Genomic DNA, 144,179 nt, shown 5'->3' on the forward strand with positions numbered 1-144,179 from the left:
CGCCCAGTCAGTCTGAGGAGAATTGCCCTGACATCATTAGAAATGTAGGTGACTCATGCAGCCCTAAGGGTTTGATTTTGAAGCTAAAGTTAATTAATCTAAAAATCTATTGGATATCTCAACTAACCTCTTCTGCCATAGAGTTGAGCAATTCAGGGCGGAGCCTTGGTTGGAATTCTGGGAAATTGTCAGTAGGATTTTTCCAGAAGATCTTTGGGGTTGGAGCTAAAAGTACCCACGTTGGTAGGTGTAAGCCTTGAGTTCAGCAGGCGGAGAAAGAGAGTCTGCCAAAAGCTGAAAAGCAGTCATAGCAAAAGGGTTATCAGAAATTAGGAGGTACTAAGAGATAACACAGCGAAGCCTAATTTCGAGTTGAGCATTCCACAGTCATGTGGTTTTGAAGAGAATTTGGGGGATTGCTTAGTCGAAAGCTAATCGAATGATACCCATGAAATTTCATACCTCAGAAAATAGCTGGGACACTGAGGTGAATTCAAAGTGAATTTAGGAGGGCTGTGGCACAACTTTGGGTTGGTCCCAGGAAAATTAAATGAACCTTCAAGAGCCTGATAAGTAACCAAATACTCTCTGGGGATAAGAAATATGAAAAAAAGGGATGGCCAGTTTAGAATTTTAGTCTAAAATATATGTGTTTTATTATGCTTTTCCAGGTAAAGTGTAAATATTCACATAAGGGAGTGTTCATTTAATAGCGTCTGCTTCATTTATTTCCTGTATAGTAAAACTCATTTGTTTTAAACCGGGGAATCTTGTGAGATAATGTTTTTCAGTTGATCACCGGGTGTTCAAATTTCTCTTTAAATGCTAACAGCCTTTGCCAGGATTGTAACAACATCGTTCCCATCACCGTTGGGTTTACCTCCCACCCGGGCAAAAGAGCAGATTTAAATTGCAAGCCAAGGGAAGATAGCAGGATCAGTTGGAGTAAGTGGCTGCAGCCATTTAAACTGTGAGCGGGGTTAAATTTGTCCCTTAAGAGTCTAGAGGTCAAATGGATTGATTAAATCAAGAAGATTGGAAATGCAGAGTAATGCAGTGTTCCTAATTGAAGACATGCAAAACAAAAATCAGGCCGGGGGTAAAACTGATAGTAAAATCTCATTGAAACTTACAGAATACTGAAAGACCTGGATAGAGTGGATGTGGGGAAGATGTTTCCATTAGTAGGAGTGGCTAGGATCCGGGGGCACAGCCTTAGAGTAAAGGGACGACCCTTGAGAACCAAGATGAGGAGGGATTTCTCCAGCCAGAGGGTGGTGAATCTATGAAATTCATTGCCACAGAAGGCTATGGAAGCCAGCTCACTGAGTGCTTTTGAGACAGAAATAGATAGGTTCATGATTGGTAAGGGGATCAAAGGTTATGGGGAAAAGGCGGGAGAATGAGGTTGAGAGACGTATCAGCCATGATTGAATGGTGGAGCAGACTTGTTGGGCCGAATGGCCTAATTCTGCTCCGATATCTTATGATCTAATATCTTATGATTCAATAATCAACCATTTTGTGTACACGCCCAAGGTTCATTTCAGCCCAGTGTGTTAAATAAAGTCAATGAATCAAAATAGTTATGAAGCAAGTTTAACAGGCAGGAATTAACAATAGACTGTGGTGTCAATTGCTGCTGGAGGAAACAATGTTTTGCAATCTCTAGTTACACAAACCACACAGAAAGCACCTGGTGCAGACAGATCATCAGATTATCACCTGAAGTGTTCAATGGCTGAACTTTATTTCCTTCAGATGTTAAAATAGTGTAGTAAAATAGTGAGCAAGATTATTCTTGATGTTTAGCCAGAGTTTCTGCTTTAATCAAAAACAACCTGAACGATAGCTCTAATTACCTGCTATTTTCCTGTTAAATATGGGTTATTAAATGATTAACATTGGGCTGAATAAAATGTGATTGATCCTGGCTTTGCCAAAGAGAGATTAATTTCCAATAAATATGTGTGGGCCACGTACAACAATTTGTAACGACCTTTCCTGTCAGTTTTTCTTTCCACAAACAGCAATGTGATAATGACCATATAATCTTTTATTTGTGATATTGATTGAGGGATAAATATTGGCCAGGCCACCAGTGATAGCTTTCCTACTGTTCTACAACATAACGGCAGGGGATCTTCTGCAATGCCAACCCCCACTCTTCAAAAGGGCCCCAGTTTAACATCTTCTCTGGAAGATGGCTCTCAGTGCCTATGTTTCTAAACCTAACTAACGCAGTCCTTCACTCATGCCTCTTGGTGACCTTCAACCTCTTAATCTTACAAGGCCTACCGCTACACCTAGGTGCTCCCCCATCGGAGGTGGAGGCAGTCAGCTGTGTTCCGCGCCCCTTGGCCTGTGATGCCCTTGGCAGGTGACCCCTGGAGGGCCAGGACCTGGAGGGCCCTGGCCGACTTTCTGGGATCATGGACATATCTGTGACCCCTGTTCGTCCCACTGTCCATGAAATGCACCAGTGTCAGGAACAGGGAATTCAGAAGGCCTCCTTATGACCAGAGTCTCCTAGGTGGAGGGCGGTGGCACGAGCTACAGCCCTTTCTCCTCCCTCGGGGTGCCAATCAACCCTGAGTCACTCTATGGGACGGTGGAGCAGCTAGACTGAGTTCTAGAAGCCCCAGCATCCCCTGGCCTTGCCAGTCCTGGAGGCCCAACTGCGTTCGCCCTATAGTGTGTGAGCCCTCGGTGATGACCTCTGAGACTGGGCCAAGCTCTACAGCCCCTCAGCGGAGGCTCACTGTGACTAGGCTGTGCTCTCAAAAGCCACAACCATGACCCGCTGTATCCCGAGAATACTCCTGAGCCCCTCACCCATGGCCCGATGTGACACGGTCATGCATTGGACCCTGCCATCCATGGTGACCATTTCCTGACCCAGACTTTCCACTGCGGACGCCACACTTGCAGTGTTAGTCTGGGTACCACGCAATGCCGGGAATAATTCCTGCACCTGCAGTCTGTGGGACTCCTCCCAACAGCCTTGCTGCTCTTGCAGCGTTGTTGACAATCACTGGCATTCCCCTGCTCTGCTGCTGTATCTCCAGCAGCTTAGGGTAAACTAATCGCAGCGGCCTGGCACCTGGCACCTGATTCCTTGCCCTTGGCAGACTTCTGCATGCCCGAGGCCTTGGACGTTGCAGCTCCCACCCGATGTACATCAACGGCTGTGTCGTGCACACCAGAGAGTGACCCAGAAGCCTCACCACTAACTTGTCCCACCGAGGTGATAGGATCTGTGCTGGTGGATTGCGCTGTGGAAGCCTGTGTTGAGTGACTGGTGCTGGGCTTGGAGGTTTCCTCATGCCCTTTCTCCCAGGTTCCCTCTGAGCTGTGGTGGAGCGACTCAGCGGGATCAGCAGATGGATTGGATGCATCGGCATCATCTCCTGCATTAAAGGGCACAAGTTTCAGTGCAAGGGAGGGACGAGTGTCTGGGCAGTATGCCACTTTCTTGAGATATCTCATATGAATGAAGGTTTTGCAGATGCTCACTTCCTGGTCGCACTCCGACCTGGCTGTCACTCACGGTCCTGTCCTCCTCTTCCCCCATCAGATCAAGGGTTCTTTCCTCAAAGGGAGTGAGGATTTGCAGCTCGGGGACCCCACCTCCTGTTTTCTCTTGCTCCCCCTCCTGTTATGACTCTTCTTCTGTGGGGACAGAAGGGGGATTGAAAGCCTGATGGCTGGAAGGCCGCAGGGTGTCAGGGAGTGGATCGACATGGACATGGCAGGCACGACAGGTGCGACTGATGCCAGGACGGGATGGATAGTCTTGCTGCCTGAACGAGGTCATTCAGTTTCTTGTGGGAGTGGCGGCCGATCATCCATACCAGCGCATGGGCACTGATTGCCGCCGCCACCACCTCCCAGGTTTCGTTGCTGGCCCAACCCCTGGCTCATTGCCCATCCCAGGGGGAAGAAAATGTCCCACCTCTCCTCGCCAGATGGCCTAGCTCTCCTTCTGTGAATCTTGCGGCTGTTTGTCTAGGTGCCATCTTCCTGGCGTGACTGCCAGTGTATCCATCGTTAGCGCTTATATGCAGATCTCTGTTGTTAACGGTGTACAACTGCAGCCATTTCAGGCAGGCCAAACACCCTGAGGGTCCATGGTGGTGAGAATCGCATCGAGGGTCTTTTATTGCATTAAGTGCTGTAAGATTGCGACTCACAGCTCACCGAAAAACCAGCGCTATTCACTGCCATTTTCTCGCTCATTCAGCACTTAGAAACCTTTTGTAAATCGCGCCCAATGTTTCCTCTTGTGGGGAAATCTGAAACTAGGGGCCACTGTTTAAAAAAAAGGACCTTCCATTTAAGCTGGAGATGAGTAAGAGTTTATTTTCTCAATGGTCTGTTAGACTTTGGGATTCTCTTCCACGGAGAGCAGTGGAGGCTGCGTCATTGAATGTACTCAAGGCAGAGTTAGATCATTTTTGATCGACAAGGGAGTCAAGGGTTATGGGAGTTAGGCATACAAAATGTAGTTAAGGCCACAATCAGAGCAGCCATGATCTTATTGAATGATGGCGCAGGTTTGATGGGCCGAATGGCCTACTCCTGCTCCTACTTCTTATGATCTTAAGTCCACCATATTCAAAATTTCCAGCCCTATGATTACTGAAGTACATGATAAATCACAGATACGGCTTTAAACTGGGGAAGAATAGTTAGCAAACTGCAATTATGGTTACATAGACAGCTGATTACTCTGCTTGGTGCAGTGGGCCCTTCACCTTCTCTCCATTGCAATGAGCAGCATCAACATACAACACGCCATCATTCACTAATATGACACACTGCCATTTACAGACACAATACAAAGCTTCCTGGGGGAAGGCAGCTCTGAGAGTGCAGTTGATGGTGCAAATCAAATCTGTTTATCGTTATACTTTGTAAATTCATTAAACTAAACTGGAAGCGTATTCATCACCAACATCGGTTTAGTCTTAGACCATGGTGACAAATGCTCCACCCAATTTTTTTGACACAAATTCAAGAAAAAAATAAAATAAAATAAACCTGTGGGGCCTAATGATGATTGATGTGACCAGAAAACTGCAGCACCGGAATGGTTTTTAAAATCAATCGACAATAACTGGAAGACTAATCGCTTAATTTTGCAACAGATAGAAAAATGGAAATAGGAATATATTTGGCACAATTCCATTTGCATTGGTCTATCATACTGAATGAAATTGAACTGAAATGTCTACAGTATCTTATTTTAGTTATATTGTCACCTACCCAGAATGCCATGCCGAATATAGATAGCATTATATTATTACCACAGATGGTTTGTATGAGAAGCACAGCCTGTCGATGAAAGGTTTATTGTATTTCAATTATTTCCAATGCCTCAACCACCTGCTTCCAAATTAGCTATATAATCATGCAGAAATTCAGCCCAGCTGAATAACCTTTCTACTTTGGCAATGTGAAGCTTTTCACAAAATGTACGTACGCCATGAATAACAAGTTTGTACATTACAGGACCAACAATTAAGTTCTTAAAATGAGATTGTACACCTCGCGAACAAAACACAAATGGTTCGTAATTATCCGAATTCGAGATTGTTTCAGTCTACCTCTTGATATAATTGATAGTGCTCTTCAAAACTGTCTGCAATTCCGTGCACGTTGCTGTCTGTCTGATCTCACTCGTAATGGGTCAAAATGACTGGTTGTCATGTGACGAGAGATGCGACAGCAGTAAGGAAACCTGACAAGAAGAATTTCAGAGGGAACTTTTAACCCTATCTTCCCTTTGGAAACAGAGTGGGTACGCTGTTAAAATCACCCAGATTACTTACCCATCCTGGAGGCACCAAGGAGATTTGCCCAACTCCAGTAGATTCCTATTCAACAGATGCAGCAAATTCTGAAAGTATCATGACCCTGCACCGTAAATGGAAACTTGCTTTTTCCATTTGTTCATGGGATGTGTGAGTCAATGGTGAGGCCAGCATTTAAGTTTGAAGTTTATTTATTGGTGTCACAAGTTGGCTTACATTAACACTACAATGAAGTTACTGTGAAAATCCCCTAGTCGCCACAATCCAGCGCCTGTTTGGGTACACTGAGGGAGAATTTAGCATGGCCAATGCACCTCACCGGCACGTCTTTCAGACTGTGGGAGGAAACCCAGACACGAGGAGAACGTGCAAACTCTGCACAGACAGTGACCCAAATCGGAAATCGAACCCGGGTCCCTGGCACTGTGAGGCAGCAGTGCTAACCACTGTGCTACTGTGCCACCCCCATTTACTGCCCATCCTTAATTGACCTTGAGAAGGTGATGGTGAGCCACCTTCCTGAATTGCTGCAGTCCACTGAGTGTAGGTAAATCCACATTGCTGTTAGAAATGGGGCTGTTCCAGGTATTTGATTCAGTGACAGCGAAGGAACAGCAATATAGTTCCAAGTCAGAATAGAGTGTGGTTTGAAAGGAAACTTGCAGATGGTGCTATTCTCATGCATCGGCTACCCTTGTCCTTCTAGGTGGTAGAGGTCACAGGTTTGTAAGGTGCTGTCACAAGAGCCTTAGTTAGTTGAGGCAGTGTATCTTGTAGATTGTACGTGTTGCTGCCGTTGTTCTGGTGGCTGAAGGAGTGAATGTTTAAAGTGATGGATGGGTGCCAATTGTTATGCATTCATCGGATTGGTGTTTATTTTATTTATCCAGAAGAACTGGCTTGCCCAAAGGAGGCAGAGAGTGGGTATCGATGGGTCTTTTTCTAATTGGAGGTCGGTCACCAGTGGTGTGCCCCAGGGATCTGTTCTGGGACCCTTGCTGTTTGTCATTTTCATAAATGACCTGGATGAGGAAGTGGAGGGATGGGTTGGTAAGTTTGCCGATGACACGAAGGTTGGTGGGGTTGTGGATAGTCTGGAGGGATGTCAGAAGTTACAGAGGGACATAGATAGGATGCAAGACTGGGCGGAGAAGTGGCAGATGGACTTCAACCCAGATAAATGCGTAGTGGTCCATTTTGACAGGTCAAATGGGATGAAGAAGTACAATATAAAGGGAAAGACTCTTAGTACTGTAGAGGATCAGAAGGACCTTGGGGTCCGGGTCCATAGGACTCGAAAATTGGCCCCGCAGGTGGAGGAGGTGCTTACGAAGGCGTATGGTGTGCTGGCCTTTATTAATCGAGGGATTGAGTTTAGGAGTCCGGGGATAATGATGCAGCTATATAAGACCCTCGTCAGACCCCACTTGGAGTACTGTGCTCAGTTCTGGTCACCTCATTACAGGAAGGATGTGGAAAAGATTGAAAGGGTGCAGAGGAGATTTACAAGGATGTAGCCTGGATTGGGTGGCATGCCTTATGAGGATAGGCTGAGGGAGCTCGGTCTTTTCTCCTTGGAGAGACGTAGGATGAGAGGAGACCTAATAGAGGTATATAAGATGTTGAGAGGCATAGATCGGGTGGACTCTCAGAGGCTTTTTCCCAGGGTGGAAATGGCTGCTACGAGAGGACACAGGTTTAAGGTGCTGGGGGGTAGGTACAGGGGAAATGTTAGGGGGAAGTTTTTCACACAGAGGGTGGTGGGCGAGTGGAATCGGCTACCGTCAGTGGTGGTGGAGGCAAACTCAATAGGGTCTTTTAAGAGACTCCTGGATGAGTACATGGGACTTAATAGGATGGAGGGTTATAGGTAGGCCTAAAAGGTAGGGCTATGTTCGGCACAACTTGTGGGGCCGAAGGGCCTGTTTTGTGCTGTAGTTTTCTATGTTTCTATGTTTCTATCTCAGAACATTTCAGATCTAGATATAAATCCAAACAATTTATTTACAGAACATTAAACTACCTCAGAAATTACAGGATTTTCAACGCAAATATTGGGCGGGATTCTCCGGCCACACTCGCCCCAAAACCAGAAAATCCCACCCGAAGTCAACGGACCTTTGCGTGGTCCGATCCCCCGCCCGCCATTATTCCCGTGGTGGGTGGGACGAGAAAGTTCCGGTCATGGTCTTTGCTCAGAGCCCAGATACTTATTGAAATATTTATTGTTTGGTGTTAGTACTTAACTCACTTGCCGGAATTTTATCGCCCCAGAATCGGGTGGGCTTGGCTCGCAGAATAGAATTCTCCGTTGGCCTCGGGTGGGATTTTACGAGCAACACCTGAGCGAGGTCATAAAATACCGACCACTCACTCTACTCACAGGCTTAAACAATCAAGCACATGTGAAGGATCAGTACCAGACTAGAATAATTGAACACAGATGAAATATACCATTGAACACTAAACCAGCTGACTGCTCTGCCCTGGATGGTGCAGAGCTTGTTGAGTGTTATCTGCAGCAGCAAAGTAAATTTGGGCCAGAGATGCCTCACAAAGGGCTCACAAAGAAAGATTAGGCTTCCACTGGCAGTGTTTCACCTCTCACTCCATCCTGATCATGAAACCCCATAGGGCAGCCATGGAACCTGATTCTGCCACTTAGGACAACAACAACTTGTATTCAAATAGCAGCTGTAACATAATAAAATATCTCAAAGAGCTTCACAGGAGAGTTGTGAAGTAAAATATGATACCGAGCAGATGACCAAAATCTTGGTCAAAGTGGAGGCCTTCAAGACGTGCCTTAAAGAAGGAAAGCAAGGTAGAGAGGAGGAGAGATTTAGGGAGGAATTCACAGAGCCTAGGGCCTGACTGCAGAAGGCACGCCCATCATTAAAATTGCAGATGTCAAGGGATCAGGATTGGAGGAGTTTAGATATCTTGGAAGAGTGTAGGGCTACAAGAGATTACAGAGATAGGGAGGGTGAGGCTGTGGAGAGATTTGAAAACGACAATGAAAGTTTTAAAATTGAGGAGTTGCTTGACCAGAAAGCAATGTGGGTCAGTAAGCACAGGAGTAATGAATGAACAGGACTTGATACTAGTTAGCCTGGGACCAGCAAAGTTTTGGACAACTTCAACTTTATACGTAGATTATGGAGGCCAGGCTGGAGTGGGTTCGAATAGTCAAATCTAGAGGTAATAAAAATGTGAATGATGGGTTTGAGCAGCAGGTCAGCTGATAGCAGGGGTAGAGTCGGGCAATGTTATAGAGGTGGAAATAGGCAGCCTTAGTGATGACACGGATGTGAGGAGTTCACTGCAAAGTCAGATGTGATATCAAAGCTATGAACAGTCTGGTTTAGTCTCAGGCAGTTGCCAGGCTGAGAGATAAGAGTTGATGGCTAGGGAATGGAATTTGTGATAGGAACCAAAGATATTGGATTTAGCTTTCCCGTTACTTAATAGGAAGAAATTTCTGCTGATCGAGGACTGGATGTTGGACATGCACAATGACATTTCAGAGACAGCAGAGGGGTCAAAAGTGGTCAACCGTGCAGCTCGGCATTCCGCCGCTTGTCACCCAGAATATGTGGAAAGTCTGACAATGTAATTTAGATATGACCCGGCAGTTAAGATTTCCAAGGCCACATTTCTGAAGCAGTGTGAGTTTCCATTCTGTTGCTAACCTGCTACAAACTGGCCTCAAGGTAAAATCCAGCATCAGAGCATAGATTTTTATGGTTTTAGGTAACTATGTTTAAAATTGAGGGTTTTTTTAAAAATAGAAAAGAATAGATCAGTAACACTTAGTCAGCATGAACCAGGTTTGTAAGAATTAGCCGATAAAGAATATTTCCTTCAATGACTTTAGGCCCTTACGTTTAAAATGTGAATGAGTGAAGTATATCTCAGGGACAAATACATTTTCTAGTTACTGTAATGTGTCAAAAATGAAGCTACAGTGATAGTGCAGCCAGCAGTTACAAACTATTATTCCACCTTCTACCAAGACATGAACATAAGCTGTTCGCATACTTGCTTGGCTACATCAGAAAAGATGACTTTTCATCAAAGAAGTTCCACAGGATAAACATTCTACATTTAGCAAAAACACTGCCGGTTCAGTGACATGTATCTTTTTATCATAAAAGATTGTGCACTGCATTCCAAGGAAGATGACTAATTTATCCAAAGAAACTTTTATATTCCAACGAACCAATACAAGGCTTTCAAAAAAAGGTATATTAATTTATGGTTCCCGTTTATTTCTTATCAAATAATAGCCTTTTAGAGATATTTTATCTGTGAGTGTTGCTTCGTTGTATCATTTTAGTTTTAAATGAGATCTGGAACAGGAGTTTGGCCTGTTTAAAGGCGTCGATATCTGTGATATTTCACACTCATCCAGAAAATATGTAACATGGTGAACATCCTCTGTGTTCTCCAGTAAATGATGTTAATTACTAGGACATGGAAAATAAACAAAGATGAAGGTTTTGTACATTTAAAAATGTTCACATTTGAAAACTGTTATCGAGGAAAAGAAAGTCTTCAAGCACAACACATTTTGTGACTGAACATTCCAAGAAATGTAAGAAACAGGAATAAAGAACTTGTACCTAGATAGTACATTTCATAACCTCATAACATTCCTAAAGTGCTTGATAGCCAGTAAATCTATGAAGTATAATCACTGTTGTAAAGTAAAGTTAATGTTTATTTATTAGTCACAAGTCAGCTTATATTAACACTGCAATGAAGTTATTGTGAAAATCCCCTAGTCACCACACTCTGGTGCCTGTTCGTGTACAGTAAGGGGCAATTTAGCATGGCCAATGCAACTAATCAGCACATCCTTGGACTGTGGGAGGAAACTGGAGCACCGGGAGGAAACCCACGCAGACACGAGGAGAATGTGCAAACTCCACAGAGACAGTGACCCAAGACGGGAATTGTACCCAGGTCTCTGGCACTGTGAGGCAGCAATGCTAGCCACTGTGCCACCCCTGGGAACACTTAGTCGAATGCTGCTTTACTGCTGGCAAGTTACACGACGACTGTATGGTACATGTGAATGCTTTACTTTATAATTCATAGACATTGCAACTCCTGACACTGTGTTGGAACAGGAACTCGGCACACACTCCTTCCACTGGCAGAGGCACGATCACACCCACTGCTGATCTCATTGTTGTGTTTCCATTGTCCATTGAACCCTCGCCACTGACTTACTGCCAATTTGCAGACGACACAAAAATAGGTGGAAAGGCAAGTTGCGAGTGGGATACAATTTACAAAGAGATATTTGATAGGTTAAGTACATGGGCAAAAAGTTGGCAAATGGCGTATAATGTGGGAAAATGTGAAGTTGTTCATTTTGGAAGGGAGAACAAAAGAACAGAATATTATTTGAATTGAGAAAAACTGCAGAGAGCTGCGAGCAAAGGGACTTTGTGTGCACAATTCACAAAAAGCTAGCACACAGGTGCAGCAGGTAATCAGGAAGTTTAATGAAATGTTGGCCCTTATTGGGGTATCAGAGTAGGGGAATCTTGCTGCAACTGTACAATATACTGGTGAGACCACATTTGGAGTACTGTGAGCAGTTTTGGCTCCCTTATTTAAGGAAAGATATTATTTCATTGGAGGGAGTTTAGAGAAGGTTCACTAGGATGATCCCCAGTATGGAGGGATTGTCTTATCAGGAAAGGTTAAACAGGCTGGGAGTCTACTCATTGGAATGTAGAAGAATGAAAGATGATCTCATTGAAACATATAGGATTCTTAAGGAGCTTGGCAGGATGTTTCCCCTCATGGCAATGTTTAGGACCAGACAGCATAGACTCAGAATAAAGGGGCATCAACTTAAGACTGAGATGAAAAAGAATCTCTTCTCTCAGAAGGGTGAGAGTCTTTGGAACTCCTTGCCACAGAGTGCTGTGGGGACAGACTCATTGTGTATATTTAAGGCTGAGATAGATAGATTTTTGATCAGTAAGGAAATCAAGGATTAAGGGAAAGGGCAGGAAAGTGGATGTGAATGTTGGCTCAGCCATGGCCCTATTGAATGGCGGAGCAGGTTTGAGAGGGCCGAATAGCCTATACCAATCCTATTTCTTATGGTCTTATGACAGGCATCAAGGCCTAGGATCATTCCTGGATCCCAGGCCAGAGATGAGACATGGCGGAGGGGAGGGGGTTCATGGGAGAGGCATCAGCAGTTCCCAGCGACCCCCATTCCCAATGAATGAGGGACTCCCAAGAGCCCTCAAGTAATCATACCAAGGTTTTGTTGCTGTGCCCTTCTGGTGGTGAGTGCCCTGCCCTCTGCTAGATTAATACAAGAAGTAGCAGGGTGAGGATCTTAAGTGGACATTAATTGCCTACTTAAGGGCCTTAATTGGCAGCAGGATGGAAAGGCTATCCATGGGCCTTCACACCATGGGCTTAATTGGGATAGAAGCGGGAAGGTGCCGGGGTCCCTATCCCCCAATCTTCCTGTCCAATTAACTGCCCCACTACTGAACTCACTACAGGGGACAGCACAAGATTCCACACATTGAGAGGTCTGAGGTTTCAAAAAGTACTGTAGCAGAAGTTAATGTGACAGCAAATGATTACCTTATAAAAAGTAAGCTAATCTTCCTCCAAGTTAAAACATTTTATTAATTCATTCAGGGGATGTGGGCGTCGCTGGCTGGGTCAACATTTATTGCCCATTACTAATTGCCCTTGAACCAAATGGCTTGCTAGGCCATTTCAGAAAGCATTTAAGAGTCAACTGCATTGCTGTGGATCTGGAGTCACATGTAGGCCAGACCAGGTAAGGACAGCAGGAAGGACATTGGCACACCAGATGGATTTCTATGACAATTGATAATGGTTTCATGGTCATCATTAGACTTTTAATTCCAGATTTTTATTGAATTTATTGAGCATCCTATCCTTACATTTATGCAAAATAAAAAACTGTTGAGGTCTAGTCTGGCTTCCTAATGTAATTTGTGATTCTGGTCCAGGGCCCTAACACAAAACACAACCCCTTCCCTTACTTCTCCCATCCTCTTCTGATCTTCAGTTCCTTAGCTCCTTTCCTCCTCTTCCCTCCTCTCCTTTACTCCTTCCTTCATACTTCCCTTGTTCCTCCTTATGCTTCCACATCTCCATCCCCTCCCTTTGCAACCCCCTTCACCTCCTTCCTGACTACTCCATCTTCACCCCCGCCTGCTTCTTCTTCGTTCACACCCCCTCCCGCCTAATTCTCCCTCTGACTTCATTGTATGCAGTCACTCACTGATACCCATGTTGCCCTGCAGATGGACAATGTCAAGTCAGATTTTCTGACTTCCCTGCCGATTACCCTAATCTACAACAAATTCACCCATAACATTCCCTCTATTTTTTACGATCGTTACAAATAATTGGTTTGTCATAGTAATCTTGAAAAATTAAAACAAAACACTGTTTTTCCAGTTTCATTCAGGTCAAAGATGACTCATGAACTGTGCAGCCTGCTGCATTTATCAATTAAAAATGATTTTATGGTAATCGGATCTAAAATAAGATGCTAAGGGGAATACTTGCTTAACACACATAAGTCTCAGCCCCAAATGAGATGCTTCATGTTTTAAATGCAAAAGTTCTATAGAACTGTTTAACCTTTTTGAAGCGCTAGATAAGCATTTCAGCATCAGAGTACAAGAATAAGTACTCTGAATTAGGAAATGCTCCATAGTTCAGTACAGATTCTCATTTATATCAGCTGTGCAGAAACATTTTATAGGTGGCACAAGAAAAGTGATTTAGAAAGATAAAAATGTATTTTAAAAGTTTTAGAACACAGCATTGATGTCAGAATTGGGACACAGCTTGAGGCATAGTGATATTAATATTGTATACAATATTGTATACTATAACGTGGTTACAGTTTTAGTTCCAAGATATTTGAAATACACAATTTATAGAATATTGTTTTATAGAATATTCTTTATGCTGTACTGAAATCAAACCTTAAAAACAGGTTGCTGTGAACACAAAACTATTAAAGCATGACATTTTTCCTTTAAGGTAAATTCTCCGAATATGCCATTATAAAGCTAACTTGACACTCCAAATGTCTGGGCTGAAATTGATAGTGTCAGTATTTGAAAACAGGTTTACAATTGCCACCTCAGTGTGCTTCCATCAATTTGAGGGTACAAAAAGTATTTCGACTTTCTTTTCATCTTCCGTGATTGCGAAAGCAAAACAACAAATTAAATTCTCGAATAACAGAGACCGTTGCAAAAAAACTAAACATCTCTGAAAAATGTAGACCATTTTGGCAATAATGTTTGTACTGTAGAACGTAATAAAACACCGCATCTGCTGTGGCAATATCTGACAATGTTTTCCCACTTTATTTTTTTATTCTACACCACAGGTCGGTAGAAGATTCATCGTATACAGATAACACTGTTTCAAAAAACACATGTATCAGCTTTTGAATTCAAAATGTTTGCTCTTAGGGACAAGTAAACCAGTTCCAGTTCAGCTCTCAGGTATGGATTGAACCAAACCAGCCCGAGCCCAATCAAATTTTACATCCAGATTGAAATGGCCAAGTTTGCTGTTGTTGAACAGAACACCACAAATCAAAAGCTTGGCTCAACTCCTTTGGAAATAATAGCCTGAATTACACTCTATTTGTACAAATCCAAACTTTTGAGCTCAGTAAAATGCTAAAATTGGGCTCAACTACAACAGATGCTGCTGGTTCCATCCAACTCACAAAACTCAGATTAAGGACAAGGTTTTATAATGCTGCAATATCCTTTTTTTTCCCCCCTGGGTACTTTTTTTGTAGGTCTTTGTAGAACTACAACCGCAAGCATGTTTCCTGCATTTGGACTTTTGTCCTAAAAAATCTCTACGCGAAACAGACTAACTGTATGTAGTTAATATATCTAGTTATCATATCTGAACTTCCAGGAAAATCCAGTGACGGCTGCTTTAATTTTGATGTATTGTCTTGGTTCTCAGTTATATACTGTTCAATAGGTGCAGCAATATATTTCACTTGTCACTTTAAAGGCTGCATAATAGTCCAGACTAAATAGAAATACTATTGCCACTATTATTTTGCTGTATTCTTTGGCTCACATATACACTAAAATACCATAAACATCATTTAGAACTCCTTTGATATTATATAAATAAAGATACAGTACATACAAATCGAAGAAAATACTAGACAACTCTGTAAGACAGTAAATTTCTGGATATAAATAAGCAAATATTTTGATATATACCTACATTTTTAAACAGTTCTGTTACTGTAAAACTATTACATTTATTTCTTTTCACAAAAATCAGTTGACATTAATATACACAATCTACACAAAATTAATACTTTTCTAGAAAGACATTTAGTTATATCTGTTACAGTAATTATGCAACTCTTACCCCAGAATCACAACTAAGGGGGCAATGTACCTAGAATAAAATGTGGTGCTCACACTCCATAATTTTACAATGTGACAAAAAGCACCAATACACAGTGTAGCTACGAGAAAGGTTTCTGCACAGTCTAAGTAAGTCTACAATGATAGAGTTACATTTACCTCTATGGGTTAAAATCACTGCACATTGTCCACAGTACTCACAGTTCAGAGATTGCTGAGCTCTTTCAAAGGAACATACATGCTGAGGCTGACTTGTAAGTACAATATGTATTTAGATTTTGTATCTCTTAAATAATTAGTTCTAATAAATACTCACTGGCTAAAGAATGGGTTTACAGATTGCCTGACAGTACTGCAATGTGCTGCACAGATCTTTAAACAAAACACATTTGTTGTACACTGTAACCAGTTTGGGGAGAAAACATTGGGAAACCAAACTAATTTAACCTATTACAAATCCTGCCCCAGTCGTTCGATCTCGTCAATGAGGAAGTCGATGTCAGATTTTGTAGCGGCTGGGTTTGAGATGACCATACGGAAGAAGTTCGCTTTATCTCCTTGAGGCTGATAACCAACCATTGTAGTGCCACATTCCATCATTTGTGCTTTGATTTTTGGGGCAATCTGATGCAAAAAAAGAGAACACATTGATTCTTAGAGTTCTCATGGTCAACAACATCATTCAAGAGTGGCATGAACAAAAGACTATTAACCAATATTTGCTAAATCAGTCCAAAGAGGAATGAAAAGATACAAAGATAAAAGTGAGGAAGGAAACATTTGTTTCATTGTATTCGCAAATAATGTCACCAATTTTGTTTGGATTTTAATTTCACCTTTCAAATAATTCCATGAATGAAATGCAAACTATATTTTCTGTCTCTGGTGAAACATATTTATTCAATCTTATTCTGCCCCACAAAATCAAACCATTCACGCTATCATTGAGCTGGTAATCATATGGAACACAATGGCTCTATCTCATGGCCCCATCACACAGTAGGTGGGGCTGGAAAATGCAGCAAGCTATTCAAAGTCCACTGACTTTGGTGGGAGCGTAAAATCCCGCTGGCGGAAAATTCCACCCAAGGGCCGGAATTTTCTGGCTGTTCATGCTGGTGGAATATTCCGATCCCGCCAATGGCACACCCACGCCGCAGATTTCCCGGTGGTGCGGAGCGCCTTCAATGGGAAACTCCATTGGCAATGGCGAGACCAGAAGATCACGCCACCGGTAAATGGAGGGCTGCCTCTGCTGCCCTGAAACACGCAGCGGGTGACACGAAAAATCCCGCCCAATGTTACACAAATGTATTATTTCTGGCCCCTCCACTGTATATTTTCCAGGATAGGAGGCAGGGCATCATGGGCTGTTGGCAAGATCTTCCAGTCCCTTCGATGACTAAGCATGAGAGGCAGAAAGGTTTTTATTTGAGCTAATAGTTTGGCGAGAATCACTGTTACAGGGTTTTAATTCAAAACTTGCTCTCAAAGATGATTTAAATAAGTTGAATGGAACATTTGCCTGACTGTTGTTTTATATGAAGGTTTCGTTCAGTGTGATTACTATTAATTCAACTGGTGAAACAGTTATGTTTGCAAATAAAGAGGATAGTGCATATGCAGTGGGAGGAAAGGAAAGGGCTGACATTAAGTGGCAGGGAAAGCTGGAAATGGGAAAAATCCTTTTTATTCTGATTGAGAGACCAGCAAGCTGTGAACAGGAGGGTTAGTAACAGAAAGCTGCAGCTGAGGACAGGGGAGGAAGGAGAGATGGGGAGAGAAATCATGAGAATATTGGCAACCAACAATGGGAATATTGGATTCTGAGGGTTGAGGGATTGTGAGGATTGGATCACGGGGAGGGTCAAATCACAGGGGGCGATTGGATCACAGAGGGTCACGTCGCTGGGAGTCTTATTGCAGGGGGTCAGATCAGAGCAGGAATCTTATTGCAGGGGGTCAGATCAGAGCGGGAGTCTTATTGCAAAGGGTCAGATCAGAGCGGGAGTCTTAATGCAGGGGATCAGATCAGAGCAGGAGTCTTATTGCAGGGGGTCAGATCAGAGCGGGAGTCTTATTGCAGGGGGTCACATCATGGGAGAAAGATTGCAGAAGAGTCAACTCATGAGAGAGTTAGATCTTGGTGATGGGGATGGTGGGGGGGAGGGGCATCAGATTGTATGTGTCAGTTCTGAGGGCGGGTTGGGGTCAGGGAGGGGGACACAAGATCACAGGACAATCAGATTATGGGAGAGCTGGATCGCGGGAGAAGACTCAGATCACAGACCAGGGTCTGACTGTGGGGGAGTCAGATCACAGAGGGGTCAGATTACAAGGGGACTCAGGCTCACCTGCTCCTCAAGAGCATATCCTCCCCTCCACCGTCCCCCCCCCCCCCCCCCCCCCCCCGCACCTCTCAAAAACAAACCAGAAGTGGGCAAGCTCATGGGGTTGGGATTCCCATTCTAATGGGTTTATTCTATCCTCTGCCCACCCTGGAGATTTTTAAAATTCATTTGTGGGACATGGGTGTCACTGGCTGGCCAGCATTTTTTGCCCATTCTTAGTTGCCTTTGAGAAGGTGGTGGTGAGCTGCCGTCTTGAGTCACTGCGGTCCATGTTCTGTGGGTTGACCCATAATGCTGTTAGGGAGGAAATTCCAGGATTTTGACCCAGCGGCTGCGAAGGAACGGTGATATATTTCCAAGTCAGGATGGTGAGTGGCTTGGACGGGAATTTGCAGGTGGTGGTGTTTCCATGTATCTGCTGCCCTTGTCCTTCTAGATGGAAGTTGTCATGGGTTTGGAAGGTGCTGAATAAGGATCTTTGGTGAGTTGCTGCAGTGCATCTTGTAGATGGTACACACTGCTGCTACTGAGCGTCAGTGGTGGTGGGATTGAATGTTTGTAGATGTGGTGCCGATTAAGCGGGTTCCTTTGTCCTGGATGGTGTCAAGCTTCTTGAGTGTTGTTGAGCTGCACCCATCCAGGCAAGTGGGGAATATTCCATCACATTCCTGACTTGTGCCTTATAGATGGTGGACAGGCTTTGAAGGGTCAAGAGGTAAGTTACTCGCCACAGTATTCCTAGCCTCTGACCTGCTCTTGTAGCCAGTGTTTATGTGGTGAGTCCAGTTGAGTTTCTGGTCAATGGGAATCCTAAGGATGTTGACAGTGGGGGATTCAGCAATGATAACGCCATTGAATGTCAAGGGGCGGTGTTTAGAGTGTCTCTTATTGGTGATGGTCATTGCCTGGCATTTGTGTGGTGTGAATGTTACTTGCCACTTGTCAGCCCAAGCCTGGATATTGTCCAGATTTTGTTGCATTTGAACATGTACTGCTTCAGAATCTGAGGAGTCATGAATGACGTTGAACATTGTGCAATTGTTAATTAATTAATTGTTAAAATTCTTCCTGAAGAATGTGGTAGCAAGGATGATCAGCTTTATTTAATTTAAACAAATTATACTGAGGTTTTTGGATCTATGATTTTGCCACTGAGGACTGCTGCATTCTGAGTTGTGGGTTTTTGATTTGCCTGTGCGGGAACTGCAGTGCCTTGTTATGTCCGGTAACAGCTGTTTTTCTGTTTGCTTCTACACATGGTTAAAGACCCTTTGTTACCATGGAGAAACTGGCAAAAGATCCCATGCCAGCTATATTAAAGCAGACAACATCCATGGGGAAATATGAGGATTAATGTTAATAGCTAATAAGCGTGTAATAGCTGCCCTGAGACTAGAGGCAATTAATCAAACACAACTGAGAGCAGAAAATCCATCATTCTGTGACTGTTCCTGCAGCTACTTTTTGAGAACTTTACTGATTTTAAGCCGTTTAAGTGTTTAATTCTGTTTGTTTTATTTCATGTAGAGAAAAAAACAACCCTTCTGATAGATTCAAAAGAGCAATAAACATAACTGTTGCCAATAATTTCCTGTGACATTCGCTATCAGTTATTTTAATGGCTAATGATAATCCATTTATTTTGACATCAAAATCCATACTAACTTCTTTCATTTTCAAATTTGAAAGATTTCTAACCCTTCCATGATACATTCCTTTTGGATTGAAAGGGCCAATTACAGTTACCTAAAAATGTTAGAAAGTGCCGACCATTATCGTAACATTTCTGAGCACTTCCCCCCCCCCCGATCCCAGTAGAAAATAAACCTCACTCTTTCAGCACTCCTGCCACCAGCATTGGATCATTGAAAGATACAGCACAAATGGAGCCCATCTTTGGCACTTTGGTAGAGCTAATTAATTAATCCCACTTACATAGAATCCCTACAGTGCCGAGGAAGCCATTCAGCCCATCGAGTCTGCATCGACTCTCCAAAAGAACATCGTCCCCAGGCCCACCACCCCCGTGGCTAAATCCCCATAACCTACACATCTTTGAACTATGGGAGGAAACCGGAGCACCTGGAGGAAACCCATGCAGATGTGGGGGTGAACGCGCAAAATCCACACAGACAGTCCCCAAGGCCAGAATCAAACCCAGGTCCCTGGCAATGTGAGGCAGCAGTGGTAACTCCTGTGCCACCGTGCCACTCTCCTATTCAATATAAACAAACCAACCATAGAACATGGACCGGTAAAGTGTTAATGTGGGCTCTTTATTTGAAGATAAGGCTATATATGCTTTTAATGTTAACTTAAAATCAATGTACATATATCTGACCTCAATCACTGCTGCTGTAAACTGAGTACAGAGTAATGAGATTAATGCATCAGATCCTTGGCGCAATTCTCCCATTTGCATTCTAAGTGTTCCCACTTACCGGAGTGTTTCCCACTGGCGCGAGCGGCGACTGTCAGGTGGAATTCACCCAGCTTTAGTATTTAAAACACGCTGGTGACCGGGCTTCACAGAGATCAGGGCACCCTTTTTAAACAGCCCCCCAATCTCAGCATTCAGTGATAGCAACCCCCCCCCTCCCCACTACAGACATGGTGACCCTATGCTGACAAAGGGAGCACCCCCAACCCCTCAGCAAACCCCCACCACATCATGCAGGCATGAGAGTGACCGACCTCTGCCCCAAGAGAGACACTCAGAGATGGGGTCCCCTCAGGCCCTACCTCTTGGCAATGCCAACCTGGCACTGCGCTCTGGCACCCTGGCACTGGCACCGGGGGAGGGGGTAAGGAGGTAAACACTTTGCCCATGTGCCCTTCTGCCACTGCCAAGCAGCAGAGGGAGGGTCCCCAAAGGGACCTGGGTTGGCTTGGGCTGTGGGGAAGGGGTTGATCTCAGGACTCTCCCTGGGGTGGGGGGTCTTGTGGCTGGATTGCCCCTTCTAGCCTTGAGAAAAATGGAGATCACTCTTAGCATGGGTGATCACAGGCAGCCTTGAGTTCAAAATCTTCATTCTTGCCAGCATACTTTGAAACCTTTGAAGTGTCCTAGTTACTTTAATATCTATGTCCCCTGGACGCCTGAAAGCCTTCAAAATCACGGCAGCACTCCATTCTGCAGAAGGGATTGCCCTTTCCCTCTCTCAGAAGCCCCAGGTGTAAGAAGACCCCTTTGAAGTCCTCTGACTGACAGGAGATGTCAGTTTCATGAGGGAGATTCCCTTTTGCAGCCGGAATGAGCAGCAGGTGCAGCCTGACCACTTTGAACTGTTCTGATTGACAGCTCCAGAGCAGATCAGACAGTTCATTGTTGATACAATCCAGTAAGCCTCAAGAACCTCCTCATTCCACCAGACCTGTTCACTCAGCTCCATTCTTTTAACACTGCCTTTTGGTTAGGTCCCTGAGCCTTCCTGGAAAGCTCAAGTGCATTGAAAGGCTTTGTGGTCATTCCAATTAACCCTCCAGTATCTTTAACTAGCCTTTGGTTAACAGGTTGGATCAAATACACAAGAGACAGGAGGTTTCACTTCCTCTTTTCTAATGGCACAGTTAGAAGTCTCACAACACCAGGTTAAAGTCCAACAGGTTTATTTGGAATCACAAACTTTTGGTACGCTGCTCCTTCATCAGGTGAGCACTCACCTGATGAAGGAGCAGTGTTCTGAAAGCTTGTGATTCCAAATAAACCCATTGGACTTTAACCTGGTGTTGTGAGACTTCTTACTGTGCCCACCCCAGTCCAATGCCAGCACCTCCACATCATTTTCTAATGGCAACATTTATTAACATTGTGGTTAGGAACAAAATCAAGTACTTAGGATGCATTGAGCCCTGAAGGGAAAAAAAAACAAACAAAGCTCCTGCCTGGTAACAAATAGACGTATTATTTGTGATCATTAGAAGTGTCTATTTTAAAAATCTATTGCGAAAACAATTGCTTTTTACCCATCAAGCCTTACAATTTTACAAAACTTTCAGAATTTTACCTTGCCAAGTTTTTCCTTTCTCTCTTCACAATCAGGCATATTTCGGAAACTCGGTGGAATGTACCAGAAGCAAACATTGGTGTGCTCCGGCTGCAAGAGAAATGGAGAATGATAAACTGAAAAACATCCTTACATGAATATTTATTTCCAAGGCCATGAAGGTGTCAGTATAAACACATAGGGCATAAAATTGTGACAGCACTATTAAACTGGAGTTAAGTTCTTTCTCAACCAATAAATATGCAGTACCACGTCACATTCCTCTGAAGAGGTTCTGTGGGTTGACCACTGAAACACAGGCATTGGGGAGGCTACGAGATGTGAAAGTCCAGTCAAAGGGAAGAGCCTCTTTTGAAAATGGAAAGATTCAGGGAGAGAGTTACAGAAGGCAAGGGCCAAGTGGCTGAAAGAGAAGCCACAGAGAGTGTGGGGGACAAAAGCTTATCGTTGCATTAATGAATGTGGGGAGGAGAAAGCAGCTAATGACAGCCTACAAATAAAAAAGGAGGAATGGGAGGAGAGCAAATTAAAATCACAACACTTACTTCTGCCTCAAATACCATTTGATATCCATCCCTCTTTTTAATTTTGTTGTAGAGGTACATTGCCAGGTCCAAGCACTTGTTAATTTGGTTTTCAAATCCCACCGTACCCTGCAATGAAATGTGTAGCAAAACAATTCAATATTAACTCATTAGACATGGAGAACTTAAAACCGTGTTTGATAATCCAGTCTGCATGAAGCAAGAACAGTGGTGTTAAATTACACAAACATTCCATTACCAGCGATATTACTTCAAGGGAGTCAAATGTTATGCTTATTATAAGCAAAGTGGATGTTGGGTGGCACGGTGGCACAGTGGTTAGCACTGCTGCCTCACAGTGCCAGGGACCTTGGTTCGATTCCTGGCTTGGGTCACTGTCTGTGTGGAGTTTGATCATTCTCCCCATGTCTGTATGGGTTTCCTCCGGGTGCTCCGGTTTCCCCCCACAGTCTGAAAGACGTGCTGATTAGGTGCACTGACCTGAACAGGCACTGGAGTGTGGCGACTAGGGGAATTTCGCAGTAACTTCATTGCAGTGTTAATGTAAGCCTTACTTGTGACTAATAAATAAACTTTACTTTGGATAGTATAATACTCATCCCCGATGAAGAACTTGGAAGCAAATTGTTAATTAGAATTGATATGCTTATTAAGTTCGGATAGATTCACATATGAACCAAGAATTTACTTATCTATAGCAACTCTCGCATATAGAAATGTGTTCCAGAAAGTATTTTTGTCCAGAAGGGAAATAGGTGAGTACAGAGCAGGAGGGAGAAAAGGGTTGGGGTTGAGGTTGGGGGTGAGGGGGAGGGTGGGGGGGGGGGGGGGGGTGAAAGAGGTTGGTGGTTAATGGGTTAATTAAGCTTAGTAAGAGACTGTGAGATGACAGATGAGAAACAATGAAGTATATAAAGGTGGGAGAGCAGCATAATCAGGAATAAGACAGGAGGGTTGGCAAGTGGCAGAAATTATTGGATGAAGTGGAAGCAAGTGAAGCAGGTGAACAGATAGCTTTAATTTTGGACATAAAAACATCCAATGATGAAACTAATAATGAACACTGTAATGCGGATGGGTGAAGGATGACTGGTGTGAAGAAGAGTTTAGAGTTTCAAGCAGTGTGCTGGTGGAGTTTGAGTTCCAGTTGCTCACCAGGTGCACTAAAAGGTACAATTGACAGATTTGGGAGGGCGCAGGAATGAGAATTGTCGTGGGAGCTGCACAGTGGGTTAGGAGAATAACTGGGATTTAGGGAGAAAGCCGAAAAGAGGAGCTCCGAATTCAAGTCGCCCTACTACAGTCACAAACTGCAACAGATCAGTTTCATTAAACGTCTGACTTTGTTGCAGCATTTCTAGTGTTCTAATACAAAGCATCTATACCACAATCAAGAGATAAATTGGGATCTAAATACTTGGAATATTAAAACTGGCAACAGTTTGTGATGATGTGGAGATGCCGGCGTTGGACTGGGGTAAACACTGGGCTAAACAGTTTGTGAGTCAGCACTCCAGTGAGAGTAGTCTAAACACAGACGTTTTACTTCTTGTCTTAAGGTGAGATGATTTTTTTCACGGGTCATGAAAATCTAAGCAGAAATGAGTTAGCACTGTCTTCCTGGTGACAGAACATAATTATTATTTAAATTCAAATCCATATTGAAATTAAATCCAAAACTTTGGGCACAACTTTAAACCTGCCCACCCAGTCTGGGGTTTCCCATTCTACATAGAACAGTACAGCACAGAACAGGCCCTTCGGCCCACGATGTTGTGCCGACCTTCATCTGAAACCAAGATCAAGCTATCCCACTCCCTACCATCCTGGTGTGCTCCATGTGCCTATCCAATAACCGCTTAAATGTTCCTAAAGTGTCTGACTCCACTATCACTGCAGGCAGTCCATTCCACACCCCAACCACTCTCTGCGTGAAGAACCTACCTCTGATATCCTTCCTATATCTCCCACCATGAACCCTATAGTTATGCCCCCTCGTAATAGCTCCATCCACCCGAGGAAATAGTCTTTGAACGTTCACTCGATCTATCCCCTTCATCATTTTATAAACCTCTATTAAGTCTCCCCTCAATCTCCTCCGCTCCAGAGAGAACAGCCCCAGCTCCCTCAACCTTTCCTCATAAGACCGACACTCCAAACCAGGCAGCATCCTGGTAAATCTCCTCTGCACTCTTTCCAGCGCTTCCACATCCTTCTTATAGTGAGGTGACCAGAACTGCACGCAATATTCCAAATGCGGTCTCACCAAGGTCCTGTACAGTTGCAGCATAACCCCACGGCTCTTAAACTCCAACCCCCTGTTAATAAAAGCTAACACACTATATGCCTTCTTCACAGCTCTATCCACTTGAGTGGCAACCTTTAGAGATCTGTGGATATGGACCCCAAGATCTCTCTGTTCCTCCACAGTCATCAGAACCCTACCTTTGACCCTGTAATCCACATTTAAATTAGTCCTACCAAAATGAATCACCTCACATTTATCAGGGTTAAACTCCATTTGCCATTTTTCAGCCCAGCTTTGCATCCTATCTATGTCTCTTTGCAGCCTACAACACCCCTCCACCTCATCCACTACTCCACCAATCTTGGTGTCATCAGCAAATTTACTGATCCATCCTTCAGCCCCCTCCTCTAAGTCATTAATAAAAATCACAAAGAGCAGAGGACCAAGCACCAATCCCTGCGGCACTCCGCTAGCAACCTGCCTCCAGTCCGAAAATTTTCCATCCACCACCACCCTCTGTCTTCGATCAGACAGCCAGTTACCTATCCAATCGGCCAACTTTCCCTCTATCCCACACCTCCTTACTTTCATCATAAGCCGACCATGGGGGACCTTATCAAACGCCTTACTAAAATCCATGTATATGACATCAACCGCCCTACCTTCATCAACACACCTAGTTACCTCCTCAAAAAATTCTATCAAATTTGTGAGGCACGATTTGCCCTTCACAAATCCGTGCTGACTATCCCGGATTAATCCGCATCTTTCTAAATGGTCGTAAATCCCATCCCTAAGGACCTTTTCCATCAATTTACCAACCACCGAAGTCAGACTAACCGGTCTATAATTACCAGGGTCATTTCTATTCCCTTTCTTAAACAGAGGAACAACATTTGCCACTCTCCAGTCCTCTGGCACCATCCCCGTGGACAGCGAGGACCCAAAGATCAAAGCCAAAGGCTCTGCAATCTCATCCCTCGCCTCCCAAAGAATCCTAGGATACATTTCATCAGGCCCAGGGGACTTATCGACCTTCAGTTTATTCAAAACTGCCAATACATCCTCCCTCCGAACATCTATTTCCTCCAGCCTATTAGCCTGTAACACCTTCTCTTCCTCAAAAACATGGCCCCTCTCCTTGGTGAACACTGAAGAAAAGTATTCATTCATCACCTCGCCTATCTCTACTGATTCCATACACAAGTTCCCACCACTGTCCTTGACCGGCCCTAACCTCACCCTGGTCATTCTTTTATTCCTCACATAAGAGTAAAAAGCCTTGGGGTTTTCCTTGATCCGACCCGCCAAGGACTTCTCATGTCCCCTCCTAGCTCTCCTCAGCCCCTTTTTCAGCTCGTTCCTTGCTAACTTGTAACCCTCAGTCGAGCCATCTGAACCTTGTTTCCTCATCCCTACATAAGCTTCCCTCTTCCTTTTCACAAGACATTCCACCTCTTTTGTGAACCACGGTTCCCTCACTCGGCCATTTCCTCCCTGCCTGACAGGGACATACCTATCAAGGACACCCAGTATTTGTTCCTTGAAAAAGTTCCACTTTTCATCAGTGCCTTTCCCTGACAGTTTCTGTTCCCATCTTATGCCCCCTAATTCTTGCCTAATCGCATCATAATTACCTCTCCCCCAATTCTGTTCCCATTATATTTTTGCTCATTTGTACTTTAGCTGCTATTTTTGGACACAAAGTTCCCACTGCTCACCACACGCAGAGGCTCATTAATTGTTACAAGGAAACAGCGGGCCTTCATGGCCCAAACATTCCAAGCATGATCACCTCTAGAACAAAGAAGAAAAATTAATCTTCCAACAAAACAAATGAAAAATGAAGCTGGTTTCAAGCTAAAAGTTGTAACATTTGCTAACTCGTAAAGTAACTGTGCTTCAGCAAGGGAATTCAGTGTTAATGAGAATCTGGTGTGAGAATGGAAGAAGGAATCTGGCCACTGGCCTGATCTTGAGAGGCATGTATTGGAATGGATCCTGGAAAATTGTCAGCAAGGTTACATCATCACCAGAAATGTAATGTGTATTAATGCACCTAAGGGGGCCAAATCAAACCCTGAGTGCAAAGATTCCAAAGCAACAGTTAGTTGGTGGATCTGGTTTTTGAACTAAAAGTATTGCGGCAAAAGACCAAGATCGCTCAGAGACTACAAAATACTTCAATGTCAAAATGACCAGTTTCCAGTGATTCATCATCAGACAGCGGAAAAAGCACAAGTTCCCATTAGACCCCATCGGCAACATGCTTGAAACACCATGAATTTCGATTTGCCCAGCAACCCAACTGTGGAGTGGAAAGACTCATAAAAAAGTGCTAGTGAAAAGCACAGGACATAAGAAGACAAGATTCACAATAGCATGAGTGTGCATGGCTGACGGAACAAAAATAAAGGCAATGGTCTTTTTCAAATGTAAAACCGTGCTGGAAATCAAGCTTCCCTGCAGGAGTTGTTGTGCATGTTCATGACAGAGGTTGAATGGATGAGGATGGAGTGAAATTATGGATTGATAATGTGTGGAATAGGAATCCTGGCGGCCTGTGCAGATAATGCAGCTTTTGAGTGTGGATCCCATACCACTGATGAGATCAAGAAGCACCTGTGAAGAAATAACACCCAAATTGCAGTTATACCAGCAGGTCTAATATCTACAGTTCAACCTTTTTATGTGTGCCTCAACCATTCAAGGATCAGAAGGGGAATCTTATTTTAAAAAATCGAAGTGCAGGATGGGTGGGAAAATGGGAGAGTTTCTCACCCATTTTTTGGGTAAATTCAAATCCAGAATTTTATGCACCCAATGCAGGAAAAAATGGGCTAAACCAATCCTCACCTGTAGGGGAAGGGGATGGGACTTAAATTGCCAGAAAGCCTACAGTGGCAGCAGAGGGTGCCATTGCGTATGTGCAGACCTCTGTGGCTGCACATGTACAATGGTAACTAGCAGAGCCTGACAGGTCTGAGAAAGACACCTGTCAGGCCTCTGCTGCTGCAGCCAGCCTCGACCCAGCCTGACCTCCTTGGGGGCCTCAATGGCTTCTGGTTCTACCAATGAGGCCATCATGACTGGTCCTCTTCATGGGGACCAAATGTTTTCCTCACGGAGAGGACTTCTCCCGGTGAGGCCACATAGGCAAGTGAGCCTAGGCGATTAAGCGCCGGGCTCACTAATTTCATTTAAATTATACTGAAATTTGATTTAAATAATTTATTCAGCCTTGCACCGGAAATAGGCACGAGGCTGACCTTGCCAGATAACCAGTGCCGGTAAGGTCGTGAGAGGCGAGAAATCGAGCGTAAACCTGATTTCTCGGCTCTCGCGTGATCTTACCACTTGCCCTGCCAATCAGCTGGTGGGGCGTGACGGTAAGATCGCCCCCCCCACCCCCACCGCCACCGCCCATGTTTGTGCCAAATGGAATAGGTGGATGGTTAATGGAGAAAAACTTTTCTAAAGAATGAAAATGCTTCATATTTTGTTGGTTATATCATCAAATTGTGGAATGCTATTCGTTAACAAAGTGTCATCAGATTATTCAAAAAATGCAAAATATCCAATTCAACAGATAGAGAGGAAGATGATTTGTTGTGAAGCTGAAGACACCACATCTGATCCAGAGTGAGATCCTTACAATCCCTGTCAGAAACCCATACTGTCACTCAATCTCCACATACAGAGACAGGCAACTCCCATCCCCGGCTGACCGGGGAGCACCACAGAACCCTCACCAAAGAAGGGCATCATCCCCCTCTACCCACAAATAATGGGTCATCCCCCAACACCGTGCAGGTATGAGGGTGACCCCACCCAACCCCCAGCCAGTCAAGCTGCCCCTCAGTCACCCACTCAGCCTCCCCCCCCGAGACACCCACAGCCCTCTCCCAACAAAGACCCCCATATCCCCCTCCCCCCAATGCCCCCATGGCCTTCCTCCACTCAGACCCCCTCTTAGTCCCCCTTCCCCCTCAGACATCCCATCTGCCACCCTCCCTCCTCAGACCACCTCACTCACCTCCCCTCCAAACTTAGCCCCCCACAGATCCCTTCCCCCTCAGACCCCCCATTCAACCCCCTTCTCTCTCAGAACCCACACAGCCCCCCTAATTGTCTTACAATTAGTGGGTTTGCGTAATTATCGGGTTGCCGTCCACTCCGGGTGGCAGCCCGATCGGATCCACTGGTGGGTCTGATAAATCCTGATTGCCATGCCGCCCGTTGAGAATCCTGATTTTTGGTCGATACCCCATTCAGCGAGGCAATTGGGATTCCGGCGCATCATCTGCCAAGGCTGAAGAATCCTGCCCAGGAACTTCACACCTGCCAATGTCTGTTTCCATCCCCACACACACCTTCTCATAAAGGCCCTCACTTTCCAAGGCTTCTGTAAAGATTTGTTTGTTCACAAAGATCTACATTTCCCCTTCCATCATCTCACCCTTTAAAGTTGGAAGAGACCACAGAAATGTACTCGTAACTCCACGGGGTAGATCTTTACTCTGTAACAGTCTCAAATGGCGAGTTAACAGTCATATTTCTCCTGATTTGAAGCAATGGACAGTGGGAGAGATGAAGAGTCGGGACTGTTGACTCAGTGTCATCTGTTTCACACTATATACAAGATCCACCCTTGCGTGACTGAGCCACTTGTACTTCCAACAAAATTCACCAGCGGCACCACATTCTCTTTATCTACAACTACTGCTTACCACATTGTTTCACTGGCAATATGATAAAGTTTACTTATCAATCACAAGTAGTCTTACATTAACACTGCAATGAAGTTACTGTGAAAATCCCCTGGTCACCACACTCTGACGCCTGTTTGGGTACACTGAGGGAGAATTTAGCATGGCCAATGCACCTAACAAGCGCGTCTTTTGGACTGTGGGAGGAAACCGGAGCATCCGGAGGAAACCCACGCAGACGCGGGGACAACGTGCAGACTCCACACAGACAGTGACCTAAGCCGGTAATCGAATCCGGGTCCCTGGCGCTGTGAGGCAGCAGTGCTAACCACTGCCACCGTGATCCAAATGCACTGAAACATTTAACTGGGCACTTTGTTAATTTGGTGCAAAAAATACTTTCATAATCATGAACAAGTTGCACAATGATCTCAAAGGGAAGCAGTAATGGTTTTGGTTGCAATCCATAATACTTATATCAGAACATTGTTTCAATTTAAGCACATAAAAATCTTTGCAAATTCTCTCACATTTTGTGAAAACAAAATTCTGGTAGATAGAACCCCTGACCCAGGGCATGACGGTGATGCTGAACTTAAGAGATAGAGGGCAGGATTTTCCTACATGTTTCAAGACCAGACTGTCAGGCTCATATGGAGGTCAGAAGGCGGTACTGCATGGGAAACAATCACTCATATTGATTTTCTTTGAACTGGCAAATTAATGACCAAAGGGCAAGCATACCATTAAAATAAGAGTTCACAACTTGGAAGCAGCAGCAGAATGCCAAGTTAGGTAAGTGAGGGAGAGGGTGCTTCAAAATGGAGGTATGTAGCATGTAAAATGAAAAATGGCCGCTGCTGTCAGGCCAACATTGTGGAGAGGGAGCTCCCCCCAGCAAGGCCACAGCTAAAATCAGCTGGCAAGGAGGGCCTCATAGTCTATCTGGAGTGCTGCGTCACCTCAGTCTACCATCGGGAGACTGGCTCCAGGTAGCTACACTATTCCCCACCACCTACAGGGACCAAGAAGCTGAATAAAAATCCCAGTTAACTTTGGACAATAAATCTTAGTTTATTGTAGTTTTTAGGTAATGCAATTGGGTACCTGCTGTCGGTTGTTAGCCCCGCTGAATACCCCCTCTATCCCGCCTCCAGGAACATGGCCCACGGGTGGGATTCAGCCAGGGAATTTGCACTTGGCTAAGGGCTTGAAATTCTGAACCTGCCTGCATTGTTATTGCTTGGATGATAATTAAAAATCCCTCTGATTGAGACTGAGGACCTCTTCCCTTTTATACAAATTAGATGTAACACTAATCATTGCAGTTTCTGCTTATAGCTATAGCCTGAAGGCACAATACTAATGGCAGCATCACCAGGAATGCAATAGGAACCTGGCTGATGGACTCATGGAAATTCTTCAAAGTGTAATTTGGACCAATTTAGCATTACATCAGGTAAAAATTAGATCTTCTTTCACAACCATAAATGGGTGCAACAGGAGTCAATTTCAGGGCCCAACATCCTGCATACCTGTGCTTGAAATATGTTTGGCTCAGTATGGGGTCTGGCCATTCTTCAGGCACGACCCCACACACAGGTAAATGAGAGGCCTCATTCATGTTTTAGGAGCCCTCTCTTCAATTGGATTGCAATGAGGGCAGTGGGCTCTGAACCTGCTCCCCTCAGGATTCTTCAGCGGTCACTTTTTAAAAATTCATTCATGGGCTAGGCCAGCATTTATTGCCCATCCCTAGTTGCCCTTGAGAAGGTGGTGGTGAGCTGCCTTCTTGAACCACTGCAGTCCCTGAGTATAGGTACACCCACAGTGCTGCTAGGGAGGAAATTCCAGTATTTTCACCAGTGACAAATGAAAGAATGGATATCTTTCCTTGTCTGGAAGGTGTGTGACTTGGAATGGAGCATCCAGGTGGTGGTGTCCCCATGTATCTGCTGCCCTTGTCCATCTAGGTGGAAGCAGTTGTGGGTTTGGAAGGTGTTGCTTAAGGTGCCTGAGTGAGTTCCTGCAGTGCATCTTGTAGATGGTACACACGGCTGCTTCTGTGCATCAGTGGTGGAGGGAATGAATGTTTGTGGAAGGGATGCCAATCAAGTGGGATGCTTTGTCCTGGATGGTTTTGAGCTCCTTGAGTGTTGTTGGAGCTGCTTTCATCCAGGCAGGTGAATGGGGGTTTTAAAACTACCCTGTGGAGTGAGGAGGAGCTACAACATCCCTCCCAAATCTTACTGAGATCTGCTGAAATTGGCCCCTCGCCTGTTCTGGTTCACTGGGTCTCCCAATAGGTTTTCTGTTGGCAGTTTTTTTTAATTCATTTGTGGTACATGGGCATCGCTGGCTGGCCAGCATTTATTGCCCATCTCTAGTAGCCCTTGAAGCAGTTGAGAGTCAACCACATTACTGTGGCTCTGGAGCCACATATAGGCCAGACCAGGTAAGGACAGTAGATTTCCTTCCCTTAAAGGACATTAGTGAACCAGGAGGGTTTTTCCAACAATCGACAATGGTTTCATGGTCATCAGTAGATTCTTAATTCCAGATATTTTTTATTGAATTCAAATTCCACCATCTGCCGCGGCAGGATTCGAACCCGGATCCCCAGATCAGGAGCTGAGTTTCTGGATTAATAGTCTAGCGATAATACTGCCTCCCTGCAGTTGATATAACATGATGTGGAGATGCCGGCGTTGGACTGGGGTGAACACAGTAAGAGTTTTAACAACACCAGGTTAAAGTCCAACAGGTTTATTTGGTAGCAAATACCATTAGCTTTCGTAGCGCTGCTCCTTCGTCAGATGGAGTGAAAATGTGCTCTCAAACAGGGCACAGAGACACACAATCAAGTTACAGAATCAGTATTCTGTAAATAAACCTGTTGGACTTTAACCTGGTGTTGTTAAAACTCTTACTGTGTTGATATAACAGTCAGATAAGCTGATTCTGCAGATGTGACAGGTGCCATTCACTCATTCAAATTAAAGAAATGAGGCCCAAAGTCCAATTTCAGATGGGCCTCAGGTTAAAAGCTGAAGGATTCTGTACAGCCTCTGGTTATATGCCCAAGAAAGGGTGAAAAGCAATTTCATGCCTCACAATTCCAAGGTCATCGTGTAGCAGATCTGAGCATGTACAAGGAAGCAATAGGTTGGTAAGATTGTTGTCTTGACTTTTGTTTCAGCTACAACTGAGAGAGTTATTTTCAGTGGTTCTTCTCATAATCTCATTATTATTTATTTTTTCTTTAATTCTTGGGAAGAATTCTTAGAGTAGAGATCAGATGGCGTCGGGTTAATTCAAAATTAAATGAATGCATTTCAATATGCATATGGACCAGAGAAGAGTAATCAGCTGCATTATATACTGAGGGTGAATTCTCAGCATCCCAGTATATGTGCCAGAGGATCTGGTTGGCGGGTTTGCTCCACCTTAAATTTTCAGCCTTTAAACATTACAAGGTGTGACTTCCCCCTCTTCAGGAAGGGGTTCTGACTCTCAAAAAGCTGCTGACCAACTGGGGGCCCGCAGCTCTGCAGCACCCCCAGGAAAAGAGGCCACTGTCAGTATTGCAGTCTGGTCAAGAGGGCGACATGCGACAATGAATCCAAACCTCAAGGTATGCCCAGGATCTTGCCGGTGCCAACCAGGCACAAAATCCTTAGAAAAATATTGGCTGCTGATCAGGCCACTTCTGATTTACTGCCATGCTCTCTGTGACATGTTCAAATTACAAGCCAAGCAAAGTTTGGAGCAAGTTTATAACAGCAAGATCAGCACGCAAGACGGTGAAATTCACTGTGGACTCTGCTGATCTCACTGTTGCAAGAAATTCTGGTCCAATTTTACTTCTGCTGACAGCATCTCTTCTAACACATCAGAAAATCTGGGGTCTTTCCAACAGCAGAAACTCTGAGAAAGCTGCTTCTTCTGCTGTGCCATTGAGAGGTGATGCGCTGATTTAACTAACTGCAGCCTTTTAATTGCTGCAACGGAAATGCACTCTTCTCCCTCCCATCCGCAATAAGCCAAAGAAGGATAGTTTGTTGCCCCCCCCCCCCCCCCCCCCACAGTGTCCAGTACAGTGGATGATTCTAGAGGAGAAGGCTACTATAATGGGTTAGAGCAAAGCATCAAGGGGGGTGATCCTGAGCCCACACTTGCCGTCCACAGGAATGGCGGTGAGGGCTCAAGATTCGGTGAAACCTCAGAAGTCATGGATCTCACTGGCAAGATCGCAATTTCTGGGGTTTTGCTGCCCCTCGCCGGTGACATAAGGAGGTTCGCACTAATAACAACCCCTGAGATCTTTATGTTGGGCTGAGGGGCAGGTTTATTCATGTTCTGATTGCCCTTTAAACATGGCGCCCCAATCTCAGGACAGCCAGGCTTTGTCGGTGTGTTTAGGCCCTGTCCCCAACCCCCCATGCCCCCACCCTCCCCTCCTACTTGACAGCATAAAACATGCCTAGCTGTTTTTTAGTGGCAGAATGTGGTAAGAGAAACACGTTGTTTTTCTCGCCGGAACCAACATTCTTGCATTTTTTGGTAAGATTTCACCCATAGATTTTATAGCACAGAAAGAGGCCCTTCAGCCTACTAGCCACCAAGCACCTATCTACTCTAATGCTATTTTCCAGCACTTGGTCCATAGCCTTGTATGCTATGGCATTTCAAGTGCTCATCCAAATGCTTCTTAAATGCTGTGAGGGTTCCTGCCTCTACCACTCTTTCAGGCAGTGAGTTCCAGACTCCCACCACCTCTGGGTGAAAATGTTTCTCCTCAGGTTCCCCTCGGCCTTGTCTTCTCTAAGGAAAACAACCCCAGCCTAACCAGCCTCTCTGCATAGCTGAAACGCACCAACTCAGGCAACATTCTGGTGAAGCTCCTCTGCACCCTCTCGAGTGCAATCACATCTTCGTGGTGCTTTCAAACTGATAAGTGTTAGGATCGCCTTGTTCACAAATTCACTCATGGGAGAGAGCCCGCAGGCCTCTTCTATAGGATAGTGGTTCGGGAATCCTGTAAAAAAGAACAACCTGGAATGGATCCGCCTAGTGAAATCTGCTCGGAGGGTGGCATATAGAATATAACTGTTAATAGTAGTTTCCAAAGGCTTAGATTTTATTTAAAGGGATCGTTGCATTGTTGTTTAGCAAGGAAGGAATCATGATTGGAAAAAAGCACACCACTTTTATATTTAATGAGACTATTGGGGCTGTAGTTGAACACATTGCAGCAAAGAGCTGCAGGACTTCCACAGAATCCTTTATGTTTATTAGTGTCCACAGCCAGCTATATACTCCCATCTTACACATGCAGCCTTACAATTCCTCTGCTAAAACCTTAGTTACGCTGCCAGAACAGTGACCTTTTATACTGTCTGCCTATTGAAGATGATGTTCCACAGTTTGGGCAGCACAGTGGCACGGTGCAAACTCCACACAGATAGTGACCCAAGCCGGAAATCGAACCCGGGTCCCTGACACTGTGAGGCAGCAGTGCTAATCACTGTGCCATCGTGCCACCCTTTTATACAGCCAACTGAGGGAACTTAATATGTGTAAGACCTTTAACTCCAAAGCAGGCCACCCTTAGTGTAGCAGCTTCCAACAGGACAGCAGGGAACATCCTCAATTCATATCCCATTGGGCAGGAAAAATCTCCTGTCTTTCAATTCATATTGCTGACATGTTTCAACAAGATTACCTTTTCTGGAATTGGACACAATTAACCATCAGTTGGAGAGAACCATGGGTCTTATTGGTACTGTTCAGTCTGTTGTCCATTGATTACTGTTCTTGGATAGCCAGTGCCCAGTACCAGCAGCCTGACAGATAGATGCACACCCGATCCTCCTCTCTCACACAATAACAGCTCAAGCGCATTCTCTGGCCAATCCCCTTATTTGGTAAGAGAGACTGCCGACCAAAAACACTGGAGATGCAACATGTCAACATCTTGATATCCCAACATGCCGCTAATCCTTCCCAGAACACATACACTAGGAGAGGAAGGACTCCACATTCACATACACGTGTTGAACTTAGGAGGAGCAGCAGACAAGACAAAAGAAGAAGAGCAGGAAATTGCACTGCGATAGCAAGAGAACCAGTGGCCAGTTTATGATAATTGAGGCAAAGAAAGAATTACTTTCAGTTGCTGAAGTTCATGATTTTGTCTCCACTGTTTGTAAGTTTATAGCTGTGATGATATGCAATGAATGGGATCTTTGTTTGAACTGTAGTGCAGAGGATTGTGAATGCTGTGGATTCTCGGCTGGAATAAACTGTTCATGAAGTTGGGAAAGCTGGTTCTGAGGAAAGGTGTCCCAAAGACAATGGCTCTGGACAACCCTGTGTACTAACAGAAGGCTCTCCTCAGCAGCACCAGCTGCTGGCGCGAGGGACCTCCTCCCTCATTGCTTTCTGTCACTTTACTTTTATATCTGGGTCCGAATTCTCCAGCCTCCGTCAGCGGGTTTTTGGGCAGGAAGAGGCAACACGCCAATCACTAGTGGCAGGATCTTCTATCTCGCTGCTGTCTATGGGATTTCCCATTATGGTCACCCCACGGAAACCCGTGATGGGGGGGGGTATGCTGCCAGGGGGGAACAGCCCCTTTATAAACAGCTGGGGAATTCTGGCTATGGTCTATAAAAGTCCTCTTTCCAAAGGGAAGTTTTGGAACATGCAGCTCTACATTACAATGCTGAATGATTGTTCAGGTCCTTATTACAATGCCCCATCAGAGCTATTGGGCAGAATTCCCCATTTCTGAGACTAAGTGTGGTGACAGCCAACTCTGGTGACACCTGTACACTGACCAGAATGGTGTGATACCACACCACATTCAGCACTTGGAACTTTGTTAATTATATACAGGCGAGTTCCCCTCTGACTCTCCTCAGCTGATGTGTTCAAAGGTCCCGGTGCCATATTTAAATACCAGTCCAGCGCACTCATATCACTTTCTCCAGCCTACCTGTCTTCACCAGACTGTGCAGGACCTCAGAAACCCAGAGGGAAAAGGCTAGTAATCTCAAGAAAAAATCTGTTCCTTGATTTCCCCCAGAGTCCATCACCTGCGAGGCACCCATTCCCCACTTGGACCTCTACCCACTGCCTCTGGAGTCTTCATGCATCTCCTTCCAGTAAATGATGTGTACCCCTTTCACCCCCTTGTTTGTGAGCTTTACATGCAGAATTGTCGGGGTCCAGCTTTCTTTCCCTCGGTCTTCTCTCTGCCTGCTATTGTTTGTCTTCTTTATCCACCTTCTGCCTGCCATTGTGAACCCTCACCCCCCCTCCCCCCCCTCCCCACCCCCTTGAGCAGTCCTCCTTCCACATTGCTCCCCTTGTCTTCATCAAGCCACTCCCACCCTGCGAACTTCACCCCACGCTCCACCCCCAGTTGAACTCAGACCTTTGTGGTGGTTGCATGAGTCTCGCAGCACGGTGCTGTCCAGATAGACACCGGTGTTTGGCACTAGGGGGAAGGAGACCCCTGTACTCCCCAACTCCAGGCACAATACTGATCGGTCACACAGGAGGGTCAGTGGGTCCAGCAACACGGGGCTATCCATGAAGACTGTTGGACAACCTTTCCAATACTACCAAACCACCTCCCCATGTCATCTAGACTTTAAGAAGCAAATACATATTTTTGAACAGCAGCCGGAAGTCCCAGAGCTGGTGGCAGTTACTGCTGCAGTAAGCCTTTCCGTTTCCTCCCCTACTTCTGGGCAGAAGTTCCTTCTGCCTTTGTTCTTGAACAGAGAAGCTAAGAAGAAGAAGGCTTCATTTTCTCTATCCAGGCATTATTATAAAATGCTAGAGGAAATCTCCTCATCGTTTTAACTCAGACTGGGGATTACTGTAAAGGTTTCTAAGGCATTTGAGATTGCTAAAGGAAAACATATAAATTTATATTAAATATGACTTACATTTACATTTAAAAAGATTTGTACTACTAGCTGGACCGTGGTTAAATATTTAGATCTCCACAGCCATACACATTAAGGGTGACATACCTCACCTTTAATTTGACAGGTGCAGGAAGTAACTCCTGGTACTTATGTATTTAACCATCAGATAGTCAATTTCACTACAGCAAATATTTCCAATGTTCTGCAGAGCTGTAACTAGATCACATTTGTTACCAAGGCAACCTCTTTTGAAGCTACACTGCAAACCTGTAAGAGATGATTTTCCAGAATGTTCTGTTTCGTATAGGCATTCTTTACAGAAGCACCATTCAATAGTGATATTGGCATTTTAATAAGGAAAAAAAGTATCTGCAATCAACATCTGACCCAATTTAATGCATAGCTCAATCCTGCACGTTTGCCTGTAATCGAAACTAAATTACATTTCAATTTGAGATAACATTGCAATACGTCTTCTACATAATTTAAACCTTCACTGTTTTAAAGAGAAATCTGCCACAAATTGTAGCCAGAATTTCAGGGGATATGAAATCCTAATCTATGCCCACCACTCCAGCTCAACTGAAGTGAATAGGTAGACAATGATGAGCTCAAAAGCACAGGGGCAGAACTCCTACTCTTCATAAGACCATGAGGCATTGGAGCAGAATTAGGCCACTCGGCCCATCGAGTCTGCTCCGCCATTCACCATGGCTGATATTTTTCTCATCCCCAATCTCCTGCCTTTTCCCCATAATCCCTGATCCCCTTATTAATCAAGAATCTATCTATCTCTGGCTGAAGAAATTCCTCCTCATCTCTGTTTTAAAGGATCGTCCCTTTCGTCTGAGGTTGTGCCCTTTGGTTCTAGTTTTTCCTACTAGTGGAAACATTCTCTCCACATCCACTCTATCCAAGCCTCGCAGTATCCTGTAAGTTTCAATAAGATCCCCCTTCATCCTTCTAAACGCCAACGATTCCTCAACCGTTCCTCATACGACAAGCTCTTCATTCCAGAGATCATGTTTTCTGCAGGCGTGACTCACTAAACTACTTTTGTTTCACTTTGCTGACTTTTCATTTGTTACATTTTTGGGTTCTGGTGTCCCCTTTTCCAAGGACAAATTTAAAACATTTACACAACCGCAAACTGAGACAATCAGGTGTTTGCAACATGTCGAGCTGGCAATTCAGGACTTTGTCCAAGATTACTGTACCTTAGCTTTCCACATCAGCCAAAACTTGAAAATGTCCACATGGCGGCCGCACTGTATTGCTTTATCTCCTGTATCATAGGAAACATCATACTGCTTATCTTGCTGGAACAAGTATCCTGCACACATCTGATTGCAGCCCTGGAGAATACCCTAGAAACAAAGTATAACTGATTTTACTCCACATTGCCATAACAAAAAAAATCTTTCTGAAGGTTGTTTTTTACGAATACTTGTTTCAAGATACACATTTCTCTAAGCTATGTAGAGGAAAAGAAGAAAGTTAAAAACCACTGGAAGAAAAACCATTAAAACAGGCAAAACATTGAATGTCCTCAGATTTTTCCCTCTTCCATATTCTCCTGTTTAAATTCTTGTTCTTCAAAATGCTGGTCTGATAGAATGACTGCAGCTGGTCACATGCTGATAGCTCAAACCACCATCACTCTCAAGACTGGCCTTCAGAAAGTCTCTTCTAGGACAAAGAATGGAATCCTACCAGACGAAGCCACTGATATTGGACTTGGACTCACTGGACACTCCATGAATTTACAGCAATAACTTCTTTGATTTTGTGAGAGGACGTAAGGAAGTTAACTTTTATCTTTGAAACGGAATGAGACTCTGAAATATACAGAATGGCAGCGTACGCATCTTGTTGTTTGGAGTATTTGCTCCTGCACTGGACTGGCCTGTGTTGCAGTGATGACATCAGCTGATTTTTCCATCTCATTGCTCATCAGCCAGTTCTATGTCTGCTCACCTCAAGACTCACGTATCACGATATTGACCATCTTTGCCGTCATTCTGACAAGAGGTAAGCTTGGATTTAAACTCAGCATTTATTCATATAGACATGTTTTACAAGTTAAAAAGCACTAAATCGGCTAAGGAGTGATTAATTTGCGCATTTTTGCGGCTTGCGTCTTTGCTTTCTGTGGGACGAGGGTAGGTGGGGTTGGGAGGAGGGGTGATGCCATTGGGGGAGGGGCATGGCATCATTGGTGGGGTGAGGGCCCTGAAATTAAGATGAGTGCAGGGTCCCACAAAGTGTAAGTTTGCCACTGTAGCTGTCCGATATTTCTATATGCCTGGGGCTTCCGAGTGGGAGTGGAGGAGAGTTGGGATGGTTGCAATCAGTTATGACTAGAAGTTGGTTAAGTTGTTTTCAAGGGAATTAGCTTCTGATAGTGTTGACAGTACTGTAAGCAATCCCATTCATGCTTGGAGCATAACCTTTTCTTATTGTGGAGGCAGCAGGGTGTTGGGGTGGAGGTGCCGTGCAGTGCTTAGGTCAGCATGGGACAGTAGGGCTGAAATGCAGCTTGGTGCGGCAGTACAGACAAATAGGGTTCAGCTGAAGAGGTTTGGTAGAGGGGAGTGGGCAAAATGGAATGACAGTATAAGTAGCAAGAAATATGAGGCTGGATTTAAGGCAGCACAACTTGAGAGGAGAGGATGCACCATGTCTTGCAAAAGGACTTACAGGGAGATAAATATAGAGCCTATAGTTTAAAGGCAACCGGTCAACATCACGGGCACGCATGATAGAAAGAGTGCAATAGAATTAAAGTGCTTCTTTAGAGGGATGCAGTAAGACTTTGCCTTGTACAATCTCCTGTAGCAGACTTCTTGTGGCATTGTTTCTGGTTTATTGGATGAAACACTGTTTTGTAACAGTAAAGATGTTATCAACAAAGTGTAATAGGGAAAGTGTTTCAGGAAGAAATGTGTGGTACTTACAGGAAATGCTTGCTTATCTGCAAATGTTTTAACATGCAGTAGTGTAGTGGTTATGTTACCAGATTAACCCATGAAAGCGAGTGCAGATCTCCCAGCAGTTTGAGCATTTGAATTCTGTTCTTTTAAAAATCTAGAAATAAAAAGCTGGCATCAGGAAGAGTGAACACGAAGCAGTCCAATTGGCTAAAGACTGGCCACAGCCTCCAACTGGAGTCCATCTTTAGACTTACAGTCCAAAGATGGCAGGTTAGGTGGATTGGCCATGCTAAATTGCTCCTTAGTGTCAAGGGGACTAGCTAGGGTAAATGCATGGGGTTATGGGGATAGGGCCTGGGTGGGATTGTGGTCGGTGCAGACTCGATGGGCTGAATGGCCTCCTTCTGCACTGTAGGATTCTATGATACTAACAGCCAGTTCTATGAACTGACTCATTAATGGTCTTTAAGAAAAGGGAATTGGTCTCACCTACATGTGAATCCAGTCGCACACCAACATGATTGATTTTTAACTGTCTGTAGCAACCCACAAAGTTGTATCAAACTGCAACACTCAATGGCTCGAGAAAAACATGCACCACCATCTCAGGAAAAATATGGGTAGCTAATAATTGGCAGCCATTGATACCCATATCCTGAAAATGAATAATATATATTTTTAAAAAGCTATCACATCTCTGGTGGCAATTAATCAGAAAATGCACTGAAGCATGACTTTAAAATGTGACATTTGAAGTGTGATGGTTGGAGTAAAATAACTATGACACTTACAGGAGATATGCACTAAATATAAGAGCTTGGATTTTCTACTCAGTGGCTACGTTGCCCGAAGTATGGTGGAGTTCTGACTCCATCTGTTATTCCGCAGTTGAAGCAATGTGACATATTCCTGTCAATCGCACATAATTAGAAAACACCCACCTCTCTGGTGTGATTCCAGCTGAGAATCTAAGCTAAGACTTTTGATGTATTACAGATAAAACATTGGCAAATGGTATGTGGTTTTAATTTCCATGTTTAATTACAATACATTTTACATTATGGTGTATATTGTGTTACCCTTAACTTTTCATTTATATTTTTCAGATAGCAGGAAACAGGCACTATATTTAGTTACGAATAAATTATTGAAAAATTTATAAAGTTTCAAGACTGCTTTAATTTTTAGCAGAAAAACTGCAACAGTTTTCACCACATTTTGGGAAAAAAAACAGACTTATCTTCAACCCATTTCCTGCCTCACAGTTTCCTGGACTGAAACATAGTCATGAAAATCCATCACCATCTTGAATGCTTTAAGACATGTGCTAATGGGTTTCCGTGGAAACAGTGGCATGTAGCTTTGATGGGTCAAATCTTCTCACACCATCCCTGACCCTGGCCAATTTTTCAGGGCCAGAACTATTTGACTCAATTTGACAGACTCTAAAATGGCTGAAATGTTTGATACAGGGTGGGGGAGAATATTGGGTGTGGCTGGCAGAGTAGGCTAAAGTGTAAAAATGCTTGCCTTTTGTTCCAAAATTTCCACCTTACCTCGCACAGTCACTCATTCTGCATTAGACAATTTGGCCAATTAAACTTTAAATCTTCTTGCGGCCCTGAATTCTGAACATTCTGAATTGCGTACATTGTTACAGTGCAAATGACAAGCAATGAGCCATTCTCATCATTTGCATCTAATTATAAAATGGCCTCAAATACTTGCATGGATGTGTTATAGGGTCACAGTTCCAGTGGGAAATTATAGAGTGGTGTCCAATGGTAAAATGCCTGATTTTCCTCTCTTCTCAAGTTATGCTGAAGAGACTATTCAGCCCTGTGAGTTGTTCATTTCTTTGCATGAAGGCTTATAATTTAAAAAATCTAGAAATAGGGGTAGGGCCTGGGTGGGATTGTGGTCAGTGCAGACTCGATGGGCCGAATGGCCACCTTCTGCACTGTAGGGTTTCTATGATTCTATGATTTAATCAGCCAGCCATTTCAGCATTGTCAAAAATATATTTCCTACTCTTTCCAGCTAACACTAGCTCGAATAGTCAGTTCTTATTCCCAGTGGTAATACTGCTTGCCATGGCTTGATACTTTCAATTTAGACCCTAATTAGGTTTTAACAGCCTTAATAACTCCACACATTAAGTTTAGGCTACCAATTTTAACAGAATTCTCTAGATTTATTATCATTTGGGGCAGTATTTTCACCTTCCCCAGGTAGGTGGGCGTACAAATTCACACCACCAGCCTGTTTGTCATTTTCGCGGAGGTGGGATTGAGAGCAGAAGGACTACCCTCCACCTCATTGGGAACAGGGCAGTGCTCCAGACAGTCTCTGAGACCCTTCCTGCTTGTCAGGTTACAGCTGTTCCCACAGGCGGCCCTGGGAAAGGGATCCTCCTCTACAATGGTGGCCTAGATGCTGTGGCCATTTCCTAATCCAGAATGTTTTAAAGTTGTTGAGAGGGTGCCTCAAGCTGCAGGTGCCCTCTCTCTCTCCCTTACCTGTAAAGACTGTCCTACTGAAGAGCCTGCCTACCATCCTTAATTATATGACAAATCCACCATCTGTAAGGAGAGAAAAGAGCTGACATTTTGAGTCCAGATGACTCTTCGTCAAAGCTCTGAGCTTTGACAAAGGGTCATCTGGACCTGAAACGTCAGTTCTTTTCTCTTCTTACAGATGCTGCCAGACCTGCTGAGATTTTCCAGCATTTTCTCTTTTGGTTCCACACCCACACTGTTTTTTACCCTTTGGGGAATAGTGGGGGACGAAATGAGAGGATTTCTGAGCTGATTATCAGCCTGTTGAACTGCGTTGAATGCTCCTTCCGTGGCAAATAAGTCCTGACGTTGGACTTGAACCCGCAGCTTCTGGTCCAGTTGTAGGGGCACTACCACTGCGCCACAAGGCCCCCCTCTGGACATTGATTCCTTGAAACTCAGCCAGCATTATAATACCTGATTCCAAATTCATTAAGCTGGTTGTCTGAACCATTTATCCAAGATTATCCAAGATGGCGCCAGAGCGAGGCGATTTCTTGCGAGCTGTGCCCAGCATACCTTCGAATTCTATATTTTATTCTTGTTCTATGCTTCTAAAACTTCATTCTACATTCTGCACTCTCTCGTTTCCTTCTCTATGAACGGTATGTTTTGTCTGTATAGCGCGCAAGAAACAATACTTTTCACTGTATGTTAATACATGTGACATTAATAAATCAAATCATTCATTTGAGACTTAGAACATAGAACAGTACAGCACAGAACAGGCCCTTCGGCCCACGATGTTGTGCCGAGCTTTATCTGAAACCAAGATCAAGCTATCCCACTCCCTATCATCCTGGTGTGCTCCATGTGCCGATCCAATAACCGCTTAAATGTTCCTAAAGTGTCTGACTCCACTATCACTGCAGGCAGTCCATTCCACACCCCAACCACTCTCTGAGTAAAGAACCTACCTCAGACATCCTTCCTATATCTCCCATCATGAACCCTATAGTTATGCCCCCTTGTAATAGCTCCATCCACCCGAGGAAATAGTCTTTGAACGTTCACTCTATCTATCCCCTTCATCATTTTATAAACCTCTATTAAGTCTCCCCTCAGCCTCCTCCGCTCCAGAGAGAACAGCCCTAGCTCCCTCGACCTTTCCACATAAGACCTACCCTCCAAACCAGGCAGCATCCTGGTAAATCTCCTTTGCACTCTTTCCAGCGCTTCCACATCCTTCTTATAGTGAGGTGACCAGAACTGCACACAATATTCCAAATGTGGTCTCACCAAGGTCCTGTATAGTTGCAGCATAACCCCACGGCTCTTAAACTCCAACCCCCTGTTAATAAAAGCTAACACACTATCAGCCTTCTTCACAGATCTATCCACTTGAGTGGCAACCTTCAGAGATCTGTGGATATGGACCCCAAGATCTCTCTGTTCCTCCACAGTCTTCAGAACCCCACCTTTGACCCTGTAATCCACATTTAAATTTGTCCTACCAAAATGAATCACCTCACATTTATCAGGGTTAAACTCCATTTGCCATTTTTCAGCCCAGCTTTGCATCCTATCTATGTCTCTTTGCAGTCTACAACAGCCCTCCACCTCATCCACTACTCCACCAATCTTGGTGTCATCAGCAAATTTACTGATCCACCCTTCAGCCCCCTCCTCTAAGTCATTAATAAAAATCACAAGTAGCAGAGGACCAAGCATTGATCTCTGTGGCACTCCGCTAGTAACCTGCCTCCAATCCGAAAATTCTCCATCCACCACCCCCTCTGTCTTCAATCAGATAGCCAGTTACCTATCCAATCGGCCAACTTTCCCTCTATCCCACACCTCCTTACTTTCATCATAAGCCGACCATGGGGGACTTTATCAAATGCCTTACTAAAATCCATGTATATGACTTATCCATAACTTCTTCACATTGAAACAAAATTTTGATTTCTGCAATAATGTAACTTTATATTTTGATCCAGACACTAAGCCAGATTTTGCAATTGCTGGCTTGTTGACACTTCATGGGCTTCGGGTGGCAACTGACTGTCATTGGACATTTTACCCAATGTGACGCCCTCTACAGAGTATCTGTGGCATGTGCAAGAAAGCACAGTGAGATTCTTCAAAAAGACTTGGAAGAATACTCACTGAAAGATGCAGGGGAACTTTAACTTTTTTAAATTGGCAGGTCTTCTGCAGATGGGGGGGTTAAAGGGGGGATAAAGATCTAAATCAAAACCACAACTTACCTCCAACCTGCCCACTTCCACTTCTAATGGATTCAGGATGGGAAATGGGGCGGGGGCAGGGGCGGGGGGGGGGGGGGGGGGGGGGGGGGGAGCGGTGGTGGCGGAACAGGCAGTCAACCTTACACCAGGAGGGAGATTGTCAACTTACATATTATAATAAAGTTGCATACCTAATTTATAGGCACCCATTTAAATTTAACTTTTGATGGCCAATTTTCCGGAAGCTTGGGAAATCCAGCAGCTGCAGGAGATGGGAACCCCCGGTCCTTCCAATCTACAATCTCCCACTGACTGTCCCATCATCCCCTCCTCCCCAAAGGCCTCTGTTCCATCCTCTGAAGGATTCAATCACTCCTGTGTAACCTCCATTACATCCTTCTGCATGACCTATCTCCAATTTCCCATTCAAGGCCTCTGACCCCCATTGAAACCTGAATATCCCTTCCTTTATGCCTCTGACCTTCCAGGGTTATCCCCTAGGATTTGACCTCCTCCCCAACCGCCTTTCACAGCCCTGGATTAGATCCTCCTCTTCTCTCTCTCTCTCTGACCCCATTAAGGGTGTGGGCTCACCTGCTTCTGCAGCCTATTCTCCATCTTTCCCTGCCCAGTTGTAAGCCAAAAGCCTGTCAATCAGGTTAACTTCAAGCAGGGAACATAATGCCACAAATACGCTGTGGAGTTAAAACAGCATGTGAGAAAACCTTGATTTCCAAATTTCATGCATGCTGTAGCAGCCCCCCATCCTCCTTCCACTATTCCCAATTTGCCTAAAGTTAAAATCCCACCCCTACAGAATCTAAACCATAAATATAAGTTGGATTTAAATCATGTATAAAATTTGGAATACAAAGAGAAATAAAGATGGGATAAAGAGAGATATAAAAAAGAAAGAAAAAGTTTGTAAAAACTACTTTAAATTTTATTTTAGATCCTCAACAATAAATAAATTCTGAAAGAATGTAATTCCGTGCTTATATGGTTAAATTTTCAGTGTCAGAGAGGCTGTGTGGTAGTAATTCTGACTGATCACACTGTTAAAAATTGATTTATACATGAATGGAAAAGCCCTAAATATTTCTGACACTTAGTGGATAATTGATGGGTAATACAGGAACTTTATGTTCTCACAATGCGGGTCCAACAGCAAAGTGCTTTCATAGCACAGAGGAACAGGGTAATTCAGACAGCAGCTACAGGATTGCTGTGTGTATCGACATCCTTGGGGATCCTGGAAGCTGCTGTGCAACTTGCTCTATAATGACAGTGAATGCTGTTAGCCTCACCGTGATTCTTAATGCAAATTCTGGGCCACTGATGAACCGGCTCAGCAGGTTTAGCAACACAATACTGGAATCATTTGCTCCTGCAGCAGAATATAACACTGATAGAAATTGTGTGTTTGCTTTAATGGATCGCGGGGGAGTATCACCTTTATCTTTAAAGAGCTACTAACTGTAGGATGCACACGCATCAGCAGTCAAAGGTGCTCACCTAGGATGAAAACATTTCAAGGTTAAAATTAAGCTCAGTAAACCAAATTAATTTTTCTATGGGAAACACAGGCATCAACCCATTCATTAAATTGGTTCCTCCTGTTGGCCAGGGGCTGAAAGAAGAACATAAGAACTAGGAGCAGGAGTGGGCCATCTGGCCCCTCGAGCCTGCTCTGCCATTCAATAAGATCATGGCTGATCTTGTAATGGACTCAGCTCCACTTACCTGCCTGCTCACCATAACCCTTAGTTCCTTTACTGTTCAAATATCTATCTATCTTTGCCTTAAAAACATTCAATGAGGTAGCCTCAACTGCTTCACTCGGCAGGGAATTCCACGGATTCACAACCCTCTGGGTGAAGAAATGCCTCCTCAACTCAGTCCCAAATCTGCTCCCCCTAATTTTGAGGCTACGCTCCCTAGTTCTACTTTCATCCACCAGTGGAATCAATCTCTTTGCTTCTATCCTTTCTATTTCCTTCATAATTTTATATGTTTCTATAAGAACCGCCCCCCCCCCTCCTTCTTCTAAATTCCAATGAGTATAGTCCAAGTCTACTCAGTCTCTCCTCATAAGCCAACCCTCTCAACTCTGGAATCAACCGAGTGAATCTCCTTTGCACCCCATCCAGTGCCAGTACATCCTTTCTCAAGTAAAGAGACCAAAACTGTACACAGTACTCCAGGTGGGGCCTCAGCAGCACCTTATACAGCTGCAGCATTACTCACTCTTTTTAAACTCCAGCCCTCTAACAATGAAGGCCAAAATTCCATTTGCCTTCTTAAGTCTCAGCTGTACCTGCAAACCAACATTTTGCGATTCATGCACAAGGACACCCAGGTCCCTCTGCACAGCAGCATGCTGCAATTTTTTAACATTTAAATAATAGTCCATTTTGCTGTTATTCCTGCCAAAATGGATGAGCTTGCATTTGCCAACATTGTACTCCATCTGCCCACTCACTTAAACTATCTATATCCCTTTGCAGATTTTCAGTGTCCTCTGCACACTTTGCTCTACCACTCATCTTAGTGTCGTCTGCAAACTTTGATACACTACACTTGGTCCCCAATTTCAAATCATCGATGTAAATTGTGAACAATTGCGATCCCAAAACTGATCCCTGAGGCACACCAGAAAAACATCCATTTATCCCCACTCTTTGCTTTCTGTTAGTTAACCAATCCTCTGTCCATGCTAATACATTACCCATAACACCGTGCACCTTTATCTAATGCAGCAGCCTTTTGTGTGGCACCTTGTTGAATGCCTTCTGGAAATCCAGATACACCACATCCACAGGTTCCCCGTTGTCCACCGAGCTCGTAATGTCCTCAAAGAATTCCAGTAAATTAGTTAAACATGACCTGCCTTTCATGAACCCATGCTGCATGTGCCCAATGGGACAATTTCTATCCCGATGTCTCGCTATTTCTTCCTTGATGATAGATTCAAGCATTTTCCCCACGACAGAAGTTAAGCTAACCAGCCTATAGTTACCCACCTTTAATCTACCTCCTTTTTTAAACAGTGGCATCACATTTGCTGTTTTCCAATCTGCGGGAACCGCCCCAGAGTCCAGCGAATTTTGAAAAATGACCACTAGTGCATTTGCTATTTCCCCCGCCATCTCTTTTAGTACCCTGGGATGCATTTCATCAGGACCAAGAGACTTGTCTACCTTTATCCCCATTAGCTTGCCCAACACTACCTCTTTAGTGTTAATGATCATTTCTCGGTCCTCACCTGCCATAGCCTCCTTGTCATCAATTTTTGGCATATTATTTGTCTTCCACTGTGAAGACTGACACAAAATACCTGTTCAATGCCTTGGCCATTTCCTCATTTCCCATTATTAAATCCCCCTTCTCATCCTGTTTACCTTAGCCACTCTTTTGCGTTTTATGTATTTGTAGAAACTTTTGCTATCTGTTTTTATATTCTGAGCTTGTTCATTCTCATAATCCATCTTACTTTTCTTTATAGCTTTTTTCGTGGCTTTGTGTTGACGTTTAAAGATTTCTCAATCCTCTAGTTTCCCACTCTTCTTTGCCACTTTGTAAGCATTTTCTTTCAATTTGATATCCTCCTTTATTTCCTCAGATATCCATGGCTGATTATCCCTTTCTTTTCACTGGTATATACTTTTGCTGAGTACTGTGAAAAATCGCTTTGAAAGTCCTCCACTGTTCCTCAATTATCCCACCATAAAGTCTTTGCTCACAGTCTACCTTAGCCAACTCCTCCCTCATCCCACTGTAGTCTCCTTTGAGCACAAGACACTGGTATTGGATTTTATCTTCCCACCCTCCATCTATATTTTAAATTCAACCATTCTGTGATCGCTCCTTCCGAGAGGATCCCTAACTGTGACATCATTCATTATTCCTGTCTCATTACACAGGAGCAGATCTAGGAGCAGCTAAAGTCTGCGAAGGCTGCTTGAACTGCAGTAACCTAAAACTTGAAACTGGTTTGAATTGGTTAAGCGTACTTAGTTCTATGAAAAGGACAAAGGAAATGTGAGGCATAAGCCTTTATTTAGCCCGAGAGCAATGAAGTAATCCTACCTCGGAATTTGGGCTGAGGCACAAAATAAGCAAGCAAGTTTAGACCAACAGGGAAGAGGCAGCACTTCTCGAAAAAAGATAAACAACAGGATAAGAATGAAGATTCCCGAACAAGGAGCAGCAAAATTCCAGAGATTAACAATGCAGCAGAAGAAGACACATGGAGACAACATCGAGAGGGAGGACGAACCCCTAGCGAGCCTCGGCTCTCCTGATCAGTTATTATCTCTTATATTATGTGATTACTCAGGGATTTCCATGGAAACCTAACGGGTGTGCATTTAGACTGCATAGTTTTGATACAAACTGCATGCTTATGTTCTAACCAGATGTATGATCTATATGTACACTGCCTAACAGCGATAATAGAGTGGATTGCTAACTGAGACAGACCTGCCTCCTCTTCTCTTTGTACCAAGCTGATAATCAATGCCGGTAAGATATGGTCAACATTCCATTCTTTGTCAGTCATCCTCTAGAGTTAGTTCTAATTTTTTTAAAACTAATTTTAAGATCCTCAATGCCTTTCTACCCAGGAGAGGAAGCAATTTGCCCTTAAGCCTCTAGATATGCTTAGGTGTCTATGAGAATTACCCAGGTTGCCTCATTCTCTCCTTTCTCGCCCTCTTTATGAAGAAGCAGTTTTGATTGGTTGGTATATCCTCCACATGACATTTGTTGGAAGGGCCATTTTATTGTAAATTATGGTAACAAACTAACAATCCACAACCATGTAGTGCAGTTTGAGTTTACTATGCTGCTAACTGTATTCAAATAACTTGAACGTCTGTGTTCCACTAAAAATAATTTAACAAACCAAACCCTTACACAGTGAGAGGTATGGCTAATTTAATTGTTATTGTCAAGTTGTGTGCAGTACACTGTACACTATCGTACATCTTCATATGAAGAAGTGATTCTCTTATATTGGAATATCTTCATAACATCCAAAAAGAATGAACTTTGTTATGCCCAGAACTAATACTGACTGAGAGCGAATGAAAACTGATCCTGAGTTCAGTGGGAGACCCAAACACTCTCTCCCTACAGGATGCAGCAATAATGAAATAAAATACTACTCCAGCCAAGCACTTTTCTTTCCCTTGGGAGGGGAAAGGCAAGAGAATAGTGTTCTGTTTATGAAAGCTTACCCATAATGTGAAGCTGCAGCATTCTTACTGCTTCATTAATCATTAAAGGAATCAAGGGTTATAGAGAAAAGGCGGGAAAGTGGAGTTGAGGATTACCACATCAGATCAGACATGATCTCACTGAAAGGCATAGCAGACTCGATGGGCCAAATGGCCCACCTCTGCTCCTATGCCTTATGATCTTATGCTTCAAAGATAATTTATGTTGTGGGAAGGGGCAAAGAAGAAATAAATAAACAGTGTGGGTAGTTATGAAGATCTACAGCAAATATTTCCATTTATATGGCCCTCTAAAGTAGGAAAACATCCCAAGGTGCTTCATGAGTTTTGACATCAAGCCACATAAGGACGTATTGGATCTCAAACAATGACGAGATGGAGTACAGGAAAGAGATAGAAAATCTACTGAACTGATGTGACGACAATAATCTCTCCCTCAATGTCAACAAAACAAATGAGATATTCATCGACTTCAGGAAGCATAGTGGAGAACATGCCCCTGCCTACATCAATGGGGACAAAATAGAAATGGTTGAGAGCTTCAAGTTTTTAGATGTCCAGATCACTAACAACTTGTCCTGGTTCCCCAATGCCGACACTATAGTTAAGAAAGCCCAACAAGATTAAGGAAAGATTAAGAAGATTAAGGAAACTTGATATGTCCACTACAACTCTCACCAACCTTTACAGATGCACCATAGGAAGCATTCTTTCTGGTTGTATAACAGTTTGGTATGGCTCCTGTTCTGTCCAAGACCGCAAAGAACTACAAAGGGTCGTTAACAAAGCCCAGTCCATCACTCAAACCAGCCTCACCAATTGACACTGTCTACACATCCCGCTGCCTCAGAAAAGCAGCCAGCATAATTAAGGACCCCACACACCCTAGATGCACTCTTATCCACCTCCTTCCGTTGGGAAAAATATACAAAAGTCTGAGGACACGTACCAACCTGCTCAAGAACAGCTTCTTCCCTGTTGCCATCAGACTTTTGAATGGACCTACCTCACATTAAGCTGATCTTTCTCTACACCCTAACTATGACTGCATTACTTTCTGCACCCTCTCCTTTCATTCTCTATGAACGGTATGCTTTGTCTGTATAGTGCTCAAGAAACAATACTTTTCACTGTATCCCAATACATATGACAATAATAAATCAAATCAAATCAAATAGTGGGAAAGGTGACCAAAAGCTTGGCTAAAAAATTAGGTTGCAAGGAGCGGCTTAAAGGAGGAGAGAGAGGTCGAAAAGGGGGGAGATTAGGGAGTAAATTTCAGAGAAAAGGGCGAAGGCAGTCATGAATGATTGAGCAATTAAGATCTTGGGGCATTGGCGGGCTACGCCAAGTTAGAGAGATAGGGAGTAATGAGGCTATGGAGAGATTTGAAAATAAGGAATGGAATTTGAAAATTGGTACATTGCCAGATCAGGAGCCAATGTAGGTCAATAATTGTAGATTTCGTGAGTGAATGGGACTTGGTGTGAGTTAGCACATGAATAGCAGAAGAATTTTGGATGGCCTCAAGTTTATGGAGCGTGCAAGGTGGGAGATCAGCCAGGCAGTATTGAAATAAAAATTTATAAGATTTTATATATGGCCTTGCACAACCCCAGGAAGTCCCAAAACACTTCATAGTCAATTTCTGAAGTGTAGTCACTGTTGTAATGTAAAAGATTTGGCAGGCAATTTATACACAGCAAGTTCCCACAAACAGAAAAGTGAAATTGTTCTTTTATGTTGGACGTTCATTGAAAAATAAACATTGGCCAAGATTTTGAGTGCTTAAGTCATGGAGTGCAACTTGAACCATAACCTTCTGATTCAGATGGACAAACCTTATCAACTGATCCAATGCTGACACAAATCAAAATAGTTAACACTCGAGATAGGAAAGCCACGAACAACTGTTTCAGTAGCAGATAAGCTGAGGCAGGGATAGGGCTGGTGATAGCCCAAAGTAGAAGTAGGCAGTCTTGATAATGGAGAGCAAATGGGAGGCTTGGCACATTGCCCGGTAGGATGCCAAGTTTGCAATCAGTCTGGTTCAGTCTGATAGAATGATGGTATTGGGAACAAAAATTGAGGTGGGGAGCAAAGACAATGGTCTTCCAAATATTTAAATGGAGGAAATTTCTGCTCATCCCACTCTGGATGTCAGGGAAGCAGCTTGACAAATCAAAGACAGTAGAGGAGTCGATATAGATGGTTGTAAGGTAGAGCTCAGTATGTTGTCAGTGCACATATGGAACGATAAATCAAATGAGGCCCTTGTGTAAGTTGTGCTGAACTTGGAGTTGGTCAGGTCATAGTCATGTGGTCAGGTTTGCTCCACAGTAAACAAATGCTGAACCAGCTTCACCTTTTGGAAAATCTGACGCTGGGGTCAGCAGTGCTCAGCATTATTCATATGGAAATTGAATTTGAACTTCTGGGCAGTTAAACACAAACATCAGTTGTTATCTGGGTTGCCCATTCTCCAGAAACTGCACTGTACCGGTATCTCGGCACTAAAACACATGGAACAGCATGCGGTCATTATGTCATGCATGCCCATTAAACGTGCCAGAAAAAGTTACAGCTATTCAGTCCTGTGAATGTAAATTTTTAATGTGTGGTAAGTTTTAGTCAAACAACCTCTTTGGAACTAATAGTAATTATTTTTTTATTTGTGGGCTCTCATTCCTTCAGAGTTTATTTGTTATTGGAGATGTAAAAATTTTAAAAACTGGAGTACTAGAGATTTACTTTTTCTTTCTGTATCTTCTATCTCTTTCCCTTAATCCAATTTTCCTTTGCTTCTCTTCATTTCAAATTCAATACCTGATTTGACAGTGAGTTAAGTATTCTAACTGACACTTCCTGGTTCAAACTCTATGCTACTCATTAACGATTCTTCAGTCTGATTGTTAAGGAGGTACACAGTTGCTTGTCCTGGCACACAGCTCCGTGACTTACTGCAGAGGGTGTTCTGCCATTTTGGTTCTCGAATTCACAGTTAGTATCAGTGAAAAACCCCATAGAAAATCTGTGAACAAATGTCAGTGTAATGAACAGCCGGTGCCATTTGTTCATCAGCGAGAGCAAAATCTGGCCTGTTGTTTCATATTTTAAAGTCAAGGCAAATAATTGTAAGATTTGAAAGCAACCTAGTGGATTTTTTTTCCCCCCAAGCAGTTCCCCCACCATTTTAAATGATTGTCTCCAATGCAGAATGTACTTGCAAAAGAGCAGAAGAAAATACAAGCCTGACACCTTTGGCCAGAAGAAAATCATGTGTAAGGTCTGGCAAAGACAGAAATACACAACAACACAAATTAAACTGCTAATGGGTTTTCACAGCACCTCACACATTTCATTGAAGATAACCTTTCTCTCAATATGTGTAAATCCAAATCTTTCTGAACAGATACTTAAACTACAAAAGGAAAAATCTAAAACAAAAATGTGGTGAGATTTTGATCAATTAGTCACTTTCAATTAATTATAAAACAAATTTCTTTCTTATATTTGAAACAAAAAGCAAGAAGACAACAAATTGAGAATTTATTAGACTAGACATCTCAGTCTGGTGCTCCCTGAATCTATAGTACAAATGCAATTATTCAGTAAGTTCTTATTGATGGCCCCTGACTAAAACTATGGAGCATGCAGTAGTCATCTGGTGCATTCTTCTGTGGATACCTATTGAGTACAGAGACATTCTGGATCATTAAAACTGGTGACTTGGTTTTCTGTGTAGAATGGAAATTGGTAACTTCAAGCATTCTGCACAGATTTTTAGTATATTCTGCCATAATCATTAGGCAGAAGCACTGTCTAAAGAGAATTACTCTCCTGGATCTCCCATCCTAGCAATTAAACCAAGTGAACCAAGTGAACCAAGTGTCTACATTGAATCCTAGCTACCATACTCTGTGTAATTGCTTTTTGACAAATGTTTAAGGAAGGCACTGAAAGGTAGCAGCGGGAGAGCTGTGTGTTCTAAGTCTGTGCCAGTTCAGCAAGCAAAGTAGGTCAGATTGAAACTTTGCTACATGCAGTGAACTACTGTTTTTATGGATTACATTTGGAAAAAAAGGGAAATTATTCTTTATTATTTTATGTAACAAGGAGAAAAGCAAAGTGTGTAATTTTCCCTCTTAGTCTGTTAGCGGTTCATTTATTTCTTTTACTTAAATAAAGCCGTCTTGCTGGTTTAAGTGTCAGGTTCTTGGTCCAATTGGTATATTTTCAGTCACCTTTCATAGGGGAGACAATCATATTCTGATGCATGATACATTTCAGTATCCTTGCTGCACCAGGGAAAGGTTCATTGTTATGATATATGGATTTTGCTTTCCTAAGCATTAAGGAGAAAAGGTTACACAACCAATAAGAGGAGATGGAAGGTAGACTAACTGTCAATGACTATGTATCCAAGAAATTATTCAGTGCAGAAATCCCAAAAGATGCCGAGCACATTGTGGCACTATAGGCTTTGATGCTGGATTACTAAATCTCTGCACAGCAGATCGACTGAATTGCAATCTCCCATCTCAAGGTATGTCATGAGGTAACTGTCAAATCCTGGTAGGAACTCTTGATAAGAAAACAATCAGAGCTGATAGCTCAACTCAACTAGTGCTGTGAGCAATATAATTCATCATGAACTGCAGGCCATAGGTTGGGTGATGGGAGGGAGGATGGGGGTTGTGGGGGGCTGGAGAGGGTCAAAGGGGAGGGTTAAAGGGAGGTGAGCTTAAGGTCCCACAAAGACCGCAAAGAAGGTCCCTTGCCTTTTCTGACACCAACTAAAGCTACTGGGATCCTGTGTGGCCTGGGCCTCTCCCTACTGAGGACAAAATACTGGCAGTGACAGAGTGATGCCCTCAAGTGCTCATTAATTGACCAATTAAGGGCCTCAATAGGACCAAGAGCTGAAGGGCTGCACAATGCCTCCTCTGCCCCTTGTAAATTTTCAGACAGGTCAGAGAGAGTGGTAGGGGGCAGCAAGAATACCCACTTTACTTTAGGGGGGGGGGGGAACGTAAATACCTGCCCAACCTTTCCATCATTGTCTTGGCTATACACCATTTTCCATCAAATTGTGCTTCCCTTGGTCTGGGGTGCATTTCCCTGCATCCTATCATGAAGCCACCCAAATATACATCCACATTTCTGAGCTCCATATAATGCCATTCATCAGTCATCATCTCAAACTTCACAGTTCCTTCATGAGTTACCCATCTTTAGAATGGTGAAATGACTCTAGTAGAACAACTTCCAGGGGCCAGATTTTGTTATTCTGTATGTTCCTATCTAATACTACATACCAAGCTCACTCATCACCAACTGCTAATTCCAAGTTACTGTGTAAAAGGCATAAACAATAAGATTTGCTTACCATGGAGCCATCTCTCTCCTGGTTGCTTTTCAACAGTTATCAACATCAGCTGCATCTCTATGTATCTTCAACTGATTTACTTTAATTATACAAATCCACCTCACAATTTGATCCTGAATCTAAGCATGTGGGCAAAAGGAAATCCTTTATGTTTTGGAGTTTGAACCATGATGAAAGCACATTGTATAAGCCACAAACTGAATCTGAATTGAAACTTGGCTGCCACTGAAGACAGAATCAAAAACACACAATGCATTTGACTGATTAAGAGAGGTCAGAAACAAACGAAGATGAGAGGCATAGAATAGTCAGGAGTAAAAAGAAATTGAAGTAACAGCCTTGCTTAGTATTTTTCCTAATTGGCTGGGGTTGAATTGTTTTCTGTGCAGAGATAGTCATCACAAGCGCTATGGCACTGAATACTGAGAATTCTATGAATAGACAAATATTTTAAAAAAATGGCAACCAGACAAGAACATACTAACATCATTGTTAGATTTTATCCAGTGATCAACAGGTGAATTATGCCCTTGCCTGGAAACAGAATATTCACCATCCAATGAGTGCAACAAACATCAACTGGTATGTGTCTGTTGAAAGGTAAAACTTGCTGTATCCCAACATCAAAATCACATCCTCAGGATATTTGAAATTATAATTGTGTTCTTGGTGTTTTGTGCTGTGAATCTGTTCTCAAACTCACTTCCCTGAGGATAGCATTAGCCCACAAAGAAACCTCCATCAGTCTGGTCTGAATACAGATTCGAATTCCAAAGCAAAACTATGCTGACCAACTGCATGATCCAGTCTACTAATTATTAATTCAGGTAAATATGTAAAGCTTGCTGAATACTTGGCTGAAGATTGTGAGCTCAGAGATAAAACTCAACTTAAAACCCTGAAAATTGGTGGGTAAATCTGAGGACAAAGACTTGCTGGAGTGAAATTTGTGATTCTTGCACTCAGATAGGTTACCAGCTAACACCCATGCCCATTAGTGAAAGGTTAATCAGTAAACCCCATGGAGAATTTTCTCTGTAGTGCAAAGCTCCATGCAAACTAAGGCAGTGCTCCCCCTTCAGGCCAAACGATCTGAACTCTAAAATGTTGTGCAAAAAGTTTTCCTTTCAGGGCTCTCGCCAGCAGTTTTGAACAGGCAGAGAAACAAAATGAATTCTATGATATATGATTCATTGTACACATCCCCCTTTACAACGTGCAAAATCGTGTTACATTTGGAATGAACAAAGGGTCTCTTAAAGAAAGTTTTAGCAAAATGAAAATGGCAGAACTATTGCAATTCATAACCATTTGCCAGAATAGTTAATTCTGTTTGTTTTAGAACTGAATACATGTATAGAATTGTGCTGTAATAAAACTAAATTATCCTTACTGTGTTGTGGCAACTGTAACCGGAGAAGCTAGTTTATGTATTTTAATTCAAATAAATACCTTTTCTCGGACAAGAATAGCTGAACACTGCAACAAAACTCCCATCATCTTGTGCGGATTCCAAGTGACTGAGTTGGCTCTGGAAAAAAATCAGTCTGTAATAACATCACATACATTTAAGGTATGTTAAAAATGTTTGAGTATTATTTGTTATTTGTTTGATTGTATTAATGGTCACATGCTTAGTTGAGATCAATCATACAGTACAACCCAATCCGAAAACAGCCACGTTGGAAATATGTGAAATGTGTGATCAAAACATATTTTAAATTTTGAAATGAAGCATAACCAAAATAATTATCAGCATCCTATGAACTTATCAGAAGAACCAATTAGTTGATTTTTATCCAATAGGTTGTAGCTCCTAGAATTATAGAAAATTTAGACACACCATGAGGCAATTCAACCACTATTTCCAGGCCAGTAATTCATTGATTTATTTAAAGTGGATACAGAAATGATAAGCACAGAGAAAAACACAGAGAAGGGAAAAAAAAAGGAGATTGAAAGATTTAGAGCATGAGAGAATCATAAGATACCTACAGTGCAGAAGGAGGCCATTCAGCCCATCTAGTCTGTACTGATTCTCTGACAAAACACCTTACCTGGGCCCACCCACTGCCCGATCCCCATAACCTCACATATTTACCCCACTAATCTGCCTAACCTACACATCTTGGGACACTAAGGGGCAATTTAGCATGGCCAATCCACCTAACCTGCACATCATTGAACTGTGAGAGGAAACCGGAGCACCCAGAGGAAATGCACGCAAACATGGGCTGAACATGCAAACTCACACAGACAGTGACCCAAGGCCAGAATCGAACCCAGGTCCCTGGCGCTGTGAGGCAGCAGTGCTAACCACCATGCCATCATGTCATCTTTTATTTTTCATATTGTCCAGCTGCACTGCCACTAGCCTTACCAATTCTCCATGCTTATCCTGGAGTCTCTAGGAATTAAAGATTACTCTCTTGGACATCACTGCAAACAAGCCAGGAAAACATTGATAGGGAATTAAGGAAAATTTTAAACTTTTCATCTTCTGCGAACATTTATTTAATTGTTATACAACTATGGGAGATAGGTTAAAAGGCTATTTTATTAGGTTGGGCAGATGGAGATGGGAGATTTTGATGGAAACTCAATGAACACGTCCATTCGGAGTTAGCAGCCATTGATGCCACCATCGATTAACCAGTATACATTCTCAGAAATTACCTTTCAATGCCATTCAGTTTATGGCGATGCTTTCTGGACATCAGAAGTCCACCTCCCCATGCAGCCTACAAATAAGTGAAAATAGGATAACTGGAACCGTTTTGCAGATGTACAAATATGGTCATTTTAAAGTTAAAAATTTTAAATAAGACTTACGTCAACATGGAGCCAGAGATTATACTTTGCACAGATATCTGCAATTTCTTCAATGGGATCAAATGCACCATACACAGTATTTCCTGCAGTTGCATTAACGTAAATTGGAATATATCCCTGTAAAAATAAACAAGTTTATTTTATTTTTCTAACGTCCCAATTGAACAAAATGTTGAAATGCATGTCTTAGCTCCTGTAATGAAAAGTTGGAAAATAGAAGCGGGAGTTAACAACAACAAAACACATTCTCTTATAAAAGTGAGGAAAGGGGAATAGATAATTGGAATTAAACATCGGCACATACCTTTTGTTTAGCTTCAATAATTTTTGCTTCTAAATCAGATGGCATTATTTTCCCTCTGTAAACATTTTAAGAAACAAAATATGTTAAAAACCACAATTCCCCTGGCTGGAAAGTCAGCAGAAAATAACATTATAATTTTCCAATCAAGTAGCGTTCTCAACATATGTATGTTTCACGCCAGCTCAATGGCAATGTACTGTTTTTACCTTTCATCACATTTTAATAAAATCACATTGTCTGTTCCAAATCCAAGTGCAGCCCCGGCTTTCTTTATTGAATAATGGCTCTGCAATGAACAAATATATTCCAAATCACTTATTTTCAAAAACATGCACAAGCATAATGAAAGAAACAATACAAGAATAAATTTGAAGGAGCACACAACTTACGTTCTCTGAGGTGAAAAGGATCAGTTTAGGAGCTGCAGTCATGCCTTTGACTTTAACATCTGGGAAATACTTGTAGCGAGCAGCCATTATGCTGTACATATTTGATATAGCCCCTCCTAAAGAAACAAATCAAGTGGGAGCATTTTAAAATGACCTTTCCAAACATTTCCTAATTATGTTTCTCAATAGTTTTGATGATATTTAAATGTTCCTGAATTTAGGGTATATAGTAATGAGCTAGTTTGAAATGTGATCCTGTTTATATAGTCGCTTTTCAATAGAGCACTTCGTATGTCCTGCATTCAGCATTGTCCTATCCTCACAACGGAATGCAATGATTTCTGCACTTGTCTGTTTGAAAGGGTTACAGAACAAGAGTCCGTTTTAATTAATGGTGAGCGTGATTTCAACAAGGAAAATAGGCATGAAACGTGACTGTAAGATCATTCCCCATGTTTTTAAAACTCATTTGGCTATGATTGGGCTGGCACAGTGGTTAGCACTGCTGCCTCACAACGCCAGGGACCCGGGTTCAATTCCAGCCTTGGGTGACTGTGTGCAATTTGCATGTTCTTCCTATGTCTGCGTGGGTTTCCTCCCACAGTCCAAAGATGTGCGGATTAGGTTGATGGGCCAGTGTCAAGGGGACTAGCAAGGTAACTACATGGAGTTGCGGGGATAGAGACTGGGAGGGATTGTTTGTCGGTGCAGGCTTGATGGGCTGAATGGCCTGCTTCTGCACTGTAGAGATTCTAAGATTTTTGAGGGTGTCCAGGAATCCCAATAAACCGCCATCGCCACAGTACTTGGTGCTGATAGTTGAACATATCCCAGTGATGACATTAAAAAAAAACAACATTCAAATTTCCTCAAAAGAACAAATATTGCCTTAAACTGAGCTTCTTTCATTCAACATTGAAAACCTAAATCATATTTATTAGTCTTATATAGCAGGGGCAATTTTTAAAATGAGTGATGTCCCAGTTCAGTGAAAGTGTGGGATCCCAATCTTTGATCTAGAATGTTGCTTAGGTTCTTAAACTTAGAGTACACGTTTATTCTTAGCCTAAGATTTCCAAGTGTCTTTGCTCAATTAAATATCTGTATTGAATTACATGAAGGCCAATACATTGAAAATAGGGTAACAGCATCTCACTAGTGTGATGAAAAATAATTGTCAAGTTGGATTTTTTGCTATAGCTAAAATTGGGTATTTGCTTTCGCTGGCTTGACAGCAAAATCCATTTTCCATGGCTACACTGTTACAGATTGAGAGTCTTACCAAAATAAATTGATCATATTACCTACCAGGTGAAAAGATTCCGTCACCGTCCCCACTGGGCCAACCAATTATTTCTCGCATTTTCTTCAGTGTGATTTGTTCCATGAGGACAAACACTGGGGCTATTTCATATGTAAACCTGTAGGACAAGTATTACTTGTAACTAGTCTTCTGAGCCACCGTCTCATCTTTAATCATAATGCTTTTGATGAAAGATTGTATGTCATTCATTTATGACCAATAGATCAAAATTATTCGCAGCTGAAGATATTTAAAAGGCAAGGCAATACTTTCCCCTAACTGTAAAATATAGGCATATCTGCCATTCACCCAGCACAATTCAATTAATTTTATTTTAGAAAAGGTTCAACGCCATGATAGATCACTTGTAAACATGTCATTGTAAATAACCTGGAATGCCCGTTATGTGAACTCGCAGACAGTCCCACTGAACAAAATAAATATAGACAAGCAGCCAGCAGAGATAATTAAGAATATTGAACTGGATTGCAAAAATCCAAAAGCAATCATTCATGTAAAATTATCCAGGTGATGATCCCCCAAGGGCAGTTTTGTTTCTGTAATCCATAGCAGTCAATAAATGTCAAATGTAATTATAAATGATGATTACCAAATAGACTAAGAGTGAAAAGCAGTCAGCCTTTAAGTATATCCACTGTAGATGTGAATGGAAAATGCAGTCTATACATTGTCTCCTCAATCAGATCACATTTTAGCCTAATTATTTGAAAGAAAGGATCACTGGGTGGCTTAATGTAGAGTAAAATGAGCCAACAGTATCTAGAGAATAACAAATTGCATTTATATAGCACCATTAACGTAATAAACCCTCCTAATTTGCTTCATAGAGAAAGAGCAGATGCCAAGAATTGAATAAATAAGAGAGGAAACCAAATGCATGGTCAGAAATGTGGGTTCCAGATTCAGTTAGAACCAGTGATTGAAGATTGTAGAAGTATTGGAGGATGGGATGCATAAGTCACAGTAAAAAGGTCGAAGGGAACAAACACTGATTTGGATGAGATTGCAGAGGTGGGGGGAGTGGGGAGATAATCATACCAGAACTTAGAAATAACTATGAGGATGCTCATTTCAGTGCGTTAGGGCAAGGCCCTGACGGAGATTAATAAAGGAAAAAGTGAAATCACTGGGAGATAAAATGTGGAATGTGGAATATTTTTGTGAGTCAGTGTGAGTAAAATGTAGCTTAGGAGGCCAATGAAGAGGACATTGGGGAAGTCAACTCAAGAGGTAAGGGAAGTGTGGATAAAGGCCTTACTGACAAGAGGGATGAAGTCAGAACAGAGGTATGCAGGAGAGGAGGACAGTTTTGAAAATGCACGGGATGCGTGCTTTGAAACGGGGCACTGAGGTTGCAATGTTTGGGGTAAACAAAGGCAGCAGCGAGGAAATGCAGGGGCCCAATGAAAAGCTGCATTTTCACAGTCACAAGAGGACTGTTGGACCTCCTGAGAACTTTCAGAAGTTTCAGTGGTATATTGAGAGACTTGTGGACAAATCAAAACTTACACATCCAGAACTCCAATGCCACCGAGGATCAGACTCAAATGACTGTAATACACCACTGGGCTAATGCTGATGGATACTGGTTATTAAGCACAGTTTTATTAATCTTCTTTGCCACACTCTGAATCACTCTTAGTTCTAAGAACCTCCAGACGTTGGAACTGAACATATTCTTCTTCAGATTGAACCCATGTCCACCTGTCCTAATATTGTGGTTTGTCTTGAAGCGTGGCTGAGGTTTGCATTTTCGACAACCTTCCGTTTTATTCCACATTACGGTAATGTGATGCTGGCCTTTGCTCTGAGGGATGTGTCATTTCTGACTAAGATCCCCATGAGTGACCTCCACAGGCCATTTTAGATCCGCCTGGTTCAATTTGAGACACGTTCACATGTGACATCAGATAACATCAATCCAAGCAGACCCTTGGCAATACTTTGCACCGAACATATCGTACAGCACACATTTTACGCATCCCCATTGACCCTCAAGCACAAAGCAGCTCACTACTTTTCATGTTATGTTTCCTTTTACCCTAATCTGCCCTTGTACACACAGCAATGTGCCGGAGAACGCGCTCTGCTGTGCAAAGCAAGTAAACCGACATGGGATCAGGAAAACTGTTCGGGATTCAAGCCATGAAAATGCCTCGCCATCTCTCTCCTAAAACCTAATAAAGGAGACGGGGGGAGGGAGTAACTTTCCAATTCGCAATAATTTTTAAATTTTATTTTGAATTCAAATGTATGACCGATAATCAGGTCGGCAGTAAAATTGTTCTGGAGGCATCTTGAGCAGGGCTGCAAGTCGCTTTCTCTGATACACTCATTGTGATGAAGTGTAGAATTCTTCCCGGAGACACGGGAACTGGTTGGTGCATTTGCTGTTGTGACACTCAGACCGGGTGGAATGAATTGCATGGCCGGACTTACATGTTAGTGTTGGCCGTTGACGTGAGCCATTCTCCAGCCAAGCCGATAATGTCAAGGCCAGACGAGAGCTGGTTGAAGAACCGAGGGTGCCCTGCGGGAATTTAAAAAGAAACATCAGAGGTGCAGAATGAAACCTAATCAGTTAAAGGGTTTCAGTCCATGTTCTGTTGGATTTAGATTCTTGCCCGGAACTGATTGTTTCTGGTAACATTCCAGACGTTTAGTTTTTCACCTGCAGTGAATGGTCTTCTATTCCTGCGACTGCAAATCATCCTCTATTCCTGGTTCTGGATATACAGTTATGAATGGGAAACCGTGTGTTCTATATTTAAAAAAGTCGTTCGGGGTGAATATAAACCTAGCGCCGTGAGTGTGGGAAATGCAGCTTGCTCTCCTAGCTTTCTGTAATTTTGATTTAATAAAAGTCAGTTTTGCAAATTTGCTCCACAAAATTCCGGGCAGAAATCTGAAACTCAATCAATAAATTTAGGAATCCCCACTTCACTCAAGGGATGCGCTTTAATTTACCAATCTGACAGACCCATCATGTCATTCTCTTAGTCTAGGAAGAGGTTTGCACATTAACCTATTTTCTAATCTGTCTTACAAAATGGCAAACGAAAGATGGGATGAAAGCAAATTACTGCGGGTGCTGGAATCTGAAACCAAAAGAGAAAATGCTGGAAAATCTCAGCAGGTCTGGCAGCATCTGCGAGGAGAGAAAAGAGCTGACGTTTCGGGTCCAGATGACCGTTTGTGAAAGCTGCTTTGATAGAGGGTCATCTGGACTCGAAACCTCAGCTCTTTTCTCTCCTTTCAGATGCTGTCAGACCTGCTGAGATTTTCCAGCATTTTCTCTTTAGGTAAACGAAAGATAGGCTTTGGAAAGCTGTGATACAACAGCACTCAGGAAAAAAATACATTGAATGATGTAAAATCTTTCCGTCACTGCGGTATATCAGCAGAATTTTGTCGAATCTAAACGTGTTGAGGTGGAAATGAAACACCATTAAATATGTGTAAACATCTGGAATCAGCCTTTTAGAGCAAACTCCTGTTCAAACAAGTCTGGCATCAAGCTTCATAATTTAGGTCGGAGGGATCGATCCTGGTCGGGTGAAGATGCCGCTACCCATCGATTTCCAAAAGACTCTACAAGGTAATTAGGTACTGGAACCGCCAAATGAAAGTCAGTCACTCGCTATTGCTGGGAAATGCTCATTGCAAACCATTCCCTCGCAAAGCAGCTGTGTTAACGTATTCGAGTTAAATCTCACCTTTAAATAAGAGTATGCTGACGAAATGTTGGTCCAGGCAGAATGGTCATCATTACTCTGTACTGAATGATTTGGTCGGAAAGAAAATAGTGTCCGCAAAATCTACTGCTCGATTTTCCCAATCGCTATTTCCTTTTGTTTTTACTGACACGAGTCTGGCGTTTACCGGGCAAAGACTCGATGTATAATGAAGTAAATCTGTTTTAAAATTAGATTTTTTTCTAAGATGGCTTTTATTTAAACGCATATTAAGTTAATTGGGCTTTATCTACACCAATCAATGGACTGTCACAGGCAGCTAGAATTGCAAATTCACAACTATGTTTACCATCAAATATTTTGCTGCGACCGTTATTCTATCTTAGAAATGTAAACAAGCGTTAAGAACTTGAACAATGGCTATGTGAACGCATTGTCAATATTTCAATCCCCTCCAATTCAGGACTAAATTGTCACTTTGAATTTTTTCTGGCAGTATTTATTTTCAAAATAATAAAAAGGCCGGTTCTTGGAAATAAAAGTACTGAAACGTGACCTATCGCGGGCAAAGATATTCGACATCTAACAATGTAAATCTGTGGGTCGATCCTTTAGCACAAGTTACAGTGTAACGAGCGAATTGGTTCAGTCGGGTTGATACTGGACTGAGAGGGACAGTAGCAGTCACCTTGGCTGTATTTTATTGCTGGGTGTAATGTGTAACCCGGACATTACTGTACAATTTACGGGAAAGATCTCTCCCCTTTGACATGAATTGCTCGCAGTTTGAAACACACTGACTTGGTTTGTGCTATAAAATTGACAAACGGAGGCAGTGATCTATTTAGTAGGCAGCCTAGTAAAGATTGGCAAATATATTGGGCCACCTTCCCACCTGTTTGTTTGGAAATGCTGGATTAAAGAATGCAAAAGGGTTCAATGGGAGACTGCCAGGGGACAACAGCAACAGGACAGCAGCACAAGGCGCGGAGCCATCCTGCCTTTCTGTCACTGTCCCCCAATGACAGCACCAAATGTTGGAATATGAGGAACACAAAGATGGTGAACAAATAAGCCGGCGCAGGGAGCTCAGTTTGACCTCAATGTATTATGCAAATCGATATATCTTTCCCTGCACAAAAATGCCCATAATAGGATGTGTCATATTCTGTCCTAAGCACAGTTACCAGATTGAAAATAACATACATCACCGTGGCAGTCCATGTTTACATTTTGTGCCTGGTAGCTTTATGCAAATGCTTATATTTGTTATTAGCCGCAGTGGTAATTAGGGTCCTGTATTGTTGCTGTGGCCATGACGGTGTCAAACTATGAATTCCGCGTTGTTGTTAGCGACAGCACTTCGACGCCAGTCGCCAGCCTAACGTAGCGAACTGTTTGAATTATTGTATACCCCGTGCTTACAAAACAACTAGTTGAACATTAAAAACAAAATTGGGCCGTGACATCCTGGTTACAGATATAGTTGGACAGAGAGAATCCCACAGATCTCTGTGGCACTTGGACAGCACCTTCCAGAGCAGGTAGTGCAGCAGTGTCATGTACGGATCGCTGTCAAGTTAGGAGCAGTCAAACGCTTGACTGCGTTGAGTTAATTACAACATGATGAGTTCCGGAATGGGGAGGATGTAACTGAAAGGAATCATGTCAGCAGAGATCACTGACTGATCAAATCTTCCCCAAACCAGTAAACCCAGCCAGAAAGAATCGCCGGGGTTAAAATACAGCCAGAAAAGGATTAGCTTTCCCCTGGTCACGGTGTTCTCAGGGCGGGTGGGTGTATTAAACATCTTCTCCATAAGTATATCTTTTAATCCATTGGCAAAACCAAAGATTTTTCTCCCAAGAGAAATAATCGCCTTTCGGTTTCATCACGACGGTAAGCCAATACTAAATGCAAATGAAGGTTTAATGCTTGATGTGAAACTCTTGTAAGCGGTTACCCATGCGCTCTCCGGTAGTTTACGGGCAGAACTACAGTGATTTCTGCTATTAATCATGGTTTTAAAATGCTGCCTATTCAGTCGGCGGGAAATAAAGTCTTTAATTATATTTGGGTATATTTTTCTCATTTCCGTACCTGACCATATTTTGATTTGCTGATATATACAAGTCATATCATGGTCAACAACAAGAAATAAATCGCGTCTCGATACACGAGTGTGACCCTACTCCTTAGAACTGAGAGCAGTGAGTTATGGCAAACTTTAGGGCACGATACATAGCTCAATGTTAGCCATGCTATATTCACACTTAGCTCAATGTTAGCCATGCTATATTCACACTTAGCTCAATATTAGCCATGCTATATTCACACTTAGCTCAATGTTAGCCATGCTATATTCATACGTAGCTCAATGTTAGCCATGCTATATTCACACTTAGCTCAATGTTAACCATGCTACATTTACACTTAACTCAGTGTTAGCCATGCTATATTCATACTTAGCTCACTGACAGGCATGCTATTTTCTATCTATCCCACCCATTTTAAAACATGATTTGCGACGAATTAAAAGCCATTGGAGACAGAAAAACAATCCAACAGCTCCCAATTCACACAAGTTGTACATTCATCCATCTGACAGCAGCTGGAGGCGGTACATGTTGCATTTGGAGGACGGATCTATGTCAGGATTATTTGGAATCGAATAGACGTCACAGCCACATTTGTACAAGTGACAGGTTATGTTCTCTGTGCGTCCTTCACACAACAGGACAAAGCGCACACCAAATGCCCATTCAATGGCAACTTCGGCTCATCAAGAATTCCAAATGACCTTCACACAAACCATACTAATAACCATAGACCTCCGTACCCAAAAACAAGATATTCCAGACTATGCAACAAAGTAAATATTTTCTGCTGAACAAAAAACGGTGTAATCTAATGCAGAATGGCGATGTTAGGTAAATTATAAACAAAAAAATAATCATTGGTTTTAACCTCGAAACTTTACCTGTCCTAACGCCATATTTCAGCGTATCCCTGCAGTCCACCAAGATTTGCTCCAGAGATTCCGGATTGTCTGACAGCTCCAGGTTGAAACCCTCTATTCCCTCCAAAAGCTGGTGTGGGTGATGAAAGTCCAGGACTTTTGTGGACCTGTCGAAAGTTTTCTTGATGTAATTGAGGAGAATGTCGACCACTTCCAAAAGGAATTGTGTGGTCTGCTCTTCTCCATTTTTGGCTGGTAACAAGTCTGAAAAATAAAGAATACATTGGTAGGTTATCACTATTGCTGTACGATGAACACATGACGTTATGGTCTTCATTAGTTCGGGAAAATACGGACTAAATCGAGGGAGCTTACATACCACACTGTTCATTCAATAACTAAGCTTCTATTCAGTCAACTGTTGAAGCACAAACATTGTAAAATGCAGTGATACCATCCACTATTATAGAATAAATGTGATCAATAAAAACAAACTAACAACTATTTTAAAGCATCCAGATAAAAATACAAGAGTTTTGCTACTTTTGTTTTAGAAATATGGTAACATTCCAAAAACAACTAGGGACTAATGGAATGCACTTAGCATTGTACTCTGCTGCATCAACAATTGAAAAAAAAACATCATTGCAGGCAGTTATACTTACAGTTAAGCTTTCACCAAGGCAGTTTTGTTTTCATACATTACCTCTGGCATAGAGATTGGAAAAATCAGTCTCCGTGCGCCTGAATATCGAATCCCTCTCGCTGTTTTCGCTGGCGTTCAGATTCTTTGAGGACTGGCGATCCTTCAGTGAACTTACAGTCCGGCTTTTGTCCTCGATGCTGTTGGTCCTTTGCAAAAAACCTACATTGTTGCAAGAAAAACTGCTCAGAAATGGTTTCTTTCCGCTGCCAAACATCTTGAGCCGCCTTTGTCTCGTTGGCAAGTAATACGAGGGGGATGTTGTGTCAAGTAGGAAGATTTGGCTTATTAGGAATCTCTACTGTGACCCACAACAGTGGATTTATAGGGAGTACTTGCCCGTAGGAGGGTGCGGTCACGATGTCGTCAGCGCAAAACCAACCATGCAAAAACAAATATTCGTTATTTAGTGCACTGGAAAATTCTTGCTGAATAAAACGCGGGGCACATTAGACGGCCAAGAGCAGCCTCGGGAAGAAAGCAGTGCTTGGGTCAGAAAGAGCCTCCGGCCGAAGTTTCCAATCCATCAGAGTGAAAGGAGTAATGATGAATGAAAGCATTCTGAAACGTGTCAGCTATTCTCTAATGTAAATCTCCACATCTCCAAATCAGTTCATCGCACGACTAATATTTACATAATCGACATATTTTCATCATCATTGAGAGCTCATTCTCTCTAAAATTGCTGCTTCAGAAAGCCACAAATGTCATTTCGATTCATTATAAAAAAATTTTTGGGGGAAAGACTAAGCAAGGAAGCCTGGCTCTTTGACATTGATTAACATTGCCACAGAACTGTTTCAAACATGGGCTACATGTGAAAGAGCAGCTCCAGGATTTTTGTTCCATTTTATAGCCCCTGGGCCCGGTTCTAATCAGAACTCGCTGAGACGGAATGATATCTACCAAACTGAGACAGGGGAGAGCTGCTCTTACTCAACCCCGCGCTCGGGTGTAGCCCATCCGCCTGCAAATTAGCATGTCTTCGACTGTTAACCATTGTGCATTTGACCAGTAAGGTCCTGATTTAATCAACTAGGTGATAATGTACTTCTTGTGTAAAACGTCCGCCTCACGAGCAGGTAGAATGATTTTCCTCTGTGCCAGAATGCCAGCCGATTACACTCATGCAGACTAATGATATTATTGATATAATTGCAAGAAAACCCTTTGCAACATGCGCTTATAATATATATATATATTTTTAAAAAATATCTTTCTTTCCAGCTGTAAGTTTCTCAGACCCAGTGATTAATTCCAATCTTAATGCCCCTTGGTAGGTTTTCGGGTTTAAAACGGCTCATTATATACAACTCATCTGCCTTTCTGCTGAGAAATATTAGCCTAACACGACGGAACCGACCCGACAGGAACCCACACTGCTCTTCATAATTTATCCAAGGCTAGACTGCATTTATGTTGTAATTTGGGGAGTTTGTGCTGGCTGGTGGTGCTATCTCGGAGAACAGCGAGCTGACGAATAGGCTTTTAATAAGTTTTCCATTAATCTGTTCCCTGGAGGAAGGCGGTGCCTAGCCAGATAAGGCTGATGAATTCTGAGAAGTGAGGGACTGCACATCCACGATACCAAAACCCAGCTTTTTTTTCATTCTTGTCAACAATAAGGTTTTATTTTTGTTCGCAACGATAGTACATTTGATCAATTCCGCCATCGAAACAATTACCATTGCTGTGGAAGAGTGATTAACTGACTGACTGGAATATTCCATCATTAGGCGTTTCATAAAAAAGCGGCTTCGCCATTAAACGGCGTAATGGGGACATCTCTTAAAAGCTTAGATTTGTTTCTTGTATTCCCTTTGTAAGGAACTTGATCTACGTTTGCAAATGATAAAACCAGCAACTCCTCTGCGCTAGTTAATGCTTTAGAACATTAACAATTGTTTTCCTAAATCCGCTGTGGGCTAGGAAATAACAAAAATCAGCAGAGGCTGCATGCACCAAAAACAGCACTGGTAGAAAAACAACCCTAGAGTGATCAGACATGGATACAAAGTTTAGAGATGTTGAAGATCCGATTCCTTTCAACCTGTTAAAATCACAGTGCACCTTACCGCCAGATGGCGCAGTCCTTTGACAGTCCTCACTCTCGGGACCTATTCTGTTGGGTCGCTAGCCCGGTTTGTGGCGGAATTAACTCTGTTTAGGTGTAAACCGTTCCACTCTCGGGTGCAAATTTAAAAATCGGTACACACTGGTGGGGAAGTTTGGCGACAGTGGAATGGGGCGTCAGGAAGGAGTGGGCAATATTGGGATGCAACAGTATTTGTTGTTTATGCAGCATCAGACAAAAACGGTCAACGCTGCCCAATGAAAATATTTTGTGGGATTAATTATTTGAATGTTGAGTGTGCCACAAACATCTCTCAGGGTGGTAACATCTCCAAGTGTTCTGTGTGAGCGAAGGACGGGTAGTCTTGGGAGATCAAGACTGTGCATTTGGAGTGTGGTTTCATTGATTAGTCTACAGTCCAAAGTACAAATGGTTCTTCTGAGCTGAGAGACAAGGTTTGTCTTGCTTTAGTTGAGGGGTAAACTGGAGAGCAACAGTTTAATCTGAGAAGCAAATGAAGGACACACAGAGACTCCGAAACGCCAGTTCCAAGGTATGACAGAACGAAAATGGCCAGGAGGGCGGGCTGATGATAGCTACAGGGGCACGCTCGAAGCAGGATAGCAGAGGGACTGTTTTATTTCAACCCACTGGGGAGAATCTCCCAGGATTCACATATCCACAATGGAGATCGCAGACCTTGAAAATGTGGAAGTTGTCATGGAAATAATAGCAAAAAGAACCGTGGTAATTCAGGGAGGACTTTAACGTTTTCCAGTGTCGGGCCATTCATCTCCCCCTAGTCAGGAAATGGTTAACTTTATGGCTCTGGAGTTAATTGTCGTAGTTTAATTAGGCTGTTCGCTTTTCATGTTCGGCTCGTTGAGGTTTATTGCCGACAGAGAAAAAAAAAGATTTCCTTCTCCTTGTAAATCTAGCGTTATTGATTAGACACCAATTCATGTTTACCAAAGATCCGAAACAAAGTCGGATGAGATGTTTGCACATTGGCAGGAATGACTAGTCCAATAGCAGTGTTCAGATGTCTCTTGTACTTGGGAGCAGTTTAATCACTCAAGCGGCGTATTCGCATCTTTCTCGAGTATGGGCATAATCGTTATGGACCCTGCTATTTTCTGTGAAAAGGAATGGTTTAGGAATGCACTAATTTGGAATTATCTAACAGCTAAATAAGTGATGTAAGAAATTGTAAGTTTAACTCTGGGAAGTTGTGTTTATTCTCGGGGTGTAAACTCTATGGCATTAGGAGAACTTATTCTAGCTGCAGCAAGGTATTGTTTCCCAGTACTTCATTTCGCACCGTTTCTGAGGTTTCTTTTTAACCTTTAGCTAACCACACGGCACATTCACCAAACGGCCCATTTCCTCCAGTTGCAACTGTTAAAGGTGTTCCTTCCACAAGGAGGAGCCCGAGAGTGACCGATGTGAGTTCTTTAAAAACACCAGTTATTTTCTGAAGGGAATTTACAAACATTTATTATCCTCCACCGCCCAGCGGTTAGGCAGCGAACGCATCATAGATATAAAAACAAATGGAAAACGTGTAATATATATTTTAACAGGCGCTGTAATTTGTTTATTCGTGATGTTCTACCCAATTGTTTTTATAAATCTCTTCAGAATAAAAGCGAACGACTTAATCAAATATGTTCTCCGCTTTGGTGAGTGTGAATTGTGAGAATAATAAAAATGAGGTAAATTAACCATTAAAACAGAACACGGAAAAACTGCACCGAACTGAAAATACAACATTTATTTTTCTCTGTTGAATTGGAAATAGCAGAAATATTCCCATCTACTTTTAAAACTGCAAGCTGGTTGAAGAAAATATGAGGGAAATATCGATCAGGGTGAATTAGTGACCCACATTTCATTTAAAACTGGTGATTTTTAAAATCCATGTTTACTTTTGATTACCAAGAAAATGTAGGCAAAAGGCAAGTAAGTTCAGTCTTTGGTATTTGATCCACAAAGTTATTAGTATGAGGTGACTGGTGACACATTTATCCTGGTTTTGGAGCTGTTTGGTTCATCTTTGTCTTGTTAAGGGCGTTTCGCAGTTTGAATGACATGACCTTAGTGTATGGTCCGGTCCTTTAATCTCTTGCCAATCTATTAAATTGCCGGTGTTTGTACCATCAATTAGCATACTTGCTCAGGGAGTTAATAACCTAAACTGGGGTTGGAGTGCAGCACCGAGTGAGTACCACATTGCCACAGATGTTTTCTTTGGGAATGAGACATTAAGGGAGTGGGGGGAGGGTCCAAATAGCCTTTTCAGATGTAAGATCTGGATCTGAAAGATCCCAAATCAAACTCAAAGGAAATCAGGGAATTCTTCCAGCATCACCAAAAACAGATAGCTAGTTTTGAACCTTATTGCTGTCCGTGGTGTCCTTGTGCTGAGCAGGGACAATTGCTGCATTTGTCTGTGAATCGACATTACCGTTAACAGTGACTACAAACTAAGCCATCGGCTGCGATGCATTCCGGGACGTCCACGACGTGATAGGCGCTACATGAATGATTGTATGGGTCAATCCTTTAAAGAAGTGTCTATTTTTCTTAACGTTTTTTCTCAAAATGTTACCCTTTCAGTTCTAATTTGGCAGATAAACAACGTCGTTGCCCAGTAAGTAGGGCATGATAAACAGTTCTTATGGGCGCACCCTATGTTCAGTGACCTCGTTAGAAATGGTGTTTACAATTGGATTCGAGTGAAGGTTAGCAGCTACAGAGTTGAGTATTTCCCCCAACACTTGATTCCTGCTGTAGTGCATCAAAAGGACGGAATCACTCGAAACGTTATTGATATTAAAGACGAAGCACTTGAGAAACATTGTTGCTGTAAGTTAAAGTAGCATTTTTAAAAACAAGCCGGACGGAATCAGGTTGTCCAGCATGCGTGTGGGTTTATTCTGATAGATCAAGGTTTCACAAAGGCCCGCTTAAAAATCTCTGCTTACTAATGTAAAATAGAGAAGAACATACCGCAGATCTTCAGGCCAAGTTTTCTTGTACAGCCGTGAGCAACTCCGCACCAAGAGTCATAGGCTGAAACAGGGACAATAAAAAGAGCGTAAAGATACAAGGCCAGATAGTATTTTTTTGTGAGGTGTCTATGTATAACCATCTGAGCACATGCCACCACTTACTGCACTAAGCTTCCGATTAGATTACTTTATGGTAAAGTAATAAGTCGCATGAAGAAAACTTGTAAAAGGAAAGGTTTGTGTTTGCACACTGGCTTATCTCGTCTGGAAGCAGTTCCCGTTATTAAATGTCTTCCAGGGAAGCGGTTGAAATGAATCTAACATGAATGAAACTCCAAAAAAAAAAGCTGCACCTCGCAGCCTGAGATCCTTAGTCTATTTTATTCAAGAATTGACACGCACGGATAAACGATGACTGTAGTTTTAACATTTAACGCCGTGAAGGCATTTCCCAGTATTCTGTTATTTTTTTCCTCATACTCTGTTGTGTGTTTTCTGAAAATCCAAATAGAAACATCAGTTGGCCCGGGGATTGAATATCTACTGAATATTGGCATACTTCCGGGAAATTGGAAGCTTAAGACAAACTGGCGTGAAATGGGGTCAGCAGAGTAGTGCAGGAATTAATTAGCTGAAAAATGGTATTTGACTAGCTCGGATCTGCTTGACTAGCGGTCCACCAGCGAGAATATTGCACTGTCTTGCACGAGTTTTAACATTCCACATTATTTTTTTTTTATTTTGCAAATCTCTGCCTAGATTTACACATTATCCTATAATTTTATCCCTTTTTCGCATATTGATAATTCATGCAGCTGTGCATTTGGTAGTCTGGCCGAGTAATTAATACGCCTATTATGCTGGCTTGGCAGTCCCTGTATAGTGAATTGTTGTGGACATTATACACTCCGGAATGAAATGTACAAAATGAGGACATTTATAATAAGTATTAGACTTTTCAATCATGACATAAATACTCTCCACGCAGTCTGCCGGCGGTGTGCACATATTAAAATAGTTTATATTAATTAGCAATTACGGAGATGCCGTATACATTTTTGCTCCATCTTTATGGTTGAATGAAACGGCAATTTGGACCTCTCTCCATAGTCTGACAGATCACAGCCCGGCTTTATGAGGCGTGTCAACACTAATGGTATCACAAAGCCAGTACGGTAGCCACGCAACAAAACACAGATATTTAAAAATAGTCTTAAACGACGGTAAAAATATGAAAGCAGAAGTGATATATTATACAAGTGACATTTGGGGAAAGTTAACACATATGCCCAACTTTTTGCATTTTGGAATGGGGTGATTATTGTATATTTCTTATCTTGGGAGATTTATTTAGTTAACACAATAAGAATACCAATGACAAATTTCGGTAGTTCCATCCATTCACGTTGCAAATGTATCATCGGTAGAAGGCGATCTCATTTATCTACATTAACAAGTAATTAAGATGCAGGTTTCAGGGCCGCGAATTCGTTTGGGAAAGATGTTTTGACATTCAGGATGGTGCGGAAGTTGATGTTTCCTGTTTCTCCGAGATTGTCTATTTCTGAGTGTGATTGTGGCAGATGAGTACACATTCTCTGCTCTGCCCTTTTGATCATTTTGGTGACTCTGACAGCCCGGGTACAGCCTCTCCACGACACTTGTGCGGGAAAAAAAAATCACTGACACACAAATGCGCCCGAGGTCAGTGACTGGGAGATAAAGCATGCCATGAGCTAATGATATAGGGCTAGGACAAGCAAGAAACACGATTACAGGCGAAAGGACAAAAATACACACCGTACTCTTACATTTACCGACTCTTAAATTCGCCACACCACAACAAGCCTTGATTAACCCACTGATTCCCCGACTGATGACGCCCGTATAAAACACATCTATATTTCTATACATCGCACTTTCTACTTTGGATCCCGTTTTAAGAAGACGTAAATTGGCTGGATCACAATTTGAGTGTCGGAATGGTTGCCACACGATATATTTCCTGAGGAAAAGTACAAATATGTGAATTATATCTGGGCAACTTCATTCCTGGGTAGTTTTAACGTATGCGTGTGTGATATGTAACATACGTGTGAAGTAAAACATGACGATATTGAAGTAAGGCGGGGAGGGATCAATTTCACAATAGTAAAGTTTGAAAATGGAGTGTCAAAATTTAACAAAAAGATTCTGGGTTCGTGCAACGCTTCTTGGCCAATGGGAATTAAAATCAGCATCTGAAGACCTTCAGGGCAGAAACATTACACATGTAATGACCGCGATGCCCGTCTTTATTTCTGGCGAGTTTTTCTTTGTCAGTGTCGATTATGTCATCGATGAGATTTTTTTTTTAGCCGATGTCAGAATTGTTGAGGCTATGGAGTAAGCTGATTAGATCTATCAGTGCCATTCTCCTCCTGGCCAGTTCAATAGCTCTCTTTCCTCTACTCTATGCCGTCGCAGCTATTAGTGAGTTCATAACAGCTACAATTAGCTGCATCGGCCGCCTTCGCTTTCTCCTATAATTACACTTTCACTCAGAACTCTGCACTAAAAGGGTTTGTTGCGATAATGAGCAAAGTGCATTTTCATAAATTGCCAAACCGCCTTGAAATTACTGTTTAAGAGGCTTATTATACATACAGCTGTATGCTTATTACCACAGCCTCTGAAAAGGAATTGCAGCCTCCAGGTGTTGTGGCTACAACTGAACCGACTGTCTGCACCTTTCTGAGTATTCCATTGTGACCAATTCTAACGGGATATCAGCGCTGCTGATGTTCATGGCCGCTTAGCGGCAGTGAAAGTATACTTTTATTAATTCAATATTTTCCTGGGAAACATTCAGGTTTTGATATGTTTTACATTGTACACTGTGTCTACAGAATAACCGTCAGGCTCCTCGGCAAGCTTCTTGTGTCGCTTTAAATAAAATAGCAATCGCTTACTTGTGTTTCTGTCCCCCGGCCGTAAATTTGTTGAGTTGGGGTCTTGGCTCGCACTGGAAGATGAAGGAGCAGAAGATGCCATCGGTTCTGACAGACGCGAAGTCCTTGCTTAGATGGGACTGACGTCTTCCTTAGAATCCCTTCTTTTCAACACAAAGACACAAAGACGGGGATTTCTGGAAGGAAAGTAATAACAAGACAGTGGTGGTTAGTTTCCTGAAGCCGGTGTGTGTGTCGGTGTGCGCGCGTGTGAGAGGGAGCGGTTGTCTTTGAACCCAGTCTTGCCCTTTCAAACATTTCATTTATTAGCATTCAGGGCGCTAAAGTGCTCTCATGGAAGGTAGGGGAAGCAATGATTCGCGGGCACAGGCATGTCTCGCGTAATCGCAAGCAGCATTTGAATCAGTATTGGTGGAAAGGTATCACACAATCAGGGCGAAGCTCTGGATAGTTTAATGGAATGGCGCGACGGAATGGTTAGCACTTCTGGTGTGGACCAAAGATCTCATTAAAGGCATTTACTGAAATAATTTCCATTGCCTTTGCTTAACCGCCAGACGTCCTACATTATGCATCCGAACAGCGAGGGTTCCAGTAGGGCAGTGCCACCTCACTACATATATTACAACAATTATCAGTCAACAGTTCACTAATGTCCATTGTCAATTTGAATCTATTTATGCAAAAACACTCCTGAACGAACCAGCCGCAAAGAGCAGAGAGATCATTGTTACATAGACTGTGATTCTTGTATTGTCCAATGCGATATGACCCAAACTGTAAAATAAGCGGGGTCATGGTCAGTCAGAGCCTTTTGGTTCGACACCATCAAATGGAAAGGCTGAACTGACGCAATTTACAAGTCCCATTTTATAATCAGCCACACCACGGTTAGATACAATTAATATTGGAACTATCCGTCCAAAGGTAGAGCAAAATCCGTAGCACAAGCGAGCAATGATAACTCAACATGGAATTCACACTGACAGTGTTTGGACCAGTCGATGGCATTGGGGCACAATGTGTTTCACATTCTAGTTCAATCCTGTCGGACTTCTCCATTTTTTTTTCTAATTAAAGACCTCTTTCACTTACCCACTGGGATTTCCAACCCCCCCAAACTATAATCCCTTCCAGGCGGAGGAGCACGGCTAAATTGGTGGTGGACTTGGCCGAAATGACTCCTGCATTAAAAGGTAGCCTCTAACAAAATGGTATTTTTCAGGTAGACGATGACGAGGACCTTACCGCTTGGTGTAGACGCCCAGGTAGCAGACTCCGACCATCTGACGCCCAACAACCAAATTAGATCCTCAGACATGCAAGTTTCTGTCAGCATGAAGGGCGCTTATAACACTCCAAGGGAAACGACGGCTGAATATAAATCGAGTACAAAAAAATTCCATTCAGCATGACCTTTTTTTTTCAGAAGTACGCTTGATTTGCTGTTTTAAAAGTGTGAATCGCCCCGTTTATCCGACACGACGCAGGAATGAGTCACACACACCTCCTCCTCTCCAAAATGTGTCATGACAATATTGACCAGGTTGCTTTGTCTGCACAAATCCACCGCCCCGCTGCCGTCCCCCCGGAGTTACGTGACTTTTCCAGCAGGTACTTTTTGGTGCCTTCAGGCTTTGAGTCGTCTTGTTTCTGAATCCAGATCACGGAGCAGGTGCACCTCAGGAAGGGGTTGGAATATCTAACAATAGATACACATCTGAGCTGCAGCCTCCGGAGTGCCCGACACCAAAGCAAGGCAAACGGCAGACTTTTACAGCACGGCCTTCAAAACTTTGAAGTGATTTATTGTGTTTTAATCGATTCACCGTTGGCGGTGCTCGATGAATAAGCTGCCGCCTTGCTTTTTGCTCAGCGCGGTGTGTGAGCTCCATCAAGGTGAAATCCTTTACACCTCTGCTTTCACAAGCATTTCAAGAAAGTTGGGAACAAAATAAGTCTCCCCCACACCCGCCCCCATGTTTTATGGCCATTTGGGAAGGTTTCGGCCATTAAAATTAGAGGCACGGCAGGTATTCCAGCCTCATTGGCAATGGCTTTGGTGGCCACTGATTACAGATCCGGTGGAAAACCGAGAGCTTCAGTGACCAGCAGAGGGCGGCCACGCTTGTCAAAGTCACAACAAGGTGCACCTTTGGAGAGGTGGCTCACTCAACAGACACATCCATAAAGTACATGTCTGCTGGCAGCCTGGAATATGTTACATCTTTCACTAACTTTCCGTTAAAAGAAAAAGTAGAGATACATGTGAGATCACCGACAGTTGGTAAAGCAACAAATATGTCCGTTTAAAAAAAATAACAGCGATAACTTTTGAATCGCGGTGAGAAGTAGGGTAGACATGAGTGAAGGAAAATGCAATGACGGAAGAGCAAGTGCAATTAGATTGGTGGAGGATTACACTCTGAAGGGAGCAGAAAGGGAGAGGAAGGAGGGGGTGTGGGCAGTGGGTTTAAAGCGGGAGGGAGTGTACGTGGACAGTGGAATTTGAACTCAGTTATTCTGAGACGCATGTGACAGCTGACATGGAAGACCCACAAGATAAACGAACCATTGTCAAGGGAAAAAAGAGAGAGAACAAGATCAATTATGCGGAGAATTTCAATTTTATACAGCGTTTTTGCGCGAAACACGGAGCAATTTTTTGTGGACGGAATTGCTTTTCTAAATTAACGTCAAACCAAAAACAGGACTCATTGTGCAGAGCATTCCACAAATCCCATAGAACCGCGTCTGGATGAAAAGATAGGAAATGGGGAATGGGCCAAGACACAGTGGAAAGCAAAAAGTTCTGGGCACGGAAGTATCGAGACACCTGTTATTCTCTCAAAAGTATACTCATACTCCACAACGTAATACTCTTTATTTTGTTGCGTCTATTTTTACGGAGGGATTATCCGCGCGTTATCATTTCGCGTCGACTTTTTCAAAGTGAAACGACTGTGCCGAAAGGTGTAATCTCAATTTTAAAGAAAACACTGCCCGGATAAGGAATAGCCTCACTGCACAGATTTCAGGAATTCTAGATTAGCAGCTCCGTCACTTTGAATCTTTAAATGAACCGTTCCATTAGACAAATTATACCTCTTTTGTTGCCTGTCCCGCCGCACGAATATTGACTTTATCTCGCGGCGAGAAACTGAATCAAAACCCACCGATTGAATTCACGTGGTCTAAAGCAAATGCCACACTGCTGGAAGTATTTGGATTTTCAATGAAGCAGTTGGGAGGGTGAACAGATTATAGCAGACGTGCAGTTTTACAAAGAAAGCCAACAGTATTCAGACAGGAACAAAGTAATTGTGTCTGGAAATTAAATATATGAGAAACCAAGATTATGGAACCGGGGGGCGGCGGCGGGGGGGGGGGGGGGGGTGGCCTTCGAATCAGACAAAATGCAATGCTTTGAAAATGTTAAACTATATACATTTACACAACCTGGAACCGAGCCTCTGCTCCTATTTTAAAATATTAGCCCTTCAATCCAATGCCATAATTAAACATTTTATCAGCGTATCGACATGTACCATCATCACATACCGTAAACGAGAGACCACACTGGGACCTTTGACATTGCAAGCAGTGATGTGTGCATTGTTAAACGTATTTCAAAAAATCTTAATTATACGAAGCGTTTGATGGAAGTGTCATTTCGCTTAAAACAATTCCGCTCGCCGAATTAAGGGGAAGACGTGTGCTGCTCATCTACATTTTACAGGTATGGTATGAAATTCTAATCACTTACCTAGATGGAGGCTATCTGTCAGTCTGTTTGTTTTAAATGCCAGCAGCCGAACGTCATATTTATATATTGGTAAAATTTAAACCATTGACGTTTTTGTCTACATTCTGAGGGAGCAATGTTGGATGACATTCAGGTGAGTGAGAATTGCATCACCCAATAGTTAGCACGAATTTCTTGGAATTTTAAATGTGTGGGAATCGTTATATTTTATGTAACACAGTAAGCAGCCAGCCTATTCTGGAGTTCCAATAACAAAACCCATTTCATACTCTTCAGGTAATAACCCAGCGGGATTTCGGGATAAGGCTCTAAAGTGGATGTTTTTCACAAGAGAGCAACAAAAGTGTATTGTAATTGTAAAAATAGAAAAAAATATAGATAATGGCTGAGACTTTCGGTTGGTTCACTGTTCCCTGAAGACGATACAATTTACATTAGTCTTAGTCACATCCTTTAGAATGCGGTAACAGCAAAGCCACCTGACCTCAAGGTTGGTAACTGTAGAATGCAGCGCTTAGCTCTTGAAACTACTAATGACTTTCTCATTGAGCTGAGCCAGAAACGCTCTTGCTCGAATGGTCGCTCACCTAGTGGTTAATCCTAACGTTAGAGTGGGGGCAGGAGGGTTAACTTTTTCATGATTAGTTTGCACAATTTTCAGAGGGTCCAGTAGCATGTTTACCGACCCAGTTTCCTTCTCCTTCTTAACAGATTCACAGTGACACCTGGTAGTGTGGGAAATTAAACTGCTTAAGTTTTAGTGGAAGTCTCACAACACCAGGTTAAAGTCCAACAGGTTTATTTGGTAGCACAAGCCACTAGCTTTCGGAGCGCTGCTCCTTCATCAGGTAAGTGGGAGTTCTGTCCACAAACAGGGCATATAAAGACACAAACTCAGTTTACAAAATAATGGTTGGAAATTTTGTAAATTGAGTTTGTGTCTTTATATGCCCTGCTTGTGAACAGAACTCCCACTTACCTGATGAAGGAGCAGCACTCTGAAAGCTAGTGGCTTGTGCTACCAAATAAACCTGTTGGACTTTAACCTGGTGTTGTGAGACTTCTTACTGTGTTTACCCCAGTCCAACGCCGGCATCTCCACATCATAAGTTTTAGTGCACAGAAGCAGTGCTTCCATGGAATTAATGTAATGCAGACAGGCTCATGTCCTTAATCGTAACTTCACCAATTCATTTATGATAAGTCTGCTGCTTTTGTTAGATTTCAAGGTCAGACCACAACACCCAGATGGTCATCTCCTCAGAGCCTCCCATATAACCTCCATCTCACCTCCAATGAGTCATTACAGCACAGAGGAGGCTATTTGGCCCATTGAGTCCAAGCTCTCTTTGGAACAATCCAGTCAAGTCCTATTCTTCCATACTATCCCCATAAGTTTATTTTGCCCATCCAATTTCCTTTTTTCTGCATTCGTCTTTCTGCATCCATCACCCTTATTGGTAGCTATTTCCAGATCATTACCACTTGCTGTGTAAAATCCCTTTGCATCTCATGCCCAAAACTTTAAACTTATGTCCCCTAATGCTTGTACAATCAGCTAATGGAAACGTCTTTTCTTTGTCTACCTTACCCCAGCTTCTCTTGTTCCTTCAAACATTGGAGCTAAAATCATTCATGACTTACCTGCTTTTGTACTCAGTACCTCCATATTGAAGCAAGTTCCCACATGCTTTGTTACTGCTCTCTCAATATGTCCTGCGATCTTCAAAGCTCTAATATATGATCCCCCAGATCTCTCTGTCCTTGTACACTCTTTAAAATTGTACCATTAATTCTATTTTAGCTCTCCCTGCTCCTTCTGCCAAATTGAATCACACTTTTCTGTATTAAACTCCATCTGCCACTTGTCTGCCCATTCTGCTAGTCTATGTCCTGTTGCAGTTGATTGATATCATCTACACTGTTAGCCATACCTCCAAGTTGGGAACCATTAGCAAATTTTAAAATTCTAAAAAAAAGCAATGGTCCTAGCACTGATCCTTGTGGAAAACCATTGTCTGTCATTGCCCAATCTGAAAAATAACCCTCTTCACTTCCCCTGCCAACCTATAGTATTCGGCTGGATTCTCACTTGAAGAATTCACCTGACATGTATCATACACACTCTTTTTTGTTTAATGATATTTTCTATCACTCTAATCATTCAGTGAACCCTGGCCTTGATGTCCTTACCTTTTGCCCTTGTTGAAATGTACCTAGCCTGTACCTGAGACATTCCTTAAGGATCACCCATTGTTATAGAATCCCTACAGTACAGAAGGAGGCCATTCGGCCCATCAAGCCTGCACCGACCACAATCCCACCCAGCCCTACCCCCATATATTTACCCGCTAATCCCTCTAACCTTCACATCTCAGGACTCTAAGGGGCAATTTTTAACCTGGCCAATCAACCTAACCCGCACATCTTTGGACTGTGGGAGGAAACCGGAGCACCCGGAGGAAACCCACGCAGACACGAGGAGAATGTGCAAATTCCACACAGACAGTGGCCCAAGCCGGGAATCGAACCCAGGCCCCTGGAGCTGTGAAGCAGCAGTGCTAACCATTGTGCTACCGTGCCGCCTGTTCTGTTAGTTTCTTCTGTCAATCTTTGGTTCCATTTTACCCTGGATTGATCCCTTCTCACAACATTGAAATTAATCCTCTTTCAATTTTGACATTCTAGTTTAGATTGTTCCTTGCTCTTCTCCATTGCTTATAGAACTACGTGATACAGTGATAACACTTACACAAGTGTTCCCTGACAGCATTTGCCCCAATTCATTCCTCAGCACCAGATACAGCAAAGCCTGCTTCCTAGTTGGAGTGAGAACGCATTGGTCAATGAAGTTCTCCTGAACATACTTCGGGTTACCGCCTCACTCATCCTGAAACCGCAAAATCCCACCCGAGGGTCAACGGATCTTCCCATTGTCTGCTCCTTGCCTGCTTCGATTCCCGTGGCGGGTGGAGCGGTAAACTTCGGGTACAGAAATTCCAGCCCATTTACCATTTACTCTAACATTATCCAGTTGATATTTGAGTAATTCCATTCTCCAATATCACCCCTCTATTGATCTTGTAAATCTCTAGTGATTTATTTCCCTGACGATTTCTCTTGTATCTTATTCTCTATTTGGAGGCCAATGGAATAGTCCCAGTAACATGCTCATCCTTTTCACTTCTCAGATCTAATTAAGTGGACTCTGTCTTTCCTCCCTTCAGGACATAGTCTCTTTCCAACTCTAGAATGTCTTCCTGCTGCCCCATCTCACTTTTTCCCTTTCCTGCCCTTTCTGAATAATTTGAATATTAAGCAGCCAGTCCTCAACATTTTTAAGTGGATAGAACTCATTGACTTCTTTTCTCATAAAGGTTGAGATCATTCATTCAGCTGCTTCTGAGTATCGACTCTTCCCCTTTCCCCTAGGCTTGTGCTGCTTGAGCTCTGATCCGATACTTCTCTTTAGGGTCCCTTTCATCTCCCCTCATTCTCTTTCTAAGCTCAGCTCATCTACAAGACACATTTATTTTACTTTGACCCCAAACCCACTATCCCAGTAAAATGTGAACCAGTAGATGACTTTCAAGGGGCATCTTGACAAATACATGAATAGGATGGAAATAGAGGGATATGGTCCCCGGAAGGATAGGGGGTTTTAGGTCAGTCAGGCAGCATGGTCGGTTCAGGCTTGGAGGGCCGAAGGTCCTGTTCCTATGCTGTAATTTTCTTTGTTCTTAGATGCCACTTGGCGTGTTGACAGATGTCTAATGAAGCAGCTGCAGGAACGGAAGACTGCAAATACCTAATGTCTTATTCTTTCCCAGGGTTGATGCAGGAGGATCAGCAGCCCTGATTGGACTGCAGCAGCATGGACGTCAAGCCTAACACAATTCCATGAGAGATCATGGCATACATAGCCTAGGAGACCGTGGCCCAGCTAGTGGACCTCACCCCTTTGGCGAAGCAAGACATGACTGCAAAAACAGGCGATTTATTTAATAATGGATTGTGGAGGCCACCCTACCTCAGAAGAAGTCTTGCACTCTGAGGAACTACCACCACTGGAAAGAAATGCATCCTCCATCAATGCAGATACACACACACCTCGGTGGGGCTTCCTGCAACGTTAGAACAGGTGGCATGAGGTGAGTATAGCTTCACAAGAGCAGGAGCTGGCAATGGAGATAGAAACCATTCTGGGCAGTCTGTATTGCAAGATAAAGCACAGTTCCAGCTATGGTTACCTAGCCAGAGAGCAGAGTCTCAGGGTCATTGTGCTGTATAAGATGGCACTGCAATGGGAAATAATTGGATACCTGTCAGAATATCTTGAGGCAATGTAATGCCTTGGGCAGAGAATGGAGGAGTCTATAATATTGGTCTCATTATGCTAACACAGAATATTTACAGAGATATATTTTCTTAAGAAACATCTTATAGCGGCTTCATCTGGCTATGAGGTCGACAAGAGAGAACAAGATCATGGGGCATTGCATCGTTTCCTGTGATGATTTATTCTCTCATGAGCATATTATAGTTTGAATTATTCTATAGAGTCCATTCATGAGAATCACAATGTCTCAGTGTATGAGTTTCTCAATTGAAAGAATGGCTTCCCTCATGGAGAGTCATATGCAGCAGTGCATCGAATGGATGCCAGAGATGCAGCAGTGCATCGAATGGCTGCCAGAGATGCAGCAGTGCATTGAATGGATGCCAGAGATGCAGCAGTGCATTGAATGGATGCCAGAGATGCAGCAGTGCACCAAATGGATGCCAGAGATGCAGCAGTGCATTGAATGGATGCCAGAGATGCAGCAGTGCATTGAATGGTTGCCAGAGATACAGCAGTGCATTGCATGGATGCCAGAGATGCAGCAGTGCTGACTGGTGCCAGAGATGCAGCAGTGCATTGAATGGATGCCAGAGATACAGCAGTGCAGCAAATGGATGCCAGAGGAGCAGCAGTGCATCGAATGGATGCCAGAGATGCAGCAGTGCAGCAAATGGATGCCAGAGGAGCAGCCTGGCATGAACAGATTGCTTGATGCATTCTGTAGTATTGACTAGTCAGTTGCAGTGGATGCATACACACCCAGTCAGATATTTTTAGTAAATATGGATGTGCAGCTGAGCGGTGAAAGGGCTGACTCAGGAAGGGATGATATCGAAGGTGCCACAATTCATGTGACCACATTTTCTGATGCCACTTCTCCACCTCTCTGACTGAGACACACAATGAACTTCCTGCCCCTGTGATCAAGACTGTTTCTGCACAAATGCAGCTCCTGCAGTCTGTCACAGTGCCATCATGTGCATGGTGACCCTCAGAAATGGGCATCTCAGCCAGCAGAACACCCTGTTGAGCAGCCTGCCTCGATATTTTTTCCAGCCACTGAGGAGCACCATGTGGGAGCTCTTGAAAGAGGACAGAGGAGCATGTTGGCATCACCTGGGTGAACATTAGAGTGATTTGGTTCAATACCCACACAAATGCTAGCATGGGCTGGTTGGGTCATGGCTAATGCTGTGCTGTATATTCTGTGTAATTCTATATAATATCCTTCACCAGAAAGAATACTTTCACTTCTGAAGCATTGCCTGTTCCTGCATCCCCTTCCGGCCATCTGCTGCTGAAACCCTCACCTTTGTCATCTTCAGTCTTCACTATTCAGTATTCTCCTAACCAGCCTTCCATGATCCCTACTCTGTCAACTTCAACTTGTGCACAACTCTGCTCCCTATTTCCTATCCAACAAGTCCTGCTCTTCCATTACTCACTGAACTATGTTTGCTCCAGTCACCCATGTCTCAAATTTTAAACGTTTTCCCATATTCCTCACACCTCCCTATCGCTGTAACCGTTTCTATTCCTACACCACTTCCCTCAAATCTCCATTCCTCTGACTCTAGTCTCCAGTGCAATTCTCTCCCTTCACCCCATCATTGGCAGACGTAAATTCAGCTATACAAGTCCCACTCTATAATTGCCTCCAGAAACACTTCTGCTTCTCTATCTCCTGTTCCTGCTTTAAGATCTGTCTTAAAAACCCCCATTCTTGACCAAACCTTTGGACAGCCCTCCTAATATCCTCTTCTTTGTTGGAGATCCATTTTTTTTCTTATGGTTCAGTGAAGCATGTTGGCACATCTTTCTACATTAAAGGTGCTATATAAATGCAACGTGTTATTGTTATCAGCATATTCCTTGTGAATGCATGAGAGTTAGGCTAACACCAAGCATGTGCATTGTGTGCAGAGTAGCAAGTGTTAAGGCAGTTGAGCTGGAAAATTGGTTGAGATATTAGGGTAAATAAATATTTAAGATTTGTGATAAATGTCATGAGGTTAAAGCAACAGGTAATAGAATATCCAAAAATACTGCCAGGACAATCCAATTCAAAAGTGACATCTTTGGAACATAGTAATATTAAACAGTAAGAGAACTTAAGATACTTGATTCAGTAGCATTAACTGATGGATGTTACAAAAGTGGTTCATCATCAGTGGTGTCCTACTTATCACAAGTTGATACCACATTTAAAATCCAAGGTTTACATAAAGCCAGCTGGCATAATTAAGATGTGATTCCATGTACAGCTGATAAGCTCACTGCTTTGAATAACATGTCTATTAGATATTTTAATGTATAGTTGTTTATTACTGATAATTTCACAGCCTCAGCACTAATTCTAACTTAATTTTAGTTATTAGTGCCACAAGTATAAGACCATAAGACATAGGAGCAGAATTAGGCCGCTCAGCCCATCGAGTTTGCTCCGCCATTCAATCATGGCTGATATTTTTCTCATCCCCATTCTCCTGCCTTTTCCCCATAACCCCTGATCCCCTTATTAATCAAGAATCTATCTCTGTCTTAAAGACACTCAATGGCCTGGTCTCCACAGCCTTCTGTGGCAAAGAGCTCCACAGATTCATCACTCTCTGGCTGAAGAAATTCCTCCCCAACTCTGTTTTAAAGGATCATTTCTTTAGCCTGAGGTTGTGCCCTCTGGTTCTAGTTTTTCCTACTAGTGAAACATCCTCTCCACGTCCACTCTATCCAGGTCTCGCAGCATCCTGTAAGTTTCAATAAGATCCCTCCTCATCCTTCTGAACTCCAACAAGTACAGGGTCCTCAACCGTTCCTCATACGATAAGCTCTTCATTCCAGGGATCATTCTTGTGATCCTCCTCTGGACCTTTTCCAAGGCCAGCACATCCTTCCTTAGATATGGGGCCCAAAGTAGTGTAAGTAGGCTTACATTAACACTGCAATTAAGTTACTGTGAAAATGCCCGAGTTGCCACATTCCAGCGCCTGTTCGGGTACATTGAGGGAGAAGTTAGCATGGCCAATACACCTGACCAGCACATATTTTAGATGTGTGTGTTTTCCACCCTTTCCCTTTGAGTTGGTGTTATAAACCTGAATTTTTCGATGGCAGGGTCTCACTTTCCACCATTTGTAGAGACCCTGCCAGATCCGAGTACCCCACAGACATTTCACACTTGAATGAGCATTAAGTGGTTTTAGGTAGGAGATCTGCCACTTACTCTGGAGGATGTCCCATCTTAGACAGCTGCTGGCCAATCTGATCAATTTATCCAATTGATCAATCCAATTAATTTTCAACAATGGTAGGTTAAATAACTATGCAGTTTAGCATGCACTTCATTATAGCTCTCTTCAATTACTGTCCTTGGTTGCAAAGGAGTCATGAGCTAGCTGTCCAGATGATGACCTTCAAATTTTATGTCAGTCCAGTACTGTATTAGTGTGCTATGAAAATGCTTAATTTCAGAATTAACATGTTTTAGGAATACAATGTTTAGGTTGGGGATGTAAAATAAATGAGAAAAAAAAAGTTTGAGTACTGACAAGGTCAGAGTTAGAACGGTGAGGGCCAGAAAATGGCTAGTGGGCATGTTTAGATGGGAAACTGTAGACAGTAGGGCTAAGGAAAATGTTTTTCTCTTCATTAGAGATGTGAATTATTCATGTAATTCTCTAGATCAAAGAAAGGTTAAAAAGCACCATGTGAACATGGGAAGTTATTTAAGTATCCATATACTTTTCAGATCAAAAGGCAGGTTTTATAACTGCAGGTGTTTTATTTGAATCTCCATCTGGAATATCCAATGGGTACCATATTACCATTGGTATAGGTTACAGGGGAGGTAGATACCCTTTTGTTTTAGATTTATCTATGCGTTTTCCCATAGAAACAGTTAGTCAGCTTGGAAAACAGAGAGGCAGTTGTGCATGTCCTGGCACCCAGAGCAAGGAGCATTGAGACCATTAGGAAACAACTCCTGAGTTGGACTCACTAAGCAGAAATTGCAATTGGGGCTCATTCTCAGAAAACATCTAAATTCATGACAAATTAAAACTGTCAGATCAGCCTGGTAAAACTAGTGGAAGAGGTCAGCAGTGGAATCCTCAGATAGAGAGAGAGAGGGACAGAGAGAGCAAGAAAGAGACTGAGGGACAGAGAGAGAGCGCTCTGGAAGTCTGTGAGCCAGAATTGGGAACTGAAGGGAATCAAAGTGATTTCCGGAGAGCTGTGGTGCACCTTGGTTTGATTCCAGGAGAGATTAAAGGACCTTCAAGATCTTGAAAAGTATAAGGGACACTTGAGTGGAATTAAAACAGAACAGGATGTGGTCTGTTGAGATTTTTGAGTTAAAAATCTAAAGATTTATAAAGCACATACATTTGGGTCTTTGTTTTTTAAAATTCTTATATAGCAATTTTTTTGTTTCAAATGTGAAATTTTCTGGCAGGTTCTTTCAGGTAGTAACAGAGTTCACACTAGTTTTCTAAAAGTTAATGGTCTCCTCAAGATCATAACAGGTGGCACAGTGATTGCCTTAACATGAAGGCATCACTAAAACTATATGGAAAACAAGTACTGGCTTGAATAATCAGGTGCTAAGATCTGTTAACAAGATATACCTTCTTAAAGAGTGAAAGCTTTTCTGATTTATGTTGGTAATGACCTTGTGTAGTGGAGAGGCAGGCTACAATTGTAGCAATCTACAACCACGTGGACCGTAGATTGCAAAATTACAGTCCTCTTATAAAGCTGGATTCTTTCCCCTACAAGTTCCTGTCATTTAATGGTCCAAGATAGACAGACAGTGGGAAGTTCACAAATGCTTTGTGCTAATAAGCCATGTGGTTTTGGTTGGTTAACTTACAACTGCGTTTTGGTGCATTTTTCGAGGTTCACAAACTTGGAATTTATATGGAGTGTATCCCTTTTTTGAGCAATATTCAGTCAGTTGGCAGTTAAAAATTGTAAGCACTCCCACCCTGTTGCGGTTCTGACTTAGGTTTCAAAACACACTTTTTGTTATATTGATCCCCAAACAAAGCAATCTTTTGTGTATTTCCTATTAATGGCCTTTGTTCAGCAACACTTTAGCAAATAAAATCTTTATTACTGTTAATTCCCTGAACCCTTTTTGAGTGGGAGAAATCATCAAAGCAGTATTAAAACAAATGTAGTCTGTTATTGCTTTCAACTGGTATTCCACTGTTTATATAGAGCTGTGGTAGTTTGGTCTGTGAGTCATGCACAGAAGAAAGCTTGCACTAATAAAAATCTTTTTTGTACGAATTTATGTGAATGATATTAGTACTGGAATGGAACATTTTTTTGCAATAGCATCTGGTGTTAGTTTGAAGGTCAAGTGCAGTATAAAGCTTCCCGTTTGTACTAAAATGTTTCACAATTTTAGTCACTCTAGATTTTTTCTACTTCTCAGAGCAATAACTTTTGCTATGTCTACAATTTGTATTGAAATATGGGAATTCTTGTGTTATGGACCTGTACCTGCCAGCGCAGTGTTATGACTTCCCAAATGTGCTGCATGATGGATGCTTACATGCAGAAGAAAGATATAGCTTCAACCCAAGAGGTTGAATTGCATTTATATCCAGGTCTCAGCGATGCTCTCCCATTATATCATCCAGTTTTTCTGTTGAAAACAAATTGGGATAATTTAAATCTGGTGATGGCGTAGAACAGGCCCAATCAGACAGGCAGCTCCCTATATGTGGTCCAAATTGCTCTCTATTGAATGAAAAAGAAATTGGGCAGAGTTTATAATGGGTGGCTTATTCAATATTAACAGTTTTATATCATTGTCACATAACACCAGTAAGAAGATACGTTTCACTTGAAACTGTAATTAATGCGCTGAGGGGAAAAAAAACCACTTCATCCATGTAGCCCTGATGAGGCCATTCCTCCTGTCAATTAACTGTTTCTTACAAATAAATTGAAACATTCCTGTTCACAATGCAAAGGTATGCATCACTAACCAGTTAGATAGTCACTGGTGCTAAGTAAGTTTCTTGCACAGAAGCAACTCATCTTGAATTACGAATGTGAATATGATCCGCTTGTCTGACACTTGCAGCAGCAGTAACAAATTCCAGAGAATTTAGTACAGCACATGCAATTTACACAGCATAGATAGTTGAAAATGCATGAATTTATTTACACCATACAAGACTGAGTTACATACTTTTTGCCTTCAATATAGGAAAGAAAACGTTTGTTCCTGCCAGAATATAAAGCAGAAAATAATCTCTAGCATAGAGAAGACCAGATTTTAGCTTTTGGAAACAAAAATCACTAGGATAGTATGTTTTTGTCTGAGTAAGAAACATTAGGTGATATCAACATGATAGAACTTGTATGCAAATGATTCAATATTGCCACTGTGTACCTGATACCACAGAAAGGAAGGTTATAGCATACTAATGTACTTGCTTCAAGGTTGTTAACAACATGAATGATGCCAGTTATGTGCATAGTTTCTTTGTATCCAACTACTTCCCAGTTATTTCAAACATTTTCAGTTTTCACTCTGGATCAACAATTATCTGATTCTGTTGTAACCATGACTAAACTTAAAACTTCTAAGTTACAACTTTCAAAAACATATTAATTGGAAAATGATATAAGGATACAGGGTACATATATTTCAGCTTTCCTAAAAGGTTAATCATAATCAATTAATCTTGAAACTTTCAAATTACATATTTGTAAATATAACCGGCCTGTAGAATGTTATTTTTTTTTAGCTAATTTGTGCATTATCACATCACACACATATTGTACACACACACATATATAAATATATCACACACATAGATATTTAAACATATTCCTTCTATATTGAATTTCATTCTAATAGTGTCTCATTGGAGAAACCACTCAAGGAATTTATTTAGCCAGATTCACCAAGGGAGGTAAATTAACATGCACTCAATTGACGGGACATTAATTGCTGAAATTCCTTGGGTTAATGACTATATCTCTGCTGATATTAATTCAGGTCTTTCACACTGTTGGCCTCAATAATTCATCTACGTTGGCTTCCCTGACATTATTAGCTTTCATCGTTGAAATATAATGTCAAGACAAAACAAAGTAAGAATTTTTCTAAGAATGACTGTGCTGAATTGAACAGGAGTGTTCTACTTCCCTTGCATCTAATCTGATCCCATATTTACCTGAGTATTGGATTACTATTACTTTTTCAGGAATAAAATCGACCATACTACATCCATAATAGAAAATGTGTGTGCATGTGCAACATGCATGATTGGAGAGAGTGAAAGTGTGCATATTGGAGACGGATGCAAGGATAATTAATCAATGAGTTTCTGGAAGGGCATGTGTTTGGGGAAGGGTACACATGTTTAATAGGATGAGGGGCAAACCTGAAAATTGAGATCTTTAACATATTCACCAATTGAGCAAAACATTCCTACACTGATAAAAGAGTTAAATAATTCTGCAAGTAAGAAACTTTGTTGATTTGTCATATTACACTTAAAGGTTGTGGGAGCATTTTCGAAGTGGATATTAGGATAACCTTGTTGACACGTCTCTTAACAAATTGGAGCATTGCATAAGTGATGGAGGTTAGATTTGATTCAACCCTGTATGGATGAATCATGGAAAGTTATGAAGCATTCTTTGTTTGTATTTGCAAACTTTAGAAACATCTTGTCATCCGCTTTTGTTGATACAAAATGCTGCTGAGACTCCACTGGACTTTGAATATTTTGTAGTTTTGCCACATAGGGAGGACAATTGGAAATAAAATTACACATACCATCATACAGCCCAAAATAAGATTCATCCTGTGTTGCAAATAGTCTTCCCCTAAAAAGGCATATTGTGAGAAAATATTTAATTGCAGAAAGCTAATGTAGTTGGTGAAGTGGAGGTAACTTGTATGTTATACTTGCATTCATTTTAATTCTGGTTACATTTCTGCAAATAATACATGTAAGGGTGCCTAGGATGGAAGCAATACTTGAATTATAGTACATTAGAATAGAATCTTAAACATGATGAGTTGATAGAGTAAACATCATCTAATCAAATGTAAAGGTAAGAAACGTCTTGATATTTAACAAGACAGAAGGACAAAAGAGTTGAAATGTAACAAATCCTTGTTTGGTGTTCAATGTTCTATATTCTCTAATAATCCAGGTGAAATAATTTTATTTTATTTTTTAACATGAGTTATTGTAACTGAAATTAAGAGAGGAAATTGGTGGTGAAACTTGCTGCTTTAAGTGAGAATAGTACTGCGACATACTTATGAAAATTGCCATTATGTACTTTCTTCACTTCCAGATGAATCATCAGACGTCTCATCTGAGCTTTCACTTTCATCACTGTCTCCATTATTGCTATCCTCGCTGTCATCTTCATCACTACTGTCACTCTCAGTAGCGTCTTCTTCATCATTTTGATGAGTTGATGCAGCTTCATCTAAAAGTAAATTGTTAATTCAGATAGTTAGTCAAATGTACATTCATTGCAAACTCATACTTTTTGAATATGTTTGTAAAGCTGGGGGGAAAATGGACAGCATCACAACACATCTATAAGAAAGAACAGGCAAAAGAGGCCAATCAGAAACATAAGGGATGATTTTTGAATATTTTGACACAAAAGAGTTGGCTAAGATGGGGTCGTAAGCTCAAATGGTGGTTTCTCTCATATTTAGCATGAGAAAGTTGTTGAGGCCAAAGCTGAGAAAGACTTCCCGGAGGTTTGTTAAACAGCTGATTTCCACTTTAAATGTCATGTAGCACTCGTAAAGATGCTGCATGGTATTTTGGTTGCTAGCACTTCAACTAATGTACACCCAGTGGCCAGCTGTTTATGAGCAAACATGAGGTTGATATTGTTGATATTGTTTTCAAAAGCTATTTAATGGGATACTCACCATCTCCTGGCCACTGCTGCTGGAGTGGTAAAAAGGATCTCTGAAGCACATTGTGAACTTTCTGGGATACTTTTTGCCACAATGAAGGATGAGCTGAACCCAATGGGAAGGTACAAGCACCCAATGCCTGTTGCATTAAAGGCCATAATGGCATAGAATTCCTACATCTCTGGTTCGTTCCAGCGATCTTCTGTGACAGCTCCCACTCTGCAAAGCATAACTGCATCAACGTGGTGACTAATGCCATAATCAAGAGGCCAATTTTGTGCCAATTTGGACAGTGAGGTTGGCAGAGCTGTAGGATTTGGGGCCATTGCTGGATTCCCCTAGGAACAGGGTATCATCACCTGCGCACAAATGGCCATCAGGTTTTCACAAACCAGGCAGCACATTTCATCAACAGGAAGGGTTTACAGTTGCTTCATGTACAATGGTGTGTAGCCATCTCAAATAGATCTTTCAGATCTGCACAAAGTTCTCTGGAAACTGTCATAATGTCTTCAATGTAAAGTAGTCCCAGGTATCAGACTTTTTTCAGGCTCCACATGCATCCTCAAGGATGAATACTGGGTGATTAGGGCTGCCCACTAAAGAGATGGTGACTTATGCCTGTGAGGAATCAGGGTAGCTATACAGAGAAGAAATACAACATCTGACATGGCACACAACTTGAGTGACTATGAATGAAATGTTTGTTTTTATAAGGCTGCTTTTTGTGAATGAGAGTACTTAAAATAAATAAAGTTTGTGATAGACACTTAAAGTTTTTTATTTTATTTAATCTCAACATGGGTTCTGAGGTCTGCCCATGATGGATACTGAGTGAGTTGGCATGGTAGCTGTAAGGGAAAAGTGTAGGGGGCATCTGTTGGCACTGCATTCGCAATGGTGCTATAAGGGACCATGGGGGTGGTAGAGGAGTATTGATTAGCAAAGGGGTGGGTAGAGTAGGTTGGAATGATGGGTATAAAAGGGCCAATGGGCAAGTAGAGAAGCATTTAGATGACATGGGTTGGCATGAATTAGGCATAGGGTGTTTGTGGGGAGGGGTGAGGGCTGGAGGGCTATTTTTTGTTTTATTGCTTGTTTTTAAATCTTTGAGACAGTGCCAGAGCACAGAGGCAGGCCAACTGCCCCTCACATTTTTTCTATTTTTGAGAACAAAATAGACTCAACACTGACTTCTGGAGAACATCCCTTTCAACCTGTCTCCAGTACTAGTTAAATAACCTTTGTTCCCAATCCGTCAACATCCCCAGTTATCCCGGCCAATATTTATCCCTCAGTCACATCACAAAAACATATTACCTGATCATAATCCCATTACTGTTTGTCAGAGCTTGTTGTCTGCAAACCAGCTAGCAATAGTTCTTACATTGCAACTCAAGTCACAGTTAAGGCTTTAAGCTTAATATATGCACTGCATTTGCCTTTCTGGAACACATTAGGTCATCAACCTTCTTTTGGCACTGCAGCAAGGTATGGCAGGGAAACTTCATAGCTGCTGACCTCCTCTACTAACGCTATCCAAGCCTGCTTGGTTTCACAAACCAGTTTCCTCCAGCCATCGGCCAAATTGCCGTTTACTTTGGCTGGACCATAATATCTTGCCAGGTGGCAGGGGCTGTAAAATCCTGGCCTTTCATTGATTTAGAAATTTTCAGGACCACCAGATGTCCCAAAGCACTTTATAGCCAGTTAAGTACTTTTGAAACTTAGTCACAGTTCTAAGTAGGAACTGTGGCAGCCGATTGGACTGTGAACATTATTTTACCGGCAATGTAATTTAATACAAAATAGAAAGGATGTGGCTAAAAACAGGAACTTTTACATTGGCACTAAAAAATAAAAAAGCGACTATATTCGTTATAAATGTTGAGACTTGCAGCAAAAATGAACACAAACACCATAGCTGGAGCCAAGAACAAATAGTTAACCCATAATTAAAAACAATAGAAAACAAGAGTTAAAAATAAACAGCTGGCCTTTACTTGAAAACAGTAACATTAAAAAAATACAATAGTGGGAGAAGGACTACACAAAACTCAACATGGCAGGCAAGAGAAACACCTATGAGTGGTGGAACTTAGAAAAACGAAGTTACGTGCTGCGCTGTGCTAGGTACAGACTTCCATCAATTTGATAAAATGAAGGTCATAGCTGAATTACAGAAACTACATATTAAAAGAACATTTCTGTGGCTAAAGTAATGTACTCACCAGCAGAGCTTTGCTTCCATTCACACACTACACACAAGTGAAATTTGTCCCAACATTACTTAATTATATAATTTCTAGCTATATCACATTAACTGCTCTCAATAATACTAATATGAACAAAACAAATCTCAGATGTATATGCTGCTCTTACAAAAGTAGGGCAGAAAGGAATGTACTACCTGTTAACACAATGGTGTAAAGTTAAATAAAGATGTCTTGAAGAAAAGCTATTAGAAATATTTGAATAAATCACTGGATAAAAGTCGGGAAAGGACATTTGAATAGAAGAGTGTTGTGCTTATGGTTAAAGTCATTGGGGCCGATTTTACCAAATCAGCTCTAAGTGCCGGGTGCGGTCGTAAATCAGACCCGTGCCCGGCAGCCGCGCTCCAGCGCCCCCATACGCCTTTTCTCGGCGCTGGTCCAGTGGGCGGGGCCTAGCGCATTTGCATCTGTTGGAGCACCGACCTGCGCATGTGCAGTTCGAAGCCGACAGCACTCAGCGCGCCCGAGCGCGAAAGTCAAAGGCAGCGCTGACAGCACTGCTGTCTGCACTGCCTTTGACTTTCACTGGTGGGGGGGGGGGGGGGGGGGGTGGTCCGATCGGGGGGTGGGCTGCCGGGGTGGTTCGCGGGGGTGGTCCGCGAAGGGTGGTCGGGGGCGATTCGGCGGTTCAGTTGCTGAGTTGAAGCCCTATCGGACTTGAATTCAGCAACACGGTAAATGCGCGGGCGCCGATCGGATTGGAGCCTCGTAAAGTGGGAATCCTTGGGTAAGTTGGGCGCGGGCTTCATTATGCCGATTTAAATACATGCAAATGCACTTAAATTGGCCCGTTGGCCGATTCAGGCACGCGCCTGATCGGCGCCCGGATTGGCCGTTGGTAAATGCGCGATTGGCCTTGGGTCGGGTCTGAACCGTGTTTTAGGCCCGACGCCCAACTTTACCACCGGGCGCGAAATTTTGTTAAAATCAGGCCCATTGTCTTGTTTCTATAGCCTAAGTAAGAATCACAAAATGAAACTAAGATTATTTCAAAGAAACCCTTGCCTTGACCAGCCTTTCCTGCCTACCTGTCCCATGGTTACCCACTAATGAAAAAGCACACTCATCCTTTACCTAACAAACACCCGTTCCAACAGCTTCAGACTCTTTCTGCTACCATAGACTGAGCACTGTCTGGTCTCTGACCTGATGCAGCTGGTGATATTCTGATATTTGACAGGGTACTATGTCCTTCTACATTCAGGAATTGATCATTTATATTGTTCCAGAGAAGCGGTGCATTTATTTCATCTGAAGTGTAGAAAAAAAGTTGGTCGCTTATCAACACTTCTATGCTGTCGTTGGCTTTCACAGAATGTCAGCGATGATAGATTATGTCTACCTGAAGATATGGATGCCATCAGTAAATGCATTAGTAAATAACACCTATCATAACATACACTGCTTCAAAATGGGTGGGTTGGCAATGCCCAAAAATGAATCTGCCAGATTCATTCTGATTTAGTTATTTTATTAGTTAGTTAATTGTGTCATACAACTGCTTCTAAATCTGACCTCTTAGTATTGTTTCCAATTGAAGTCATGTCTGTTTTATTAAAAAACCCTAAGATGTCAGCTAAGTATTAATATGAACAGATACAATCTATTGTGGAGCAAACCTTTGCTCTTCTGCATCAAAAGGTGGTGGGTTATCCCTACTTTTTTAATCCAGCCACCGCAGGAGCAACCCATTCCCAGGTTTCTGAACAGAGAGTGGGAGTGAATGAAAGCATTCAATTTAAAGGGACCCCAAAAAGGGATCAGAATGGCTGGAGCCAACTGTGAAGTCTAATAAATGGAAGGAAGGTGTGAGAAGGCTTCCCCAGGTTCTTTGACTCTTCCCAGGAGGTTATGCTGGAAGCAGTGAGGGCACGTATGGATGTGTTGTTTTCCCAGGATGGAGAGGGTAAACACTGATAAAATAGGCATCATTACAAGTAGCTGAGGCTGTCGGCAGCTGGAGTGACGTGCCAAGGACCTCTATAAATCTCCATCTGAACAGCCAACACTCACACTTGTCCTCATCCTATTATCATCTTGCACCCATCCCTCGGTGACCTTCTAAAATTATCATTCTTCCTCTTCACAAATTGCACTTCTCATACATTTTACTCTCTGCTTTGTCTCAATGCAGGACAAGAAAGGACACAATTCCAGGGACAGACAGAAAGCTGGGAGTGGATCTACAGCCATATCAACGCTTACTGAGGTGGAACAGCACATTTGGAGATTGATGGGAGGGACAGACATTAGGCATGGACAGATGGGGGGCTGAATTTTATGTGCCTCTGCTAGGCATATTTCCCACAGGGGTGGGGGGCATGTAAAATGACCATTTAAGGGTCAATTAATCTGGTTATCAAGTCTATTGACCCCAATAGCTCTGCTGCTTTATGCTCATGCCATAAAGCAGCAGAGCAGGAGCAGGAAGCCCAATTTTTAACCTCAAATGTTTCAAGCGTAGGAAAGAAGGGGAAGTGGGTCGCCTTTTGGGGGCTATCTTTCACCGATTGCTGGGCAGTTCCCCTTAGACTGAATCAGCTCTTACTTCCTTCACATTCCCTCTCTTAAACCCACCCTCTCTCCTTCCACTGTACCCGAACAAGCGACGGAGTGTAGCGACTAGGGGATTTTCACAGTAAATGTTAATGTAAGCCTACTTGTGACACTAATAAGTAAATAAACTTTAAAACACTGTCCTTCTCCCTAATGCTCCCAACCAAGAACCCAAATTTACCTGTTCCAGAGATCCCAGGCCTTGAGCTCCTCTCTTTACTTGCAGTCCTGACAGCTGCCACTTACACCTTCCTGGTATTATTGTGACTGATGGAGCTGCTTGTCAATTTGACTGGCTGGAAGCTCCAGAGAAACATAGAAGCATAGAAAATAAAAGCAGGAATAGGCCATTCAGCCCTTTGAGCCTGCTCTGCCATTCAATATGATCATGACTGATCCTCCATCGCAACACTGTACTCCCGCACTCTCCCCATACCCTTCAACTTCTATAGAATCCAGAAATCTATTTCGTTCTTAAATATGTTCAGTGACTTGGCCTCCCACAGACTTCTGTGGTAGAGAATTCCACAGGTTCACCATGCTCTGAATGAAGAAGCTACTCTCCATCTCAGTCCTAAATGGCCTACCTCGTATTCTGAGACTGTGACCTCTTGTTCTAGAACCCTCCCCCCAGTCAGAGGAAACAATATCTCTGCACCCAGTCTGTCCAGCCCTGTCAAAATTTTATCGCCACTCATTCTTCTAAATTCCAGTGAATACAGGCCCAGTTGACCCAATCTCTCCTTATACAACAATCCTACCATCCCAGGAATCAGTCTGCGCTCCCTTGATTGCAAGTATATCCTTTCTTATATAAGGAGATAAAAACTGCACACAATACCCCGGGTGTGATCTTACCAAGACCTTGTACAGCTGTGGACAAACATCCTTTCCCCTATACTCTTGCAATGAAAGCCAACATACCATTTGCTTTCCTAACTGCTTAATGTACCTGCATGCTGCTTTCAGTGACTCGTGTAATAGGACACCCAGGTCCCTTTGTACATTTCCCAATCTATCACCATTTAAATAATACTGTATTATTCTATTTCTCCATCCGAAATGGATGCCTTCACATTAATCCGCGTTATACTGCACCTGTCATTTATTTGCCCACTCACTCAATTTGTCTAAATAATCTTGAAGCCTCTTAGCATTCTCTGCACCACTCATATTCTCACCAAGTCTTGTGTCATCAGCAAACTTGGAAATATTACTTTTTGTTCCCTCATCCAAATCATTGGTGCATATTGTGAATAGCTGGGGCAGAAGCACTGATTTCTGCGGGACCCCACTGATCACTGCCTGTCACTTTGAAAAAGACTCATTTATTCCGACTCTTTGTTTGCTGTTTGCTAACCAATTCTCAATCCATGCCAATATATTACCCTCAACCCCATGCTCTTTAATTTTGCACACTAATCTCTTATGGGGGACTTTATCAAAAGTTTCTTGAAAATCCAAAGGCAGAAAATCTACCGTTTCACCCTCATCTATTCTACTAGTTGTATCCTCAAAAAACTCCAATAGGTTTGTCAAACATGATTTCTCCTTCATTAATCCAATTTGATTTTGTCTAATCCCACTGATATTTTTTAAGTGTCCTGTTATTGCAACCTTTGTAATATATTCTAGTATTTTCCCTACAATTGATGTTAGGTTAACCAGGTCTGTAATTCCCAGTTTTCTCCCTGCCTCCTTTTTTAAATAGCGGAGTTACATTTGCCACCCTCTAATCTGCTAGGAGTGTTTCAGAATCTGCAGAACTTTACAAGATGCCAACCAATTCATCCACTATTTCCATGGCCATTATATTGTCAGGCCGGGGGGATTTATCGGCTTTCAGTCCCATTTATTTCTCCAGGATTATTATTTTTTGACAAATACTAATTTCCTTCAATTCCTCCTTCTCACTATTCTTCGTTCCTTAGCATTTCTGGCAAGTTTTTTTCTGTCTTCTTCTGTGATGACAGAACCAAAATAGTTGTTAATTGCTCTGTTATTTCCTTGTTCTCTATTATGAATTTGCCTGTTTCAGACTGTAAGACATTTGTCTTCCCTAATCTTTTTTGTTATATATACTTATAGAAACTTTTACAGTCCACTTTTGTGTTACTTGCAAGTTCACTCTCATAGTCTATTTATTTTTATTCATTTGTGGGACATGGGCGTCATTGGCTGGGGGAATGTGCTGTTCGCTCCCATCCCCCATATTATTCAGCCAAAGGTTGCCCACACAGATGTGATAACAGAATTAGAGCTGCAACTTGGCACTTAAGAGTCACTCAAGCCGAATCTATGGCACCATAAACTGAAATATCATGTTTTGCACTGGCCCTTTCCCCATGTCAGCACTAATTCATATGCATTTTATCTCTCAAAGGTCACTCAAGCCGAATCTATGGCACCATAAACTGAAATATCATGTTTTGCACTGGCCCTTTCCCCATGTCAGCACTAATTCATATGAATTTTATCTCTCAAAGGTCCATCAAAGATGACAATGGAGGTGTGATCTGAGGACTCAGATGCTGAGTCCTCATCCGAGGTGAGCATTCTGGAGAATGCACTATCACTTGACTCATGTGCAACCTCCACCAGAACAGGGCCACCCACTTTGGTGGGTAATGCATCAGAGATAGCTGGGTTGTCACATGGTGAGATGCACATCATATTTGAGCAGGAGTAGGTCCTGATGACAGGAATAGCAATATAGAGTCTCTGTCATTGCTCAGCGTGGTGTGGTTGCTGAGCCTCAGGGGTCATCCACCAAAAAGAGAAAATGTGGAGCAGCAATGGGAAATATGATGTTATCTTCCCAATCCTGTGGAGATATGTTTGGAAGAGGGTCCAGGAGCAAACTTGCTTATTAGGGTATCGGGTCTTGCTGGACATGGGTGAACAATAACAAGGGCTACTTACCTGGCAGTGGTGAGTAGTCATCAATTATGGCCATAATGAGGAGAATGGAGAGGGCTCCACAAGGATCTTGCCAGTGGTGGAACATAGTCTCGCTGAGTGCCATGCCTGGCAGCTCCGTAGAGGCAGTCTCCTGATGGCAGGACAGGACAGCAGGCCAGTGAGGCCTTCTTTAATCCCACTCCACACCAGAGTACCACATGCTAGAGGGTCACAGTCACTTCCCCTCTTAAAATGGCCCCTAATTGGGCCTTTAATTATGGTTCCGAAGAAAAGTCATATTGGACTCGAAATGTTAACTCTGTTTTTTTTCTCGATAGATGCTGCCAGACCTGCTGGGATTTTCCAGCATTTTCTACTTTTATTTCAGATTACCAGCATCCGCAGTATTTTGCTTTTACTGGAAATTGCCTGAATGATTCCTGTCCTACTGTTGGTAAAATGACCTGATGGTGAGACCGCATCATGGAGTTAATCTGACCCGGCTTCCCACAGTTTTACTAGCCCCTGCCTCCTAGCCTGCCTTCCAGAGGCCAGTAAAATTCAGCAATGTGTGTGTGCACGCTTTTCACTACAATCCTACCCTCGTTCTGCCTCTTTTTCAATGCCGATCATCTTTAATGTCTTCTGGTCATTAAACCTAAAACTTCTACTGACTGGTCTCTATTTTCCCACTGATGGCCCGGCCTGCTGAGTATTTGTAGCTTTTTCTGTTTTTTATACCAAATTATATTACTTTTAACGGGTGATATCACCACAACTATATTTTTTGCAGTGCTTAGCTTTCAACTCTCCTACACTAGGTGGCACTGCTAACTCTCTTTGATTCCATTCCTCGCTTTGGTCCTTGATAAGCTTACATTCTCATGATAAAAAAAAACTTTAAAAGACCTAGTAATGTTGTTTTGTCCATTTTTAGGTATCCCAAGGGCACAGGCTATGATCCCTACACCTGAGGCATGAGGTGTGCTCCCAATATTGGGCCTCAAACTTCATTTACATTGAAGCAGTGCGGGGAGGAGCTCCAATGAAGAGCAAATCAAGATCACTTAGGTATGTGAAGCCAGTGATAGGAGAGAAACAGAGACTGAAAAGGGAAATAAGAAGCTTGAGTGGGGGGAGAGAAATAATAGGAGATCTAGCCTCAGGAACAGGGAGGAGATCACCTGGCATCTACTCGGGGCACAGGGTAACTAAGCTAGAGGACAGGGACAGACATTGAGAAGCGGAGAAGGAAGGAAAGAGGTAAAGAGAGAAAAAAGACAAGAAGAAAGCAGGTATTTTTAACCTAACTAGCCCAGCTGTAAACTGATGGGATTTGATCAGCCACCTGTTTTATGTTCCACTCACGTTCTAATCTCACAAAATCAGAACTTAAGTGTTAGTGTCATCTTCAGAATGTGAGCAATCTACACAATGCAGATCTATTTGTGTCCAATTGACTGATTTTACCAAATAACGATCAGGGCCAATTCACCAGCTTGAGCAGAATGTAGCACCTCCAGGGAGTGCATTTCAGCTGAACAGCCTGTGATTTTCCCATCCATAAATTTTAATGGAAGAAAATTGTAGACTGTGCATCTATGATGCAGGGATACAACTCCATTGGGAATGCAAGATCACAAAACCAGTCCATTGAAAATTGGTACTAATCATATAACTCTTAGGGAGTAAAAATTTCAATTAATTTGACCAAGTAACCCTATTTCATGTTACATTATTGTTAATTTCAGGCAAGCTTTGAAATTGGAACGCAGATTTTTTTCTTTGTTCATGCAATATGCATGTTGCTGGCAAGCCAGCATTTGTTGCCATCCCTAAGTGCCCTCAAGAAAGGGATGGTGAGCTGGGTTTTTAAACTGCTGCAGTCCATGTAGTGTAGGTACACCCACAATGCTGTCAGGTAGCAGTTTCAGAAGTTTGACCCAGTGATGAAGAAGAAACGGCAATATATTTCCAAATCAGGATGGATTTGACTGGGGAACTTGGAAGTGGTAGCGTTCTCATTCATCTACTGCCCTTATACCTCTAGCCAGAGGAGGTCCTGACTTTATAAGAAGCCTAAGTGAGTTGCTGCAATGCACTTTGTAGATGGTACACACCATGCACTGTGATAGGTGAAGTGAATGTTTAACATGGTGGATGGGGTGCTAATCAAATGGGCTGCTTTGTCCTGGATAGAATGGAGTTTCATGACTTTTGTTGAAACAGCACTCAAATAGGGAAGTGATCAAGGTTGCACATTTGGAAGATGCTGTTGAAGGAGACTTGGCGAGTTGCTGCAGTGCATCTTGTATCTAGTACACGCTGCTGTCACCGTATGTCTGTGATGAAAGGAGTGAATATTTAAGCTGGTGGATGCAGTGCCGATCAAGTGGCTGCTATTTCCTGGATGATGTCAAGCTTCCTGAATGTTCAGCTGCGTTAATCTTGGCAAGTGGAAAGTATTCCATCACACTCCTGACTGTTTCTTGCAGATGGTGGAAAGGCTCTGTGGGGTCAGGGGGTGAGCCACTCTCTGCAGAATTCACAGCCACTGATCTGTTCTTATAGCCATAGTATTTATGTGGCTAGTCCAGTTAGGTTAGTGGTCAATAGTGACCCCCAGGATGTTGATGGTAGGGGATTCAATGATGGTAATACCATTGAATGTCAAGGGGAGGTAGTTAGACTGACTCTCGGAGATGATCAACGTCTGGCATCTGTGTGGCATGATTATTACTTACAATTTATCAACCCAAGCCTGAATGTTGTTGAGGTCTTGCTGCATGTGGAACAGACTGCTTCAGTATCTGAGGAGTTAAAAATGGAACTAAACACTGTCCAATCATTAGCCAACATCCTCACTTCTGACCATTCGTGAAGTAGTTGAAGATAGTCAGGCCTAAGACATTGAGGAACTTGTACAGCAATGACCTGAGGCTGAGATGATTGTTCTCAATCTTCCATTGTGCTAAATATGACTCTAGTGCTACAAATGTGAGGTTTTAGAAGATTGTTTTAAATAGTCTCTTCAATTCAAATTAAAATTGATTAATGAAGAGAATCATGTGATCTGCTAGGAGTTCTACCCGACAACAAGCCTGAGTGGCTAGGTTACCATGGAGACCGGAGCCCTGGGTGCTTACTGGGAGCAAGCTGTAAAATATTCCCACCTGAAAATAGACAGGAGTAGCTGGGCTGACTATGGACAGACTTTGGACCATAACTTTCTCGGTGTGGCAATCACCATTGGATTACCTCTTTATACCCACTTACCTGTGCTAAATTTCTTCAGTGCCTGTCTCGTTTGACCTTCCTGACTTAGGCCGAATGAGATCCAGGCAGTGCAGAGGGTTTCTGGGTCCAGAGTCGGAGTTTAAAAGAAGTGGAGCGAATACACCCTTTTAAAAAAGAAAATGGGACTTGCTGCTGTAAAATAGGTGATTTTAAAGGTCTCATTGAAAGTAACAGATCAGGGAGATGGTTCAGATATGTGGATGGGATTTTGGGGTGTGGGGCAGTGGGACATTGGGTGGAGTTTCAGAAACTGGGGGTGGGTGGTCCAGCTGGTTTAGATCGGGTGGGGATTCAGGTTAGGTTGGGTTGGGGGAGTCCAGTCGGGTCATGTCAGGGTGCCATGTTGAATTGGGAGTGGGGATGAGGGAGATACCTGCTGGTTCAGATCAGGCGGTTCAGGTCAAGGTTGGGGATGGGTCTGCTGAGTGATGGGGGGAAGGGGAGTTGAGTCCATTGTGGGGTCAGGAGTGGGCAGGGACTGTGTGGGGACCGGTTTGTATGTTTAAAATATTTATGCCGAAGTTAGATAAAAGCAAAATACTGCGGATGCTGGAATCTGAAACAAAAACAGAAAATGCTGGAAAATCTAAGCAGGTCTGACAGCATCTGTGGGGAGAGAATAGAGCCAACGTTTCGAGTCTAGATGACCCTACGTCAGGCTGTGCCAAAGGGTCATCTAGACTCGAAATGTTGGCTCTATTTTCTCCCCACAGATGCTGTCAGACCTGTTGGGGTTTTCCAGCATTTTCAGTGTTTGATGCTGGAGTTAGAAGTGGTTTTGTTAGAATAGCTATTACCAGAACACTGGCAGAACCATCTAAAGTTAGCAATTTAAATTCTTTGTCGGATGGTTCCCAGCAATTGTCCAGGGGAACCTGGCGCTTCTGGACAATTACCACATAAACCCTTCCCTGTGAACTTCCAGGAAGGATTTCCCCAGCGCCAGATGTGGTGCTGTGGAGCCAGGAGGTTGGGACTCTCAAAGATGTGGTCAGCAGAAAGACCAATGTGGATTTTTTGCAAGCTATCAGGTGGAATGCAGGAGGGAGTCTCTGGCCACTGTATTGCAGGAGGTTATCTCATCCAACAAGTGATTTAGACCCTATCCCATTTTTAAGAGCAGAATATTTTCCGAATATTACTCTAGTAATCTAATGCTGAGCCATTGTAGGAATTTAATTCTGCTTCTCTGGAAATAATATGCAGTTTTTTGTCAACATTTATCCTTTCTAAAACATCCAATTTAGCAATATGGAATGCCATTTTTACATTTGATTACTATCTTTTAAAGAATATATTCAAATAAGCAGAAAGCCAAGAATGGTGTAATAGTTTATAATTGAAAAGGTGTGTTTTTAAATTCAGTAGCCAATTATGAATTCTGTACTGCAAAATGTAATGCCTCAATTTCTGAAAAATAATTAAAATATGCAAAAACTTAATCTAGTAACATTTTCTCATAAAAATGTAAATTACTTTCTTTTCAAGCCACTTAATACAAAGCAAAAAATATTAAAAGAAATAAAGCTTTTACAGATGAAAAATCAGTATCAAAAGAAACAAAATGTATGTTTTTATACTGATTTTCACATACTGCAGTGCTTCTTATAAAAGATTCAATTCAGACCAACAAGGTAAAAAATGTCAAACAGTCTTTGCCTGCTTACCAAACTGTACTTTCACATCCAGAAGCATCTTGAACTGTTGGGCCTCTGGATTTTTAGGCTCATAAATGAGAACTACAAATAGAATAACAAAGAAAGATCAAATGTAATGAACCTTCCCACTACTTTAAAGAAGATGCTAAAAGTCGTTGTATACTAATTATATCAATGATACAAAACAATTTCTGCTTCAAACTCCAGTGGACCATAACCATAAAACATTTTTAAAAAGTTTTTTTAAAAGTAGAAAATTGAAAAAAAAACAAAATTTAGGAGCAAAGATATGACATATTAAAATCAAATCAGACATGGCATCTTGTCTCATACAGAACTTCAATTTGATTAACCATAGTGTTTAAAAATACATGTATTTAGAATTTCAACATAGCTTGGATTTTTGCTCCAGAAGCAGTGCGGAGAGTCGGGAAATGTTCTAGCTTACCTCACCTGCCCAGGCAGGAGGATCTTCACTGGGCACGGAAGGGGCAGGGTTGGGGTTGGGTGCATTTGACTCAGGCCCGCCAACTCTGGATGCTGATCGGAGTTGGCCTCAGGGGCTGCCTAGGAACTAAGCGGGTTGATTGAAAGGTCGCAAGGCCTTGATTTTCTGGGACTGTTTTGTTGTTAGATTTAAGGCCCTCTAGTCCTCACACCCTACCCATACTCCATGCACCATCCATGACAACTCATGCCAACCCATGCCCCTCCACCCACTAATGGCCTCTCATACCTTACATGCCCCTCGACTTATCCCATGGCCCTTTTTTGTTTTATTCGTCCATGGGATGTGGCTGTCACAATTGCCTAGCCCTAATTGCCCTTGAGGATGCTGGTGTGCTGCCTCCTTGAACCCCTACAATCCATGTGTTGTAGAATCATCCACAGTGCTGTTCAAAAGGGAGTTCCAGCATTTTTACCCAGCAACAGTGAAGGAACGGTCATAAAGTTCTAAGTCAGGAGGATGTGAGACTTTGAGGCGAACTTGCAGGTGGGGTGTTCCCATGCGCCTGCTGTCCTTGTCCTTTTGAGTGGCAGAGGTTAGGGGTTTGGAAGGTGCCGTTGAAAGAGTTTTGGTGACTTGCTGCAGTGCATCTTGTAGGTAATATACACTGCTATCACTGTGCTCAGTGGTGCAGGAAATGAACGTTATAGCCCCTATTCCAACTTAGTGCCAACCCATGATCCTCACACTGATTCCCCATGGCCCCTAATAGCCCCCAAGTCAACTCATGATCGCACACTCATCTTCATAACCCCATACCAACTTGGAGCTAAGTCACGCCAATCTATCCCATCCCACCAACCACCCTCTGCCCTTACACCCTCCATGTCAATTTACCCAGTATCCACCATGGGTAGACCTCAGACACCATGCGTAGACCTCAGACACCATGCGGAGGTTAAATGAAAAAAAAATGTTCTCAGGTCTGTATTTTCCAGGTCCTCCTACTTTCAGGATCTTAAAGGGCAGACAATTTAAATAATTTGACAGCTTGACAGTGCCACAAATTTGATCTGCCCTTTATGAGCATCCACATTTGTACTAAAAACTCACAGCTCACACACTGCAGAATAAAGTCCTTGCTCTAGCAAAAATAGGAGTCTGTTTGAACTCAACAACGAGTTCAAATGGCCCTGCTGAGTTCGGGTTTCCTCCATGTGTGAATCACATCTTGCCTATGTTCTCATGTTCTGGGGGTGGGACTTTGGATAATTCTAGTTAGAGGGACAGAGCTGAATTGCATGAGTCTAAACTGGTCAAGCTAACTCTAATATTGTGGGCAAGTTTCAGGCACAGAGGCGGGTACTATTGGCTCCTTAACAATGCTGTGAACCTGGAAAAAGTGCAAGAAAAAGTTCAAAGACTTTATCAGTTCCACCAAGAGGCTAAAGCATGATCTTCCTCTTTTGACATGTAATTAACCAATATGGCAAATTACCTCTCCTCACACTGTCTTAAAATATATTTCAAACCTTTGTATGAATGCCCTGTAAGCAGCTACTTCATGCTCTGAGCCTAAGCCAAATGCATGTCGTCTAACCTATTATGGGTTTCATACTGCCACTTTGCTATTTCATTCTCAACATTTAGAATTTTTCACTTCTTTTTCTCTAATTGCAGGAGAAGACAACCCAATAGCAATTGTAGGAATCTTCCTGATTTCAGACCACTAACTTGGTATTGGGAAAAAGCCCTCAAAATTCTGGGAAGGCAGGCTAGAGTGCTTGAGAAAGAGACTGGTGAGATTCATGACCAATGGTTGTATTTCATCTTCCTCATCCTTTTCTCCCCTCACTAAACATCAATGTAGATTTTAAAAGTATTAACTGTGATGATACTGTGACTTTAAGAAATAGAAGCATATCACGTTTCTTGTAAGGGGTATGTTTAAAACTTGGATCTGGTGTGCAAAATGCCAATTTTTCTATTAAGTATTTTAAATTGGTAGCTGGGAGAACAGGATGAGTACTTTGTGGTGTTTATTTTAAGTTGAGATAATACATTTGTGATAACTTAGGTTTCCTCTGGGATTTTAGAGTAGAGTTTTGATTAGGTTGATTGACAGGGACCGAGTCATGCGCTTTGATGGGAGGAGCTAAGCTTGCAGGGGAAAAACACAGTTTCTCTTTCATTTCAAAACAGACAATTACTGCCTGGTTCTGAAAGAAGCAAGGTGTGTATCTCTCTCCAGAAGGTGTCTAAGTGCTCCCAGACTGGCAACCTAAGTACAAGCAAGTAAGCCTGTGTTTTGCTAACTGATTTTAAAGAGGGGGTTTAAGTCTACAAGAGGAATATTGCTCAAATTATATCTCAGGGTAATGGGTTAGCAGTTAAGAATTGTATCTTGTGTCTTGTCTAATTATTGTTCAATTATTAAAAGTCAAGCTAATTCATTTGTTGTAGTTAAACTATGTTGTTAAATAAAATTTGTTTTGATAAAAGATTCCCAGTGTGTCAGTAGAATCGCACTTGGAGTGAAACATCATATTCTCACATTAATGCTAAAATAGCAAATCGTTGGAGTCTAGACTGACTTCATAATATACCTTGAAATTTCTGACCCGTACCCCAACATAACCATGTCAATGCTACTGAAAGCTATATGTGAATTCTATTCACAAGTACACTTTAGCAATTGGTCTTCCTCTTCTCTTTCTCTAGGCATACCACAAGAGGACGAAGTAGGCCCCATGACAGGTGGTCTTTCCAGCACTTATCAAATACTGACTTGTGTACTGTCAATAACTCGCTCCCTCTCATCCACCAGATCACTTACGTCCATCCTGATGGAACTTTGAAAATGTGTTAGGGGGAAGTGGACTCAGAGTCACAAAACATGAATGCACAGGAGCAGTTCATTGTGGGACAGAAGGGGAACTAAGCTGCTGCCCAGTCTGTGTCCTGCCTTGCTTGATAAGCCTTCACTGTACTCACCTTTAAAAAGCACATTTGTATTGGTACAGCCACTAGGGACTAAGCCAAACACTGTGACAGATGGCAGCTCAACAAGAGTCTACTAGTCACATAAGTGCAGCCTTGTGTGATAGCTCACCATAGAGTATGTGGCAGCTCCATGAATATCTGCCACAAAGTCTCCATTGTCAGAGGCCCTAAGAATAAAGATGCTTCTCCACACTTGCTTAACTATTGCCACAGAGACTTGAGATTCTCTCTTCTGGCCACTACATAATTGGGGATATGTCACAGAGACCTTAGAAGGCTTAACTGATCTTACTGATGCCATTAGGATTGCTATCTTTTTTGATCAGTGGATGTGGTGAGGCAATGTGCAGTGGCTGAAATAAGCAAGTGATGATGCTCCCTCTATAGGATGACGGCACATTAAGACATTCCCATTCACTCCCGCTCATGCATCCACATAGAAAACATGCATGGCAAACTGCCCATGTAGTAGTGGTAGAAATGGGAAGCTGACAAAAGTCACCTTCTTCCAGAGGCTCCAATGTGCACAAAACAGCCCATCATCTCAAGCATTCCTTCTACGAAGATACAATGTAGAATAAGTTTAAGGGTTGGATTTGAGAACTTAGTCTTGAAAATACAGAGGCCTGCATTCACAGCAATTATGTCAGGATTATTGTCATTTAGTTTTTTGATACATCAGGATTCACCAGAGGAGCCCTCGCTGAACCTGATAAGGGTGGGATTACAGAGGAAGATGCTTCTCCCCATTAGAAATAATACAGCTTCTAGGACTTATTTGCATAAATGTGAATTTTTCATATAAACCACCTTTGCAATATCTTGGTGAGATTTCCAATTTAGACCCAAACTACTGTGGGCGACTCGTGAACGCAATTAGAAAAGAGTTTTTCAAAAAGAGATAAGGAACAGATAAACAAAGTACAATACAATGAAGCATTTCCACTTCCACCCCCCAGTAAACAAACAGACACAAACAAGATCTATGCAAAAAATAATTTAAATTAAAAGTCGACAGTAATTAACTGTCTAAAGAAAGAAACAAATGGCTGCCCTCTGCAATAAAATTTCTCAGTAGACCCTCTTATGGTAATATTTAACTTTTCTCCAAATGAAGAAAATACATCAAGTCTTCCAACCAGAATGAAACATTGGGTGGTTTGGGGGAACCTCCAAGTTAATAGAATCCACCTGCAAGCTATTAACAAAACAAATGCAATGACATCTGCCTCAATCTTAGTGAGACAAGCCAGTTTGGAGGGACTTCAAATATGGCTATCGAAGGACGAGGCTGCAAGTTAATATCGAGGGCTTTGGAGAGAGTGTTAAAGAAGGACGACCAAAAATCAGCCAACTTCGAGCGTGACCAGAATATGTGGGTATGGTCTGCAGGGGCAAGTAAACACTTGCCACATTTGTTGTTTGTGCTTGAAAAAAAAACTTACTGATTCTGGCCTTGGTGAAGTGAATTCTGTGCAAACCATTAAACTGAATTAAGCTTAACCGAGCACTGGAGGATGTGGAGTTGACCCAGTCGTTTCTTATCTTTATGGAGATGAGAGGGTCCAGAGGATAGCATGAGACCGTACAATCTTGAAATAAAACCTCCACAAGTTTGAGGCAGTGACAAAATCCCTTCCGTAATGTATTTGGAGGTAGTTAAGGAAAGGATGGACAATGAAAGCAAACAAAACTCGGGGCTTAAAAATAACGGTAATGACTAGATTGAAGCAAGTTAAATTTCCTTGCAAGTTCGCTGAAACTGGCAAAGGTCACATCTACAGTCAAATCATTAAAACATTCGAGTCCCCTCTCCCTCCACAAGACAAATGCCAAGACAAGCTTGGAAGGCAACAATAAGTGGTTGTTACATATAGGGCTCAATAGAGAAGGAGTGGCAAGTTTAATATGTTGACAAAATTGTTTCCATATTTTTAAAGTAGAAATCACAACAGGGGCTGATGTTGGTTTAGAAGGGGATAAGGATAGTGGGGCACAAATTAAGGCAGAAAGAGAGGATGAGCAGCAGGAATGTGCTTCCATAAGACACCAGTTTATACTTGGACCGTGACACCATCTTAAAACCTTTTGAATACTGGCTGCTCCATAATAGTACAGTAAGTTATGTAGTGCTAGCTCACTATCCCGGCTTCCTCTTAAGTATTGGTCTACAAGATTTAGGAGTCCTGCTGTTGATTTCAGCTTGTTAACCATAACAAAAAATGATTTTGGTAAAAAGATAGGAAGACATTGAAAAAGGAATAACAACCTGTGCAAAATGTTTATTTTTATAGATTGCATTCTGTCAGCTAATTATCCCAGTGTTGTTAGATCTGCTCTAATTTTGGTGACCAGGTTTGTAAAGTTTGTTTCTTGAAGAAATGCAAGAGAATATGTAATATTCACACCCAAGTAGTGAAAACCAACAACAGACATACAGAATGGCAAAGCTCCTGGGTGGATTTGCTTGGAGTTGACTGGGAAAAAATCATCACATCCACAATTAACAAGATCTAGACCATAGAAACTCTTCTAATAAAGAACCATTCTAGCTAGCAAAAAGACAAAATTACACCCTTTGAGCCTGAGCTCCAGAGATGAAATAATGGCACGTTACCTTCCATAACAAAACTGACACGAGAACACCAAGTTTCCAGCCTAGCAAGTACATACTCATTAATGATATGGGAAAAAATGACAGTTGAAATGATTTTGTGACATAGACCCCACCCTCTTGCTACAATGAATAAAGAATATTTATTAACTTAAAAGAAAAACAAAAACACACACAACAAGGACTATAATCCTCCCCACAGTTTACCTTCCCACTTAGCTTGGTATTATCAGCAAACATTAATACACTTAAAGATACTGATGGCTATATGCACATAATTTTACATGGAAGTATCCCTTTGACTCCAAAACTACCTACGTTCAGCCGAACTCTGAAACACTCCCTTTCCCAAACAACATCCAATATTGAGTAACTCTGAGCTAAATCCAGCAAATAATTACCACCACCAGGTAAAGGTGGCCATGTCTGGGAAATGGTCCTTTGGTTCAGCCAAGGAGGAAACTGGCAGCTTCTCTCAGGAGACTATAGCTGCAACTTGCTGCAGCTCTGATATTTAACCATCTCTCTCCCTTGTCTTCCTGTTTTTCCGTAGTCAGGGCTCTATAGTTATACCATTTCTTTTCCATTGATTTCATCTCTCCGTGGAGTCGGCTTTCTTTTCACTTTAAAGTTACCACTTTTATAGCCCCATTGTTCTCACTCGTCACATAGGTAAAATACTTATTTCCCATTGATAGGCTAATTCGCATCTCATAATTTCTCTAGCCGTCTGCGTCTAATCAACTCCCTACTTTGACTTTTTTTCATCTTAATTTTCCCCAATTCTTAACACTACACAAGAACTAAGTGTAGTAGTAGACCACATGGTCCATTGAGCCTGCTCTACCATTCAATACAATCATGGCTGATCATGGGCTTCAACTCCCTTTTCCCACCCATTCCTCATTTCCCTGACTCTCCCAATCTTAAATGTATTCAACGATGGAACATCCACAACCCTCTGGGCAGAGAATTCCAAGGATTCACAACCCTTTGAGTGATGCAATTTCTCCTCATCTCAGTCCTAAATAATTGGCCCCTTATTCTGAGACTGTGCCCCTGTGTTTTAGACTTCCCAACTGGCAGAAACAATCTCCCAGTGTTCACACTATCAAGCTCCCTCAGAGTTTAGTAGATTTCAATGAGGTTGCCTCTCATTCTTCAAAACTCCAGAGAATATAAGCCCACTTTACTTTGCCACTCACCATACCAGACAATCTCCTCATCCCAGGGCCCAATCCAGTGAACCTGCGCCGTACTGCCTCTGAGGCAAATATATCCTTTCTTAAATGTAGAGACCAAAACTACACACAGATCGTGGTCTCACCGAAACCCTGCACAACTTCAGCAAGACTTCTCTATTCTTGTACTCAATCCCTTGGAATAAAGGCCAATGCGCCATTTGTTTTCCTAATTGCTTTCTGCACCTGCATGTTAACTTTCTGTGTTCCTTGTACAAGCACACCCAAATCTCTTTGTACAAGCACACCCCATGATAATTTCTCCTGTTTCTGCATTTAAAGAAGTTTAGCTGCTCTCTTCCTTTATGTAGGCTCATCAAAGCTCTTCCAATCTGTTTTTATATTCCTGGCTAGTTTACTCTCCTATTGTATTTTTCCCCTTTTAAAATCAACTTTTTGATGGCCTTCTGTTGGTTTCTAAAACAATCCCAATTCTCAGACGAGCCACTGTTTTTTGCAACATTGTACGCTTCTTCCTTTAATCTAACACTATCTTTAACTTCTTGAGTGAGCTACAGGTGGATCTTTTTCAATGGAATGTATTTTTGTGGAAGATGTTGAAATGTTTCTTTAAATGTTTCCCACTGTTCATTTACCTCTGCACCTTTTCGTCGATATACCCAATGGAGCTTCTCCTGTTTCTAGGCCCACAGACCAGATTATATAACAATATTAAACTGCTGAATTCAAATACATTTGACTATTTGGTGTGGTGGTGCCCAGAATTGAATACAATATTCCAGGTGAGTTTGAATAACTTCCTGACTTGTGCATTCTATTTACCTCACTTCCTCTATACTGCTGTTCACCCCATTTCCTTTCCTGGTCCTCATGCAAGCTGAAATGGTTTAGAAAGTTCACTAACCTCAGGTATTGTCTTTTCTACATTCAAAACTCCTCTCTGAAAGAGAACAACTCCCAACTCCTCAGTCCTTGCATATAACCAGGCTATCTCTAATGTCCCTTTCCTCTGAACATGTTGTTGTCGCCAGCACCAATCCTTCTTGCAAGGTTCTGAAATTTCAATTTCCTTGTACACAATACATATGTTATAATTTAAAATGCTATGTTAAATTATACATATGTAATATATAAATAATGGCAATAATTGAACAATCAGCTCATCAAACCACATTGCATCATATTCATTTTCATCCTCTGCTCAAAGTCTTTCCAGAATTTATTTGAGCAGCTGAATCATTCACATCATATCCTATGACTCAGGGGACAATGAAAGGCAGTCCATCTGTCATTTTTAAGATCTAACCTTTGTAATTTAGAGTCAAGAACCATCCTTTCACACAAAGAGTGCCATGCACCACAAAATCTAAAAAATAGCTAGAACAGTGTGGCATAAAAGGAGGTCATTTGACTCATCGAGTCTGGGCAGGTTCTACCAAAGAGCAATCCAGGTAGTCCCACTCTCCATATCCCTGTAGTTTTTCTCCTTCTAAATACTTAACTAATTCCTTTTGAAAACTTCTATTGCGCCTGTTTCCACCACCTTGTCAGGCAGCGTGTACCAACCCTTCATTGACAAAACAACAGAGGCTACATGAGGAAAAACATGCTTTTTGCAATCACCTTAAATTTGTCTCCTCTGGCTCTTGACACTTCAGCTACTGGAAACAGTTTCTCTTTATTTTCTCAACTTAAACCCTTCATGATTTTAAATACATCCATCAAATCTCCTCTTAACATTTTCTGCTCCAAGGAAAACAAGTCCAGATTTTGTAGCTGTAATTCCTCATTCTTGGAACCATCAGCTATAGCCTCTCGAAATCTTCACATTCTTACTGAAGTGTGTTGCCCAGAATTGAATACAATATTCCAGGTGATTTTGAATAACTTCCTGACTTGTGCACTCTATTTACCTCACTTCCTCTACACTGCTGTCTGCCCCATTCCCTTTCCTGGTCCTCATGCAAGCTAAAATGGTTTAGAAAGTTCACTATCTTCAGGAATTGTCTTTTCTGCATTCAAAACTCCTCTCTCAAAGAGAACAACTCCCAATTCCTCAGTCCTTGCATATAACCAAGCTATCTCTAATGTCCCTTTCCTCTGAACATGTTGTTATCACCAGCGCCAATCCTTCTTGCAGGTCTATTTTTGAACATAGTCCACAGCACTGACACAGCGTCTAGCCAAGTTGCAATGACATGTGTCTATGACTGAGGTGCATATCTGGCCTTGATCTTCCTATAACTTTTGACGTGGTCCCTGCTGTTTGAACCCACCCAACTCCACTCTCTTTACCAAATCTCACTACATCTCCACCTCCTCTGTAATGCCAGCTTCCTCATTGGGGATCCGGTCTAAAGTGAGCTGCAATATCCTCCAGTTAGGTATATTAAAAGCACCATTCCATCTCACTCCCTTTTCTCAAGCTGAATCTCAGTGCTGTATTTAACTGAGCTGAGCTTTCCATCGCAAAGTGCCTAATTGATACTACATTGGATAAATTATGTTATGAATTTTCTGACTAACTGTAACACAGCTTCAAAAGGGAATACAAAGCGTTTTGTTCATTAAACAATGGCTTGGGTTCCACTGCTTGGGTTCTGTAAAATGTTCCCATAACACAAACCATCCTCATGCATTAAATAACAGCAGCTATCACCTCAGGATGAATTATTTGCGTCCTTTAAAAGATAGGAGCCATCTCTTTTTTGGTTTGGGAACATTTTCAGTGAGGGTTTTCAATGTTGCAGGTTTTGAATTAAATTCCATAAAGTCATAAACAGCAGTTACCTACAAACGTTGGGTGTTCAGGACCACTTAAAATGCACTGTACAGTGCCATCCAACTTGATATTAAAAAGATCTCCCATCACCTCAAACTACAATTTGAACTGTTTGGAACGTGCTGGGTCCATAGGGATGTAACAGCAAGTTAATGGCTGAAACAAGTGAGGAATTTGAAAGGCCAAATAGTGAATCAAATATGACCCCTTTTTAAATTCCAGAATCTGCTTGAATTCTTGGCTTACACAAAGCAGTTAATTTAAAGTCCGAAATAACTAATCAGATCTGTAGTCTCATGGTTGAAATTTGTCTTCGCAGTTGTATTTAGCATTCTGATGCCTCCGCCCGTCTCGCACATGTCTGCACCTTCTCACCTCGGCCCAACCAATCTTGTGTTTGACTGGTGGACCAATGGAAAGCTGAAACATCGCATCACTCGAGCACAGCTCCCCAATCCTCTTTGCAGCGCTTTGTTCTTCACAGCGGCTTGTCACTGGCAGAGAAAGTAAGCAGGAAGTGGTAGGAAATAAGAGTTTACTTTGGAATGATGATGCACGGCATCGACTTTATGTATAGAAAGGAGGACTTGGGCCAGAACCTCCCTAAGCTCTGGGCCCGAGTATTTAACACCATATGCAACTACTCTCTTCTGGGCCCTAGTTCTGGTCACTGTTTCCCAGAGGATCTTTTACCATGACATTAACAATTAACCTTGCTTCATTACACAAGACTAGGTCTAAGATAGCTTTATCTATAAACAGTTCTACAATGTATTGCTCCAAGAAACTGTCATGAAAACATTCTATAAATTCACCTTCTAGACCACTCTTACCAATTTGATTGTTTCAGTCTATGTGAAGATTAAAGACCCACAATTATTACATCACCTTTGTTGCAAGCTCCAATAAATTCTGTTTAATGTTCTGTCCAAAGGTATGACTACTGTTGGGGACCTATAAATTACTCCACCAATGTTTTTGACTTTTGCTACTCTGAATTTTGATTTTGATTTGATTTATTATTGTCACATATATTAACATACAGTGAAAAGTATTGTTTCTTGCGCGCTATGCAGACAAACATACCGTTCATAGAGAAGGAAACGAGAGAATGCAGAATGTGTTACAGTCATAGCTAGGGTGTAGAGAAAGATCAACTTAATGCAAGGTAAGTCCATTCAAAAGTCTGACAGCAGCAGGGAAGAAGCTGTTCTTGAGTCGGTTGGTGCGTGACCTCAGACTTTTGTATCTTTTTCCCGACGGAAGAAGGTGGAAGAGAGAATATCCGGGGTGCGTGGGGTCCTTAATTATGCTGGCTGCTTTGCCGAGGCAGCGGGAAGCTTAGACAGAGTCAATGGATGGGAGGCTGGTTTGCGTGATGTTTGCGTGAATTTCTACCCATATTGATTCTACTTCATGATCTTCTAAGGTCAGATCCTTTCTCATTAATGTTCTTATGTCAACTTTTACTATCAGAGTTACCCTTCCTACTTTGCTATTTTCTATTTCCTAAATATTGTGGACCCTGGAATATTTATTTCCCATCCTTGATCACCCTGTAACTATGTCTCTGTACTGACAATGAAATCTAATCACTTATCTCTATTTATGCCACTAGTTGGTCTATCTTATTTGTGGTTGCTTCATGCATTCAGATAAAGAAACTTTAATTTCAGTTTTTTACCTTAATTCCCACAGAAGGATATCGCTGACCTTCACTTCAGTACTAGAGCCATTTAGGAAACTACTGAATGTCAATTTGCACTTTTGTTTAAATTTCACAAATGCTGCTATGATGATCAGCTTCCCACTTCATTGAGGTGCTGTCGCTGTGCATTCATTATTGTTCTGGTCTCGATTCGCCTTTTTCTTTGGATTTCTATATCTCGCTTCACCCAAGCCTAGTCAGTAATCAGATTCTGATCTGCTCAGGGCTTGAAATGATTTAGTTTCTACTTAACCAGCCAGGCTTTCTCTCCACACATCAAACTAGCTGGCTTACTCAAATAAAACAGGTTACCTTATTTTTAGATGCTGCTGTATTATCTGTAAATATCTGTAAAGGGCTAGGAATTAATTAGCTAGGAACTAATTGCCATGTGTAAGCATTCCAGAGGGCCACATTTCACAGCTGCACTGGAGGAGGACGTGATGTTGAACAGAACCAGTTCAATCCTGTCCTGCACAGGGCAGTATGATAGTATTAAAGACAAATAATTCTGATCTTTCCAAGCCCAAAGTGAAATGATTACCAATATCTGGGAACTAAAATACAACAAGAACACATAGAATAGTGGCAGAAAATTCTGTGAGTAAACTTGAAGCATTTAAAATTAATTTAGTGCTGATTTGGAAAACCAACTAACATTAATGCCAAAAGAAAAGCTTAGTGCAGAAACGAAAAAAAAGGAAATATCAGCTAGCACAGCAATGAGTGAAAGCTACTCGATGAATTGTGAAGCTAATCATCGTTGAGGCATTTGAGAGCAGGTTAACATTCAGTATTTTCCTCAAAGGCATTAGCAATGGAGAGGGAGTCAGCTGTAACTTTCTGTGGGAAGGAAATATAGGATTACATTAATTTGACAGCTGGCAGCTTACTGAGGAGGCCAGTGAAGACCCAAACAATTTAAAACAAACATTCAGCACCCATCTCTAGCCAAAATCAAATCATTGAATTTACCAGTATGAATTTGAAGCCCTCAGATAGGAATTAGACAATACTATTGATAACTTTGGAACATAATTTTCAAAATGCAGCTGGATAATGTAAGTTTAAGGACAAAGATGAAAGGCTGATAGATCAACTAATCTGTGGTTCTGAACACCCTGAAGTAAAGGAAGTGCTACTTGGGAAAGAGAAGTTCACAATAACCTAAGCTGTAAACACTGCCAGATCACAAGGCCGTGAGCAGGCAGGTGAAGCCACTGACTACCCAAATGACGTGCCTTCAGATAAACCGAGATAAAGGTAACAAGACCGATGCAGTGCAGCAGAAACAAAAGAATGCGCATCAAACAGGGAGAGAAACATGCAGCTGTAGAAGACAACATGAATTCACAGATGGAAGGAAATATCCCACATATAGGTCAATCTGCAGAGTTTATGGAAAAGCCTATCATTGGCAAAAGATGTGCAGAACAAACATAGAAGCTGATAGATAAGGCAGCAGAGCCAGAGCAACTGGGCGAATGGACAGGACACATCCGATACACTGGAACATGATGCAAATTTGAGAACGCGATAGACATACTACTGCATGAAATGGTTGGATGCGACAGTCCCAGAGAAAATAAATTCACACAACCATTCGGATTAGGAAGAGGGCAAGAGAAAAGTCTACATCGATAAATCTGAAGGTGACACCTGAGCAAAGAGTAACATCATCCCATTCAAACTATATCAGAAGATCTTTCCTGAAAATTTGGAAGAAAGAGATTATCCAAAGAAAAGTGTTCTGAAGCTGAGCAATGTCATGCTATCAGCATACCGGGAAACAGATTTGACAGATATAATCAACCAAAATCAGAGGGATGCACAAAGACAAACCTATTAACTATATTACTGAAACAGATGGCCCTGTCATCCTGGCTTGAACAGTTATGAAGAGCTGCAGATTTCTCAGTAAACAATGAGGTAAGAGAGGTGACACCCACTGGAAAGCACCCTCCAGTCTGAAAAGTTCTGTTGCAAATGTACCCAGAGTGTTTTGGAATGATTGGATGGTTTGAAAATTTTGAATATCACATCACCATTGACCCAACAATAAAACCAGCGATTCATCCCCACAGAAAGTACCAACAGAATTAAAAGGAAAACTTGAAAGAGAGCTGTAAGAGATAGAAGAAAAGGTGATCACCAGAGTCACAGAGCCTACAGATTGGGTAAATTCCACTTTGGGTAAAAATGGTGAAAGAGAAGCCAAATGGATGGCTAAGAATTTGCCTGGATCCTAAAGATCGTAATCACACCATAAAGAGGGATCATTACCCCATTCCAACATTGGAAGAAATCAAAATAGCACTGGCAAAGACAAAAGTTATAAGCAACTCAATGCCAGAAGTGATTGAATGTGAAACCAGACACGGAATCTTCGCTATCGACAACATCCAACATACATAGGAATTAGGAGCAGATATAGGCAACTTCAGCCCTTCGAGCCTGCTCCACTATTCAATCAGATCATGGCTGATCTCTCCGTGGTCTCAAATCCACCTCCCCACCTGTTCCCCTTATCCCCTTTTTTTATTAGAAATATATCTATCTCCTTGAAACTATTCAACGATTCAGACTTCACCGCACTATGAGGCAGCGAGTTCCACAAATTCACCATCCTCTGCGAGAAGTAGTTCCTCCTCATTTCAGTTTTAAATCTACCGCCTCTCAACCTGTACCTAGGACCTTTTGTTCTGGATCGCCGTATAAGAGAAAGCATTTGGTCTACTTTTACTTTATCAATCTGTTTTAAAATTTTATATATTTCGATCAGTTCCCCTCTCATCCTTCTGAACTCCAGCGAGCATGAGCCCAAAATGTTTAATCTCTCCTCATATGTCAACCCTTTCATCCCTGGAATCAATTTGGTGAACCTGCTCTGAACTGGCTCCAGTGCCACCACATCCTTCCTCAAATAAGGAGACCAAAACTGAACACAATACTCCAGATGTGGTCTCACCAACACCCTATACGATCGCAACAACACTTCTCTACTTTGATACCCCAGTTCCTTTGCAATAAATGTCAACATCCCATTTGCCTTTTTTATTACATGCTGCATCTGCATACCGACTTTCTGTGATTCATGATCTGCAGAGTTTATGGAAAAGCCAATCATTGGCAAAAGATGTGCAGAACAAACATAGAAGGTGATAGATAAGGCAGCAGAGCCAGAGCAACTGGGCGAATGGACAGCCAGATCCCTCTGCCCGGATGCATTTTAAATCTGCTTTCCATTTAGGTAAATAATTTGCCTTTCTATTTTTTCTGCCAAAATGGACAACCTCATTAAATGCCATCTGCCAAATTTTGGCCCATTCTCCTAGCCTCTCTATATCCTCTTCACTGCCTGCTTTCCTACCTATTTTAATTTTCATCTGCAAATTGTGCTATGTTACACTCTGTCCCTGCTTGTAGATCATTTATATAGATTGTAAACAGTTGAAGTCCGAGGACAGACCCCTGCGGCACTCCGCTAGTTACATTTCGCCAGCCAGAGAAGCAGGCTCGAAAGGCCGAATGGCCTACTCCTTCTAGTTTCTATGACACATCTATCCTGACCCTCTGCTTTCTGTCAGTCAGCCAATCCTCAATCCAATCCACTACTCTACCCCCAATCCCGTGATCTCACCTTCTGGATCCGACTTTTATGCGGCACCTTGTCAAATGCCTTCTGGAAGTCCGGATATACCACATCCATAGGTTCCCCACTATCCACCTTGCTGGTTATGTCCTCAAAGAACTCAAGCAAGTTTGTCAAGTATGACTTACCCTTCATAAAACCATGCTGACAATGGTGGATTGAGCTTTGCCTTTCCAAATGCTCATTCATCTCCTCCTTAATGATTGATTCCAGCAACTTACCCACACAGAGGTCAAGCTAACCGGCCTATAGTTTTCGACTTTTTGCCCCTCTCCCTTTTTGAATAAGGACATCACATTAGCGTGTTTCCAATCCACTGGGATCTTACCAGAATCCAAGGAATTTTGAAATATCACAACTAATGCATCCACCATCTCTGCTGCCACCTCCTTTAGTACCCTATGGTGCAGGCCATCAGGTCCCAGAGACGTATCTGCCTTCATTATTGTTTATTGTGAAGACAGAGGCAAAATATTGGTTCAATGCCTCCGCCATCTGTGTTCCCCATTAGTATCTCACCAGTATTGTCCTCTAAAGGGCCAACATTTACTTTAGCTATTCTCTTCTTCTTTATATACTTATAGAAGCTTTTGGTATCTGTGTTTATGTTTTCTGCTAGTTTCCTTTCATAGTTCATCGTAGCTCCTTTGATTCTATTTTTAGTAGCCTTTTGCTGAAACTTAAAGTTCTCCCAATCCTCCAGCTTACCACTAAAGTTTGTAGTCTGGTATGCCCTAGTTTTGTTTCTTCCTTTTACAATTCCTTGTCTTCTCAAGAATATACTTTAATTGAGAGGTATTCAATATCTCCCTGAACACCTGCCATTATTCCTCAACTGCCCTGCCCTCTATTTTTTGTGCCCAGTTTATTTGGGCCAACTCTTTCCTCAGGCCTGTATCATTACGTCTGCCAATACTAAAACTCTAGTATGGCACTCTGTCTTCTCTCGCTCAATCTGAATCTGAAATTGTAGCATGCTGTGACCACTCTTTCCAAGAGGATCTTTAACAACAAGGCTATTTATCAATCTTTTTTCATTACATAGTACTAAATCTAAAATAGCCTGCTCCCTGGTTGGTACCATAACATATTGCTCTAAGAAACATTCCTTCATACACTCTATGAAATCTCCCTCGAGGCTACCTTTGCCAATTTGATTGATCAAGTCAATATGCATGTTAAAATCACCCATGATTACCATTGTGCCCTTCTCACAAGCCCTCATTATTTCCTGGTTTATACTATGCCCCACTTTGGAAGTATTGCCCGGGGCCCTGTAAATTAATCCTACCCTTTGAACAAATTCCGTGTCTACCTTTTGACTTTAAAGTGTGCAAGGATGTCTTCCAGCAGAAAGTTGAGATGACATACAGGGAATGCAAAGGAGCACTTGGCATAGCAGAGGATAACCAGATATACAGTGTAGATGAGAAAGATCATGACTACCATCTATGTGAAGCCATGGAGAAAACTGGGATCAATTTAAATGCAGCCAAATGCATTGTGAAAGTCACAAAATACCAGTTCTTCAGAATAGTGTAAACACTTGACAGAATCAAACCAAGCCCTGAAAGAATCATGGCTATTTCTGGGATGGAAGCCCCAAGAGATAAGAGAGAGTTGAGAAGTTTCCATGGCTGGATCCAATATTCCTTCATACTGCATTTGTCAGAGCACACAGCAAACTTGCAGGAGCTGATGAAAGATGATGTTGAGTATCAGTGGTCAGAATCACACAACAGGAGTTGCAACAAACGCAAAAAGGTAACATATTAGGAGACAAGTCTGTCATACTATGACAGGTGGATTCTTCTACAAAATGACTAGGGCTCTGGTATAAGGGGGAAAGCTCACAACTCAGCTGAGATCTGCGTGGTGTGATAGGGTGGGGGGAGAAGCTGCCCCTCTTTGCTGAAGGGCTGGTGGTGTTCCCTGGACCCTTGGCATCTGGCACACAGCCCAAGCTGGTCATTACCAGCACCAAAGCCAGCCCGATTAATGTCCCGCTGGAGAGGTGGGTGAATGGCGATGGGCTGGTGAATGGGCCGTCAAACCTGCTAATTGTATTACACTGCGAAGGTTTGCATAATTATTGCGCTGCCACCTGCTATGGGAAGGAACCTGATCGGGGCTGGAAGGGCAGATTGGATGAATACCACTGCCCTCATGTCTGGCAGGAATCCCGATTTTTGGCCAATGCCCCATTCAGCGGGGCATTAGGATTTCCACGGGCTGTCTGACAAAGCTGGAGAATCTGGCCTGTAATGTCTTCCAGAAGTACAGAAACACCGAACATAAAGCCAGACCATGGCATACTGCTGGAGCTGATTCATTCACACACAATCAAGAATGGTATCTCATAATTGCAGGCGAAGATTCAAAGTTTCCTTTGGTCCAAAGATGAAAAACTTGAGAACCACAACTATTATCTCAGCAGCACAAATTCTGTTTGCTGAACTAGGAATGCCTAAAAGATTAACATGTGATAATAGCACCCAGTTCACATCCAAGGAGGTTAAGGAATTTGCTGGTTCAACATCATCACCTTATCATCACAATATACTTGAGGACACAGGTTTACAGAAAGGTATGTTCAAGTGGTCAAGAGAGCCCAGTGATTTTTTTTTCTATTCTATTCATTCAAGGCCCATCTCTAGTTGCCCTTGAGAAGGCGGTGGTGAGCTGCCTTCTTGAATTGCTGCAGAACACGTGCTGTGGGTTGGCCCACAATGCCGTTAGGGAGGGAATTCCAGGATGTTGACCCAGTGACTGCGAAGGAACTTCGATATATTTCCAAGTCAGGATGGTGAGTGGCTTGAAAGGGAACTTGCAGGTGGTGGTGTTCCCATGTATTTGCTGCCCTCGTCCTTCTAGATGAGACTGGTCATGGGTTTGGAAGGTGCTGTCTAAGGATCTTTGGTGAATTGCTGCAGTGCATCTTGTAGATAGTACACACTGCTGCTACTGAGTATCGGTGGTGGAGGGAACGGATGTTTGTGGATGTGGTGCCAATCAAGTGGGCTCCTTTGTCCTAGATGGTGTCAAGCTTCTTGAGTGTTGTTGGAGCTGTATCCATCCAGGCATGTGGGGAGTATCCCATCACCCTCCTGACTTGTGCCTTGTAGATGGTGGGCAGACTTTGGGGAGTCAGGAGATGAATTACTCGCCGCAGTATTCCTAGCCACTGACCTGCTCTTGTAGCCACTGTGTTTATATGGCGAGTCCAGTTGAGTTTCTGGTCAATGATAACCCCAAGGACGTGGACAGTTGGGGATGTAACACCATTGAATGTCAAGGGGAGGTGGTGAGAGTGTCTCTTATTGGCGATGCTCATTGCCTAGCATTTGCGTGGCGCAAATGTTACTTGCCACTTGTCAGCCCAAGCCTCGATATTGTCCAGATCTTGTTGCATTTGAACATAGACTGCTTCAGTATCTGAGGAGTCGCGAATGGTGCTGAACGTTGTGCAATCATCGTGAACATCCCCACTTTTGACCTTGTGATGGAGGGAAGGTCATTGATGAAGCAGCTGAAGATGGTTGGGCCTATGAGGGACTCCTGCAGAGATGTCCTGGAGCCGAGATAACTGACCTTCCACAACCACAACCATCTTCCTATGTGCCAGGTATGACTCCAACCAGTGGAGAGTTTGACCCCTGATATCCATTGATTCCAGTTTTGCTCGGGCTCCTTGATGCCACATTCAGTCAAACGTGGTCTTGATGTCAAGGGCTGTCACTCTCACATCACCAAATGCCAAGCAACAAGGGAAGACCCAACCTTGTTATATTGTCACTCCGATCCACACACCTCAAGGTTGACATGAAATCACTTGTAGAGTTGCTGACTGGAAGAAAATATATGACTACTCAGCCAAGCAAAGTACATCCTCCAAGTGACCAGGAGATTCACTGAACATACTAAATTTCGACATGAGCTTTTGAAAGGACAAAGTGTATAGGATCCAATCACGAAAACCGGGAGCCCAGCAAAGGTTGTTGCTGAAGTCGAGACACCAAAGTTATATACAGTTGGGACCAAAATCAGTAACAAATGAGAAGAAACAGAGCTCATATTCGGCCAACACCAGAGTTGGAAGAACAGAAAAGACCATCAGCAACACCAAAAACATCAATACCCTCGGAGACAACATTAACGTCACCAGAAAATGAAACAACATTAGAAGCAGCAAACGATTTGTGCAACACCAGGGATAACATGCACAACATCTTCTGTGCAGCATGCCAACTCAGCACTAAGAGCAAGGAATGCTAAGCCTACAAGATGGACACAAAACATCTTGCCACCTAAACAATACTGCGGAACAATATTTTTAGAAAATAACCTGTGCTACAAAGAATCCAAGAAGAGTCCAGTGTATTTTCAAAAGTTGATTAATAATCTCCTTTCATTTATTAAGTTAATGCCTGGAACAGCTATTACAATTTAAAGAAAGCGGGATGTTATATATTGTTGTATTATCTGTCAATATCTCTATAGAGTTACAAACTAATTAGCTAGGAACTAATTTTTATGTTTAGGTGTTCCAGGGTGCCACATTTCATAGCTACACTGAAGACTGATATGATGTATAACAGGGCCAGTTTAATCCAGTCCTTTTGGTGTACAAAGCAGCATGGCAACAAAGGTAACGAAGTCTAAACTCTTCAAGTTTAAATTGTGATTACCAGCAACATGTTGCCGGGAATAGGCTACAGGCCCGGGCAAGTGGGGTGGCTTAGACTAGGCTGATGGAAAGGGTGGAATATTGGGGCAGGGGGTGGGGGTTAGTCCTATGATAGGCACAGGTGGCACAAAAAGGGAGGCGCTCCACCCTTACCTGGTCACCAGTTGAAACCTGGTGGGCTGGACACCCGGTGCCAACCTTCCCCACTGCAGATAAAATCCCAGCGGCAGCTCTGTAGGAGCCCTTTAAATGGTCATTAGTTGGCCATTTAATAGCCTCAATTGGCCCATGACCTAATGCTCCCCTCCCCCACCAAAATCACAGCAAGTGGAGGTGGGCAAATGGCAAGCACTGTGCTACCGCCATAGCACCCTATTTTATAGCTCCTCTCTCCTGCCATCACATTCCCAGGGGAGGGAGGAGGGGGGGTGGAATAACATTTTGGCCATTACATCCATTGTGGATTCTACAAAATCTGACTTCAATAAGCAATTTCAATTCATGCCTTTCATTTTAAATTGATGTGAATATATTTTGTTTTAAAAAAGCTTAAACATAACTTAAACGCAATTCATTCCACGAAGAAAACATGATCAAACATTCTAACATGAAAAATACTCAAAAGCAATTTTTGTACTTACTCATTTCACAAAGCTTACTTGACAATTTGTAGTCTCGATCCATTATTGCCTTTAAGAACTGTGAAAACAAAAACACAATAAAAGCATTACATTTTTGTGAAGAAATTTAATGACATTTGCTATTTAAGGCAGCACAACTGTTCCATTTAATTATTAGTCCTTTCAATTATATTAACCAACACAATTAGATTTTCCACATAATTTTGAAGTGCTAATAAGATGAGCAGTAGCAGGAAGTATTCAAAAAGGTTAAAAAGCATTAAATGACATTACAAACCTATGAACATTACTTCAATTCTCAAAAAATAATTGAATTATCAGGAGTAAATTTGATCATTATTTTTACAACAATGATTTTGCAAAATGCAGTTAGCCAGGGTTGGAAAGGAGAAAGAAAAATTATTTGACTTCGTTGAGGAAATGATAACCTGAACGAAAATCCTACAAGAGGGTTTAGTGTAATTTCCAAGAGACATTTGACAAAATTCCACACAAAGGGGATTAGTTAAACATAAAGTTTTGAGGATTGGGATAAAGCTTGGGAATGGACAAGAAAAGCTGAAGGGTAGAATACAACCAATACTTGTCAGAGGTTTATTGAATGGGGTGCCTGACTGGGGATCATCATTGGTTCTAATTTATATCAATGATTAGAATTCATAACCCCAAAGTAAATTAGTCAGCTTTGCAGATAACACCATTCTAGGAAGAGCAATAGAATGCAAGAAGACAGCCAAGAAATGTATAAGTTTGTCAAAATACATATGCGAGAAGAACAATGGTACATTAATTTTACTGTAGTCAACTATAAAATAATTCACACAGGAAGGAGAAATCACACAGATGTCTCACAAATAGCTTTGAAATTCTGAATAATAAAACTAAAAGGATCTACAAGTCTCCATTGTAAATTAGTGAACCTAGTATAATTCCCTAAGGTAAACACATTATTAAAAACTGCAAGTTCTCTGGTACAGCATTACCAATGTTGCAAGAGATCTAGTTATAGATTAAAATATTACATCTTTTATCTTTTAACACTTAATTCCAAGAATATTTTATAACAGACTTTTATAGTCACACTGTGGTTGACATACTTTGACCATCACACTTAGTCAATTGGCTTTATAAATATACATAATATATACATCAAAGTTGATGACTTAGCAGATCACCAATGATATTGTTCACAGTGAGTTACAGATACATTGTTTTAGAACAATAGTAATATAATCAGTCATATTTTAAAATTGTTGCCTGTGTGGCCTAGAAGGGATTTTGGATTGTTGGTTAATTTACATCATGATGTTGCTAATAAGTTCAATTCAGTCCACAAATTTAGCCCAACAACAAGTAACCTATCTGGATTGGTGTTGATTGGTTTCATTGGCTAAGAGCAAACAAAGTGACTAATTGAATTGTGTTTCCGACATAGAATGTCAGACAATGGGGTCGATTAGTATATTTTAGAGACACTTGCACCTGTACTTCATTTAGCACAGCAGAGATGTTGGCTATGCAGATAATGTATCTGCTATGGGAGGAAGGGTGCAATTTCTCTTTTGAGGTAGTTTAGTGATGGATGGTGAGACTGGTCCTTTCTGAATATATCAGTATGCATGACTTTATATTTGACTGTATTTTTTTCTTATTCATTCATGGGACATGGGCGTCGCTGGCTGGCAAGCATTTATTGCCATCCCTAGTTGCCCTTTGGAGGGCAGTTGAGAGTCACCCATATTGCTGTGGCTCTGGAGTCACATATAGGCCAGACCAGGTAAGGACAGCAGATTTCCTTCACTAAAGGACATTCGTGAACCAGATGGGTTTTTCTGACAATCAACAATGGATTCATGGTCATTAGCAGATTCTTAATTCCAAATATTTTTTATTGAATTCAAATTCCACCATCTGCTGTGGTGGAATTCGAACCTGGGTCCCCAGGATATTAGTTGAGTTTCTGGATTAATAGTTTAGCGATAATACCACTAGGCCATCGCCTCCCCTTAAACTTCACCTGATATCTTTCTGTCCACTTAGATATTTTGCTCAGCTTGTTCTCCAATTTCTGAACAGTTTCCTCCAATGACATTGGCTCTCTCGATTGTGGGAACTAGAATGTCATTGTGAAAATAATTAGAAATATTTAAAAAGGAAATGTTTAGAGGCAGATTAGATTTTTTTTTAAAACAGGAAGACAAGGTAAAACTGGAGTTTCTTGAATAAGCTGAGAATCTAAAATTAAGATTTAAAAATTGGTATACAACATAGAAATACAGAAAAGGAAACAAGTCAAAATACAGAAATATTGAGGAAAGCAAAGACAAAAAAAGAGTGGTACGTGAAGGTATGATGCAAGACTGGTAGGTAAAAAAGAGAATTGGTAAAGAATTTTACAAACACATATAAAGTAAGGTTATGAGAGGTTAGAGATAAAAAGAGAAATCTTACAGAGAATGAAGGAATTGGCTTGGTTTTCACAGAAGATTGCTGTTGTGCCAGTGACATGCTATAGCAGGAAGAGCTGAAACCAATATAAAGGAGAGCTGTGGATGAGGAACTAGCATCCGAAAAAAATGGTAACACTTAAAAGTAGAAAAGGCATTAGGCATTCGTGTCACATATCCTATAATACCAAAATAAGTGAAATAGGAAATAAAGGGTGGGATTTTCAGCTCCTTTGGCATCCTCCTTTTCTATGCCATCCTGGTCCTCCGCCTCCTCTTCCACCATGTCATCCCGTTGCTGTGCGAGGTTGTGGAGCTAAGAGCAAGTGACCACTATCTGTGCCGAGGAGGATGCCAAAGGAGCTGAAAATCCCACCCTTTATTTCCTATTTCACTTATCTTGGTATTATAGGATATGTGACACGAGTGCCTAATGCCTTTTCTACTTTTAAGTGCTACCATTTTTTCAGATGCTAGTTCCTTATCCACAGCTCTCCTATATATTGGTTTCAGCTCTTCCTCTATTGTAATGCCCCGTCAGAGCAGTCCAAACAGCGGAACCGCATCTTGAGGAGTCCTATGCACTGCACGATGATGTTCCTTTTGGTAGAGTGGGCCACATTGTAATGGGTTTCCCCCCTCGGTCTGGGGCCTCCACACCAGCATCATCAGCCATTACCTTAGCGGTTAGTCCTTGTCCCCCACTCGCCAACCGGTCAGCCGAGGATGACCCTCGAACATGTCAGTTATCTCCAACTGTGCCAGGATAGCGTCCACGGACATGCATAATATTCAGGAGGTGGTCGCACACCAGCTGGATGTTCATGGGAGTGGTATCCCTTCCTGTTAATGAAGGGCACCCCATGTTGAGACAGAGCTCGAAGGACGACATGAGTGCCATCTATTGCCCCCTGGACCTGGTGCATCCTGGCAATGGCAGAGAATCCTTCAACCCTGACATCCTGGTGGACCTGGTCCAGGTAGAAGGTGATGTGATCAGATGCCGGGGCATACAGAGCATCAGTCATTTCGTGGATGCATTTGCGCAGAAGTTTGAGAAATTCTGCACAAGTCCCCACTTGAGCCCTGAAATGATCCAAATGCATAAAAAAAAGTCAAGGCAGCTGTGACCTTCATGGCCACCATGAGAGAGTGTCCTCCTTTTCCTCCTCTAGGTGCCAGGTGAGTTGAAACCTGGCACAGATGTTACACCATCTACCTATGAAGGCGCAGTCTTTGGCGGCACATGTGCAACATGCCGTTAAAGGACCAGCGCCTCCTGTACAGCCGTGGCCTACAGAAGGGCTGTCTTCATAGCCCCCCCCCCCCCCCCACTGTGATGGGCAGCTGGCACCCGATCCTCTGATGTTCAGGGTCTGTTTCCCGTGGTGCTGGATCAGGCATGAGATGGTCCTGGTGCTATAGAAAACACCTATCTGTCTTGGCAGAGTCAACACCATAAAGGCTAGCTGGCCTGGCTGCAAGCCAAAATTAATCTTTTCTCTGTAGGGAAGATTGAGAAAGGGAGGGAGTGAGGTGGGGGGGGGGGGGGGGGGGGGCAGGGGGGGGGTTGAAGGGGGCAGTAGGCATCATCCATCATCCTGTTGCCCTCAAATCCTCCCTTATCCCTGAGTCACATTGCATTTGAAGACTGATAAACCATTGCAGCTGACTGACACAGTTTGCAGGAGCTGCTTTCTCTAAGAATGAGATGGCAGGGTCACACTGGCTCCTGTTCTCTGAGGGTAGAATGGATATGTAAAAGTCAAGTTGTATTTGACAAGTTTAATTGAGTTTTTTGAGCAATTAAATAGTGTATTGATAAAAGAAATGTAGTGGATTTTCTGTGTATGGATTTTTTAAAAGGCGTTTAATTAGGTGTGGCATTGGACCCTTGTTTGTTGACAGACAGAATTAAACTTCAGTGTGACCACACAGGAACGAGCCATGTTTCTACTCATGCCTGGCTGATCCTCCTCCCCACCCCCCCACCCCACCCCAAACCGTTCTTCCCCCCTCCCTCATCCCTTTCTCCTCCCTCATCCAACTGACCCAGGACATTCAGAACTTAACAACCCTCTGCCCCCTGGGGTGACATGGCAGCCACTCCTTGGTGCTTGAACCTTCAGACATCACCAACGCTCCCATCCACGTGGAGAAATGACGGATGCCCTGTGAAGACGGGAACGGGTTAATGAACTTTGTAATACTTAGAGATTTGTAAAAAGCATTGTAGAACTTGTTTTCGTGTATCCAAAACAGATAAGAGAAGCAGCTGTCCCTGCTGTTGTACACAAGCTTATGATTTTCCTAGCTAATTGTGTTCAGGAATGTGGCTAACCCAGCTAGTATCTATTTTGTGTTCTTTTGTATTATGTACTTCTGTTTAACACGGTGGAGCTTACATGCATGCCTTCTGTGATCGTATAATAATAGATTCATAGATATTTATTATATACAATCATATAATAATAGATTCATATATATTTATTATATACTATTTATCCTTACTGTTATACATGGTTATATAGGCCCCTGTACTTCAGTTAACTTGTTTGTGCAAACTTATAATCTTGTATGCTGGATAAACAAACCACAGATGTCCGCCACATAGAGGCGATAGAACAGACAGTCGCAGCTTTGAGATGGCTACGATTACACGGACTACGCAAAGGACGGAACCGCCGAGGCAGCAATAATCGTGAGAAAATGTGGACGTGACTAGGGGCAAAAATATATGTATATCTGCTCTTAACTTGTATTCGGGGAGAAGTCTGGAGAACCGCTTTAGGAATCGGACTTCTCCCACAAGCTTGTGAAAATAAACCACTGTACAGAGGTATTATTTACCTACATCACCCTGTATGCCCAGGCATCTGATCACATTCAGAATTAAAGGGAATGTGACATTCCATTCAACAGCAAAAAGTGATTCATTCACTCACCCACTGCAGCTGTACAAGTAATTCTAATGTAAAGTGTTTCATTTCCAAATTCTGAATGTAAAAAGGTGGTTGGATGAAAAATCAGCTGTAGGCAAGTGGTCCTCTCAAACTAATTTCCTTCTACTCTGCCCAAGCAACCCTTTGCACCCAACTGGAATAAGAGGGAAGCTTTCCCCATCAAGTTCAAGATCAGGCTTTTGAGAGTGACTGAGGTTTTGGTACTCAAAGATACAAAAGGCACCTTTATAGCTACATTTAAATTATGCCATTACAAAATATCTAATGTTTTGTATTTTTATTATGTTAGAAATTTTATTGGTTGATTTGCTGACTTTGAAAATGGTATCAAACAAAATTATTTTCAAGTTATGAGTAATTTCTCAATGATTTCCCTTCTGTAATTTGACCTTGTGAGTGCCAATTGTGGAAATGGTTTGGCTTATGTTTGACCAATGTCTTCATACATCTTTAATAATTCCGCACTGACACAATTTTGAGTCACATTCCTCATGTAGGACCGTACATTTTTAGTTTTGATTTGCTGCCGTTTTATCTTGAACCAAATCAATAATGTGTGTTGCTCAGTGTATAATTTTTAATATATATTAAATATAATAGATAAGTAGATATATCGAGATATATAATATATTTATCATGCTCATACCATGATAACACTGTTTTTCATTGGGTAGTTGATATGGTCTTTATAGAAGTTGAGGCATGGAGTGCACAGGAACATGTCTCATGAATTCCCACACAGAAAAATCTACAAACCATTCAGGTTGATATCAAAATGAATATGGGGAGAATTCCATATTACTTTTGGCATTATTTCAGCATGTTGCAGCAAGCAATCCTTTTGGAAGCAAATGAAGTGAAAAGCATTTCTACTAGGTTTGTTCCAAGGACCAATATACTTGCAGGGAGATTTGCTAGTGTTATTGGGGAGCGTTTAAACTAGATTTGCAGGGGAATGGGAACCAGAGTGCCAGAGCAGATAGTGGAGCTGGGGTAAAAAGACAGGTTAGTTCAAGCAAAATCACAAATGGAAGGGTTGAGTGTGGTGGAAATAATCTTTTGAGGTGTGTCTATTTCAATGCCAGGAGTATTGTGGGGCAGGCAGATGAGCTGAAGGCGTGGATAGACACATGGAAATATGACATTATAGCCATTAGTGAAACTTGGCTACAGGAAGGGCAGGACTGGCAGCTCAATGTTCCAGGGTTCCAATGTTTCAGGCGGGATAGAGGCAGAGGGATAAAAGGTGGGGGGGTGGCATTGTTGGTCAAGGAAAATGTTACAGCGGTACTCAGGCAGGATAGATTAGGGAGCTTGTCTACAGAGGCCCTATGGGTGGAGCTGAGAAACAGGAAAGGTATGACCACATTAATGGGGTTGTATTATAGACCACCCAATAGTCAGCGAGAATTGGAGGAGCAAATCAGCAGAGAGATAGCTGACAACTGCAAGAAACACAAAGTTGTGATAGTAGGGGATTTTAATTTTCCACATATAGATTGGGACTCGCATACTGTTAAAGGTTTAGACGGGGTAGAGTTTGTAAAATGTGTTCAGGAGAATTTTCTACATCAGTATATAGAGGTGCCAACTAGAGAGGATGCGATATTGGATCTCCTATTGGGAAATGAGTTAGGGCAGGTGATGGATGTGAGTGTGAGGGAACACTTTGGATCCAGTGATCATAATGCCATTAGTTTCAACCTGATCATGGAGAAGGATAGATCTGGTCCTTGGGTTGAAGTTCTGAACTGGAAAAAGGCCAAATTTGATGAAATGAGAAGGGATCTGAGAAGTGTGGATTGGCACAGGCTGTTCTCTGGTAAGGATGTAAATGGAAAGTGGGAGGCCTTCAAAGGAGAAATTTTGAGAGTGCAGAGTTTGTATGTTCCTGTCAGGATTAAAGGCAAAGTAAATAGGAATAAGGAACCTTGGTTCTCGAGGGAGATTGTAACACTGATTAAGAGGAAGAGAGAGTTGTATGAAATGTACAGGCAGCAAGGAACAGATCAGATGCTCGAGGAGTATAAAAAGTGCAAGAAGCTACTTAAGAGGGAAATCAGGAGGGCTAAAAGAAGACATGAGGTTGCTTTGGCAGACAGAGTGAAGGAAAATCCAAAGAGCTTCTATAGGTATGTTAGGAGCAAAAGGATAGTGAGGGATAAAATTGGTCCTCTTGAAGACCAGAGTGGTAGACTGTGTATGGAACCAAAAGGGATACTAAATGTTTTTTTTGCATCCGTATTTACTGAGGAAATGGGCATGGAGTCTACGGAAATAGGGCAAACAGGTAGGGAGGTCATGGAACCTTTACAGATTAAAGGGGAGGAGGTGCTCGCTGTCTTGAGGCAAATCAGAGTGGATAAATCCCCAGGACTGGACAGGGTATTCCCACGGACCTTGAGGGAAGCTAGTGTTGAACTTGCAGGGGCCCTGGCAGACATATTTAAAATGTGAGTATTCACGGGGGAGGTGCCGGATGATTGGAGGGTGGCTCATGCTGTTCCGCTGTTTAAAAAAGGTTCCAAAAGAAATACGGGAAATTATAGGCCAGTAAGTTTGACGTCGGTGGTAGGCAAGTTATTGGAAGGTGTGATAAGGGATAGGATCTACAAATATTTGGATAGACAGGGACTTATTAGGGAGAGTCAACATGGCTTTGTGCATGGTAGGTCATGTTTGACCAATCTATTAGAGTTTTTCGAGGAGGTTACCAGAAAAGTGGATGAAGGGAAGGCAGTGGATGTTGTCTACCTGGATTTCAGCAAGGCCTTTGACAAGGTCCCTCATGGGAGGTTAGTTAGGAAGGTTCAGTCGCTAGGTATACATGGGGAGGTAGTAAATTGGATTAGACACTGGCTCAATGGAAGAAGCCAGAGAGTGGTTGTGGAGGATTGCTTCTCTGAGTGGAGGCCTGTGACTAGTGGTGTGCCGCAGGGATCGGTGTTGGGTCCATTGTTGTTTGTCATCTATATCAATGATCTGGATGATAATGTGGTCAATTGGATCAGCAAGTTTGCTGATGATACAAAGATTGGAGGTGTAGTGGACAGTGAGGAAGATTTTCAAAGCTTGCAGAGGGATTTGGACCAACTAGAAAAATGGGCTGAAAAATGGCAAATGGAATTTAACGCAGACAAGTGTGAGATATTGCACATTGGAAGGACAAACCAAAGTAGAACGTACAGGGTAAATGGTAGGACTCTGAAGAGTGCAGTTGAACAGAGGGATCTGGGAATATAGGTACAGAATTCCCTAAAAGTGATGTCACAGGTGGATAGGGTCGTAAAGAGTGCCTTTGGTACATTGGCCTTGATAAATCGGAGTATCGAGTATTAAAGTTGGAGTGTTATGGTAAGGTTATATAAGGCATTGGTGAGGCTGAATTTGGAGTATTGTGTACAGTTTTGGTCACTAGTTACAGGAAGGATGTAAATAAGGTTGAAAGAGTGCAGAGAAGGTTCACAAGGATGTTGCCGGGACTTGAGAAGCTGAGTTACAGAGAGAGATTGAATAGGTTGGGACTTTATTCCCTGGAGCGTAGAAGATTGAGGGGAGATTTGATAGAGGTGTATAAGATTTTGATGGGTATAGATAGAGTGAATGCAAGCAGGCTTTTTCTGCTGAGGCTAGGGGAGAAAAAAACCAGAGGGCATGGGTTAAGGGTGAAAGGAGAAAAGTTTAAAGGGAATATTAGGGTGGGGTTCTTCACGCAGAGAGTGGTGGGAGTGTGGAATGAGCTGCCGGATAAAGTGGTAAATGCGAGGTCACTTTTAACATTTAAGAAAAACTTGGACGGGTTCATGGATGAGAGGGGTGTGGAGGGATATGGTCCAAGTGCACGTCAGTGGGACTAGGCAAAAATGGTTTGGCACAGACAAGAAGGGCCAAAAGGCCTGTTTCTGAGCTGTAATTTTCTATGGTTCTATGGTTCACTGCTGTGAAGCAGCAGTGCTAACCACTGTGCTACCGTATCCCCACATTTATGCTAAAATAGAAAAATTGTTCGGAGTCTAGTCTGACCTCATTATACCTTGGGGTTCTGGTCCGGGACCCTAACACTAGGACTTCAGCAATGGCCTTATTAAAAGGTCGGCAAGCTGGAGGAACTGTTTGGCCTACTCCTTTTTTTAAATGTTATGTTCCATCAGCTTTTTACCTCATTATTAATTCCAAAATTGCTGTACATTCTTGTCATCTTGCAAATTGAGCCTAAAATCAGCTAATTTAAATAAATTGTTACTGGCCCAAGCCGCCGCAGCAGTCCCGAGTTTCCTGCATTTACAATAACAAAATATTTGGACTGCATCAAATTAAAAATTACAAGCAAAGCTGTTGCCAGACTTGGGTAAGGCCAATATGCTTGAAGACTATGGGGAGTTTCAGTTAGAGTGAGTTCCCACTCACCTGAGGAAGGGGCTTAAGGCTCCGAAAGCTTATGTGGCTTTTGCTACTAAATAAACCTGTTGGACTTTAACCTGGTGTTGTTAAACTTCTTACTGTGTTTACCCCAGTCCAACACCGGCATCTCCACATCATGAGTTTCAGTTACACATTGTGCAGCTGGGAATTATTTTTTATAGTAACCTTATGCCATCTTCCCCAAACATACCAAGACTTGTTTTCACTGCTGCTGACACTGATGCCACTCTCATTTTCAATGAATAGTTCTTTGCAACAGATATGGCATTTCTCAGGAGTATACCTTCATCTGGCATTATGATGGAGGTGTAGGGAGATCAGCGCAGACTGGAACACAGAAGAGTTGGGTGGCATGAAGGAGGGTGTATCCCAATGGATATTAGCCATTCATAGAATACATAAGCAGAATTGGCCATTCAAGGATCCTACGGGCAGAGAGAATCATCACAGAGGAATAGTGCAGCTCTGCCCTCCACTGCATAAAAGATCCACAAAGTTCTTTCTATGACTACAAGAAGACTCAAATTGTATAGGAACACATTTGTTTCATCTAGCCATGGGGATCTCGGTAATATCAGCCAGGTTGCAAGACAAGCATACATTCATCAGATGACTTGAAAGGAAAGCTAAGAAATTCATCACCTATGGAATAAAAACAAGGCTGTAGTAAGTTATTCCCTAGGAATGGTAGTATTGTGGAACTGTTTGAACTAGTAATCCAGAGGCCAAGAATAATTGGCAGGATTTTACACTGCCCCACTGGTGGTTTTGAAGGCAGGATGATGGAAAATCCAGTGACTGGTCTGCCCAGGGGAGCCCTGCCTCAGGGGAGACCCATGTAAAGCAGGAAACCATCAGCTTCAGCTGTGCAGACTAGTGTCAGGCAAAGGAGAGCACCTCCTTTGCGGGTTGTGTCTCATCGGAAGCTTCCTCACTCCCCAGCAAGGTAATACTTCCTCCTTTACCTTCCCCATCTGGCCTCTCAAACCCGAGTCCCCCATCCTTTACTGGGCCCCATCAGCCTGACCCTGGTGACACCCCCGACTTACCTTAAGGCAGGCTCCTTTTCACTAGAGCTGCCTGTAGTCCCAGCATTGACCATGGCACCTGCCTGACAACGCTGGAACAACAGAGCTGCTGGCCATCTGATTGGCCAGCAGCTTTCTAAGGCAGGACTTCCTCCCGAGATAGGGTCAAGAAGTCTCGTCTTAAAACAATTAATGCTGCTCCCAGTGTAAAATTGCTGAACTGCAACCATCAGTATGTTGGATGGCTCATTACCAACTTCTCAGCTGGTCAATTGGGGATCACAGTCCTCTGTAAAACCCAGTTCAATATTCCAGAGACAGGTGTTCAAATCTCACCACTGTGGAATTTAAATTCAATTAATTAATTTTTGTTTCAGTAATGGCGATCATGAAAAAACTAGTTTGTGGTAAACACACATCTGGTTAAGTAATGCCCTTTAGGGAAGGCCTATATTAACTTCAGACTCACAGCAATGTGGTTGACTCTTAATTGCCCTCTGAAATGCCTAGCAAGCCACACAGTATCATCAAATCGCTATAGAAAAGTTGAATAAGAATAATTCAGGACAGACCAACAGACATCGACCCAAATTAAAATAACCAAGACATGTCCTACCAATGTAAAGGCCTCATCAACTAACATCTGAGGGGGACTTGTGCTAAAATTGGGAGAGTTGTTAAGCAACATCCTGACATTGATATATTCACTAGTATCCTAAACCCTCCCAAACTTTTGGTTCCATTGCAAGGACAGGAGCACCAAATTCAGGTTGGAGAAGCCCTGGGAGTCCTCAACATCGACTCAGAGTCGATGTGGAGGACTCCCAGGGCTTATCCAACCTGAATTTGGTGCTCCTATCCCATGAAGTCTCATGGCATCAGATCAAACAAGGACAATAAAATCCCCTTATTACCATCTACCAGTTCTCCCTCAGTATGCTTCCAATTTGAACACCACTTAGAAGAACCACTGACAATAGCAAGGATGCTGAATGTACTCTCGCTGGGGAGCTTCAATGCTCATCACAAGTGACTCAGTATCACTACTAACCAAGTTTGCTGAGTTCTGAAGAACATATCTGTTAGATTGGGCACACAAAAAGCAGTGAAAGAGAAAGGAAAAATCCTATTTGAACTCATCCTCACCAATCTATGTGTCACAGGTTCATTGGTTCATGACACTATTGATAGAAGTGATCACCACACTGTCCACCGCCTTCACACCGAGAATACCCTCCATCATGTTGTGTGGCATTACCGCATGCGAAATGGGATAGATTCAGAACAGATCTAGCAATTCAAAACTGGACATCATGAGGCACTGTGGGATATCAACAGCAGCAGAATTGTATTCAAACACACGGGCAACACTTGGCTCAGCATATCTCTCACTCTACCATCAAGCCAGGGCATCAATCCAGTATGCCAAAAGCAATACCAGACATACCTAAAATGCATTCTAAAACAGGAGTAGCAGCTTGCATAGACAGATTAGATCAAGCTTCTGCAGTCCTGCCATTTTCAACTGGTGATGGACAATTAACAACAAACCAAGGAGAAGGCTCCAGATACATTTCCATCCTCAATGAGGCAGAGCCCAGCATAGCAGTGCAAAAGTCAAGACTGAGGCAATTTCCACCAGAAATGCCAAGTGAATGATCAACCTTGGCTTCTCTCCGAGGTCCTCAGCATTCCATCTTTCGTCAATTTGATTGACTCCACATGATATCAACAAATGGCAGAAGCCATCAGCCCCAACAGCATCCTGTGCACAGGACAAAAGAATTGTGGCCCAGAACTAGCCACACTTCTAGCCAAGCTGTTCCTATACAGATACGCACTTGTACCTATCCGACAATCACCCAGGTATGTCCTGTTCATAAAAAGGACAAATCCAGTCTGTTCCGAAGAGGAGTTATATCAGACTCCAAACATTATTTCCGTTTCTCTCTCCACAGATGCTGCCAGACATGCTGAGCTTTTCCAACACATTCCAGCATATTCCAATCCAGACAATTGCCACTCCACCAGTCTCCACAATAGCAAATTGATGGAAGGAGTCATTGACAGCATTTTTGGGAAGAACTCTGTCAGCAAGAACCTGTCACTAATGCTCAGTTTGGGATCTACCAGGCTCACTCGCCTCCAAGCCTCATTATGGCCTTGGTCCAAACATGAGAAAAAAGAGCTGAATTCAAGAGATAAGATAAGAGTACTGCCCATGATTTCAAGGCAGCATCTCATCGAGTGTGGCATTGAGGAGACATGGCAAAATTGAAGTCTATGGGAATCAGAGGAAACTCTCCACTGGTTGGAGTCACGCCTAGCACAAAAGAACGTGACTGTGAGTTGGATGGAGGCCAATCATGCAGTGCGATAATGAATGTGGTGAAACATATTCACTGAAAGTTCCTAGCTTTTTATGATTAATATAACACTTTAACAGTACCCATGCCACATGAATTGCAGAGGTTCAAGAAGGTGGCTCATCACTAATTTCTCAAAGGCAACATGGGAGAACCAACAAATTTTGGCCTTGCCAGTGATGTTCACATCCCATCACAGAATGAAAAAAAATCCAATTTCACAGGTTTCTTACTTTCACAATATTAACAGGTTAAAATTGTAATTAACTGCTATTTAAACTTCTTAGCACACCTTTCCTTTCACCTCTAAAGTGTGAGGGGGGGGGGGGAGTGATCACAAAACCTGATCGATTGCAACTCTTCTTTCACATTACATTCTTTGCCTAAAATAAGCAATATACTGCAGATGCTGGAATCTGAAACAAGAACAGAGGATGCTGGAAAAACTCAACAGGTCTGCCAGTATCTATCAGGAGAGAAACAGAGTTAACGTTTCGAGTCATAGACTCCTCTCTAAACCACTTACTCCTCGCTTTAAACCTATGACATATGCCATCTGGTCTTAGATACCCTTGGGGTTACTACCAACCAGAAACTTAACTGGGCCAGCCATATAAATACTGTGGCTACAGGAGCAGGTCAGGAGGCCTGGGAATTCTGTATGAGTAACTCAGCTGCTGATTCACCAAAGCCTGCCCAGCATCTAGAAGGCACAAGCTAGGACTGTGGTAGGAAGCTGTCCACTTGCCTGCATGCCCTAACAACACTCTCAAAACTCAATACCATCCAGGACAAAGGAGTCCATTTGAAAAGGACCCCACCTTTAAAGATTCACTCCCTCCACCACCAAGGCACACTGGCAGCAGTGTGTGCTATCTATCTACAAGATGCACTGCAACAACTTACAAAGCTTCCTTTAACAGCATTTTCTAAGCATGCAACCTCTACCACCTAGAAAGACACAAGGAAACACCAAGCTACACACCATCCTAATTTGCAAAAAGAAAATCAATGCTCCTTTGCTGATGCTGGGTCAAAATCTTGGAATTCCCTTTCTAACATCATTGTTGTTGTATCTATGAGTATTTATGAGGAGAGAAACAGTGTTAATGTTTCGAGTCATAGACTCCCCTCTAAACCACTTACTCCTCGCTTTAAACCTATGACCTATGCCATCTGGTCTTAGACACCTCTGCCATGGGGAAAAGATTCTTACGATGTACCATATCTATGCCTCTCGTAATTTTGTACACCTCTGATCAGATCCCCTCTCAGCCTCCTCTGCTCCAGGGGAAACAACCAGTCTCTCCTCACAGCTGATACATCCCAGGCAACATCCTGATGACTCTCCTCTGCATCCCCTCCAGCGCACCACAGCCTTCCAATAATGTGGTGACCAGAATTGCACACAATACTCCATCCATGCCCTTACCAATATTTTATAAAGTTGTACCAAGACCTCCCTGCTCCTATATTCTATGTCCTGGTTAACGAAGGCAAGTATTCCATATGCCTTCTTTACCACACTATCTACCTATGCTGCCACATTCAGGGATCTATGGACTTGTACACCAAGGTCCCTTTGTTCCTCAATATTCCCTAGGGACCTACCGTTCATTGTGTATACTCTACCCTATTAGACCTTCCAAAATACATCACCTCACACTTAACAGGATTAAATTCCATCTGTAATTGCACTGTCCAATTTATCAGCTGATCAATATCAGTCTGTAGCCCAAAACTATCCTCCTCACTATCAACACCACAACCAATAAATACATGTTTGGAATATTAAAAAAAAAGAAATGAGGGTTTAAGATTGAGGAGAAAGGTCAAAATGTAAAGTTGTTGAACTCAATGTCAAGTCCTGAGGGCTGCAACATGCCTAATCTTCCGGAAGATGGGATGCTGCTCCTCCAGCTTGTGCCAGGCTTCAGTGGAGCATTGCAGCAGACCAAGGACAGATACGGACACGGACAAATGGGCATGAGAGCAAGGTGCTGGTTCTTTTTTTAATGTGTTTCCAACAAGGCTGCACCAATCATATGTTACAGGATACAATTTAATATATCTGCAGAAGATCTGCATCAGCTAAAATGTTTGCCTTGACCAAGAATACCATATCACGTTTCTGCTCTGAAATGACAACTACATGTTATATATGTCATCTTAATAATACAAGGAAGAGAAACTTAACAAAAAGTGCAACCCTCAGGCCAGCAGGTGACACTGCATCACAGCTCCTCAACTGCCAAGAAGTGCTTAGTGAGTAAAAGGGTTACGACAACACACCAATCTCGCTGCATACAATGAAAATATTAACCCTGCAACATACTATTTCTTCAACAACAATCCAAACTATATTGTGAGACTTGAATGCTGCCAATGTTACCTCATGGGGATGATGACAGCTATGTATGTACCACCTGAATGTAGTTCACAAAATAACTATAAAAAGGGGTGATTTTCCTTCAGGTTGCACTTGGGGAATGCCATTTTCCTAGGTAAATGGAGAAATGTCAGGTTATTGCCTTTATAGCATTGCTTTGAGTTCTCATTTTTATGGGGAGTACCTAGCCTTCTTTGAAATACAAATGAATCTGAACTCTATAAATTACCCAAGATGAGAAATAACCGGGATTGGATTCCCCACAACATACTTCAGGCATGATGTTCCTGCTGGCTGTTCAGCAGCTGCCCTACGTTCGCTAACATTTTTAGAATTTGTTGTGCGAGATGAATTACTAATTTCTTTATTAAGAATACAATAGCATGAATATATCACCCATTTGAATACAATTAGATTTCCATTGGAAGCAAGGATCAGCCTGCTCCCTTGCAGATGGCATGGAAAAAGGTGGACTAGACAATGATATTATCCATTGTAATCCCTGCCAGGCTACATAATTCCATCCTAAAGCAAAATATGTCTGCATTAAGTCAGGACCTGATTCAACAAAGAGACCACCACTGAAACGTACAAAGGACTACTTTCCTGCAGCAACCAATGACAGAACTATTAATAATTGCCAATGGGAAAGGGGCATATTTAAAAAGATAAATCTTGAAAACTTCTTTAATATCTTTGGCCATCACAATCAGTCCACTCAAACTTTGGCTAGATTCTGCATCAAATTCTTCTCTCTGTTGCTGAGACAAGAGCAACAGCAGTAACAAACACTGCACAGGAGGTGAGCCCAAGACAGGCTATTGCTATGATCCTTGTATATGGGATGGGGTCAGAGGAGGAAGTAATTTCTAGCCTCTGGCAACAGTCAATACTGAAAAGAGGGGAAGGATATTTAAATCCTACTGGGGAAATAATGGAGGCGGGTAGGTACTGAAAATAGCCAGTTTCTCTTTGCCATTACTGCCACTGGCAACGTTTAGGAGAATGGAGAAAGAATGGCCCTAGAAGCTTGCCCAATTTGGCAATAGTCAGTTAAGCTAGATAAGGGGCTCATTGAAAGTTCAAAGAGGGCCAGTTTGGTATTTTGGTTTCTGTACACAGGTTGCAAACTGCGTCAGGGGCAGATCCTGGGTATGGAGGTGGCAATACAGTGGGGACCCAATCATGGCTGCTCCCTGAAATTAGGTGAGCCTATAGCAGGGAGAATGGCTGAGAGAGGAACTCAGCAAATGGTATACAAGTGCCATTAGATGTACACATATTGTGGGGAGAATGTTTTATATGCACTCAGGCATTGCAGGGGGTTGTCATCCTTGTGATATTGTGGGAGTATGAGAGGGGGGGATAAGGCTTCTAGACATTGAGTCCAGCTAAATGCAAGAGAGGCAGCAGCTGGGAATGGGAGCACGACTCTCGGATTTTGAGTCTGGTGGAAATGAGGAGGAGCATCATCTGCAAGAGAGGAAAAACCCTGGGCATGTTGAGGGCAACAAAGTTCAAAGGGAAGGAAGGCAACTGAGCCTACCCTCAGTATAACAACAGGCGAAGATGGAGAACTAGTCTTAGAGAACAGAAGCCTCTGCAGTTCTGAGGCTTCCTAATTTAGTGGAGTCTGTCAGACGGGGAAGAGCCATCCCTTTCATTTACTGATTTAACTATTTACACCCACTCCACCAGGGATGCCAATTTTGCCTTCCCTGACTTGCTCCTGGGGGCTACCCTGGCAATTTCCATTGTTGCTTCCTTTATGGTGGTCACAATGCACAAATGGGGGCTCTCTTCCTCTTGTCAACACTCTTTCATAGGCATAATGTGCCCTGTTTTCCTACAAAAGCTAAAGAGAAAGCCTCTATGGTCGATGTCATAGGACACTGCATATATTAATGCTGGCAATTCCTCTACTGCTCTGGGGCTCTGAGCCTGAGAGGTCTGTAAGCAGCCCGGGCACACACTCCACCCATATTCAATACCATCAACTCCTCAGCTGGTGTGTCTGTTGGAGTTTGAATACCCCAGGGGCTGTGATGTGGGTCTGGTGTTGCACTCATTTTACCAAGATCATTGAACCTTTTTCAGTACTCAACCCAGTTCCTCCTCACTACACTTCATCTGTCAATAGTCTCAGCAAGATTGATGCATGCTTGCTTGGTTTGGTTTGGTAGAATGGCATTTTTTTGCAATTCTCCAGAATGAGGAACTTCCTCATTGCCTCAAGCACAAAGAAAATTCGGATCAGCACTGGCAAAACAAGGAACGACTCGGTCGCCAGCTCTATGCCTTTCTCTCCCATGGCTGCTACTTCGATTCACTCAGTAAAATGACAGTCACAATAATGGCTGTAAAGCTTGAGACCAGCAATTAAACCACATAAAAAAAGGGTGGTCTATTATACCATCAGGGAAAAAGCACAGGTAGGATTCAGGGAGCCTGAAGTCAAGCAGTTTGGATGGCTGGAAATGGTAAGCGG

The 144,179-nt window shown here is 42.4% G+C and overlaps 1 protein-coding gene across 1 annotated transcript; it reads right to left on the reverse strand.

Annotated features, from left to right (window-relative positions):
- Nucleotides 1-13,797: 13,797 nt before the first annotated feature.
- Nucleotides 13,798-67,919, reverse strand: gad1a (glutamate decarboxylase 1a). The gene is made up of 14 exons (XM_078228363.1): nt 67,588-67,919; nt 66,903-67,145; nt 62,666-62,756; nt 60,211-60,323; nt 58,903-59,018; nt 58,720-58,799; nt 58,514-58,568; nt 58,210-58,326; nt 58,054-58,118; nt 56,830-56,908; nt 38,286-38,435; nt 22,169-22,276; nt 21,624-21,713; nt 13,798-15,889 (listed from the first exon to the last, which is right to left on the reverse strand). Exons 1-14 carry the CDS (start codon nt 67,799-67,801, stop codon nt 15,716-15,718), a joined length of 1,695 nt encoding a protein of 564 aa, XP_078084489.1. The 5' UTR covers nt 67,802-67,919; the 3' UTR covers nt 13,798-15,715.
- Nucleotides 67,920-144,179: the final 76,260 nt, after the last annotated feature.

This window comes from Mustelus asterias, chromosome 14, assembly GCF_964213995.1.
Source record: "Mustelus asterias chromosome 14, sMusAst1.hap1.1, whole genome shotgun sequence".
Lineage (NCBI taxonomy): Eukaryota > Metazoa > Chordata > Chondrichthyes > Carcharhiniformes > Triakidae > Mustelus > Mustelus asterias.

Excerpts from the sequence above, each read along its gene's own strand:
- gad1a (XM_078228363.1), bottom strand. The coding sequence starts at position 67,801 with ATGTTTGGCAGCGGAAAGAAACCATTTCTGAGCAGTTTTTCTTGCAAC. Across the intron at positions 67,146-67,587 it reads TTCCAATCTCTATGCCAGAG|ACTTGTTACCAGCCAAAAAT; the intron begins GTAATGTATGAA and ends TTTATTTTTCAG. Across the intron at positions 59,019-60,210 it reads TGACGGAATCTTTTCACCTG|GAGGGGCTATATCAAATATG; the intron begins GTAGGTAATATG and ends TTGTTTCTTTAG.